Source organism: Panicum virgatum, chromosome 4N, assembly GCF_016808335.1.
Source record: "Panicum virgatum strain AP13 chromosome 4N, P.virgatum_v5, whole genome shotgun sequence".
Taxonomy (NCBI): Eukaryota; Viridiplantae; Streptophyta; class Magnoliopsida; order Poales; family Poaceae; genus Panicum; species Panicum virgatum.
The window spans coordinates 32,214,901-32,333,596 of NC_053148.1; the positions used below are offsets into that span (position 1 = coordinate 32,214,901).

Sequence of the window (118,696 nt, forward strand, 5' to 3'; positions counted from 1 at the left end):
ATGGCGCTGCTTTAATTACTTGTCCCCAAAATAAAGTTTGAGCGATTAGACGACGTACGCCGCATCTTTTGTTATTATTGTCACGGGGATATGGTGTCCGACCGGATCGTGATGGTGGAGCCCCGAAAGCCGGACGTACATGTACATACGTCTGGGGCGCGCGCGCCTGATGGTGCACGGCAAGAGCGAGCCTCTTGTACGAGCAGCTCTGAAAGTGATCGGGTGCTCTAGTCTAAGAGGGGAGGGGGTGAATTAGGCACTAATAAAAACTTTGACATATGGTTCCAACTAGTTTGCACAAAACTTAAACTAAAACAAGCTACTAGATGTGCAACTAGGTTGTTGTAGTGTGAAACCCCTATCCCAAAAGAGTTATGCACCCTATAGCCTTTTCTAACAAGAAACTACTCTATGAAAGTAAAGGCACAAAGGTTGCAAGTAATAAATGCGGAAGCTTAAAGAACGGGATAGGAGATAGCAAACTCTTGATGCGGGTGTTTATCCCGTGGTTCGGTTAGCCACAAATGCACACCTACATCCACGTTGATGTAGCACTCACTAAGAGTATTGCTACTCGGCCACCAAGTCTCTTCCGTGAACACAATCACGGTCACCTTGGCCCCGGGTTCCACTAAGGAGCTTCTCCACAAAGAATGGGGGTCTCCACGTCCCCCGCACAAAGATGTCGTCGCCGCTCCACACCAAGTCGGAGGGTCGATGACATTGCCGGCGAGCTTCACGCTCCAAGGTGCCGGCGCACCACACTCTTGTTTTGGTTCGCTAATGAACCACAACACAAAAGCTTTAAGCCTTGCAATCTCACTCACTAAGAGCTAATCTTTTACACAACACTCTCAAAGTGTGCTAAGGGCTAAGGATGTGATCTTGATGCTTTTGTATGGCTTGGAGATGTTCTTGGGTGTGTGTGAGATGTCCAGCAACTCCAGCAAGCTTCAAATGGCCGGGGTGAGGCGTATATATAGGCCACCAAGTCTTGTAGCCGTTGCTCCAACAGTCAGCTGAAAATCTGCGTATCACCGGAAGAACTGATGCCTCTGGTAGGGGTAGCGTCGGTTCTTCCGGTCACTCATAAACCGAAGTAGCCGTTGAAGTCCTGACAGCTGATGCAGTGACCACCGGTTGAACCGATGCTTTGTTTCGATGCATCACCGGTTCATCCGGTGCTTAAAAATCTTCTCCTGGGGTCTTGACATCGTCTCTGGAACATAGGACGCCCAATGCACCGATGCCCCTTTTTTGACCCGTCGGTTCTTCCGGTGCCTAGACTGACTTGGCTTTGATTCCCTTCTGCACCAAACTTCATAGCGCCGGTTCTTCCGACAAGCGGAACCCCCGTAGGGGCGGCCCTTCGGGCCTTGCTACGCCTATCTTCTCTTTTTCTTTGTCATCACTTGAACCTAAAAGTCTGAGAATAATCATCTTAACAATCATATTAGTCCAAGTGTTGTGTTGTCATTCGATCACCAAAATCACTTGAAATGGCATAAAAGGTGTCATGTTCCTTACAAGCTCCTTTCTTTTCCTGCTTCGTTCTCTGTTTTAGTGGCCCATGATCTAGTGGTGGGGTGCAGCAGCGCGCTGGACCGTACTCTTGGTCAGTTGGTCCGCCCGTTCCTGGCCGTCGGAACCGGCCGGGGGCGCACGTACCGGCCGGACAAGCTAATAAGGTACACTCACGTACGTACGAACGTGCGGTGCCCCCGTGCGTGTACCTTGATTCTCGTCGTGCGACGCATGCAACGCAATAGTATAATGCGATTGATGATGATTGTTCTGGACGTGCGTGGCCGGTCCGCATCGGTACGGTTCAGATCGGCCCCTGCTGCTGCGTGCCCGCATCTGGACGGCCAGAACAGGCGCGACCGTCCAGCAGCGTCCCTGCACGCACGCGCCAAGGAAAGGAAGCCAGCAGCAGCCCCCCCGCACCGCCCGCCGACACCGGAGGACACCAAGTGGTTGGGAGCCGCCACTTGGTGGAGCGAGGACGGGCGCCTTTTGCAGCCTTCGCTGCTGCGGCTGCTTTGGCGATTGGTAGTACGGTGACTGGTCGCCATCCTAGGCGCGCACGACGGCGACGCAACCAAGTCTGTGGGCACGAGCTCACCGGACTCCCTGCCCGGCTGCCCGTGTGGTGCAATCATGCAACAACGACAGAGACAGAGAGAGGGAGAGGGAAATTAAAGGAGGCTCTGGCTGCTGGAGCACCAGGTCTCGGGGAGGACACGTACCTCTACCGCTCTCAATATGCATGCTTTGCCCTCGGGTCGCGACGACCCGGCCCAGCCAGCCTTACCCACGAAGCAAAAGGCTTCTCTCTCTCACTCTCCCCTTTGGTACGTAACGTAGGGTCGGTCCTGCCTCCGGCAAAGGTGCACCGTACCAGTTGGCTCACGCGAGCCTGACCGCCTGAGCTCTCTTTGGGGTTGAGTTGTTGTGTTGCGGCATCATTGGCGCGATCGCTTAGCTAGCGTGGGTGCTCCAAACTGGCAAGACAGCACGAAAGGCGCGGCGTCTCTCCCTCCCTGCAAGTACAGCTGTGTAGTCCCTAGCGTCCAAAGCTCGATCTCCCTGCCTCAATCGTTTCCAATCCCCGGTCATCCTAATCCCGTGTCTTGCTCCTCGCTGAAAATTTTAATACAAGAAAGAGCAAAGTACACCAACGGACCCTAAATTTGTTCTAGTAGTATGTTATCTAGATCCTAAAGTTCTCAAAATACATTTTCAGATCCCTGAACTTGTTTCAAGGTGACACATAGGTTCCTAATCTCACAAAATGCATTTTTAGGTCCATAAACTTGTCTTGCGCTATCATGCAGGTCTGTATACTCTCAAGATGCTATTTTTAATTTAATATAAATATTATTTTTCTACTTTCAATTTAGTAAAATTGCTATTATTTTTATTGAGAATGGAAATAAATTATCTTAATAGATTTATACAAAGGGCATGCAAAATATAAATAGTTAGTAGAAATATTTAGGATTACCATTGATATTTCCATGTTAAACGAGAAAACTATAATATCCATCGTTGATATCAAATGATCTCGATTAACCCATGATGTATGATTAATAAGCAAGTAATTCAGAATTAAAGTGGTCTTACTAATAAGATTTCTAAATGAATCGGCTGAAAAAGTAGTTTAATAAACAGTCAACTTTAAATACAATTAATTATTGGTAATGTTTTAGGAATATGAAAATTCACCTTGAGAGTTTAGGGACCAAAATAACACAATGAGATAAGTTTGGGGACCCGAAGATGCATCTTGAGAGTTTAGAGACCTGAATGACATTTTTGGATAAATTTAGATATCTAAAAATGCATTTTCAAAGTTTAAGGACCTTGATAACACCTCGAGACAAGTTCAAGGACTGTCCATGTATTTTACTCCTCAAGAAAAGAAAAAGGGTGACACTTGATTAGATCACTGCTAGTAAATCACATGCATTGTTAACCTCCTCCTGGTCAACGTGCCATTCAAATATTTCTCCTATTGCCAAGCCCCCCTCCAGCTCGCTTGCTATTTACAAGAGGAAGATAAGGTGGTTTTGATTCCATGTCGCAAGGGACTACAATAGCAACATGAGCTCCACCTGGCACGCGCTTCCAATTCCGCACCCAACCAGAACACCCAACCAGAAGTATAATGAACCAAAGTCAAGTCAATGACGGACCAAGAAAACCATCTATTTTTTTAAAAAAAAATAGGTATAGATTGTGTTGGCACCAATATGTGTTTTTAAGCCTGCACTAGTCGGGCTATCCCCTACATTTCCTGAACTGTGCTTGTAGTGGACCTGACAACATTTTGATTGGCATGAGCTATTGCACTATAGTAGTAGGCTACAAAGTTTTAACTTCAAACTCAACTTGTGCATGGATATATAGTAGTAGGCTACAATTGATATTGTTTTAGGAGTAAATTGAACCAAAACTAGTTTGGGGGCTTATTTGGCTTTGGTCATAAATGAGGGGAGTAATATGGACCAATTTTCCTTTCATATACAATGGAAAATCAACATCAGTTAGAGGGGCATGGGTTGTCTTCGGAACTTAAATACATGAATGGCGTATCCCACTTAATTGCCCAAATTTCAAGAGTCTTGCCATTATTATGAAAAATTCAGGGCAATGTATCTCAGTTCAAAAAACAGAGCAAAAATCATGAGGATGAATTTTACTGAAATGAGTCCCTTTGAAAGGAGAACAATTTTAACAATAAAGGGCATCAAGTGCAATCATTTGCAGAGAAAAATTAGTTCTTAACCCAACTGCACCTCTTGATCATCAAGGTAGTTGTGGTTGAACATAACCATCACTCAAATTTCAACGTATGTATGAGATTATTGAATTAACTAGTGACACACAAGAAAGCCAAAAAAATTAACCACACTAATCGTGTATGTTTGAGTTTGACCAGATTTTTTTTGCAGCATCTATGCTACTCTATTCATTTCATATACACTCCCAAATCCCAACCACATAATTTTTAGCGAAATTAACTAATCCGGTCCAGGCTTACTCGTGGAGATTCCATATTCACTTGATATAAGGACACTGACGGCTGGCATCGGTATCACTTCTAGTCACTGGTCCAAGTGGGGATTAAATGGGACGGTGATATCAACTTGATCAAAAATTCAGCTTATCAAGTCTAGATCTCAGAAGAATATATAAACATGTCTACTCATTCAGTAAACACAGAATTAGTGGTGAAGATAGCTCCTTTCTCAAGAAAGGAAGAAATTTGCTACTTCTCCCTTTCAGCCTATCATAAAGGTAGTCACAACCCTCCATCATATAGCCATATAGGATGGTTTCCATACTATTATTTATACAGTCATATATGATTTTTAGCTTAATTATATGGCACAATAATAAATGTGAGAGAGAAGGAAAAGAGTTGGAAACCGGGTCTCGTGCAAGATCCTATTGCCACACGAAAACCTATGTGCTAGATATTATCATATCTTGCATTCGTTGTGAGATAGTCTTCATAATAAATGGAGAACAAATATAATTGGTGGAGAAGAGAGAGTGAGTTAGTTCAATAGGGATCCACACCAAGGCATCAGAGGTTATAGAGTATAGTTTCTAAAGCTTATGTTTTGATGATATATATGACAACATAAATACTACCCATAAACACAATGGGTTGGGATTGTGCCCTAACCCAAACCACACGGTTTTGGTACCAAGATCAACAAGTTGTATTAGGAAATTGTTTGCAAGATCAAGAAAATGGAACAAAAAATTGAAATCTTAATTAGATGCTAGCTATGAGACAGAGATCTTCTTTCTATATTCATGATTAGACGATTCTCTGATGTAAGACAGCTTGATCGATCCGCGACAGCATGCCAACCGAAGATTTTGTGAAAATTACATGTCGTGGAGGTTTCTAGAACAACACAAGTACAGGTTCTCTTGTGGTTAGCAGGACAAGAGGAGCTGAGGAACCACACACACACATGACAAACTTCTACTATTGAATATCATCACTACAAATATTTTTTTTGGTGTTCTAATGTCTTTCCATCATGTACCTTAACTGCAATAAAGTACATGTCACCAGCAAAATATACACATATAGTGTGTACAGCATATATACTATGCATGCATGGATCTAGCTTGCAAACATGACCTTGTGCAAAATCTCTCGCTCGCCAAGCTCTAGTGTAGCTTCCTATCTCTCTACTAACATGCTTCGATCCATGCACAAGCATCATGTACTAGATATACTATACCCATATAGCACATACACACTTCACACTTGAACAAAAAAAAAAGGTTGAGACTAACATGCTATGGACATATATGTGTGGACGAGATGTCTCCTTAATTAGGCGACGCCGGAGACCGGCCGCGCCGCCGCATACCCGCCGTACGAGCCGTGGCCGTAGTCGGGCGTGGCGGTAGCGGTGGCGAGGCTCTGCTGCGTGCGCAGCTGGTCATAGAACTTCTTGATGAACTCCTCGGCCTCCCGGTCCACCTGGCCGCCGTCCCCGGCCGCGTCGTCCCTCAGCGGGAACGGCGAGTCGGTGATCCTCAGCTGCCTCACGTGCGCGGGCGTGCGGCCGAAGCTCGCCCACAGCGCGGGGGACGGCGTGGCGATCAGCGCGAGCGGCGACGGCTGGTCATCGGCGCCCGGCGAGGCATCGTCGCTGCCGGCGCCGAGGAGCTGCTCGTTGTTGTTGAGGATCTCGAAGACCCTGGCAATGTCCGCCGCGTCGTAGTTGTACCACCCCGGCTCCGCGCCGTTGGCGCCGCGGTGGGTGCGGCGGTTGTTGCGGCGGCGGCGCTTGCCGGTGGGGATGAGGTGGAGGGACGGGTACGAGGGGGTGTTGCTGCAGCTGAACTCCACCTCGCGGACGCCGCGCGGGTCGTAGACGGCGAGGGCCGGGTCGAGGGCGCGGCACGAGAACTGCGGCGGCGGCGGCACCGCCGCCTCGGCCGCCGCGTTGTTGTGGTGGTGGCCGTATGCGGTCATGAGGTTGCCCAGCGCCTTGCCGGCGATCTTGCCGCGTTGGAGGAGGAGGTGGAGGTCCATGGCCAGCTTCCGCTTCGACACGCCCTTGCGGAGCATGAACAGCACGGCGCGCACCACGTGCCACAGACGCCGCGCCATGTTCGGCTCCACCGCCATCTCCTGATGAGATGAGTTGCTCTGCAGCTGCTGCTCGACTCGATTTCTTGCACTGGCTCTCGAGGTTGTTTGCAGCTGGTTCGTGGTGAGAGAGTTCCTTTGTGGGGTTACTTTGGAGGGTTTGCGTTTCAGCACGAGGAGGAGGAGGGTGGAGGTGGGGGGCTTTTTATAGGGAAGCTGGGGGATGGCGCTGCCCAAAGTGGTAAGCAACTTGTGGAGTTTTTTAGGGGTTTTCTTCAGTGGTGGGAGCATGGAGCTACAGTCTTGGTGGGGCTCAACAGTTTTTTTTCTCAAAATTGTTTCTGCAAGATTTTATATGTTATTTCAAATTCGGCAAACACAATGCAAGTTACAACTATTCATTCTGTTCTTGTTTGTGCACATCATGTATCATTCCAAAAATATGGAGCCAGCTAGATCTTACCACGTCCTTTATCCTATCTACAAAAAAAACTTAAAATTTAAGCTTGAGGAATGTCAAAGTAGTTCGACAAGAGGCCTTACATGGGAGCTCACTAGGAGGTACTAGGAGGCACTGCGAAGTTCTTCACAAGGACCTCCCATGCCACTTAGCATGGTGGGATGCGGACATTTTGTTCATTCTCTATAAAATACACAAGTATCTAACAGACAGTAGTACTAATGTGCCCATTTTAAATCAAAAGCATGTTGATTTAAAAAGTTGAAAACTGGTTCTATTGATTTCTAGGTTTTGAAACCGCGATTCTATTTTAGAGTGGAATGCTGACAAATTGATATACAACTAGATATTGATAGAAATAGTAAGTATCCCCGACCTTGACCAATCAAATTTAATAAAACTGAAATAGAGATAGAAGCAAAATATCATATAATAAATTATTAAGAGAATTCTTGTAACAATTCAGAAGTCATTTATACATCATCGACGTACACGTACAGAAGAATCCCCGCGAACCCATTTCTGATGTGAAGCCATCCTGCAGCCATGTTCATTCCTTATGAATGACTTGATTGGGAGTTGGAATCAAATAAATCCCATTCCAGTGCAAATTAGGCATTATTAGTCCAACACTATGGTGAATATTTGGTATTGGCCTGGGATGATTGATCTACGGATAGTGAAAATCAAAAGAAATTTGTCTTTCATACCATCCCTTGCCTTTACCTTTGTATCTGCTAAATATGTACCGATCCGCACCCCACAAGGTACATTTGGAATCACCGGTCCCGATAATGCAATGGAGCGAGGATCTAGAGAAAGAAAACAAGGGGCACTTGTTTGTGAAATGCTTATTGACAGCAATCATTTGCACAATTTGCTCCTTGCTGATCTAGTCCAGGGGCGGAGCCAGGCTGAAGGATTAGGGGGGCTGAGCAAACGTGAGATTGTGTTTAGGGAGGCTAAACACTGTTATTTGAATGCTAGACAAGATGATGAAGCCTGGAGGCTCCATGGGCAGCCGGCCAGTAGGGGGGGCTAGACCCGCTGGCTCCGCCGCTGATCGAGTTCTAGAAAGTCTACTGTGATGCATTATTCTTAACTACAAACACTTACTGTGTGAAATATCTAACCATTGTCATGTCAATTCCGTTTCTCTTCTCTGTGCAGGAGTTCTGTTACTGACCAGCTCCACTCTATGCCCCAAAAGCCAATTGAAAAGTGATTGCACCATGGTTTAAACCTTTTCCACGTTTGTCAGCTACGTGTACCAACCCCACACCAAACAAAATGCTCTAAAGCAGATCAACTAACTAGTGCAATTATTGGACATCTCCATTCACTTTGGAAGGACACTTGTTGCAAAAAGATTAAGAGATTAAGCATGGCCTGCGCCAGAGGAGGATAAGAAAAACTTAAATTAATTTATAAATATACCCACAGCCTTTTGTTTTCTAGGATAGTGGATTTATCCATGAGCATTAATTAGCACTATCAGTTAGCTAGATGTTTTTTCTTTCTACAAAGAAGTTATCTAGATATTTTTCTATTATGAGATGGAAAAACATTACTATAATCCTGAACCTAGTTGCTAGGATATATAATAAGCACCGTTTGAGTGCATAACTATTCTGTTTTTTCTCTTTCAATTTAGTTGATGCTGAGCTTATTATTTCCTTCTATATTTGTGTTTACGCACAATGTTGGGCCTAATTAAAGTTTGTTGTTTAAAAGGTAATGCAATTATATGCAACTGTAATTCTTATAAATGGAGAAAACTCGCGCTTGCCTTAAATATATACATTTTGTCAGTATTTTATATATATGGGAGCTGCACGTGTATCAAGAAGAGATTGAAAATTCAGTTTGACAACTCCCCCAGCCTGCTAGGTTTTCACTTGCAGTTGCAGATGGTTACACACGCATATTTTACTTGCCATGACAACCACGAGATTTGCACTTCTCACTTTTCTATTCTTCCACTTCTTTCCTTCTGCTTTGGTTTCTTTCCTTATTCATGCGTGAAATTATGCATTTGGCAGCTTTTCGTATGGGGTTCTTATTGTTACACGGATTCATACTCCCAAAGACCGCTTCCTTAGTGTTATAACTTTGTTGGACCGCAACCTCTTTTTTAGGTAAAGTTAGAAGAGTCACTTCCCAACTTTAGCTAGCCGACCCACTCGTTCAATATGCAAAAGATAATGAGACTAAACCCATGGTCAATTGGGTGGACATGTTCACATCAACCACTGATTACTGTATACCAATTGACAATACTTTGTGCTTTATTAGGACTCATGCAATTTAAATTCCGGAAGAGTAGTAATATATAGATGTATAAATAAAACCTTGGATTTTACTATGAATGCGGTGATTTTCCCCCTTGAGAATGAAAGCACATTGCACAACCAGTGCATATAAAAATTGGAAAGCCGAATCATGGCAAAAATACAGGAATTAGATCGCAAGCACAGGCCTAACATACCCTTATTCTATTTAGAGTAAAGTGTGTCACCGGTCCCTAAACTAGTTCGACTGTGTCATCCCGGTCCCTGAATTCATAAATCGATCATTTAGGTCCTCAAATTTATTTGGCTATGTCATTCCAATCCCTAAATTTATAAACCATCTGTTTAGATCCTCAAACTTGTCCAGTCGTGTCATCCCAGTCCCTAAATTTGGTTTTGAGTCTCATCTAAGTCCAAACCGGACGATCTAAAACCTTTATATCAAAAAAAAATTTATAAATTTTTCATATGAACTCAAATGAAGACAAACTTTATATCAAAATTGTATCTCTCAACGTGATCTACAACTTTGCAGTTGAAAAGTTTTTTATTAAAATTGTTTAGTCCCAAAATTTAATTTTTAACTTTTAAATTTTAAAATCTATAAACTTACAACAATATTTTGAGACCCTAAACAGTTTTAATTCAAAAATATTTCAACTACAAAATTGTAGATTACGTGGAGGACTACCATTTTGATATAAAGTTTATCTTCATTCAAGTTCATATGAAAATGTTATGAATTACTTTTTGATATATAGATTTTAGATCGCCTCGTTTTGACCCGTATGAGACTCAAAATCAAGTTTAGAGACCGGAATGACATGATTGAACAAATTTGAGGACGTAAACGTTTGATTTTCTAGTTTAGGGACCGAGATGACATAGTGGAACAAGTTTATGGACTGAGATGACACAGATGGACAAGTTTGATGACCTGAACGGTGGATTTGTGAGTTTAGGGACCGGGATGACACAACGACACAAGTTTAGGGATCAGTGATGGACTTTACTCTTCTGTTTATTTGTCGTAGAGGTCGTCAAGATGACACACTGTTGGACTATGTTATTGTTGGATGATCCTTTGACCTGTGAGAGTTGTGGTGGGTCCGAAAACTCGTCACAATTAACAAGATAACCCCTAGTAAGAAACAAGGCTTGTTGAATACCAATTTACATATCTTTCAGGAATAATTATATGTACAGCCTCCTGCAATAAGCCATGCATGCAAATGGAAATTTTCTTAGGGTTGAAGGCAGGAACTACTAGTCGACGAATGAATACAAAAACGTAATCTGAAAATTTGATACCATTGGGCATTGGCCATTGCTCACTTATTCCAACCACAGAACCCCCAACAAGTGCTAGCTGCAATGCCAAGAAAGTGACCTGCTGTGAGACCACGGCAGTGACCTGGTCTGCAAACTGCATGATTGGCACGAGGGGGTCGCTTTTGTGCAAGCGGAGAAGAAAACAAACCCATCATATACCCTGCCCTACTTGCCTCGGCTGTCGACCTTTCTTAATCATCAAACTAACCAATCAAACCAACGATATTTGAGATGCAAAACGCTCGCTCTCCTAGCGTGCTCCACATGTACAGCCGGTTCGGCGAAATTTGAGCACCGTGGTCGAGATCTGAATGGAAGGCGTACGACTCACTGGCTCTGAGCTGGGGTTCTTGATGGAGATCTTGTTTGTGGCAGCAATGCAAGCTACCGCGCGGTCGATTTGATAGCGAAGTTCTTCCATTTAATCATTGTTAAGGAATGATTGGTGGAGATTAAGCCAGATCCCCAACACTAATGAACGATTAAGTTAGAAGAAAGAGAGAATGTACACGTACACGTGTACAGCTTATTATTAGCTTATGTACCACCTGCACAGTTCGCCTTTGATTGTTGAATTGGAGTGTCAATAGGTATAAACCAAAACGTGCAGAACATCCAGGCAGATCCTGACGATTGCCTTGCCTACCCAACCATACGTGTTACATGTAAACAAGTAAAGAACTACCTCCTAATTCGTACAATCACACAGCTCAAATCAATGTCATGCCCTCCTAATTCAGTATAATTTGAGAAATAAGCAGTGTCTGAATCATTGTTGCTGAATTTTGGCCCTGAAAGTCCACCCTAGCTACGTGTTGGTAGTCTAGTACACTCGTCGAACGATGCAATTATTGTGCTTCAGACAAGTGGATTTTTTCTTCTTTATTGGAGCGATATGCATGGTTGTGTTCTTGCTTTGTTGCAGCCGTGGAATGCAGCAACCTTGGCACTCTATTAAAGGAGGAGGAGGAGGACTACAAAGGAGACGGGCCCCTCTTGTTCTGTCGATAAGAGAGTGTTCACTGCTTTGTTATCTGATCCATGGAGCATTGCTGATCCATGATGGAACGATCTAGAAAAGGAGGACCTGTGCGATTCAATCGAGTAGCTAGCATTTTTTTTTCTGAACAAGCAAAAGATTCGCGTGTCATTTCGTTAAAGGAGCAAAATTAATTACACAGTAAGATCTATGATGGAACTCAAAGTACTGTAGCTGGTCCGGCAAAACAAGAGAATGAAGAGCTATTTTGATAGTTTTAACTGGGCAACCATCTCACAGGAATAACATAACAGTATAATCATCTTTCGGTCCATCGTGCCTGCTCTTTACTCATTGTGCTTGTTCGTGGTCGCAAAGCTTAACGCTTGGCGTCTTGTCATTCACTACTACAGAACAGGCTTTTGTTCCAAGCCATTTGTCCCGGCAGCCTTTGGGTCCGGAACAATAGGTGGCTTTTGTCCCGGGTCCAACGGCTAGCCAGGCCAGCGGGGGGACAGGGGCCTTTTGCCCCGGTTGGAGGCACCAACCGGGATAAAGGGCCCCCCTTTTTGTCCCGGTTGGTGTCTCTAACCGGGATAAAACTCCTTGGCCCCCTTATCCCCTTCCCTCTCCCCCCGCCCGAGCCATTCAGCTCACTTGTTCTTACTGTTCTTGACTCGGGAGAGAGGAGTTCTTGCTCATTTCTTCACCACATTTGTGAAGATCTTTGATTCCCCGTCCATCCATCGGCGCTAAAGGTTTGGGGCTTGTTTTTCTCTTCTTCCTTGGCTTGTATAGCTCATTTCATGCTTTAGAAATAAAGAAAATGTGTAGCTAGCTCATTTCTTGGACATTTAGATTGCATACGTAGGTGTGATTTTCATTTAGATTTAGATGAGTATGTGGATAGTAGAAATTTTTAGAATGAGTGTAGACACTTCATGTGATGTACTTGTATATATGATCATATTGTGGATAGTTGATTTTTGTATTCATGAATGAATTAATGAAATGAGTATATTAGAATTTTTTGTATTATGAATGGATTATTTTGACACTCTAGTAATGTATTTATTCAGGCTCACATTGAAACCATCTAGAAGCTAAAGAAACTTTATTTCGAAATAAGTATACGTCGTTAATCTCCATCCAACGGTGATGGCACTACCTTTCGGGGATACACGATGCGCTATAAGGACGTCGCGAATCAGCTAGTCGCATCACCAGCACTTCCGATTGATAAGAAGACAGCATTTGACGCAGTCAGCATCTTGTGAAAGATATTGATATCCTCGGACCAGTATTTCTACACAATATGTTCCCATTCGAAAGGTTCATGGGGGTACTCAAGAAATGTGTTCGTAATCGAGCTCGTCCAGAAGGAAGCATCGCCAGTGCCTACGGGTGCCTCTATTTCGTTGCCAATGGGTTAAGCTATCTGGAGTTGGGGTAACTGTAACGACCCGAAAAATGCACCAAATAAATCACACGCTAAAAATAATTTTTTCAAAATACTTTTCATCGTTGAGCTCAAAACCCTCCTAAACCCCGAACCCTTTTTCCCGGAAACTTTCCCTAATCCAAGAGCCCGATTTCCAACCCCGGCCTTTTCCCTGTTCGCCCTCCACCCGCGCGTCGCACCCGACTGCGCGCGCGTGCCTGACGCCACGCGTGGCCGACCGGACGCCGCGATTGCGGCCCGAATCTCTCCCGCTCCCTCTCCTTTTTCTCTCTCTCTCCCCTCCTTTTCTTTTTCTTTTCTTTTTTTCCATTTTCCTTTTCTTTTCTTTTTCTCTCCCCTCTCTCCTTCCTTCTCCCTCCTCTGCTCTGCTCCCACGCGCGCCCCCCGAACGCCGCTCGCCCCCCCGGCACCGCCCGGCCCAGCTCCCTCTGCCACTCTCCTCCCGCTCGCCCCCGAGCCGCGCCCCGCCTCCCGCTCACCCTTGCACGTCCTCCCGGGCCACGCACCGCGCCGCGCCGAGCCACCCCGAGCCGTGCACCCATGCACACACGCTCGCCGCGCCGAGCTTGCCACACCGCGGCACCGACACGCCGTGCGCCCCGCTGTACCCCGCACGCCACCGCTCCCCTGCTCGGCCCCGCGCACGCGCTCCGCGTGCCCAGGACCCCCGTCGCGCCGCTCGCCGCTGCTCGACGAGTCTTGTCACCTTCTCCGCCGCGCACGCCCAGCCTCCTCGTCGCCTTGACGCGCGCGTGCGCCCCGCGACGCGCGCCGCTCGGCGGCCGCCCCGGTCCTGCTCGCTACCGCTCTCGGCCCCACCCACGTGCGCACGACGCGCGCCGCCAGTAACAGCACCGCCCTGTGCCGCCCCCGCCGCCGGCCACGCACGCACGCTGCTCGCCCCCCCCCCCCCCCTCACCGCTCGCGTCACTCCGCTCGACGCCGGCCCGCTCCATGTGTTCAACGACGTTCTCGACGCCCACGCCACCGCCCTCTGCACGCCCGCTACGCGCCACCGCTTCCACAGCACCGTGACCGGCCCCATCGCCATTAACTCCGCCCGCACCGCTCGCCGGCCGACCTCACCGCCACGGCCCCCCCACCGCCTTTCCTCGGCTATAAAGAGCCCCCCGAGCACCACACCCACCACCATGAGCCACACCGCCAACCCTAGCCCCCTTTCCTCAGCTACAGCGCCGCTGCCGCTAGCGCCTCCACCCGCCGCCGCTGGCCGCCGTGGCCAGGCCGCCGCGCGCCACCCCCGCACGAGGTGAGGCCGGGGATCGAGTCCTCTCTTTCCCCTCTCCCTTTTCCCTCACTCCGCAGCCACCCCCGAGCCCCCAGGCCGCCGGAATCGGCGCCGCCGATGCGCCACCGCCCTTCCTCTGTTCCTGTCGCGAGAAGGGGGAAGAAGAAGGGCAAATATGCCCAGAACCCCCTCCCCTCTCTCCTAATTACTTAAGAGCCCTTCCACCCTTTAACATTTTGGCAAATCAAACCCTTCCTTTAATATATTTCGAAATAAACCCTCCTCTCATATAACATATTTATAAATAAACCCCTGGCCTTTTCCATATTGACCCAGAAAAGTTCTAAAATACAAACCAAGTCCCTACCTTCTCAAATATATTTACAAACAAGTCCCTGGATCCTTGTTTAATCCCTAGACATGTATATAACCTATCATTTCATGCGCCAAACGACCTCGGATCTATCTAAAACTTTACCACGCCACTCATGACGTAATTTTGACCATGCCATTAGGAAACCGTCCGAGAATATTACTCCGAACTCCATATCTTAATTATTTCTAAATCGAGCTCAACGATAAAGCTTTTATTTCTTTTTCTTGATTGTGTGTTTGTGTGTATGCGTCGTAGATCACGGTGTGAACGAAGGAGAGCCTGTTGACGAGCAGTACTGTGAGCAAGCGAACGAGGATCAGTTCTGCAATCCCGAGCCCGAAGGATAGCACCTTGATCAGGACTTCCCCGAAGGCTTCGAAGACGGCAAGTTCAATCCCATCCTTTGATGCATGTTTTTGTCCTAGTTTTTATAAACACCACCCATTGGCCTGTTTTACAAATTTGCATATGTTTTGCTTGCATGAAAACATGGTTGGATAGCCACCCCTTGATTTGTGATAACCATTCCTTGACCACCTAGATTAATGTCTGATTTTGCCTGGACGTTAATCGATACTAGAACGCTTAGGACCTGCTACTTTATACAACTTGTTTTATAAAGAAAAGGTGTGTGTGTGTGGGAAGGGATAAAAGTGGATTTTCGAAAGACGAGTCTAGACGGGATGGATGGCATTTCTGTATGATTTGCTGATTGGTGTGCTCGTGCCTGTATGGCAGGGCAAGGAAGGGAGATATCCATCTTGTCACAACTAAGGACTGAGTTGGTGTTACATCTCACCTAACTCCACTTTCATGCAAACCACTCGACCGTTGAATGGGCAACGCCTTAGCATAAATCTCACTAGTTAGTCTGATAGCCATCAGGAGAGCTGAGAGCAACGGGTGACTAAGGAAAAGGGATAAGCCCCGTGTGACTTATGCCCCGGTTAAACCCAGGTGAAAGGTCGATGACCCCTTGGTGCATCCCGTGACGGCTAGTCAGGTCTAGCTAAGGTGGGTAATGGCTTTGTTGGGATCTGCACCGACACTAAGGTGATCGAGTTGCAGTACCCCGCTTGTGGGTAAAGCTGCACACCTCTACAGAGTTAAGAATCTATTCGAATAGCCGTGCCCACGGTACTGGGCAAGTTACGGTGTGGTCTCACAACTAGTGTTTACTTTGGGATGGGTTGGTGTGAGTTGTTTTGGAAATGCGTCCGGCAGTTGTGCCGTGTGCTACGGCGGATGAGGAGTCCGGTAGCGGCTTAAAACTTGGATCCTGTGGGGATCAACCCTTTGTGTTACTCGGTACAAGAAAACTGATTTTGGAAAAATGTTTTCTTTCAAATGATCCCCGGCATAAAATATTGCTTTTCGCAAATCAAACCCTAGCCTTATCCTTGATTTACCCTGTGCATTATATTCTATTTATACCCCTCCGTGGTGTGGTTGGACTTGCTGAGTACGTTTGTACTCACCTCATTCTTTATTTTTACAGAGGAAGATCCAGACTTTGTACCTGACGGCGTTGAGTAGGGGTACCATCCTGCACCCAGCCTTGCCTTTGGATTTGGGTCACCCGCAGGAGTTACCGCATGGTGCAAGACTCTGATGACTTTCTTTTTATATTTAATATCGTAGCGTGTGTGCGGATTGTAATCCTAGCGATAGTGGCGCTACTCTGCTCACTACCGCGGAGAGTTGTACGGTAATGAACCATCTGATGTAATAAATGTGTCATCAGCCTCCTGTGACTGATGTTTGTAACACATTTAAGTCTTCTCTTATGAGGGGACGCTTCAGGTGGTATCAGAGCCGTAGGTTGGCCGTAGGACGTGACCCTAGGAGCGAAACCCTTTTCTGGCCCTTTTTCACTAGGACTTTCCTTTCCTTAATCCTTCTTTCACACAAACACTCACCCCTGGTTCTTGCCCTGTTCCAGATGGCTGATAATGGATGGATTGGCGGAATCTGCCACGCAGAGCCCGGCCTTCCCAAGTTACTGATACTCAGCCTGGAACGCATTGGAGTTATGGACCCACCAGAGTTTATCTACTGGGAGTACGACTCCAAGGGCACTCTTCGGTGCGATCTGATGATCTTCATGGGAAAGAGCACCCACTACCCAGATGTGGACCCTTTGTTCATCTCCACCACTGGTTTCCGCTTCCCATACACCTATCGAAAAGCCGCTCGTAAAGCCCTGCGATGCCTACGCGTGATCTACAGGCATCACCTTCAGCGGACTCCTATGGGATTTTTCCCGCCGACTGAAAGAAGAGGGCGCACATAGATTGCCCGGATGAGAGGACTTGGAAGAGAAGAAGACCTAGAAGACACAGTTTCTCACCTATCCATCTATCTCACCGGCCTGGATGAGCTCTACCGCGAACAAGCAGCACAACTGAAGCAACAAATCCACAGAGCAGAGAAGGCAACCCAAGAGCTGGATGAACAACAGACAAGAGCTGTACACGCCGAATATTCCCTAGCCGCTCTCCAAGTCCAAATGCAAGAAAATTAGACAGAACGGGAAGAACAACAGGCGAGAGCCACACGCGCCGAGAATTCCCTAGCCGCTCTCCAAGCCCGAATGCAAGAGTACGAGGCTCGCAGAGGAATAGGTGGATGGATAGAGGAAGAAGAAGAAGAAGAACCCATGGAAACCCATTGGGATGTAGGTACTCAAACCGAAGAAGAAGAACCCGAAGAAACCCACTGGGATAAAGGTACTCAGACCGAAGATGACGTGATGGATTAGTATCTTCCACTGAAGAAGCGCCCTCTTAGGATTGAGGAAGAGTCCCCATGATAGGAGTAGCCCCCCCTAAGCTAGAACCTCTGCTCTAATAATCGTGTATCCATGAAGTCTGTATCCCACCATGTTGCAATAATAAATATCATCTACTCCCTTTGTGTACCCCAAATAATTGTGCAAGTTTTTCACCCTATCTTTGTTTTCAGATGGCTGAGGAAGGATGGACCCAGGGCGACTGCCAAGCTGCACCTGGCTTCCCCAGCATATTGATCAACGCCTTGGAAAGCCTTGGTGTCATGGAGCGCCCAAGGTACTACAGCAGAGAGTACGAGCATCATGGCACTCTCCGCTGCAGGGTGATCATAGTCATCGCCAGAAGTGATCGCTACCCCGACATCCAGTCATGGCGAGTGACCGCTATGGGATTTAGGCATCAAGACACCTATCCTTTGGCCATCAGGAAGGCACTTCGTTACCTGTGCCGGATTTTCGAAGAACACCTAGCCCCCACGCCAATGAGGTTCTTTCCGCTGGCCATCAGAACCCTAGTTTGGGAAGCACGCATGAGAAGTCTGGAACGCCGCCGCCATGAAGTGGACCCCCTGTACCAAGTGGCTACCTACCTAGCCACCTTGGATCAGCTCTTTGACGAGCAAGCCAACATTCTGAGGGAGCAGACCCATCGAGCTGAGCAAGCAGAGCTCGCGGTGAGACTACAACAGGTACGAGCAGCCCAAGCCGAGGCAAGAGCCGCAGCCGCGGTCAGCAGCGAAGCAGTTGCTCAGGAGAGCCTCAGGCAAGCCCGAGACCGGCGTATGCAAGAATGGACCAGAAGTGGAAACCCAGTTCCGGCAATTGGGGAAGACCATGTTCTACTCGGGACACCCGTCATAGGATGGGGGCCACTCGTGATAACCCCACAAGCCCTACCCGAGAACCCCGAAGGGTCTACTGCCGTTGGTGAAGGAGAAGCTGCTACGCAACCCCAGGAGAACGGGAACTTAGAGGACGGCGAGCAAGGTCTACTCGCGCACTCCGCCACAGAAGAAGGCTCGCCCCACGAGTAGAATGCCTGATGCCATCCGAGTGTTGTACCCTCCCAGCTCCTCTGGCTTGAGTTGTACCCTTAGTGTGAACCTATACCCGGACGTGTAGTACGTGGTTAGTCTTGCCTCGTGTTGTACCCCCCTTGCAGTAATAAAGTTGTTTGTGCTTGTTGTTTGCTATGTTTGTGTGCTTGTTGTTTGCTATGTTTGTGTGCTTGTTGTTTGCTATGTTTGTGTGCTTGTTAGTTGTGTGCTTGTCGGCAGAAGATAGCTCTGCCTTTTTCAAAAATATGAATTAAACAACTTAAATATCACTTAATCCCAATCTCACAAAAACTCTACCTAATTTACATATGGCTTCCCGAAGCGTTACGAGGGCCTCCCGCATTCGGAACCCAGCAGTCGCTGGTATGGGAGTACAGCCTAATGGACAGAACCCTCCTCAGGATGAACAAGAAGTGAGCCAAAACCGAGGAGAAAATCAAGAAGTGCCACTGCCACCACCACCACCCCTCGTGGACCTGGCACAAATAATCCACAATCAGACCCACATCCTAGAAACACTGGCCAATGCCCTTGTCAACAGGCAGCCACGAGGACAAACCATGAATGACAAGCTGACAGCTTTTCTGAGGACCAAGCCGCCTACCTTTGCTGGATCCAGCAACCCCTTGGATGCAGATGACTGGCTGCGTGTGATCCAGAGGAAGCTCGAGCCGTTCGAGTGCCAGGATCGAGATAAAGTTCTGCTGGCAGCACATCAACTCACCGGGTCTGCCTTAGCCTGGTGGGAGAATTACTGCGCTACTGCCAAAGATGCCTCCACCATCACTTGGAATGAATTCGTGAAGGAGTTCCGCCGCTACCATATCCCCTCGGCCACCATGAAGTGCAAGGCGGATGAATTCCGCGCACTTCAGCAAGGGAGTATGTCGGTGGAAGAGTATACTCACCAGTTTATGGAGCTGGCTCGCTATGCACCAGAAGAAGTGGACGACGATGAGAAGAAGCAGGATATGTTCAAGAAGGGACTAAACCCAGAACTCAGGACCCTGCTCACCCCTCAGATCTATCCTGATTTCAACACTTTGATGAACAAGGCAATCCTCATAGAGAAGGCCAAGATTGATGAAAGAAAGGATAACAAGCGCAAGTTCCTGGAGAGCAAGTCCCGCCAGTAGGATCGTTCCAGAAGCCCAGAAGCTTCAGCTACAACGCACCAAGGTCCCAAGCCCCAATGCAGTACAGAACTCAGTCTCAAGTGACAAGACCACGGGCCCCTAACACCCAGCTCAGAAGCCAGATCACCATGAGGGCCCCGCAGAGTAATGCAAGCCAGGTCACCACCAACAACAGCAATGTGAGGGCCTGCTTCAACTTCCGTGAGACGGGACATTTCATCGCCGACTGCCCCTATGCCAAGAGCAAGCCAGCTACGTCGGCCTTCTCCAACATGGTGAACAAACCAAAGCCAGTCCTGACCGGTGCCAACCGAGTGCCCATCCGCAACAACAGCAACGTCAACAACAACAGTCAGCAGATGAGGCATCCCCAGCAGTCATTTGGACGAGCCCGCGTCAACCATATCAACGCACAGGAGGCTCAAGGAGCTCAGGGCGTAGTGCTCGGTGAGTACCTAGTCAGCTCAGCTCTTGCAACAGTGTTATTTGATTCTGGAGCATCACACTCATTCATATCCTCGAGTTTTGTGGAAAAGCACAAAATACCCACAGTACTACTAAAAACACCCCTAATAACCCGGACACCTGGAGGTGACTTCAAGTGTCAACTAGGTTGTCTGCGGGTAAGGATCAATTTAAGTGGGGTAGAATTTTTAGCTGACCTAGTAGTACTAAAGTCCAAGGGAATAGACGTGATCCTTGGAATGGACTGGTTAAGCCGACACAATGGCCTTATAGGTTGTACGGACAAGGTGGTACACCTGACAAACCCGGAAGGAGTACGAGTCACCTGCCATACCCGGGTAAGTGGATCAGACCCGATGGTGTTTAGCATGGAAGACAAGTCCTTAGAAGAAGTCCCAGTGGTAAATGAGTACCCGGATGTTTTCCCGGAAGAACTCCCTGGGATGCCACCAGATAGGGATATAGAGTTTGTCATCGATCTTGTCCCTGGAACCGCCCCTATAGCCAAGAGACCCTATAGGATGGCAGCCTCCGAATTGGCAGAATTAAAGAAGCAGCTTGAAGAGTTACAACGAATGAGCTTCATCAGGCCAAGTTCGTCTCCTTGGGGAGCCTCGGTTCTATTTGTCAAAAAGAAGGACGGAAGTATGAGGTTGTGTGTAGATTACCGGGCACTAAACGAAGTCACTATCAAGAACAAGTACCCCCTTCCCAGGATCGATGACCTTTTTGATCAGTTAAAAGGGGCCAAGTACTTCTCCAAGATCGATCTGAGGTCCGGATATTTCCAGCTCAAGATTAGGGAAAGCGATATCCCGAAGACAGCCTTTGTCACCCGATACGGGCAGTTTGAGTTCACAGTGATGTCTTTTGGACTGACAAATGCACCTGCTTATTTCATGAACCTCATGAACAAGGTGTTTATGGATGAGTTAGATAAGTTTGTCATAGTCTTCATCGATGACATACTTATTTACTCGAAGAGTATTCAGGAGCACGAGCAGCACCTGAAGGTAGTTTTGAAAAAGCTGAGAGTGCATAGGCTATACACCAAATTCAGCAAGTGTGAGTTCTGGCTGGAGAAAGTAGCCTTCCTTGGTCATATTCTGACTGCGGAAGGAGTAGCAGTGGACCCTGAGAAGGTCGAAGCAGTCTCCAACTGGCAGCAACCGACCAACGTCAGTGAGATCAGAAGTTTTCTCGGATTAGCTGGGTATTATCGGAGATTCATTCAAGGATTTTCCAAGATAGCCCGGCCCAGGACAAAGCAACTCAAGAAGGAGAAGAAATTCACCTGGACGGAGTCGTGTGAAAGGAGTTTCCAGGAATTGAAGCAAAGACTAACGACTGCTCTAGTACTAACCCTACCAGATATTCATCGGGATTTTGTCATCTATTGTGATGCATCCCGACAAGAATTGGGTTGTGTACTAATGCAAGATGGGAAAGTCGTTGCATATGCTTCCCGCCAGCTCAGGCCTCATGAACAGAACTATCCGACCCATGATCTGGAACTTGCAGCCGTAGTGCACGCACTTAAAATTTGGAGGCATTATTTGATTGGGAATAAGTGTGAAATTTATACTGACCATAAGAACCTGAAGTACATCTTCACCCAGCCGGATCTGAACCTAAGGCAGAGAAGATGGCTGGAATTGGTTAAAGATTATAACTTGGAAATCCATTACCACCCGGGGAAAGCAAACGTAGTAGCCGATGCCCTAAGCCGGAAATCCTATGGACCCAAGGATGATCATCTGTGAGAGGAAATGGCACGATTAAATGCGCACATTATCCCTCGGGGTTCCAGCCAAGCGTTGAACGTCCAATCCACGCTAGAAGACAGAATCCGGAAGGCACAAAGTTCGGACAAGGGACTGATGGAAATCCGGAGGCAGACTGGAGAAAATAAAGCACCAAATTTTAGAGTAGATAATAAGGGAACCTTATGGTATAAAGATAGAATTTGTGTGCCCCAGAAAGGAGACTTCAGGCAAATAATCATGGATGAAGCTCACAACTCGACATATTCCATCCACCCAGGATCCACCAAAATGTATATGGACTTAAAACAAAAATACTGGTGGAATGGGATGAAGGCGGATATTGCGCGGTTTGTCGCCCGTTGTGATACTTGTAAAAGGATCAAGGCCGAACATCAGAAGCTAGCAGGGCTATTGCAACCCCTACCTATCCCGGTTTGGAAGTTGGACGAGATAGGAATGGATTTTGTAGTGGGTTTGCCTAGGACCCAGAAAGGGCATGACTCTATATGGGTAATAGTGGACCGACTCACTAAAACGGCTCACTTCATACCCGTACGAACCAACTACGGTGAAGAAAAGCTAGCCAAGCTCTATGTGGAGAACATTGTGAAGTTGCATGGTGTGCCCAGCTGAATTGTCTCAGATAGAGGGACTCAGTTAACCTCTGGGTTTTGGAAAAGTCTACATAAAGCCATGGGCACCAAGTTGGATTACAGCTCTGCTTATCACCCGCAAATGGATGGCTAGATAGAAAGGGTGAATCAGATCATGGAAGATATGTTGAGAGCATGTGTCATTACCTATGGCAAGGATTGGGAACAGAGTTGTTTACCCTATGCCGAGTTTTCATACAACAACAGCTACCAAGCAAGCTTGGGCATGTCACCATTCGAAGCTCTCTACAGGAGAAAATGTAGAACTCCCCTAATGTGGTCAGAAGTTGGAGAACGTGCCCTAGTCGGGCCCGCACTCATAAAGGAAGCCGAGGAGAGAGTAGCAGAAATCCGCGAGAAGTTGAAGGCCGCCCAGTCTAGGCAGAAGAGCTACGCAGACAAGAGAAGACGGGAGATAAGTTTCAACCCAGGAGATTTCGTTTATCTCAAGGTTTCACCCATTCGAGGAACCCGAAGGTTTCAGGTGCAAGGAAAGTTGGCCCCTCGGTACATTGGACCGTATCGAGTTCTGAAGAAAGTCGGAGCAGTAGCATACCGTCTGGAGCTACCGGAAGAAATGTCGGATATACACCCGGTATTTCATGTCTCGCAATTAAGAAGGTGTTTAAAGGTACCCGAGACAGAACACGTGCCAATAGAAGCAATAGATCTGCAGCCAGACTTGTGATATCAGGAGATACCGGTCAAGATTCTGGACACTGTCACAAGAAGGACAAGAAATTCTGAAGTACGGATTTGCAGAGTTCAGTGGAGCAGACACGGAGTTAAGGAAGCTACGTGGGAACGCGAAGATGCTCTGAAGAAGGAGTTTCCCCATCTGTTCCGGAGCCAGCCAAATCTCGAGGACGAGATTCATTTTAAGTGGGGTAGGTTTGTAACGACCCGAAGAATGCACCAAATAAATCACACGCTAAAAATAATTTTTTCAAAATACTTTTCATCGTTGAGCTCAAAACCCTCCTAAACCCCGAACCCTTTTTCCCGAAAACTTTCCCTAATCCAAGTGCCCAATTTCCAACCCCGGCCTTTTCCCTGTTCGCCCTCGACCCGCGCGTCGTGCCCGACCGCGCGCGCGTGCCTGACGCCGCGCGTGGCCGACCGGACGCCGCGATCGCGGCGCGAATCTCTCCCGCTCCCTCTCCTTTTTTTCTCTCTCTCTCCCCTCCTTTTCTTTTTCTTTTCTTTTTTTCCATTTTCCTTTTCTTTTCTTTTTCTCTCCCCTCTCTCCTTCCTTCTCCCTCCTCTGCTCCGCCCCGAACGCCGCTCGCCCCCCCCCCAGCACCGCCCGGCCCGGCTCCCTCTGCAGCTCTCCTCCCGCTCGCCCCCGAGCCGCACCCCGCCTCCCGCTCACCCTTGCAAGTCCTCCCGGGCCGCGCACATCGCCGCGCCAAGCCACCCCGAGCCGTGCGCATGCGCACACGCGCTTGCCGCGCCGACCTCGCCACGCCGCGGCACCAACACGCTGTGCGTCCCGCTATACCCCGCACGCCACCGCCTCCCCTGCTCAGCCCCGCGCACGCGCTCCGCGTGCCCAGGACCCCCGCCGCGCCGCTCGCCGCTGCTCGACGCGTCTTGTAACCTTCTCCGCCGCGCACGCCGAGCCTCCTCGTCGCATCAACGCGCGCGTGCGCCCCGCGACGCGCGCTGCTCGTCGGGCGCCCCGGTCCTGCTCGCTACCGCTCTCGGCCCCACCCACGTGCGCACGACGTGTGCCGCCAGTAACAGCACCGCCCTGTGCCCCCCCCCCCCCCCCGCCGCCGGCCACGCACGCACGCTGCTCGCCCCGCCTCATCGCTCGCGTCGCTCCGCTCGACGCCGGCCCGCTCCACGTGCTCAACGATGTTCTCGACACCCATGCCACCGCCCTCTGCACGCCCGCTACGCGCCACCGCTTCCACAGCACCGTGACCGGCCCCATCGCCATTAACTCCGCCCGCACCGCTCGCCGGCCGACCTCACCACCACGGCCCCCACCGCCTTTCCTCGGCTATAAAGAGCCCTCCCGAGCACCACACCCACCACCACGAGCCATACCGCCAACCCTAGCCCCCTTTCCTCAGCTGCAGCGCCGCCGCCGCTAGCGCCTCCACCCGCCACCGCTGGCCGTCATGGCCCGGCCGCCGCACACTACCCCCGCACGAGGTGAGGCCGGGGATCGAGTCCTCTCTTTCCCACTCCCTTTTCCCTCACTCCGCAGCCACCCCCGAGCCCCCAGGCCGCCGGAATCGATGCCGCTGATGCGCCACCGCCCCTCCTCTGTTCCGGTCGTGAGAAGGGGGAAGAAGAAGGGCAAATATGCCCAGAACCCCCTCCCCTCTCTCCTAATTACTTAAGAGCCCTTCCACCCTTTAACATTTTGGCAAATTAATCCCTTCCTTTAATATATTTCGAAATAAACCCTCCTCTCATATAACATATTTATAAATAAACCCCTGACCTTTTCAATATTGACCCAGAAAAGTTCTAAAATACAAACCAAGTCCCTGCCTTCTCAAATATATTTACAAACAAGTCTCTGGATCCTTGTTTAATCCCTAGACCTGTATATAACCTATCATTTCATGCACCAAACGACCTCGGATCTATCTAAACCTATACCACGCCACTCATGACGTAATTTTGACCATGCCATTAGGAAACCGCCCGAGAATGTTACTCCGAACTCCATATCTTAATTATTTCTGAATCGAGCTCAACGATAAAGCTTTTATTTCTTTTTCTTGATTGTGTGTTTGTTTGTATGCGTCGTAGATCACGGTGTGAATGAAGGAGAGCCTGTTGACGAGCAGTACTGTGAGCAAGCGAACGAGGATCAGTTCTCCGATCCCGAGCCCGAAGGACAGCACCTTGATCAGGACTTCCCCAAAGGCTTCGAAGACGGCAAGTTTAATCCCATACTTTGATGCATGCTTTTGTCCTAGTTTTTATAAACACCACCCATTGGCCTGTTTTACAAATTTGCATATGTTTTGCCTGCATGAAAACACGGTTGGATAGCCACCCCTTGATTTGTGATAACCAATCCTTGACCACCTAGATTAATGTCTGATTTTGCCTGGACGTTAATCGATACTAGAACGCTTAGGACCTGCTACTTTATACAACTTGTTTTATAAAGAAAGGTGTGTGTGTGGGAAGGGATAAAAGTGGATTTTCGAAAGATGAGTCTAGACGGGATGGATGGCATTTCTATATGATTTGCCGATTGGTGTGCTCATGCCTGTATGGCAGGGCAAGGAAGGGAGATATCCACCTTGTCACAACTAAGGACCGAGTTGGTGTTACATCTCACCTAACTCCACTTTCGTGCAAACCACTCGACCGTTGAATGGGCAACGGCTTAGCATAAATCCCACTAGTTAGTCTGATAGCCATCAGGAGAGCTGAGAGCAACGGGTGACTAAGGAAAAGGGATAAGCCCCGTGTGACTTATGCCCCGGTTAAACCTAGGTGAAAGGTCGATGACCCCTTGGTGCATCCCGTGATGGCTAGTCAGGTCTAGCTAAGGTGGGTAATGGCTTTGTTGGGATCTGCACCGACACTAAGGTGATCGAGTTGCGGTACCCCGCTTGTGGGTAAAGTTGCACACCTCTACAGAGTTAAGAATCTATTCGAATAGCCGTGCCCACGGTACTGGGCGAGTTACGGTGTGGTCTCACAACTAGTGTTTACTTTGGGATGGGTTGGTGTGAGTTGTTTTGGAAATGGGTCCGGCAGTTGTGCCTTGTGCTACGGCGGATGAGGAGTCCGGTAGCGGCTTAAAACTTGGATCTTGTGGGGATCAACCCTTTGTGTTACTCGGTACAAGAAAACTGATTTTGGAAAAATGCTTTCTTTCAAATGAACCCCGGCATAAAATATTGCTTTCCGCAAATCAAACCCTAGCCTTATCCTTGATTTACACTGTGCATTATATTCTGTTTATACCCCTCCGTGGGTGTGGTTGGACTTGCTGAGTACATTTGTACTCACCCCATTCTTTATTTTTACAGAGGAAGATCCAGACTTTGTACCTGACGACGTTGAGTAGGGGTACCGTCCTGCACCCAGCCTTGCCTGTGGATTTGGGTCACCCACAGGAGTTACCGCATGGCGCAAGACTCTGATGACTTTATTTTTATATTTAATATCGTAGCGTGTGTGTGGATTGTAATCCTAGCGATAGTGGCGCTACTCTGCTCACTACCACATAGAGTTGTACGGTAATGAACCATCTGATGTAATAAATGTGTCATCAGCCTCCTGGGACTGATGTTTGTAACACATTTAAGTCTTCTCTTATGAGGGGACGCTTCAGTAATAAAAGATGAGTATGGGATGACAATAGTTGATCTCAACAATCTTGGGTATAGAGACGAGCCATTTGTCCTAGCCTAGGATGTCACTCAGGTTTTCTACATTAAGGACATGTCCAGCAAGCCAAAGAAGGGGATAAATAAGTAAAAGGATGAGCTTAAGCGACACATAGTTCTATCAGGAAAGAGAAACATCGTTGGAGTGGAGGACAAGACAGACATGTCAGAAGAATATAATAATTTTGTTGCCATTCCACCTTTCGAACTAAATGCTGATCCATGCATCCTGCTAGCCAATGATGATGCTCCATACTTGCGCCGTGATCATAATCAAGGGACATTTGTGAAGAGAAAGTCTGTTACCGCTAATCCTTCATGTACTTGAATTATTTTATATTATTGTATAAAAACGTAATCGCAATTCGAATACTTTTATTATATATGTACCGTACAATTATACTTTATGTGTTATATATATATTATTTTTTATATTTTTCACTTAATTACCAGACTCAATTATAATTTTCATTCAATAATGGATTACTCAACTAATTTTATTTATTTCATGAAATTAGATTCACATTAACACACTATACCCTCTCACTAACACACACAATCTCACTAACACACACTATCTCTCAAACTCACACACTACTCATTAATATCATGAAATTGCTTAATTTTATATAAAATTCACTTTTTAAACATTAATATCGTGATAGAATCCACTTTCTGTCGAAACGCAACAGTTTGAAAAAATTTGTTTACCTAATATATTTTTGCATGGTCAAAATAACAAATATGATTTCACAAAAGTTAGATATTTCGTTGACCCAATCACTTAAATGAAAATTAATTATTTTTGTTGCGTGTATCAAGTTTATATAGAGATAAGAAATTTTGTTCCATAATTTTTGGAATCAAAGTTTATTAACTGAATTAACAAATGAAAGCCTATTTTAAAAGAGAAGTAAAAAGAAATAAAAACAAACATAAGATTTGGCAGGAATGAGGGAAAACGGACCCCTTTTGTCCCGGGTGGTAGATCCACCCGGGACTAAAGGTGGGCCGTGGGCTGGGAATTTTTCCGGCCCGCCCAAAAACACCTTTTGTCCCGGGTGGAGCCACGACCCAGGACAAAAGGTCACCCGGGACAAAAGACCCCCCCCCCCCAATATATCTCCCTTCTTCCTCCGCCTTCCCCCAACACTGTCAGTTTTTGATTTGCGCCCTTTGCCGCCGCCGTCCCCTGCTCCCACTGCCTCCTGCTCACCGCCGTCATCATCCTCCAGCGCCGCCTACCTCCGCCGCAAGAGGACGCGCCGCCCGAGCTCCGCTGCCCCACCGCACAGCGTCGTCCCCGAGCGCCGTCGTCCCCATGTGTCGTCGTCCCTGTTCGAGCTCCACCCCGCGAGCGCCGTCGTCCGCCATCGCCGGCCCCCGCCCGCGAGCCCCATGCCCTCCCCCGAGCGCGCCATCGTCCTCCTCCTCCCCGGCCCGACGCCGCGCGCCGCCACATCGTCGTCCTCCTCCCCGACCTCCTCCTCCGGCCGGGCTGCCTGGCCCGCGCCTCGGCAATCGCCTATAAGCCTCCGGGTCGCCCCGCCGTCGCCTGTGCGCACTCTCGCTGTACGTGCGCCGCGCGCCGCCCTGGCCCTGCTGGCAGCCCGGCCGTGCGCTGCCGGCCGGCGCCGCCCCCCTAACCCTAATGTCTATTTTTTTAGTGAAATTTGAAAATATTGATTACATGAGTTCAGTTTTGTTTAGAAATTATGTTGTAACATATTGATTATTTGTTAATTTATTTAATTGTGATGACAATTAGAGTGGAATCATAATTATTGATGGCAACTAGAGTGAAATCATAATTGTTTAAAATATAGATTATTTGTTAACTTGTTAATTACTTTTGAAATTATATTATTTAGAGTGACATCATAATTTGTTGTGTAAATTTGAAAACATATTGGTGTATGAATGTGAATATGAGTTCATGTTATTTAGAATGAAATCAAAATTTCTATATTTAATTTTTAAATGTATGAATGTGTATGTATGTTTGTATGTGTGCGTAAAGTGTATTTAAATTTATGTAGGCACGGACGTCCGATCGATCATTACCAAGCACTAAACCATCCGCCCCCCTTCTCGACCTCGTTCATCGACCTTCAACCCTCGCCGACATCTAAATGTAACATATATTTGATAGAACATTACTTAGTGAAATTATTGATAGAATTTCATGTATTTCCGAAATTTTGTGTACATATATTTGAATTACTTATTGAAATGTCTATAATATTTCATGTATACTTTTTGAACATTGTTACTCATTGAATATTGTGACTTATACATTTCATATATATTACTTAGTGACTACAAAATATTTCATGTATATTTCTTGAATTACTTTGAGAACATTTCTCGACCTCGTCCATCTATAGGCAATTAGTGGTTTTTCTTATATGTTTTAGTTAAGATGGACCCGCGAATTCCGATCAAATGCTCGCAAATATGTGGATTATTTAGAGAATTTTTTAAGGGTTTTATTTGTATTCATATTTTAGTTACGATGGACCCGCGACACACAGACGCAGAAGATGAACAGTTCCTGTTGAATATGATTGCCGAAGGTCAAGGAGATGTCCCTGAACAAGCTGATGATGGCAGCAATACCGACATATATTTGAATATGTCCGGTGATGGAATTGAGCCACCATCTATTCAGGATCACGCTGCTGGTGAACAAAGTGCTAATGTACATATCACAACTATACTTATTTGTAGTGAAAATCATATTTTCATCTGAATCTATATGAATAATATGAATGTTTTTTATAGCCGTCTGGATCATCGTCGCAGTAGAAAAAGACGAAGTGAGGCCCGACAAAAAAAACTGGAAGGGCGGTTCATTATAACAGAAGTTGGTCCAGATGGCAAACCGATCGCTCCAGAAGCTGCCGCCAAAAAATTCATAAGACAATCCGGATGTATTGTCAGGGACCACATCCCGATCAGATTCAGGCTCTGGAAAGCTTCCAATCCAAGCAAGGAACGGGATGCGGTACCCGAAAGAGAAAAAGAATGGTGCTGGCAGGAGCTTAAGAAAAACTTCACGGTTCCAGCTGAATCCGAAGAGATATGCAAGCGCTGGACCCTGAGTAAGATGGCCGAATAGCTGCAATCATTCAAGAAAATTTTGACGAAGAAATATATCAAGACCGGGACCACACCCGTATTTACCAGCGAGCTCGAAAAGCTCAGGGGTCACTGGGATGAATTTGTGGAATACAAGTCTTCAGAGCTTGGGTTTCAGAGATGCAGAAGGCCAAAGACAATGCCTCGAAGAAAGTGTATCATCACACTCTAGGCCAAGGAGGCTACAAGCTTGCAATACCCAAATGGGGAGAAGATGGTGCAGGATCTGCTTGACAGAGGCATCCAACCTGCGAACATGAATTGGCCTAAAAGGTCAAGGACCTGGTTTTATGGTCATGGGGGAAGCTTGGACCCATTGACTGGGGACTGCATCTATGGGCCAAAGATTCAGCTAGCAGCCCAGAGACTACAGGAGGCCATACAAGCAGCGGCCGAGGGTACATTCCAGCCGGATAGAGAGAGGGACGAGCTGACTTAAGCCCTTGGGAATCCAGAGCATCCGGGCCGCATAAGAGGCAAAGGCGTGGTTCTGTGGCAGTATGGGTTTAGGGATTACATTGAATCATATAGAAGCCAGCAAAGAAGAAAGAATGATGAGCGGGAGCACTTGCGAAGGCTAGAGGAACGGCTCATGTCACACGATCAAAGACTGGAGGAAGATGTTCAATGCCAAGTGGCCATAGCAATGAGCCAGCAACAGCAAGCACAAACGGTGCCTCCAGAGCCTAATGTCGCAGCCGATCATATGTTTCAGCGGAAAAGCAGCTGCGCTTCCACAGACGTCGCCGTCGAGCCAACGGGGATCCAGGCCGCAGTTGAAGCGACGGCCCTGCAGCGATTTCCAATGGATGAGATCACCCAGCGGACACCTTGTGACCTGCAGACTGCCATTAAGAACTTAATGTTCATGTTACGTACGGTACCGCCATGCCAACCCAACCAGGCGACGTGTACCACGGGCAGCAAATTTCGGCACGATATACAAGAGTTGGCATGGAGCAGGTGTGCCAGGGTTGGGAGACGCTCGAGCTTGATATTCCTGGAGGCGATGGGGAGAGGACACTAGCAGAAGCCATTCATGGCTACATCCTATGGGATAAGTGCTACATTGTCCTAAAGTCGGATGATCGAACACCAAGACCAGCATCTCAACATGCCTCTCCAAGGCCACCATCTCCGCAAAACCCCCCAAGGGCAGCACTGTCTCAGCAAGGTTCACCGGCACATTCTCCATCACCATCATCTCATGCGCCGATGAACACTCAAGCATCACCGTCGCCTCCATGGTCACCCCCTCTGCCGCCGGCAAAGAAGCAGAAACAGCCGCCGGCAAAGAACGTAGCTGCACCGGCTAAGGAGCCTCCAAAGAAGAAGGAAAAGAAGAAGAAAACCAAGGAGGCTCCTATTAAACCCTGGGACATGAGCCTTGAAGAATGCGATCGGATAACTCAAGAAAGAGTTAAAGAGCACTTCAAGCCGAAGCCGAAGCCGGAGCCCGAGAAAGTAATAAATCCGGTAGATTTGACATTTTTTAAGGGAATGTGCGAAGCAAATAAGAGAAAATTCATTCTGAGAGATCCCCCTTTAGACTACGAACACACAATTATCAAAACTACTAAGAAAAAGAAGAGACAATCAAAGTCGTCATCGTCCGACGTTCCACAGCTCGGAGCCCAAAAGAAACAATCAATAGAGCCTCTCGTAGTGGGACAAACGACGCAACAACAAGATTTTGTTACATTTTTGAAAGAATCAAACCTGACGGCGGCTCAGATTGCAGGGGGAGAAGATATTCCAAAGGCCGATGTGGTCGTCAAATGGACGTATGAGCTGGGCAAATCTCTTGTACCCCCTGAAGTAGTGTCCGTGCTTCCAACGCAAATGTATAAGCTGCACCAGCACTACATGCGTGCGATGGCCGATTGCATCTTCATGCAGGGCGCAAAGATTAAAGATGACGATTTCTTACGGGAGGAGGCCATTATATGGATAAACTGGGAATAAATTTACCAACTATTCCATCAGGAGGACCTCGACATCTCTATGGTCGGCTTGTGGGTTCTGTAAGTATTTTACTCTCCTTACGTATTGTTTTGCATGATCTCAACATACTGATCCCTTGATTTATTCGTTATCATGTAGAATGGAGATACAAACTTGCAGGAGATTGGAGGATTCTACGTGACACTTCCGATGAGCTATTCCAAAACCTGTTCAAGTACATAAGCGTTCATCACAACAAGCAAATGATATTGTTTCCTTACAATTTTGCGTGAGTGATTCCTTTCGTCTAACTCTTTCTATTCTGTAATCGAATTGTTTAAACCTTAACTACCAAGAACTGCCTCCGTATAATCTTGCAGTGAACACTGGGTCATAATTGTCATAATTCCCGAGAAGAGCCTACTCGTGGTTGTGGACTCATTGAGGAGAAATCCAGAACAATACGAAAATCTTCTTAACATGATGAAAAAGTAATTCTACCACTACTCCGTCGATGACCGATAATTTGAATCACTTTGTTACTTGACTATAATTGTTCTAATCATGCACAGGATTTGGAAACAATTCGCTAAAAATCATTCAGGCAAATTTGACAAGGAATTGAAGATCAAGACAGATTTTGCGGTACGCACTTGGATGATTTGTTACATGATTCATTAGTTTTATTATATATTCATGTAAATACCTGATAATTTCTTCTCTCTTAAAGTGTATGAGGCAGAAACAAGGCACTAATTTATGCGCATACTATGTATGCAAGAACATCCATGGTCTGGTAGGTCCTCCAAGGGCCTAGACGGATTGGGAGGAGGAAGTAAGTAAAAAACTTGTTAATATTTGAACTCGTATTTTAATTAGTCGAAATTAATTATCCCCTTTTTCCATAGGTCGAGGAGATGCGCGATAAACTCATACTGGAGGAAAAGATTATGGCGATTCAAGAACAATTGTCCGGATTTATTGTTGAGCAAGTCATCGATCCAAAAGGCGAATTCTACTATGATGGACTATCTAATATTGACAATCACAGCAAATATGATAATATACGCGTATATATGTAATTAAGAACGAATATACCTATGTAAATATATATGTGTGTGTATGTATTAAATTTCTATTTATGAGTATGTATGTATTATATATATAAGCACTCCAATAATATATATATGTGTGTGTATATATATATATAATATTGGTCCTAGACATTTTCATATGTAAAGGAATTCACATGTATAGATATGTGTACATATATATATAAGTGAATTAATTTATATATGAAAACTATCTTCGACAAATATTATATAAGTAACTATATATATGTATATATTAGTGGAGATCATACACACTGAATTCCAATACATAAGTTTAATTGAAATGTAAAAGTATAATTGAAATAGAAAAAGAATTGAGAAAAGGAAAACAAGAAGAAAAAAGGGACCTTTTGTCCTGCCTTTTTTTGTCCCGGTTGTCAGACCCGGGGGCCGGGACAAAAGGACCCCCTTTGTCCCGGCCTGGCGTTCCCGGTTGGGAAACCAGGACAATAAGGGTTTCCCAACCAGAACAAATTAGCGTTTCTGTAGTAGTGATTAACTCTCCTCACTTTAATGAAATTCATGCTCAGGCATGTTCTCGGACAAAAAAAATTGTCAATCATTCAGGATGAAAACAAAACTAACTGATCAGGCATCGCAAGCAACCCTGTTTCTAAAGCTGTTGCTTTTCTTATAGCTGCCAAGTAGTTTCACTGGCTAGAGACCCTGTACCTGAATGATCAGTCAGTTCCCAAAAGCCGCATTAGGTACATGCCTGCAACTTTGCAAGCCTCACCGTCACAATTGCCATCCCCACTACCACCACCCCTGAGCCCCAATTTCTCCCCTCTTTCGGAGTAATTAGCTCTCATCACAAAGGTGAAAGCACACAAAACATTAATTAATTAAGCCACTTATTAGCACTCCTACCTAAGTACAGAAACCTGTGATCCATGAGGAGATATAATTTTTTTTTTTCAGTTGATCAGTCGGTGTCCTTAAACTGGTGCTGATCTACACGGATACTGGAAGGCGCTTACCGGAGATGTGATCCGGTGTGGTTTTTTGCTGGTTTTGGAGGCAACTGGGCAGACAGGGCGAGCATAGCGTTGAGGGTGTTATATTTAATTAGGGGTCTTTTGATCTTTGAATCTTGGTATATCCTGCTTTAATCAGCTTTGGAGAGCATGCTCGCTGCTTGTGGCCTAACTGGGGGACGGATAGGTCTGAATGCATGCTCTTTGTAACTGGTGTCCTTCTCATAGTTTTCCTTTTATTCGTTCTTTGTGTATTCAAGTTGCAAGTTGATGAACGAAGTACCTGGAGATTGGCTATGGAGTACCGTGTACGCAGGGACTAGGAAAATCATCAGATGGCAATCATATATCTTGCTTTGCACTTTCTGCAAAGTATTATTGCAATGTCCAGCAAGTAACTCTTTTTACAGTAACTGAAACATCGGCTGCGTGCAGTGCAGCAATAATGCAAGTGGTATCTTGTGGGGGCTCTTGCACTGAAATATCTGTGCACTTTGGGCAAATTTTTATGAGGCGCTATTTGTATCGTCGCAATGTTTAGCAAGCTGTTTTTTTTTTACGGCTATGTGCACCTGTGCAGTGCTATCCTGTGGGCCTTTCGCACGGAAAAAAAAATTGCCTATTTGACAAAAAAAATAAAGTTTGCTTATTTGACATCGAAAACTCAGTTGTTACCTACATATCCACAACTTTGGTTTTGTTTGCCAAAACGACACTCCCGTCACCTTCTGTTAGTATCTCCGTTAGATATGGCGGGACCCACCCATCAGCTCACGAGTTCTCCGGCTCGCACTACTACCTCCACCATCTCCGGGCGGATTCCCGCCGGTCTCGGCCCCTGCGCTGCTCGCCGCCGCCCCCAGCAGGCCGCCCGCCGCCGGCCACCCGCCGCAGGAGCTCCTGCTCACCCGCCCGCTCGCCACCGGCCGCCCGCCGCAGGAGCTCCTGCTCGCCCGGCCGCCCGCTGCAGGAGCTCCGCCGCCCGCCTCAGGAGCTCCGGCGCCCGCACGACCGCCTCCTCTCTCCCGGTCTTTCCCCCACCGCCCCATCGCGACGCGGCTCGGCGCGCGCCCGGCCCTCTCTGCTTTTTTCATGGACGCCGGGAGCCAGACCTGGCCGCCCCCGGCCCCCTCACCGCCGCCCTTCTCCTCGCGGCCCCGCGCGTCGCCGTCCCCGCACTGCCGCCGCCGCCACTCCAAGAAGCAGCACAAGCCACCGACTGCGCAGCCTCCCCTGACGCCGGCGCCGGCGCCGCTGTAGGGCGCGGCGGACTTCTCCGCGCTCCCGCCGGAGCTCGTGCACCGGGCGCTCGCGGCCTCGTGTGCCTCCGACGTCGCGGCGGCCAGCCGCGCGTGCCGCGCAGCCGCGGCGCTGCACGCGTACGGCATCAAGACCACCAAGGAGCTGTTGGTGGTCGACGCGCTCGTCTCCGCCCTGCAACGACCCAACGCCGCGTCCCGAGCGCACGCGGCGCGGCTTCTCGAGGACGTGACGGCCGCCGTGCCACCGAGCAGGCTGGCGTCCCTCCCGGACCAGGTGTTCGGCGAGGCCGTGCAGCAGCTCCGCGACAGGGTCTCCAATTCCAAGGCGGCGACCACGGCGGCGCTGCACGTGCTCGATCGTGGGCACGACGCCGTGGGGCCGGAACCGCGTCAAGGCGGTGGAAGCCGGCGCGGTGGCGGTGCTGGGGGACATGCTTCTGGACGGGCCGGAGCGGCGCGGGTGCGAGCTGGCGCTGGGCGCGCTGGAGCGGCTGTGCAGGTGCGCCGAGGGGCGCGCGGAGCTGGTGGCGCACGGCGCGGGCGTGGCGGCCGTGGGCAGTAGGGCGCTGCGGGTGTCGGAGGTGGCCACGGACAAGGCGGTGCGGATGCTGCGGTCGGTGGCGAGGCACGCGGCCACAGCGGCGGTGGTGTAGGAGATGGCGCAGACCGGCGTGGTGGGGACGCAGTGCGTGGTGGCGCAGGCGGCGGGGGCAGAGCAGCCGTGCGGCGAGAGGACGAGGGAGCGGGCGCGGGAGACGCTCCAGCTCCACGCCAGGACAAACCCACAAGTCAGTGAGAGAGGGAGACTAGTATCTAACGGTGCTTCCTAACAGACGTAACGGCAGTGTCAAATAGGCAAAGAAAATCAGGTTAGAGACATATAGGCAAATTTTCATTTTTGGGTGTCAAATAAGCAAACAACATTTTTTCTGATATCAAATAGGCAATTCTCCCCGCACTGAAAGGTGTTTTGCACTTCCGGTCCCCATGAGTTTCACGAGGTCTTTGCGCTACAGTCGCTGGGTCTTGCGAGGTGCAGACCAGCAGAGAAGTTTCCATGTAAGTGAGGAGCACTGCAGGCTTGGAGCCACTGTTTACTCCACAAGGCTCAGTTGAAGCAGTACTCTAAGCCTTGAATTCCAAGAGGCAGGGACAGAGATCCGTTTGTTATCCGGCACTTGGTTTTGGACCTCTTTGAGAGTTAAAATCACATGAAACTATGAAAGGTTATGAAGGGTTTTTTTTGACATGGTTATGAAGGGTTTATTGGTATGGTGGTATACTGGTATCTAAAAACAAGTTCCAACCAAATCGTTGTGAAATGCAAATGGTCTGCAGCCTGCTGACTGACGCTCCTCGTTTGGCATTTTTTTCTTTTTTATATTTAAAAAAATCAAAATTTCAAAAATATATGTCCGTTTTGAAATTTTTCAAAAATACCCCCGGTCGCCCTATAAGGGGCGACAGGGGTCCTGTCGCCCAAGCAACGGGCGACAGGACCCTAATGTAATTTTTTTTGGAATTTGCAAACAGGTCCCTGACCGGGGGGGCTGTCCCCCCCGGGCGACAGGGGCCTCCCACCCTATATAAGCCCTGGCCTCCATTCCCTTCTAATTTGAGCCTAAAAATTCAGAAAAAAGAGAGGGGTGAGGAGAAGAAAAGCGGCGAAGCTCTGCCGAATTCAGTACTTGTGATCTACCGGTAACTTCCGTATAAATCCGTTGATATTGTATAACAATTTAGTTTAATTAGCGGATTAGCTGAATTAGATTTGGTGCTTTAGAAAACTCGTTTAGTATTACAATTTCAGTACTATTACAGACTTGTTTTTAAATTAATTATGAATTAGAATAGAATTATGACAGTACCTTATTAATATTGCAGCGTAAGGCAATAGAATTATGACAGTACCTATATTTTCACGCATTGATTTGGTATACGATAGGTGCATTATTGAAATCATTGTTCGTCATTTGGCGCACCACACTATAGCGCCAATGTCTTCGTCAGTATCAACCTACATTCCGTGGAGTAAGTGTGAAGCCACCGTACCTGAAAGAATTGATGTGCCAATGTGCTTCTGCGGTTCGTTATGCAAGTTAATGCAATCTGAGGTTTTAGGAGATGACTACAGCATAAGGTTCTTTATGTGTGAGGACTACGAATATGATCCACCTAAGCGATACGGTAAAGACCGGGCCAAGGTAGCAGGACAACAGACGCTATTTTTCTTTGTGACCTAACATTGAGTTATGATTCTAATTTTTGTTGGACAAAGTCTCCTCCGCCTCTTTGTGATTTTATGCAGTGGTTCGACACTCGCAGCAGGCAAAAGACTTTGTGGAACAACAAGTAAGGTGGGCTGCAGAACGTTGGCGCCGAATGAAGTACGAGGAACAGCAAGAGGAGAAGCGCAAGTAAGAGCAAGAAGAGATCTGCAAGAGGATGGAGGAGGTGGATCGTAAGGCGGCGGCGGAACGTGAAGCTGACAGGGAGATAAAGCGAGAGAGGGCACGCCGTGCGAAGGAAGCCGGGCCCGAAGAAATTAGGAAGGGCAAATATCATCGGTGCACTCAGTAGATGAGTACCATGTAATCCCGGCATTTTACATTCCATAAGGCATGGTAGGTTTAGATGCAACAAGAAATTACCTTGTCGCGTGCACATGCCACTGCAATTAGTTGTTTATGTTTTCAGTTGAGAGCTTGACTCTGTGTGTTGTAACTTTTACCATTAATTTGCAGTTGTAGCCGAGAATCTATGAAATCTTTGAACTTGTCCTTAATATTTTCGGAGCTTTTCATGTCACTAGAATACTAAAAAGCACACATTTAATTAATATAACGATAAGAAATAAGAACTAAGAAATGCATTACATAATGTGAACCATCAAGTTTACATCATAATCAATGGTAACGAAACACATATCACACATGCAGTGGCATGGCAGAACCCATTGCAAACTATGGTAAACAGATTCTGGACTAATCTAACATGCCTTAGGTAATTTAAAAAACACAACAAACACAACGATGCAGCATGTCACTAGCACTAGGATAGTCCTAGTAGCCGTACCCCCACGTAGCAAACTGCGTTGAGCCTTTTCCGCAGTATCCACCCATTGCAGGTGGTGCAGGCGGTGGTACCGGAGGCGCAGGGCCCTTCTTCTTGTGACAAGGGCAGTTGCAATAAGAAATAGTGCATGATTCATCCTGTGAACCGGCAGCATTGCTGGTATCATCATCTTCGTCGTATTTGTTACCCTCGCTCACTTCCTCATAATGGTCCACCTTGCATTCCAAATCAAAGATTTTTATCTGGAGGTACTCGATGAACTCCTGAACTGAATCAATTGGTGCAGGATCGACCCACCTAGTAAAACCACAATTTTCTGAAGCATCGGAAGACTGCAAAACAAATTTCATGTAAGGTGTCTCATTGAAGATAAAGAAATAAAACAACCGAGTATTATCATAAAATACTTAAAACTGCATCTTGCTCGACATATCTGTATATCACAGAATATTTATCGAGTTATACTCTTTACTTCACTACCTTATTCAATAATCCGTAAAAACTAAGTATGGATTTCAACTACAACATATAAGTATTCATAACTACGTGATGACACTCAAATTCTATACTGCATATGCGAAATTCTATTCTAAATCGTAATTAATTTATAAACACGTCTCTAATAGTACTGCAATTGTAATAATAAACGCATAGTACTAATTTTCTAAACTAATTTAGTACTACGTAACTAATGTATCATTAAATTCCTACTTAAATAGTTTTACTATAACACTAATTAAATTAAATTACTCTACAATACCAATGGAAAAATACATAAGCTAAATGTACTAACCTGTAGATCACAAGTGCGGAATCTGGCAGGACTTCGTCGCTTCCCTTCTCCTCACCCTTGCACCCGCGCGCCCCCGGCCAGGGACCTCGTTGCAAATTTGAAGAAAAAAATTACATTTAAAGCCTGTCGCCCCCTCGTAGGGCGAACGAGGGTATTTTTGAAATTTTGATTTTTTTTAAATATAAAAAAGAAAAAAACGCCCTCTTTTGCAAATCGCGAGCCGGAAACACGAACGGGCCACCCCAACGCCAAGAATGGGTGTTTGAACTTGATGGGCTAGACATTGCTATTGGGTGAGCGGGCGCAGAAAGCCTGACTGGCGGTCCAAACTCAGACTTTTGGGCCTCGCGGGGTTTGCGTACTCCACGGCTCCACGCATCATGGGAGCCCAAACAAAATAAGCCCACAACGTTCCCATTTCTTTTTCTTTATTTTTTTATTGAAACGGAATTTTTATTTCTTTAATAAAGCACGCGAGTACGTGGCCATAAATATTTTGTTCCACTCCCAAGCTTGAATTGACAGGACTCCTTCGAAGCTTTCTAATAGAGGCAGATTGCAGATAAGGCTACTGCTGTCCTTAGCCAGCATTAGATTATCCTCCGAATTAATATGCTTGATCAGTTCATTTTCCGACGACCAACAGCCCAACACCCACAAGAGAGTTTTCGAATTAAAACGGGCGACGTGCTCGGCCTCGACGCCGCGCAGCGGAACAGGGGGAGTCGTACTCATACCGACCGATGCCGTACGCGGCGTGATGGCCACTACCGGCCGGCTCCGCTGATCCCGTCGTCTTCCCGGCCCGTTGAGAGACTCCATTAAAGTTAAACAAGGGTGGTCATGCGTGCCTGCCTTGCCAACGACGGAACGAGGAGCCACCATCAATCAAGTGCTTCCCGTTTCCATGATACATGTGTGTGGTGGTCAATTGATGGCGAGATTAGGGAAAAACAAAGGCTTGTCCGTCTTCTCCGTGACGTGCTAACCTTGCACTTGATGAGCTTCTTAAAAAAAAGGTTCACTTGATGAGCTGCCAGCAGGGGTGGATAACTAGCAATGAATCATCTAGTCTCGCGGAAGCGGTTGATTAGAAAAATGCCCTGATTCTTTAATCTGTAATATACCCTGCCAGGAGTCAGATCATGAAGGGAGCCATAAAACTTTGAGAAACAAAAAAGGAAGCCCTGCAGTAATAACTAGAATAAAAGCCCCTTTAGCGCGGCTGCTTCCGCACTGAAGCAAGAGAAGCCGGAGGAGCCTTATTTTGCAGCTCCACTGGCTACCATTGCATCAAGTGGAAAAAAAAACGGCTCCGGCACCGGCTCCATAATCTGAGCTCATCCCAAACAAAACAGACACTGGTTAGTGGTCACGGCTAGGGTGTAAAAAAACGACCGATCCGGTCAAACCGGTGGGGTCCGGTTCTGGTCACCCTTCGTACACCCATCTCGTCGGTGGCTGCATGCTGATGTCAGAAATGGGGTAGTGAAAAGACTGCGAGGAATTGCTGTAGGAGGAAGAAGAGTACTGTGGAGTGTTGTAGCCCGTCGGTCCACCTGTTCTCCTCTACGATTGTGGTGCTCCATGGTCGGTGTCCTGAGTAGCATGTGTGAACTGAGTCTCCCCTGCAATCAACCATATATCATAATTAGTAGTCAATACTCATAGTCAGAAATATGTGTGCATTTGTATGTGCAATGTATACTTGTGAAACGAACACCACGAGCACCACCACTACCACCAGCACCACTACCACTACCATCACCACCACCACCAGCATCATCACCATCACTATCATCACCATCATCGGCCGAGCTGCTATCCATGGACTCCTGATATGGAGGACTACGCTCACCTTCGCCATCATCAGTCTCGGTGTCGCTGCTCACTGGTTTTGCTGTTTTTTTGCCTTTTCGACGCTTCGGGTCACCTTTCGTAGGCCCCTTCTGCAACTTTCTCTTCCCTAGGTAAGTGTCACCCACATTTTTACGTGCCCAATCGCTGATGGAATCATTCCTCGTAGCCTCACGTAGATCTGACAGGTTTATTTGATCTATGACAATATGGGACGGGAGAGGGATGTCGCCGTCATCATCATCCTCGTCCAGAACTGGAGCCTGGTTAGATCTATCATATTCCATCCATTCCCGCACTTGATTATTCTCATCATAGAAAGAAAGATGGGCCAGCTGGTCAATGAAATCACCTTCTTCACGCATCGATGGGCCGGAGACCTTCTCAAGTCGGAGACGAAGGTTGTAGTTGACATAGACAAGCTTGTTAAGTTTTTTGTGCGACAAACGATTGCAAACCTTTGTATGCAGCAAGGCAAAAGTACTCCAGTTCTGCTCGCATCCACTAGACGAACAACATTGTGAAACAAGTCTCATGGCAAGGTACTGCAGCTTTGGAGTGCTTGATCCGAACATCATCCACGAGGACGCTGCATGTGCAACCGAGTATGTAAGTAATATATTCGAATAGAGAAAACAACAATATCGTACGGAGTAACTCTTACATGGAGATGTCTTTGGGTCCATCGCCATCCGCATTGCCATTTCACTGCCAAACTCGTCAATCTTCTGCCGAAACACGTCAAACTCCTGCAATGCCAGCACGGCGCTCTGGAGATCCGTCATGCGCTGAAATGTATCCTTGAGTCCACGAAACATTTCTTGAGTTGGATCATCGTATATGCATACCTTGGATTTAGGACAGCAGTAGCAAAATATAAATCACTTCAAATAAACATAAAGTCAATAGAGCTTAAAAATAGATGACTCGTGTATGCTTAACTGGACCCACATACGTGCCTATGAACACGTCACCCAACCTCTCGTCTACCACCTGAATATACTCCTTCAGTGTGGAGACATTTTTTCCAAAGAAAGACCGCAGCTCCTGTTTCATAGTCTGGTAGGCCATCACGACTTCGCACATGTTGGGCCTCTTGTCCTGATCAGCGAAGCGAAGAAACTTGTATATTAGTTGAACCATGTCGATGATATATTTCAATGCATCCCACCACTCCATACTTGCAAAACTTGCATGAGTAAATCTACCATCTTCAGTATTCGTCCATTTGTTGTGTTGGAACTCAGTATATGCCATCCACTGCATGAAACGATCATGTTTCCGATAGATACTCTCTAGGAATATGTAGTTGGTTCCAAATCGAGTGGCATTCTACTTGACCAACTCACCACCGATTGCGTTCCTCATCATTGTATTCAACTGACCATGATTGTGTAACCAATTTGAAATTCATTTGCACTGTTTGATCATAACACCATGTTCAGACCTTCGAGCTATATCCTTCAACATCAAATTGACGGTGTGTGCTAGACAAGGTGTCCAAGCTATGTGTTCATACACCTCACTTAGTAGTTCTCTGCATGCTTTTTTATAGTTCGAGCCGTTGTCGGTGACTACATGCACGACATTCTCCGGTCCAATCTCTTCCACCACCTTTCGAATCTCCTGCAAACAAAGACAGATTGTTTAGTAACATGTCAAAACATACTCAATGTGAATGGAACATGTTTAGGGGCTACCTTGAGCAAATATACAACATCTTGAGTTCTTCCACTCGCATCAATAGACTTATGAGATACAAGAATGTAAGCTTATAAGTGTCATTCCAATGAAAGAAAACTTACCCCACTTCTGCGTCTCCCTGATCGCACTGACAAAGTATGGACTGTCAGCCTGTCTTCCAGGTACTCCTGCAATATGGAAAAATTTTGACCAAATTTTACCAATAGCTTCCTTTGCATTCTTACCCTTCTGCGTCTAGGAACCTGTATCAATCTTTGGTTGCGTCATTCCTCTTCTCCCACCAGCTGTCAAGTTATAGTCCTCCACCATAGGACTCTCCCTCTGCGAAGTGGCCCTTCGAAACATCCTCTGCATAACATTTCCCCTCGTCGAACCACTACCCCCTCCACGCTCGTATGCACCTCCTCTCTGTTCCACCCCGCGTCGGAACTCTGCTTCCACTCTCGATAGATCCATGGCACGCTGCACTTGAGCCTCCTCATCTTCTTCATCACCGGGATAGTTTCCCTCCGCTGCAGACTTCTCCCGTCTCAACCTCTCTCGAGCCCGGTCAGCAGTTGCCTTCTTTGCCCTATCAATATCACGCTGAAAGAAGTCCCGCACATCAGGTGGCACATTCCTGCAATGGACCACCTCTGCCCCGCGCCCAGCCAAATGTTGTTTCAATATAGTCGCACCACCTCCTCCTTTCTGCGTACGACAATTGTTGCATCGCCATCCGGAATAAAGATTTTCACCGTGTTCCCATACAACATCTCTGCCTGCCATTGTCTATCTGCATACATGGACAACAAAAACATATCAATCACATAAATAAAATCCTAAATTCTACACCTAAATTTTACCTAAAACCTAAAACATATCAGCCATACACCAAACTCTAAGCTAAATTCTAAAACAAATCATCTAATATTCTAAATCATACACCTAACCAATCATTCTATTAAAAAAATTTCACTTCATACCTTCTCTCCCGGTCGCACCGGCTTACCAGCGCTACCGGCCGGCTAGCTGCTCGCATCGGCCGGCTAGCCGCCTCTGCGCGCCGGTCTACGACCAGATCCGAGGCCGGGTCGGCTTACCGGACTAACCAACCGGCTAGCCGGGCGCGGCGGGCGGCATCCCAGCTGCGGGCGCCGGTCGCCTCCTGGGGGCGGCGGACAGGGAGCGGGTGGGGGCGGTAGGGTTCTGGGGGTCGCGCGAACCCCACTAGCTCTATCCTGAACGTTATCAACCTCGCCAGAGCGCCGTGGGTCTCAATGGGCCGTCAGTTTTTTTTTTCTTTTTTTGATTTAACTTCAAAATTCCGCAAACTATACTAAATGAATGAATTTTTGAGAAAATTTGACACCATTAGATTCGTCACACCTTGAAGTATTTTTAGAATTTTTTTGGGAATTTTTTATTTTTTTGAATTCAAATTTGAATTTTGAATTTGGACCGATTTGATACCGGCCCAAATCAAAACCGGGCCGGACCGATTTAACCGGTTGACCGGTTCCCACCGGTTTCGCAAAGCCGGGTCCCGGCACGGTTGGGGCGTCGCTGGGAAATGAGATAGTGAAATGGTTGCTGCCGCTGTCACCGTCGATTATCATCCACCGCCGTCCAAGCCACGGACACGGTCACACGGACTTTCGGCGCTGCGGCAACCTTTCCTTCTCGCCTCTTTCTTCATGTGGTCCCGTGGTCTCCCCTGTCTGTCCCCGCGCACCACGCACGCCACGGCCACCTTCCGCGCCGCCCAACCAAGTACAGCCTGCACGTTGAACCACGGACGGAGGCACCACCAGCAAGCCGGCGCGCCCGCGCGCGCTCTTCTCCGTCCCCACCTCAGCACGTCGCCCACTCGCCCACCCCCGCGCGGCGCTCCTGCACCCCGCCCGCTCCCCTCCATCGTCTCCCTCTCCGTCTCCGGCCTCTCAACTCAATTCGAACCCCACCACCCATGTCCGCCGCCGCCGAGTCAAGTAAACCCCCCGTCCGGCTGCTCCGGCGGCGACACGCTCGTCGTCGTCACCACCGTCACGCGGGCGCGGCGCTTACTGCTTATCGTTCTCTGTTTGGTTCGCAGGGGAGAGCGGGGAGCGGCGGCGGCGGCGATCGGAGGCGGTCGCGTGGCTGCGGGCGCTGCTGGCGGGCGAGGGGCTGCCGCTGCCCGCGCCGCGCGCGTCGGACGACGACCTCCGGGCCGCGCTCGCTGACGGGGCGATCCTCGCCGCGGCGCTCCGCAGGCTGCTCGGCCCCGCCGCTGCTTCGGCCCCCGACGAGGTAGGTCGCCGATCGCGCCGCTCCATTCGGGTTCGTTCCGCCGTGGGGGTGAGGTGATCGCAGTCGCCGCTGCAGGGCGGAGCCTCGGCGGCGGCGGCGGCTGGGGGGAGCGATGTCGCGAGGTTCCTCGCCGCCGTGGAGCGGATGGGCCTGCCCACCTTCGCCGCCTCAGACCTCGACACGGTACGTGTTCGATCGATTCTCCCTTGGACCATCATATCCAACTGCTTGCATTCAGTATCAAAATTTCCATAGTAAAATGAAAAAAAGTTGGGTTCATCAGTAGTAATTTTTCTAAAAGTAATAAACATTTGGGTTTAGTTATGACTTGCGTGTCCGGCATCATTTTGGAACTCCGGCTGCTGTGCGGTAGCGTTTCAAATCGAAGAAGCTTGGACTCTGCTTTCCCTGTAGGTGCTAGTGACTATTCTTGGGTTTGTTGATTGGCCAGATGACACGTCAATCTCGTCCCTTTCTGTTTAAACCGGTACTGCTTGCTGGATGCGGCATATGCTAGCATCCAATTCAGAAACAGAAAAATTCATTTATCAAACTTATTATTATTATGAGATGTGACTCCACTAGCTAACATGGTGAATGCTATCCAAATGACTTAGACAATATGAAAATGCTATCCAATATTTCATCTGTTTCATTGCGATAATTGTTTGCACGTTCGATAAGTTTTGTTTCAAGTTCACTTCGTAGTAAAATTGATAGTAATCCCATAGTCTATAGCAATTGGTTTTAGGCTGCAGAAATGAATCAAAGATGTAAACAAATCATTTGTTCAACGATGGGCTTACCAATGATTGGTTTACATGTTCCGGGCTGATGCATATTCGATTACTATGGTGATGCTCTGTCAATAATTGTTTGTTCTGCAATATCGCCACCTCTCTGCAATATAAAAAATTATCAACCTGCCCTCATTCCTTCACATTATTGGCTTTCATCTAGGGCCCAATGTCAGCTGTGATTGTCTGTCTTCTTGCACTACGGGATCGGTTTGGCTCTGGCTCCCATGTTGGGGAAGGCTCGCACTGTAGCCTTGAAGAAAACGGTAGAATGCCAAGCATGGAGTTTCCCACTAGGGAGAATGGTCATGGTATACAGAACTCTGGGTTCGGACAAGAGAGCAAACAAGTGAAAGGGAACCTACAAAAGGTCTCCAAAAGTCCAGCTTCGTCAGGTGAGATTTTCCTCTACATGTCAAAGCTTTCAGCACTAGCACTGTGTGGGCTACAGTGCTCTCACTTTAGTTCTGCAATTTTAAAGAAATGTGCACATAATTAATTGCGTGCAGATACTTAGCGCTCGCAATGGGAGCCTTAAGATGTGATGCGGGCTGCTTATCAGTTTAAAATCCTTTAATCTTTATTGTAGAACCATCATCTCCGATGTCACGGCATGAACTATATTCTATTTCAAGGCATGCTGGCCACAATTTTCATGAAATCTTCCATCTGAGACAAGGAGTTCATTCTGATATGCCTACTTATAAAATTTTGGAGATGATGAAATCCACCAACTTGGATGTAAGGGCAATGTTGTATTTTTTTTAAATATACTTGATACAATCATGTCGGTAAAAATCTTATCTTTTATTCTTTGCATCATGGAACCATTTTTTGCAGAACGCTCCAACCCAGTCACTTCTGACTTTTGTGAATGGCATCCTTGACGAGATCATTGAGAATAAGAATGGAGAAATTCCTTATGTAGGCTACTCAAAAGCAATGCAGTTAGTTGTTTCTGTTCATACTTTAAACGTTTGGTACATTTTGTTTTATACTTTTTCTGTCCTCTTGAATGAAAAAATATTATTCTTTGCACAGCATATTGCTTGCTTGTTGAGAAAGGTAATACTGGAGATTGAACGGCGTATTTCTACTCAAGCAGAACACATAAGAAATGTAAGGAGTACTGTTTCGTACATAATTTTAGATTATTTCTGTTGTAACTGTTACATGTATTCAGCAAAATAACATTATGAGATCACGTGAAGAGAAATATAAATCAAGGATAAAAGTACTAGAGGCACTTGCAAGCGGCATAAGTGGACAAACACAAATACACTCAAGTGCGACAATTGGAAAAGCAAATGTACGTTGCAACATAAGTTCTAGTTTATGTTTGAGACCTGACATGAATAACATATCTCTTTCTTATAGTTTCTTAATTTTTTTACAGGTTGCTGCAGATCATGTCCTGAAGGTTTGTTTCTTGTTAAAAAATTGGTTATTTATTCATATTACTATCCTCTACATATCTTTAATTGAGATTTTGCTACTCTTTGCTTTAGAATTTGCATTTTTAAATTCTGTAAAAGGGCTAAGCATTGTTAACAAGATTCAGCTTAAAGGCAGCACAAGATTAAGTTTTCACAAACAAGGTGTGGCTTAACTTAAGCCTCCTTTGCGTGAATGATTGAATTGATTTTAATTCCTCTTCATTATTTAGATGGACAAAAGCAAAGCTAAAGATCAAAGATTAGTTGACGAAATGTCAAGCTTGATGAAGGACAAGGAAGATGTAACTAGATTGACAAAGGATAAGGAAGATATGGCTAGGCTATTGAAAGATAAGGAAGAAATTATAAGACTGATGAAAGAGAAGGAAGAAATGGTTACGCTGATTAAGGAGAAGGAAGATATTGGTACCTTGAAGAAGGGCAAGGTTGATGACAGGGATCAATTAGCAGGTGTTCATGCAGCTAAATCAATCACATATAATGACGACATATTTAGGATGATGAAGGAGAAAGAAGAAAGTACTCTTACAAATATGAAACTAAAACTCGAATTAGAAGCTGTAAAATCATCGTATGAAGAGAGCCAGAGACTGTTAAAATCTACAAAGGAAGACATGCGTAAACTTCTAAAGGACAAGGAGAATAGTGATATTATAATATCAAAACTCAGGCAAGAGCTTGCAGTAGCAGGAAAATCTCATAAGAGACATATTCAAGAACTGGAGGGTAGAGCTTTTCAGGCAAATGAAGAGTTGGAACAGAGAATTAAAGAAGTAGAGCTCATGCTCGAAGATTCTAGAATGAAAGGAAGAGATCTTGAGGAATTGTTAAAATCAAGAATCGAGACTTGGGAGCAGAAGGAAATCATGGTGAACCAATTTGTAGGTCTGCAAATACAGAATGTCCAGGTAGTCTCTTGTTAAACTAGTTGTTTTTGGTGTTTCTTGTAAGACATCATAAATACGTCAGTTAAATTAAAACTTCTCCCCTATCAGGATTTGAGGTTGTCTTCTGTTTCCATTAGGGATGAAATCCAAAACTGCCAGAAAAGATGGTCTGAAGAACTTAGTGGCCTTGGTATGAATGAGTGTGGCTACTGATTTTATTCCACATTGCATACACCTAGTAATTGGCTTTCTATAACTTGCATAACCATACAACTCTGCAGGGCAAAGTCTTAACGTACTGATAAATGATGCTAAAAGTTATCATGCTGCTCTTGAAGAAAATAGAAAATTGTTCAATGAGATTCAGGAGCTAAAAGGTGACTGCACAAACAAAGATAATTTTATTGATATATCCATCTCTTTAACTGTGCTAGATTTTGAGGGTTTTTATTTCTTGACCAGGAAACATAAGAGTCTATTGCAGGATACGACCTTTTCTTCCTGGGGAGGATCAGAAATCTACTACGATTGAATATATTGGTGATGATGGTGATCTTATTATTGCAAATCCCACAAGAAAAGGAAATGAAGGGAGCAAGTCGTTCAAATTCAACAAAGTTCTTGGCCCCACTGCTTCTCAAGGTACATACAAAAATGTGTCATACGATATCCTTTTGCGTTAGATATTGATGGCTTTATTGTATCATGTAAGGATCATATATTTGATGTGCTAACATAGAAAATATGCTTTATTTTTTCCCTTTCAAGATGAGGTATTCAAGGACATTCAACCACTTATCAGATCGGTTCTTGATGGCTATAATGTTTGCATTTTTGCATATGGTCAAACTGGATCAGGAAAAACGTACACAATGGTACGGAACACTGCATATAAAATCTTCAAATGATGAACTTCTTTGAGAGAATGGACATCTTCTCTTCAGCTATAATGTATTCATCATACCATCTTCTTTTTTCAACTATCTCAGACGGGACCTGAAAATGCAACTGAGAAGGAATGGGGTGTTAATTACAGAGCTTTGAATGACCTGTTCCATATTTCACATAATCGTGGGGATACAATCAAGTATGAAATTAGTGTTCAAATGATTGAGATATACAACGAACAAATCCGTGATCTCCTTGGCAGCAGTGGTCCAGAGAAGAAATATCCTTTTTCCGATCTGCATACTTGCTATTATTTGTTATTTGTTAATTTTCTATTCCATTGTGATAAGTATACAGGTGACTGGACCCTAGGCCTGGCTATGAACTAGTTTAGATTCAGTTCAAATGAACATATGTAGAAACTTGAAAATTAGTTGGGCTTCATTTCACCATCCATGATGGAACTATTAGCTATGTATATCCCTTGTAATAACATAATATCCCTTCAAATCATTTGCATGTTTACAAATGAAACTGATGCTAAAGAACATTGTATTTTTCCTTTAACTTGCACACACTAGGGATTTTGAATGCCAGCCAACCCAATGGGCTTGCTGTTCCTGATGCAACATTGCATCCTGTTAACTCAACATTCGATGTTATTCAGTTAATGAGAATGGGACTTGCGAACAGAGCTGTGGGTTCAACAGCATTGAATGAAAGAAGCAGCAGATCTCACAGGTTAATTTCCATGCTCCATAATACAGTTCTGTTTTCCTTAGTTATTTTAAAACATGATTAATTTGATCAATTCTGCAGTGTTGTTACCATACACATTCGAGGTGTAAATTTGAAAAATGGAGCTACTTTGCGTGGTGCACTACATCTCGTTGATCTAGCTGGGAGTGAGAGAGTGGACCGTTCTGCTGTTACAGGAGATAGACTCAAAGAAGCCCAGCATATCAACAAATCTTTGTCCGCTCTTGGGGATGTCATATTTTCTTTATCGCAGAAGAATGCCCATGTACCGTATCGGAACAGCAAACTTACACAAGTCCTGCAAAGTTCTTTGGGTGATTACTCCTGCTGATTGTTCTATACACCATTGTCTTACATTTTACGTTGTTACTTACCTAAAGATTTTCATATGCAGGTGGCCACGCAAAAACCTTGATGTTTGTGCAGATCAACCCAGATGTCTCATCTTATTCAGAGACTCTAAGTACTTTAAAGTTTGCTGAAAGGGTTTCTGGAGTGGAACTAGGTGCCGCTAAGGCGAATAAAGAGAGCAAAGATATCAGAGAGTTTATGGAACAAGTGAGACAACTCTGTTTCCCATTTGCCCATCTCTTCGTTATTCATACCAGGGAATTAGATATGATTACAAATATTTTATTCTCTAATGTACTACTATCTACTATCCTTCATCTGTATACAATGACCGTTTAGCAATAGGATTTATCTCACGATAAGATGCAATTAGGGTTTTTCTTGTTTCAATTGAAAACAGAATTGCAAATACCATTCCTCTCACCAGGATTTTTAGACATCATTTGATTTCTAATATCCCCTCTGTCCTGCAGCTTTCACTGCTTAAGCATAAAATTGCAAAGAAAGATGAGGAAATAAACAGATTACAACTACTCAAGGCACAAACTCCAAGGGCCAGGACAGTAAAACGTGCTGATTCCCCATTGAAACATTCATCCTCCTCCCCGGGCATATCTTCATTAGGAAGCAGAATCCAACACCGAAGAACAGTATCTGGTGGAAAAGCAATGAGAATTGGCAGTAGGGCTGGCTCTGATGCTGATAACTTCTCTGACATTAGTGACAGGCACTCTGAATCTGGTTCTGTGCAGTCTCTTGATGATATCCGACCACCAAGGGGGGTTATGGGACTTCCTAAGATCTCTTTTGGTGAGATGGGTCAGAATTCTGCTGACCCTGAGCTTGCTTGCTTTGGCTATCCTGATTCAGAGGAGAGGTTAAGTGATATATCAGATAGTGGTCTTTCCATGGGTACAGAGACTGATGTTTCAGTAAGCAGTATAGTCGAGTTGACGCTCTTCTCAGATCAGGAAAAAACATCTAGCACCATGAAAGAGCAAAAGAATGCACCAAAAACTCCAAATGATCGCCTGTAAGTGTTCTCCATTTATCCACAGTGAAAATAACGATACTTATGGTTTCTTGATGCAAATTAGTTTCCTTACAACTACCATTTCTTTTCAATCTGCATATAATTAACATTTAGTAGGAGCATTGGGTCGTGAGACTTGCTAGCTCTATTTGTTTGGTTGGCCCTTCATCTTAATTAGTTTATTTATTTATTTATTTATTTATTTATTTATTTATTTATTTATAAGCACCTATTCCTCTCCATGCAGGTCTAAGGTGGCTACACGAGTTCAGAAGACAACAGCACTGAAAACAGCTCAAACCTCATTATGGCCTAAACTTAGAGATCCTCCAGCTCCTAGATCTCCTCCAAGTAAGCTCGAGGTCCAATCATTTTCATTTGATTCATGATCTGAATATCTGCTTCTGCATAAGCACCCTTAAGCCAATGATTGTGGCAAAGTTCATATAACTGACTGCAGATGCTGAAATTTATCCTGTGCCTCGTATTCAAGAAAAAATTATCCTATGCCTGAGCATAATCTGAACATCTAAAATATGAGCTGAAATCTCCATAATTCGGATAAGAACGTGTACAGAAAAAAGAATTAATTAGATATGTGACACTCCAGTGTATTATTCACTTGGATCATTTGTAGCAGAATACTGAAATGTTAAAATAAGTGTATTATTTGTTCAAGTAAAAGGAGGATGTCAAGGTGTTGCTGCTAATTTATATATATGATTCTCCAACAAGTTTCACTTCCGCCTTGCAAAGAGGAACACCAATTTACAATATTATTTTATAAAAGGGAAAACAAGATAAAGCAAGCTAGCTAATAAAGGTACCCTGGGAGTAAGCTAAATCCAGTAATTGCTTGATTAAGTTGTGGTGCTCACTTGACTTCTGCTTCCTAGTTACTCCACTCCATATACCTTAGTACCTCATACAGAGTTACTGTATGTCCAAGTGTGGAAAAGAAGTTAAATCCTTGGGCAATGTGCTAAAGCAGTTTATCACCACTGGCTTTGCTCTATGACTTAGTTTTGGATGAACTGGCTATTGTTGAGCATTTTTTACTAATGTAAATTCAATGGAATATATATCAATTCCGAGTTAGATAAGCCTTACTATGCATTATAAAAATGTATAAAATATTATAAATGTTTTCTGGTGCAGTGTCGGCTGGGAGAACATCATCGACTCAAGCAATACCTGCACCAACAACGTCGAGTACTTCAAAGCGATGGACATAGCTCAAGTTTGATCAAATTGTTCCAGTACTAGTTTAGTATATTTTTTGCAGCATTCAGAAAGTGTTTGTTATTTATGGTGCTCGTCGTTGATGCCGTCTGCTTTTCCTACGTGGGTGAAATTTTACACATCAGTGGATTCATTCAGGAAAAATCTGCTGGATAGTTCCTTTTCTTTTTTGTCATGAAAGACCTAGATTCTCTTTTCTGTGCCATGACTGTAAATTTTTCTTGTACATATATATACGGTTACAAGATAATAAAAGCTTTAAAGATTTGTTGAAAGCAGCAATAAATCTTCGTTGATTGTTGAATAGAAGTTACTCCTTTTTATTTTTTATTTTTTAACAAAAGGAGCCAGCTTGTGATGTTACGAAAAATTAGCACAATAAAATATCAAATTTGATCATTTTTAACACATCTATGTGAGCAGACATAAAAGTTGTATCATCAGATTCACTGTTAAATGCGTTGCCACAAATCCAAACGAAAACAAAGTTGATCCTCTAGTGCTCAATGTTAGATGTATATGCATTTTATGTATTTAGTCACTAGTATAAGGTGCTCTTTGCATATTGTACATGACCTTATCAGCCCTTTGGGTATGGCAATATACCTTGAGTTTGCTCATTTGTAACATGGAATCACAGCCTAGGGTTTCCAATCCTGAAATCCCGCCGGCTCCGGCGAATCACCGGTGAGTCGCTGGTCGCCGATGAGCTCCCACTGCCGTCCGGCGAGCAGCTCCACCTCTTCTTCTCCCCCTCCCCCTCTCTTCCCCGTGCGCCAACAGCCCTGCGCCGCGTGCCGGCGGCCCCGTGCGCCGACGGATCTGTGCCGCGCCCCTACGCCGCGCGCCGGCGGACCCGTGCGCGCGCGCCAGCGGATCTGTGCCGCGCCCCTGCGGCCCCGCGCGCTGAGCTCCTGCGGCCCCGCGCGCCGGCGGCCCCACGCACCAGCGAGTCTGCGGCGTGCCCCTGCGGCCCCGTGCGCGCGCGCCAGCGGATCTGCGCCGCGCCCCTGCGGCCCCGCGCGCTGAGCTCCTGCGGCCCCGCGCGCCGGCGGCCCCACGCACCAGCGAGTCTGCGGCGTGCCCCTGCGGCCCCGTGCGCCGACGGCCCGGCGAAAGCGGATCTGCTCCGTGTGCCGGCGGTGGCCCCGCGCGCCACCTGCTCGCCTCCCTGCCGCGGGCCCGAGCGGCGCCCCTCACGTCAGTCCTCTGCTCCTCCCGGCGCCCCTCCTCTACTGCTCCAGGCGCGTTCGCTCGGAGGACAGAGGCAGCAGTGCTGCCTGTTTTTCTCCCTCCCCCTCTCTGTCTCTCCCATTTGTAAAAAAAACAAACAAACAAGATAGAGCAGAGAGCAGAGATTGTGGGAGCCAGGCCTTGTGCTAACCATGGCTTCTCTTGGCCGGCCGGGTGCCATACCGGTTCCTCGGTGCCCTGTTATCTTCAATGGTAACAATTGGGGCGAGTTTTCCTTCCACATGGAGATCCACATGGGTGGCCAGCAGCTATGGGGCTACCTCACGGGTGAGCGGCCTTGCCCACCCACCCCGGCTGCTCCCACTCTGCCGACTTATGCCCCAGATGCTACCGATGAGGTGAAGAACCCTCTCCTCGACGCGTTCGAGGCTGCGCTGGAGACGTACGAGTCAGATCGCGACAGCCAGGCGGCTTGGTTACGCGAGGAGGCATGTGCCAAGTCTATCCTGTTTGTGAGCATGGAGGTTGACATTTCCATGTCCTTTCGTGGTCTCTCCACTTCCCACCTGATGTGGGCTCACCTCCGGCGCAGTTACGAGATCCGTAACGAGGCGTTGTACCTTGTGGTGGTCGAGGAGGCTCAGTCACTTCGCCAGCACGACTCCACTGTGGAGGAGTTCCACCGTCATATGTCTGTCGTCTGGCATCGTCTGGACATCCTCGGTGCGGAGTTCTGTACTAGTGGCACTTGCCGGTGCTGCGATCGTCACCGGAGTCAGCGAGAGACTCCGCCTTCATGAGTTTCTCTCCCGACTCCGTCCTGAGGTTGAGGTTGTCAGGTCCCAGCTCCTGACCCGTCGACCTCGCCCGCCTCTCGATGAGGCGATGCCGGAGCTACGTGCTGAGGAGTGTCGGCTCCGGGCGGGAGGCATGAGTGGGGCATCGTAGTCCTCTGTTTTGGCTGCCCCTGCTCCCCTTGTGCCTAGTGCCTCTCGCTCATCACCGCCCCCACTACCCTCGACGACGACTACTACACCTGCCTTCGGCGACCTGTGTGGCTATTGTGGCAAGGGTCATCACCATGAGGCTGTTTGTCGCAAGAAACAGCGCGATAAGCAAGCTCGTCGTGGTGGTTCTAGTAGCTCGAGTGCTACTCGCTCTGTTTCTTCCATGGAGCAAGAGCTCCTCACGCTGCTACGTCGCCTCACAGTGGTCCCTCCCTCACCCTCTGGCACTACTGCTCAGGCTTCTGGTCCGCCACCACCACCTCCCTCAGGTATCTCATCCAAGTGGTTTCTTGACTCGGGTGCATCTTTCCACATGACTCCGGATTCCAGCCAGTTGTCCTCTATGTCTCGTGTTGATCCACCTCTTGTTGTTCAGACAGCTGATGGCACATCTCTTCCAGTTGCTGGTCGGGTTGTTCTCTTGACATCTTCTTTTCATGTTCCTAATGTTTCTTATATCCCTCAGCTCACCATGCAATTGATGTCTGCGGGTCAGATCACTGATCATGGATGTCGTATTATTCTTGAGTCTGACTCTTATTGTGTTTAGGATCTCCGCACGGGGCTCTTGGTGAGGACTGGACCTAGATGCCATGACTCTCAGCGTCTATGGGAGCTTGATTGGCTGCATCTTCCTTCAAGTCCTCCCGCTTCTCTGTCATCCAGCTCCACTGCTTCCGTGTCAACTGCCTCCACCGCTCCTACTTTTGCTCAATGGCATCGCCGTCTTGGACGTCTCTCCGGCTCCAGGCTTGCCACTCTTGTTGGTAGTGGTGTTTTAGGACCTGTTTCCGGTGACACTTCTCTTCATTGTATGGGTTGCAAGCTTGGCAAACAGCTGCAACTCCCATATCTCTCTAGTGATTCTGTGTCCCAGCGTCCTTTTGATCTCATTCACTCTGATGTATGGGGGCCGGCTCCCTTTGCTTCGAAAGGGGGCCACCATTACTATGTCATATTTATTGATGATTATTCACGGTTTACCTGGATCTATCTTATGTCCTCTCGTGGCCAATTCTTGTCTATCTGTCAGCAGTTTGCCACCATGATTCGCACTCAGTTTGATTCGCCTATTCGTGCTTTCCGTGCTGATTCTGCTGGCGAGTACATCTCTGAAGCACATCGTTGTTTTCTTGCTACACAGGGCACTCTTCCCAGTTCTCATGCCCTGGTGCTCATGCTCAAAATGGTGTTGCCGAGCGTAAGCATCGTCATATTCTTGAGACCTCTCGTGCTCTCATGCTTTCCTCTGAGCTTCCACCTCACTTCTGGGCTGAGGCTGTCTCTACGGCTATCTTTCTTATTAACAGACAGCCCTCCTCTGTTCGACAGGGTTGCACTCCCTACGAGCATCTCTTTGGTCACCCTCCTCGCTACAGTCACCTCCGATGCTTTGGGTGTGCCTGCTTTGTTCTTCGTCCTCCTCGTGAGCGCACGAAGCTGACTGCTCAGTCAGTTGAGTGTGTTTTACTTGGGTACAGTACGGAGCACAAGGGTTACCGCTGCTACGACCCTGTTGCTTGTTAGATAAGGATCTCTCGGGATGTCACCTTTGATGAATATCGTCCTTTTTATCCTCGTCCTCCCTCTAGCCCCTCTTCCACTGTTGTGGAGTCTATCTCCTTCCTGACTCTTCCTGACGTACCTCTTCCGCTTCCCCATTCCACGTCACCACCTGTCTCCCCACCTTCCGCCTATCCTCCAGCTTCTCTACTTCCACCTACACTTGAGTCTTCCCCACCTTTTGCTCCTCCAGCTTCCTCATTTCCACCTCCCCATGAATCCTCACCACCACCAGTTTCCCCTCTTTCAACTCCACCTGACGCTTCCCCGTCCATCCTTGGACATCCTCCTATGGTGCTGCCGCCTCGGACGATTACTCATGTTTACACTCATCGTCCGAGGTCTCCACCCTCACCAGAGTCCTCTCCCTCGCTTCTTGGCTCTCCTTCCGAGTTGTCGCATCGATATACTCTTCGTGATCGTGGTGCTCTCGCCCTCCAGAGCGCTATGGCTTCACTGTTGCTTCTCTTGTTGAGCCGACCACTTACCGTGAGGCTGCTACCCACCCTGACTGGCAGCACGCCATGTCTAAGGAGATTGCTGCCTTGGAGCGCACCGGTACTTGGGATCTTGCCCCTTGCCGCCTCACGCCACTCCTATTACTTGCAAGTGGGTCTATAAGATCAAGACTCGATCTAATGGCTCTCTTGAGCGCTACAAGGCTCCTTGTAGCGTTCGGCTTTCAGCAGGAGTATGGTCGGGACTACGATGAGACATTTGCTCCTGTTTCTCACATGACCACTGTCCGGACTCTCCTTGCTTGTGCTTCTGTGCGGCAGTGGTCCATCTCCCAGCTAGATGTTAAGAATGCTTTCCATAATGGTGAGTTGCGTTAGAAGGTCTACATGCAGCCACCTCTGGGGTATTCTGTTCTTGATGGCATGGTTTGCCGGTTGCGTCGATCTCTTTACGGCCTCAAGCAGGCCCCTCGGGCCTGGTTTGAGCACTTCTCATCTGTTATCACTGATGCTGGCTTTAACCCCAGTGATCACGATCATGCCCTCTTTGTTCACACTTCGTCTCGTGGCCGCACACTTCTTCTTCTCTATGTTGATGACATGATCATCACCGGTGATGACTCTCAGTTCATTGACTTTGTGAAGATGCGCCTCAGTGATAAGTTCTTGATGTCTGATCTTGGTCCTCTTCATTACTTTCTTGGTCTTGAGGTCTCTTCCACTCCTAAGGGCATCTACCTCTCCCAGGAGAAGTATGTTCAGGATCTTCTCTCCCATGCCGCTCTCACAGATCACCGTACTGTTGATACACCCATGGAGCTGGGTGTTCACTTGCGCGCCACAGATGGTGAACCCCTTGCTGATCCGACTCGCTATCGTCATCTTGTTGGTAGTCTTGTCTATCTTGGGATCACTCGTCCTGACATCTCTCATGCTGTCCATATACTGAGTCAGTTTGTCTCTGCTCCCACCCAGCTCCACTACGCCCACCGTCTTCGTGTTCTTCGATATCTTTGCGGCACCACTTCTCGCCGGTTGTTCTTTTCTCGCTCTAGCCCTCTCCACCTTCAGGCGTACTCTGATGAGACCTGGGCTAGTGACCACTCTGATCGTCGTTCTCTCTCTGCCTATTGTGTCTTCCTTGGATCATCCTTGATTGCTTGGAAAACCAAGAAGCAGACCGCAGTTTTCTGTTCGAGTGCTGAGGTTGAGTTGAGGGCTATGGCGACCGTGACAGCTGAGGTCACCTAGCTTCGATGGCTCCTTGAGGACTTTGGTGTGACAGTTTCCACACCAACTCCTCTATCTTCTAACAGCACTAGTGCGATCAGTATTGCGCGTGATCCAGTCAAGCATGAACTCACCAAGCACATTGGGGTTGATGCTTCCTACATGCAATCGCAGGCGCATGATGTGGTTGTGGCCCTTCGCTATGTCCCTTCGGAGTTTCAGCTAGCAGATTTCTTAACGAAGGCTCAAACAAGGGCGCAACATGATTATTTCCTCTCCAAACTCAGTCTTCTAGACCCACCATGAGTTTGAGGAGGGTGTTAGATGTATATGCATCTTATGTATTTAGTCACTTTGTATAGGGTGCTCTTTGCACATTGTACATGACCTTATCAGCCCTTTGGGCATGGCAATATATCTTGAGTTTGCTCATTTGTAACACTCAACACCTGTAAAAAGTAAATGTATATCAACTTTCTTCAATGTAAAAAATAGCGGGCTAAGATATTTAGCGGAAACTCTTCCAAAAAGATATAAGAATTATAGCGAAAATATAGCGGAAGCTAAATCATTTAGAGGAATGATAAAATAGTCAATAATTACATACAAAATAAAAAGAATCATTGGTCTATCACTCTAAAATAGACTCAACACGTCTTTTGACTGCCCAACTTTGCTGGTGCTGCTTTGTCTATGGTCCACTCTAGTTATATTGATTCTTTATTTCTTTTGATTACATCTTTAGTGGACATTTATTACCACTAAATCCTGTAAAAACCCCTTTAGCGGACATAACAGACAAATATTGTATAGCGTAGCGGTAGATCTCCTAAAAAGCTAATAGTGGGCTATAGCAGAGTATTAGCGGGCTATTTTGTACATTGACCTTCTTTAATAGTAAATGTACTGAAGGGCAGTGAAAAAGACAAGGAGATAATTGTTTTAGCATGTCGTGTATGATGGGAACAACATTCAGGCAGATTTTCACCTTTCATGGAATGTTGATTCCCCTATATAATTTTCCAATAATGTCTCCCATTCAACTATGTAGTTTTATGATTGTTTTTTTTTACCATAGTTCCTCAAATCCTCGTCATGGATGGATGATGCTCGCAGATTGATGGTTATCACATTGTAATAAGTTTGGACTGATATCTTTCTAGAGGCTAAAGCCAAATATTTTCCATTATCTAAAAAGGTACTATAAATCCCTTCCTTCATTCCCTTGACTTTAGAGTAACGAAATACAAAGAACTTTAACCATTTACAAAGCTTAATCATCCTTGCCCTTGAGACTTTGTTTGATAAAAAAGTCCCAGTGAATAAATAGGGCATGGACAAATTCCACAAATAATTACGCTCTTGTAATGTTCCACAGTTAAATGGCTAGAATGCCATATAGGACCTCGCCACATTTGGGGATGCATGGAGTACCAAAACTACTATGGGAGAGAATAATGGATTGTATTCCTCCAAACGCTAGAAGAGTGGGATATATAGATCCTATACATGAGTCTCTAGATGGGCCTCTATACATGGGCTCACATATACACCAACACCCCCCTCGCAGTCTGAACTACCGGCGTAGAGGTGTTCAAGACTGGACAATAAAAAAAGCTAACACCCCCCGCAGTCTGAACTACCGGCGCAGCGGTATTCAAGACTGGACAAGAAGAGAGTACAAATAGAGTACAAAGGGCAAATACCCCCCGCAGCCACAACTAGCCACCGGCTACGTTGAGGCTGGAGCGAAACTCCGAGAAGGTCGAGGAGGGCAGTCCCTTGGTGAAGATGTCAGCAAACTGGGAGGTAGTCGGGACATGGAGTACCCCGAACATCGCCGATGGCGACTCTGTCGCGCACGAAGTGTAGGTCGATCTCCACATGCTTCGTCCGCTGATGCTGGACGGGGTTGGTGGAGAGATACACAGCGCTGACGTTGTCACAGTAGACGAGCGTGCTCTTGACGAGCGGGCTGTGGAGCTCCGCCAAAAGCTGTCGTAGCCAGGACGCCTCTGCCACGCCGTTAGCGACAGCCCGGTACTCTGCCTCAACACTGGAGCGGGAGACAACCGGCTGCCGCTTGGACGACCAGGAGACCAGGTTGCCGCCCAGGAAGATGGCGTAGCCGGAAGTGGAGCGACGAGTGTCCGGGCAGCCAGCCCAGTCAGCGTCAGTGTAGACCACCAGCTCAGCAGATGACGAGCGGTGAAGCACCAGGCCGAGGTCCACAGTGCCATAGACGTAGCGGAGGAGACGCTTCAGCACAACAAGATGTGACTCCTGGGGATCATGCATATGGAGATAGACCTGCTGAACAGCGTAGGCGGCCTGGTGAAGGTGAGGTACTGCAAAGCGCAAGCCAGACTCCGGTAGGCAGTAGGATCAGCCACCGGATCACCCAGATCAGTAGACAGTTTCGCCTGAGTGTCGACAGGAGTGGAGCAGGGCTTGCAATCAGTCATCCCAGCCTGCTCTAGAATATCGAGTGCGTACTGCCGCTGGTGAAGGAGAAGACTAGACGAGCGAGGCTCAACAGTGACGCCCAAGAAGTGGTGGAGCTAACCCAGATCCTTCATAGCAAACTCCTGCTACAGAGAGGAGATGACACTCTGAAGCAACTGCTGACTAGAGGCTGTGAGCACAATGTCATTGACATAGAGCAGCAGATATGTTGTCTCATCCCCACGGCGGTAGATGAAGAGAGACATGTCAGACTTGGCCTCGGTGAACCCCAATGTCAGCAAGAACGTGGCGAACCGAGAGTATCAAGCCCGAGGAGACTGCTTCAGACCATAGAGAGACTTGTTGAGTCGGCAGACCATATCCGGGCGACTCGAGTCCACAAATCCCGCTGGCTGAGAGCAGTAGACAGTCTCTGATAGAGTGCCGTAAAGAAACGCATTCTTCACGTCCAGCTGGTGCGGCCAGCTGGTGCACAGGCCAGGAGCGCGAGAGCGCAAGCGAGAGGACCGTGCCATAGTAGCAGGCTTTACCACTGGGCTGAAGGTCTCATCATAAGTCCACACCAGGTCGCTAAGTGAACTTCCGGAGAACCCAGCGAGCCTTGTAGCGCTCCAGTGTGCCATCAACCTGACGCTTATGCGTCCAGATCCACTTGACAGTCACCACATTGCAACCAGACGGACACTGCACGAGGTCCCACGTTTGGATTGTATTCCTCCAAACCCTAGAAGGGTAGGATATATAGATCCTATACATGGGCCTCTAAATGGACCTCTATACATGGGCTCACATATACACCAACAACTACACCCTATGTACACTGACAATACATAAGTAACCCAAAAATGGAAGGAGAATCTCAAGAGCTTTGTCGCCAGATCTTGCTCCTATCGTTGCTGGAAGTTCAACTTCTTGATGCAGACTGCGTACATGAACGCAAAGAACGCCGCAAAGAGCACAAGGACCGGCGCAACAACTGGCATAAAATTCCTGTGGTATCCAAAATGATGTGTTACGTAATAACTAATTGTCTGCTTGGACTGGCCGGGGACTTCGATGACCTCTTCCAGGTCTCCGTATTGTGTCACTATGAGCCCATACACACTCCATGCCAGTGGGCAAATCCAGTAGTACCAGATCCACCATCTAGGAATTCTCTGAAAGAAGTGGAGGCAAAAAAAATCATTTTTTGTAATCCTACAGAAAAGGATCGCGGGAGTTATTTGATTGAAGAGACAACTAACCAGTTTCAAAAAAAAAAAAGAGAGACAACTAACCGGTCTTGGAATGAAGAAGCCCGAGAAGAGATTGAAGAGTGAATAGAAAGCTGCAGCAAAGATGGCTGCAACCTCATGGTTTGGTGAGATTGAGACAGTCATCATGCCATAGAAGGTGAAGTAGAGGAAGGAGAAGTAGGAAATGAAGAAGAACCAGAAGAACTTGGCAGCTGTCCATTGAAAGCTCATCATAGCATATACGATGAGGGTGTAGTAAGTTGTTTGGACAAACACATAAGGGATCTCCATGACAACCTGTGAAAGCAAAATTTCAGTGTCTCCAGAGAGCAAATTGCATCTCAGTTATTACTGTGCTTTGTAAAAGTTCTAGGATATTTCTTTACCTGAGCAATGGCGTAGGGCATTGCTGAGTACATCCCAGCAGCCCTCTCTCGGTAGAAAACCGTCCTCTCAATTGAAATAATTGGCTGCACAGTTGAGCAATTGTTGATACCAACAAACATCACAGCTGTGTACATTCCTCCAATAACCATCCTGAGAGTGTTTGCATCTCCCCTGCAATAGAATGCACCAAAACTTTCAGATGCCAGTAAGTTAGGAACTAACGATCAAAGATGAAGAGAGTTACAAAATTTACATTTTGGTTCCTATCCTCCAAAAAATGGAGCCAAGCAGTAAGGCAACGAACAGAGTGAAGGAAAATCTAACAAGGTTGTAATCCGGGCTGCGCCAATAGGTCAACCACTGCTTCCAGAGGCAGGCTTTGAACTGTCCTATTATGGATTGAGAGTACTGTGTAGCGAAATAAAGATCTGATGTTCCTGGCTCTGGTTGACTCAGCTGGTTGACCAGTACCTTGTTTTGCCTGGAAACAATACCATCAAATTACGCAAGGAATCAGTTAATGAACTTGAGAATATAGTGTACACTGGCTAGCTGATATTAAAGGCAACAGATTTTGTTTTTAAAAAAAGAAACAAGAAGCATATCTATCACTTACCTGTACAAATCTGATGTTTTGTAGTACTCAGCAAAATCCATCTTTAGTCGCACTTCAGCTGCAATTGAACTGACTTCGAGCATCCAAGTCGCAGGATTGTACTTATCTTTAATCTTAGGCACTCCCGGAATTGCCTAGTTGCATAGTTGAACAGCAGATTAGATATTTCACTCTATTTTTATTTTTCACCCTTGTTTCAAATTTATTGATGCACAAAAATTCAAACGTGAGGTGGAGCTTTATGTACCTCGAAATACTCAACCATTTTCTGGGAGTTGCGACCCAATTGTCCAGAGTAGATCACCTGGCCTCCTCTTTTCAGCAATAGCAACTGCACATAAGAACTCAGGTTAACATTTAAAGGTGGAACAACTTGTAAAAGTTACTCATACCAACCTCATCAAAAGCCTCAAAGATGTCAATGCTTGGCTGATGGATAGTGCAAACCACTGTGCGTCCAGTATCAACTGTGTTTCGCACTGTTCTCATGACAATTGCTGCAGCTCTTGCATCAAGACCTGATGTTGGTTCATCCATGAAGATGATCGATGGGTTAGCGACGAGTTCCACAGCTATTGTTAACCTTTTTCTTTGCTCTGTCGAAAGCCCAGTGATTCCTGGTAGGCCAACTAAAGCATCCTTCAGATTGTCAAGCTCCACTAGTGCCATAACTTCATCAACAAATTGCTGCAACCATTGAGATATGTTACATGTGACTTTTGTAAAATATGACGTTCAATTTACTATAAAAATAGAAGAAATGATATTATTCGCACTGTTTCTTGTCATATCTTTCAAATCTCAAACATCTTGCAGACTTTGCACATACAACAAACAGGTCCTAGTGACAACAAGCAAGACAAACTTCTTACGTTCATTAGGTTTTACTAGCAGACACTTTGTCTTCCAAGCAAAGATATCAAGCAATTGAAGGAATGCGTCAGAGACAGGAAAAAACCCATGACTTACAATCTTGATATCATCAGTGATTTCTTGATCTCCAATCATTTCAGGAAGGCGCAAGAAGGCAGAGTATATCAAAGATTCCCTAACTGTGACCTGAGGAGAATGGATATCATTTTGCTCGCAGTAACCAGAAATCCTTGCAAATGTGGCTTGGTTCTTGGGATAGCCAGCAATTCTGATATCACCTTCAATGTAACCCCCAGTCTTTCTTCCAGCCAAGACATCCATAAGAGTAGTCTTTCCAGCTCCACTGACACCCATAAGCGCTGTCAGCACTCCTGGCCTGAATGACCCCATAACCTCACGCAACAATTGGAGCCTGTTATCCTGCACTCCTTGCTGTTTCATTTCCTGGGCAAACAATGGAATTCTCCATCAATGTTCCATGCTCGAAAGTACAAGCAAATTGAGGATGGTGAGGAACGGGACAGGAAAAACTGCTGAGAATAGTTGAATGTGAACTCACCGCAGGCATGTCGACATAGTAGTTCACATTATCAAAGGACATGGCAAGAGGGTTAAATGGAAGAACCATTCCTCTTCTTGGAGCAGCTTCATTGCTGCCAATGGACATGACTTGTGAAACCCCATTTGATGAACAGTTGCTCAAACGCGCACTCAATCTCATCTCCTTCATTTCCTCTGTAATAATCAAACCTCAGATTAGAAACTGTCACTTATTTTTCAGATTCATTTATGAGCTATGTCTTGTGTCAGTGTTGCTTACTGCTATGACCACCGTCCTTTGATTTTGTGCTTCCATTTCTTACTGTCCCTCTTGCATGCTCATTGCCTTCCGCTTCCTGTGCAGTTTCTTCTGATATAACAGCTTGTGGCTTGCCGAGAGCTGGCAATTAAAGAACAGGTAAATGAGATACAAACAAAAAATAATCATCGGCAAGTTTTATATTAACGATGATCTACAACGAATTAAGATTATAGTTTAGGCACTTACGGTTCAGATACATGAGTGACAGTGTGAAAAGTACATTGAAGAAGATGGTGAAACCCAAGAGCCCTGCTGCTCCAATCCAGTACCAGTTTTTGTCAACAAAGATGTTGGCGCCTTCAAGCATAGATATGCCTAGTCTTTTCGGAACACCATTTTGGTCCTATATGAGCACGGACACCTTATCAACAAAAATATATAGTTGTAAACTAGTGAAAAATCAGTGCAGTCGTGAGCATACCATTACGAACTTGTTCATCCACCGAGGAGCATAGAATTCATTGACTGCTAGAGCATTAAATCCATACATCAAAGGTGAAATCCAATAGCCCCAGATCCACCATTTAGGGATGAAACCTGTACAAAGAACTAGTCAGCAAGGCTAAATATTGATCTACAGAAGCATGTGAGTAAAAAGGGAAAGGCAGGTAATGAACCTTTTGGCAGGAGAAAGCCTCCAAGAACAAAGAAGATAAGAAGAGATAGTGCTCCACCAGTGTGAGAAATGATCATGGATCTGCAAAGTCCGGCGATTGCTCTGAAAAGCCCACCTGCCATCTGCTGGATCAAGAACACGAGCAGCAAGTGCTTGAAAAACCTTCATGCAAATACCATAATTAGCATATGAACTGTGGGTTCCTGAAACAGGAAACAGTGAAAAGAAAAAGGACAACTATTTTATGTACCTGTCGGCTTCTGGAGCAAACCCTATAGTGTAGTATGTGACAAGAACCCAGACTACAGATTCAATTATGGAGAATGGGATTCTGAGAACGACGTTTGGTAGTGTGAAGACCCAAGCAGGGTAAAAGAGGAGGTCTCTGTGCTTGTAGAACACCGGTAACCTTGTTATGGCCAAAGAGAGCTCAGCAAAACCATTGAACATATTGACTATCAGACTAAAGAGCAGCGCTCCAATGTAGACAAAGCCATCATCTACATTCCTTGTGTGCATGTGGGTCCTTAGAAACACCGTTGACGCAACAAGGGCTACAATGACGAGCTTCAAAATTCACACAAACAGATAATAAACATCAGTCAATACCATTGGGACTTTTGAGTAGTGCCACGAGTGAGACTAACAAGTTCGCTTACCTGTATGGTCTTGAAGATGTACACAAATGAATTGCGTTTGATGAGGAGCCACTCCTTGTCAAAGGATGCCTTGAGGAGCTCTGTGGTTGACACTGAGTGCTTTGAGAATACAAGAGCAGCTTGATGGCAACGACTCTTGTCAAATGGTAGTGAGAGGTGGTTCTCTAGCTGGAGCCCGACATGGAACCGTTTAAACCGCTGTGCAAATTCTGGAACGGAAATGTATCTGTAAGGCCTCTGCTTGTTGGCCCAGTACTGCTCCTGATCCTTTCTTGATGTCACCTGAAAAGTAGCCAAAGTTTATTGTGCAATTCATAAACTGGAACTTTCAGAGACATAGCAAGTGATTACTAGACAAGTGCTGAGTGCTACCTCCTGAAGAAAGTCTGCAGTACCCTTGCGCTCGGGGCAACGGAATCCACAGGATTCAAAGAATTCGAGAACATACTCGCGAGGTCCCTGGTAAACAATTTGGCCTTCTGACAGTAGGATGATGTCGTCAAATAGGTCATAGGTCTCAGGGGCAGGCTGAAGGAGGGACATGAGGATGGTGGCCTCGCCCAAGTGCACAATCTGTTGGAGACATTTGACAATTTGGAATGTGGTGGAACTATCCAATCCGGTTGATATCTCGTCCATGAATAGCACCTTGGTCGGGCCAACAATCATCTCTCCTGCATTCCAAAATAAGCAAAGTTTTTTTTTAAAAAAAATGTTCAGCAAAAGTTTATCACTCAACATTAGGGCTCCTCTGTAATCAGTTGCTCATACAGTAATGTTCTGTCAGATTTTGTCCCATTCATTTTTAATCATTTTAGAACTATCAAATTCACTCATGTGACCCAACACTGCAGCAATTTCAGGAAAATATAGGAAAATTCACTCATGTAACCCTACATGCTTGTGAGTTGCAAGTTTCTTTCAGGAAAATACATGATTAAACTCCCACCGGCTTCTTGTTTTCGCATAAATCCAAATTCAATGACGACTCAGGCATCTGCGCCCACCACACTACAAAGATTAAACCAGAAAGAAAGAGACACAAGTACACATTCCTACAAGTTCCACTCCTTTTTGTCAACATCAACGTGTGGTGAGCATGACATAACGCTGAGCAAAGCAGATTACATATATTTACCTGTGGTGACACGCTTCTTCTGACCACCGGAGATCCCCCGCTGCATCTGGTCGCCAACGATGGTGTCGGCGCAGATGTCGAGTCCAAGTATCTGCATGCCATCGCAATCAAGGCGATTACACATATGAAAACACCGATAGAGCGCCATTAGCCGGTGTCAAACTACTCAGTTAACGTCTCGAAAGCAACTGCTGCCCACGAAAACCACCTTTTCAAACCTCACCAACCGTCCACCCTCCCTGACCATGCAAACTGTGCCGATGGCAAAGCTAGAAAATAAAAGTGGAAACCATTGGCTTGGCATTTCGACGAACACGTCATGGGCATGCGCACAGGTGGGCTCTCGCCTGCGCCCCATCGCCTTGATGTGAGGTTGGCAATGTTCTTATGGCGTCGCCTAAGGGACAAAGCGCTCCCCTGTTTTGGCCCGCCTAGGCGTCGCCTTAGCCCGCCTAGACGGCTAGGCGGTGGTGACTCGCCACAACTCGTCTTAACGCCGTAAGAACATTGGAGGTTGGTGCACCAACCCCCTGCATCCACAGCTGCTTGCAGCAAGACCCCACCCGGAATGGAGAATGTGTCCCCCAAGCAGGTGAAGGAGATGGCTTGGCTTGGGTTTAGTGGTCAAAAGATTCAGAAGTGAGCAAGCCAACCCACTGACCCCTGCTTCACTGTCCGGTAGTTATCCTGGTTCAGCATCAGCCTCAACTACTCGATGGTGTGTGTCAAAGTAGTGGACTTGGTGATGGATTCTTCCTGGAAAAATGCTCCCCGTTCCTATCTTCTCGTTCACCTAATCATGGCACCACGATCCACACCTGTTTGCGCGTGGGCCGTATGCGGCCACATCTGACGTCCCTACCGTCTTTTGGGGAAAAAGAGCGGTTTTAAGGTGACATAATGCTGGGGAAAGTGCCATTGCTGGAGTCTTGTGTCAATGGCTTAATGCTACTGTCAATTTTGGAGTGTCGCAGGAAAGTAATTCTTTGTTCTTTTTATCTTCTGGAACATATTGACCCAAAACAAAGTTCCCGTGTCTCCTTTTTGTGATAAAAAGTGCCTTTTTTATCTTTGGGGGAAATATTGGCCAAAAAAAAGTTATCTGATATTGGAGTGCTCAATCAAGAAAGAGGTCCTTGCATTGTCAAAAATAAAACTATTAATTGTTGACTTTTCTGGTCGCTTCAAAAATAAAACTATTCATTGTTGACTTTTATGGTCGCTTTGCTCTTTCAGTAACTTTCGTTGTGCATTTCAGTTAACCTTTTTTACCCCCATGAAAATAGAAGCTCAGAAACGTAAAGCAATGCGAGATAGAAAAAGAAAGAATCAAACCAGAGAATTCTTACCCTGAGAGTGTAATCCGTTTGGAGACTGCTTTGCACTCCTTCCATTGAAGTGGCCTGGTAGCAGTAAAAACATGATAGTAATCAGTTACACGTGCGCAAAAGACAAGCGTAAAGTTTAAAACAAAGCAGGGTTCGCTACTATTTGCGCATGATGTACTTCGAACTTAGATTCTCCGAGCACCATAGAGTACTTTCTATGATGCCCCACTGACAGGGCGGGCCCAGATGATACACTAGCTGTTTAGCTCTAACAATTTTTCATTTCAGTTGAAACAACATGTTTTTCGTCGTTTAGGGAGGAACAGGTTCCGTGGTCTGAAGCAGGCGAAGCCCCACATGTTTGGAATTTGGGAGCATGATTTGAACCCTGCAACTAAATCCTTCAAAAAAACAAAGAACCCTGCAACTAAATTTTGAAGCTTCTTCATGTCGGATTCTTGTTTGATGCTTTTGCTGCCGCGACAAGCTTGCGCATGCTGACAAAAGTAACCTTGTTCTTCCGTGTCCTTACCTTCATGAAGAGGTCGACTTCAGGCTCCGGGCGGATGCCGGCCTCCTTCTCCCTCCTCGTCAGCTCGGTCATAAGATCTGCTCGATCATGGATTGATTATTATTCATGGTTAATTCTTGCCGGGCCATTGTGAGCTACCTGTTCATGATTGAGTGATTGAAAAGGCTGACGCCGAGCAGGCCAGTGAGGGTACCGTATTTGGTGCCGACGCCCTGGCACCTGGCGGAGAAGTCGAGCGTCTCCTTGACCGTCATCTCGCCGACGTGCACGTCGGTCTGGCTGATGTACGCCGCCGTCTTCTGCGGCACGAACTCGTCCAGCGCGAACCCGTTGTAGGTGACCTCGCCGGCGCGCCGGAGCGCCGGGTCCAGCTTGCCGGCGAGGGCGAGCAGCAGCGTGGTCTTCCCCGACGATGGCGGGCCCAGCAGCAGCGTCATCCGGGACGGCCGGACCACGCCGGAGACGTCCCTGAGGATCGTCAGCGTGGCCTGCCGCCCCAGCCGGATGCCGCAGAGCCCCAGGGCGCCCTCGGCGATGTTGCGCGCCGTGTTGAGCAGCGTCGGCAGCGCGCGGCTGCCCACGTGGCACTTGGCCTTCACCGTCAGCTGCTCGAACCGCACCTCCACCGTCGGCAGCTCGATGCCCACCCTGCGGCAGAGATGTTTTTTTTTCTCAAATCGTTTAATTCCCCAGATTAATTGGGCAAAAACTCCTTATTGGTTCATTACAAATTCAGAAGAAAAAATCATCACATAAATCTAGTATATACACTGTAAATTTTAAATGGAAATGGGAATGATTATATTGGTGTTATGTTGTTGCCTTTGTTTGGAGTAAGCTAGCAGCTCTGCACAGTAGAGGTTTGGATGTCAACTTTTGAGCAAACCTTTTGGGACCAGAGGCAGACATACAGAACCAACCTATTGTTTTGGAATCATCATCACATCCAAAGTGCACACTTTATAATTATTTTTTTTCTTGAAAAAAAATAAAAATAGCTTGCTGGTCCTAACTAGGAAACACTCCATCAATGAATCCATGAGAAACCTCGTCATGTCGATTTGGTGGTCTGGTGGATGACCTCATTAATATGGCTCCAGTTCCACTATAGTTTTTCTTTTTCTTTTCTTTTTTTTCTGTTTGAGAAAAGGCCACACTATAGTTGGATTGATGGTTACAGTAGCATGGCTATTTGGGTTTGCTCAACTGCAATGGCCTTGTGACCCAGCAGGTAGCCTCCCAAACCCAAGCAATTGCAAGGGAAATTAAGGGGCAGAAAGGGAGGCTCATCTGCCGTTCTCCTTGTGACCTTGTGACACCCCATCAATCAATGGGTGTCGATTCATGGTGGGTGCTGGTTACCTCAAGAACAATGTCCCAGTCTTCTAGATGCACAGTACGTGATAGAGGAGGAGGAGGAAGGAATATATATATATATATATATATATATATATATATGTGTGTGTGTGTGTGTGTGTGTGTGTGTGTGTGTGTGTGTGTGTGTGTGTGTATTCTGGGAAGCACACATGAGAACAAAAAAAAAAAAAGAAGACTAAAAGCTGTTTCTTTCTGAAAACAGGGTAGAAAGTAGTTTGAACCAAAGATTATTTTCATATGTACTTCTCGATATCTGAAAAAGGTGCATGATATGTGTGTGTTCCTTGATTCTTTTTTCTTTTCTTATTTGAAACGTGCTGTTTTGTGTGTGTACGCTCTTCTAAGGAAGGACAGGCTGAAGAAGGTCCCTCTCCGATTGTACGTTTGACTACCTACTTACTGAAGAAAAGAGAAGGGATAGATAATACTCGTACTTGCGGCCATAGAAAAATTAAAACTTTTTTTTTGTGGTGTGTGTTGGCAGCCTGCACTGGAAGCAAGTGAGCATGCCGTGGCCTGGCTAGCTAGCTAACCCGGAAAGGTGTCTCCCAACTGTGGCGTGCTTTAGCCATGGCATGAAAACAGCTTACTTAGAGCAGGGATGCTGCTTTGGATGTCTGATCAAGTGATCATTCTCTGGCGAACAGCCGAGCAGAAGGAAGGCAAACAGCGGATGAAGGATGGATACGATGCGTACCTGTCGATGCGGTTGCGGAGCTTCTGCAGGAAGCGCTGGTTGTCCTCATCGGCGACGCGGAAGACGCGCTCGATGAACTCCTGGCGGTCCCCGACGCCGAGCTTGCGCACGTCCACCTCCTTGAACTGCGGCTGGCGGGGCTTGCCGCCGGCGCCGGCGCCGGCCTCGGCCTCGGCGACGGAGGAGAGGATGGCGGTGCGCACGCGGCTGTAGGTGGGGAGGCGCTCGATGGCCGCCCAGCGCAGCGCCTCCTCGTCGTCGTCGGCGCCGCGGCTGCCGCGGCGGGAGCGGGAGCGGGAGCCGCCCCGCGGCATGAAGGCCTCGTCGACGCCCCACGCGTCCATGCCCATGCCCCGGCTGATGCTCCGGCTCGCCCGCCGCCCCGACTCCCACACCTTCTCCATCGCGCCCTCCATGGCCGCGCGCCTGTCTCACGGCGGGATGCTGCTGCTGCTGGAGGTGGTGGTGGTGCTGCTGCGTGTGGGAGCAAGCGCAAACGTCAGTGCGGCGGTTAGTGGTGGTGCCGTGGGAGCTCCATGATCGAGCGAGTCGATCTCCGGGAGAGGAGAGAGTGGAGTGGGGGCGGGCGAGGAGGAGGCGACGGGCTCGCCCGCGTTTATATGCGGCTCGCGCGCGCGCGCGTGGGTGGGGGTTGGCTGCTGGCTGGCTGCCAAGTTAAAAACGCTGGCTGGTAAGTTCACCGGGTTTGCTACGAGTTTTTATTTCCGTTTGAAAAACAAAATGATTCATCCTATGGTGGTCGGCCCGGACGGGCTGGACGGTTGGTGGGGGCGGAAGAAACCGGAGGGCGGAAGGGGGATGAGCCGACGAGGACTCGCGGCGGCAGGCGCGGCGCGGTTGACCCCGAGTGGACTGCGGTGGGTGGGTGCAGGGCGTGGCGGCGTCGTGGAGGAAGCCGGCCGGCCGGGCGGCGCTGAGCGGTAGGTGCGCGGCTCGGCAGCAGGTTGGGCGCGCTGTGGTGGGTGGGTGCGGTGCGGGAGGCGGGAGCGCGGGGCAGTCTCAGGGTTTGAAATTTCGGCGAAATTTCGCCGAATTTCGACGAAATTTTTCGTTTCCGCTCGGTACCGGGAAAAAATATTTCAGTATTTTCGAAAAATTTCGTTTTGAAAATTCAAAATTTAAAAAAATTCGTCCGAAATTCGCCGAAATTCACCGAAATTCCGGAACGGAATTCCGTTTCCGCCGATCACCGGGATTTCACCGGAAAACGAAATGATTAACCCTGGGCAGCCTACCGGCGGCCAGTGAGTGCCCCGGCCGGCTTCCCCTCCCCTCTCCTCGGCCGACTGGAACCGGACGGCCGGGGGCACCGCGCGGGGTTCCCGGCCGGGTCGCATATAGGCGCGGGTGGCCGTGCCTCGTCGCATGGTCCTAGCGCTTGCGTGTGGCGCCTTGCGCGCGTGTCGCACGCCTGGGGCTCGTCTCGTCCCCGCAATAATGCGGCCGCGACTGATGTGCTTGCTGCTGCGTTCCCAGCAGTTGAGTGATTACAGGCCACAAGTTGCCCTTTCGTACGTCTTGCCTACATTCAGGGATCTAGCTTCTAGCTATAGGCACAGAGGGAATCACGATTCCCCTGGGCTTTTTTCTTCCCGCTATGGGCTCCCTTTAGATGGAGGGAAAAGTGATGCGAAAAGACAAACCGGACACTGTAGCACACTGTAGCACTTTTCGTTTATTTGTGGTAAATATTGTCCTACCATGACCTAACTAGGCTCAAAAGATTCGTCTCGCAACGTACATCAAAACTATGCAATTATTTTTTTTATTTACCTACATTTAGTACTCCATGCATGGGTTATTGCTATATTTAATGTTTCGATGTGATTTTGATGTGATGGAAAGTTTGGATGTTGGGGGGGTTTTGTGGGATCTAAACACACCCATGGTATCTTCTACGGCCTCGTTTTTGCCGAAGGTGTGGAGCATGTATTATAGTGGATTATAAATAGGCTAAATGCTGAGGTGAAGAAGAGAGAAAAGAAGAGAGGAGAGAAGTCGGTTGTTAACTTACAGACAACTTCGACACAAGAATCAAGAAATTTTATAAAATAAATAAGTGGGTCATATATTAATGATGGAGAGCTAAACCACTATATAAGTAGGCTGAGAGATGAGCCGCAAAGATTTTTGCAGCCAGCAGGAGGCTAAATCATTAGCCTTACTCTAAGAGCCGGGGAGCTTCAGTTGGATACTGTTCAGCCGCTCATTGTGGCAGACTTGAGTGTTTCATCTATAAATAAAAGTAGAGGTTTGTTTGATATACGGAGTCTTGCTAAGCATACGGAGGGTGGCCACCCACCCTTAGTCTATAGTCCTGGATCGAGCAACTCCAACAGATTGATTTTTTCTTTCCTCTTTCTTATCTTATAGGGGAATTCCCATCACAATTTTAATTTATTGGGGAGATGTGCTCCAGCAGATTGATTTTTCTCTTTCCCATTTAATTCATAAGTGGCCAGGATCTTCTCATGCATATGAGTCTTGTGACTAGGAAAGAATGGATAGAAAGGGAGAAGGTGAAATTCTCCTTTTAAAAAGGAGAGAGGGGAGGGAAATAAAGGGGAAAGGGGAAAAGAGAAAATCAATCTGTTGGAGCTAAATTTTTTCCCCTAAATCCTTTTTATGACTAAAAAGTGGAAAGGAGAAAATGGAAAATCAATCTGTTGGAGTTGCTCTTAGATGTTAGCCTACATATCTAATAGCCGAACCTTAAAACACTCAAACTCATATCTTATACAATTTTTAGAGTCAAGTTGAACTGTGAAAAAAGTATTAGAACTATGATCTATTACCACCTCTACCGCCCTACCGGCTCTGCCTGGCTTCACCCAAAAGATGTATCATGGTGTAAATTTTTTCAGTACAATTATACAGATCAAACCATACGAATCAAGCCGATATTTTTGGGTACATTTTCTGAATGTTGCAACTCATCATTACGAGAGGCATGTACGCTATACTAAATTCGGTTGGTTAATATTTTTCTGTTCATGGACAAGTGTGCAACAAGTTGTGCGCCGTTTCAAGCTTCCATGTACGCGCCCTCATATATACATATATATTGCGCCCAACCAGGACAAGGTCAAGCTCTCGAGTGCGTTCTATTCTTGAGATACTATTAGAATCATGTTGGAATGTTGGATATGATGCATACAAAAAGAAAAGTGCCCGGGAGAAGTTCCAACCCACATAGTCAAAGCTATTTGGTGAACTAATCATATTCATATTAGCATCTGAAGCCATATACTAGTTTATCAACTCCCCCCACGGCGTGCTCGATCGCTTCGGTTTTTTTTTTTGGCTACGGATGCAGCTGCAGCAAGCAACAGCTACAGTAAATTTTACTTGCTAGCTGCTGCAGCCACAGCCAGTTGAAGCAATAAGTGTTAAAAAAAATAAAAATTCATGGCTTGTAGCTAATAATCAATTGCTTACCTTACTTTAAACATTCGAATACAATATACTGATACAGACTCAGATCATACATATAGACTTTAGTTAGCAATTACACTACACACTTTTTCACACACACACACACACACACACACACACACACACACACACACACACACACACACTTTTTCAAAAGTGTGTATATAACCAAAGTAGTGTAATTGCTAACTAAAGTCTATATATATATATATAATTTATATATACATGGTTATTTTTTAGCATAGAAATCAATATTTGTCACTTCTTTCATACATGTGTATACATGGTCCTATATGTTCACAATCACATCATTCTTGTACATCTGAAGTTAGTATTTTATATAATAACAAAATTGGTGATGTAGATCATAAATTGGTATCCACGCTGTATAAAACCATCATAAGAGGGTCTGTTTCTAAAAGTTTGTTAGATTATATGGCGAAAAATGTGTAGACATATATATACAGGGTCTTCCTATCATTTGGGTGTTTGGTGGCCACCCACCCCTCAGCCCCCTCTCTCCTGCTACCTCTGACTGAGCCCAAACGGTCATGATGCTGTAGCCCAAATAAATCAACCATATCAACAATTTGGGATACACATTTGAGTGTTGTCTTACTATTACTAATTGGAGGCTCCTTTGAAGCCTCCACGTGAAGGCACCTAGGATTCTAGGTGGACACTTTATTTAAAATAAAGAAGTCCTAAAAATTCTCACAAAAATCAGAAACATCTGACCATCCATCTGACTACTCTAATCATAATAGTCATTGAATCTGTTATTTTTCTAATAAATTATCCACCTCTGCCATTATAAAAATAGACTAAAGTAACCCCTAAACATGCATCTAAATTACCAACATCTGCCATTATAAAAAAACCCAAAGTAACCCCCTAATCTTCGTGTAACTTACCCACCTATGCTATTAAACAATAATGCAAAACAACCCCTAAATTTGTATATAAATTATCCAATTATGTCATTTTTAAAAGTTAAATTAACCCCTAAATTTGAATCTAAAGTATATAATTATAATAAAATATTAAAGTATATCAATGTAAAATTCTAAATTAGTATTTCTATTATTATTATATTATCATGTATATAAAAATTCTACCCACGATAAGTGACACTGTGTATTCATGTATGATGAAAAAGATAATAACACTAACTTATAAATAAATAGTTTAATTAAATATATATCAAACAGATATTGAGGTGTGGTGCAAAATAAAATCTATTGCAATTATATTATGATAAATATATATTTTATAATATGTGTTAGAATATTCAATAGATGAGAGTGCGTGAGATATATAATTATAGTTATTAGTTGTATGATTTATTTTTAAAATAACTCTAATTAGCCTGTGCGAGAGCACGGATTGATAGGCTAGTAGCTCATAATTACGAGGGACCAATGCAAATAAAGGGCCCTAAACAATTGCTGAAATTTCCATGCACCATGAATCGTCATAAACTAAATGAAACCCCTGCTGCTTTTGTAACAGCTAGGCGACTTTAGTGGACTATGACCTTTTTTAGATCCAAAGTTCAAAATTCCAAAAGATTTGTAAATCATCTGCATGGTGTATTAAATGCAGTAAAAAAATCACATTACACAAATAGACTGTAAATCGTGAGACGAATCTAATGAACCTAATTAGGTCGTGATTAGACACTATATTACTACATTAAAGCTACAGTAAACATATGTTATTAATGATGGATTAATTAGGCTCATTAAATTAGTTTTGTGATTAGTCTATGTTTAATACTTCAAATGTGAAAAGATTCCCTTTCAAAATTCCAAAACAGGGAACTAAACATACCCTATAACCATAAAGTAGCCCAGTTATTTATCACATGAATAGCTAGCTAGTGTGATCGACATGGTTCGAAGCAGAAAGTAGGGATATATTAGAAGGGATTACATTGACAGCACAATATTTATTACTTAAACTCTGTAGTACTGAATGAATCCGGTTGGTTAACCTTCTCTCTCTCACTCTCTTTTTTCCATGGACAAGTGTGCAAGTTGTGTGCGGTTTCAGCAGTTTCCATGTACCTGTTGCGCCCAATCGGGACCGACGACGGCTACTACCACCACTACCAGATCCCCGCAAGAAGCACGTGGTCAAGGTCTCAATGCATGCAAGTGCGTTATGATACGTTACAGTAATAATATAGGTGTACTTAATTAGGAACCAAATTGGATGTGATGCGTTGTTAATTACTAAACAGGAAGCGCGCGTTCGTACCCAAACTAGGACGTATACGGTGCCCTCTCATCAACCGTTTGGTGCGGCCGTTGGCTGAGCTCATTTTGACAGCCACATCGTGATGCCATGCATGGTACCAGTGGCGGAGGCAGGGGTTGAAGCACCGAAGCCGGCGACCAGAGGGGGGTGAATGGGAGCCGATCAAAATTTCTTCGAAATTCGAATCGTCGGCCTATGTCCCAAAATCACCGCAAACCCTCAAACTGAGAACAGTGAGAATAGCTATGGACAAGCTATCTCAACTCCGAAAACTCAGATCAAAACATGGAAGCAAAAGCGAGAGAACCAACTCAAATCGAATCTGCTCAGGTACAGACCGGTCTGACCGGTATAGAAGACCGGTATGACCGGTCAAGCAGTTCAAAAACAGGCAGACCAGTCTGGCCGGTCTCGCCAACCGGTCTGACCGGTGGCGTCCAGAAAACCCCGAAAATTTAGTTCCAAACCGTGAATCGATAGCAAAACGCGTCCAAATTGGATGAAACTTGGAGGATAGCTTCGTTCCTACCCCAAGAGTGTATCCCCAAGAAATCTCACCCTAAAGATATCCATAGCACGAGAATTTCGGGATGAGATCAAAGGGGGTGGGGTTTTCTCTAGTCTCCAAGAAATCGAATTTGGACGAGCTAGTGATTCCAGAGGGTTCAAGAACAAAATAGAGGCATGGGAATCACGGCAAAGAACTCGTGGACTCCTCGCAATCAAGTGCACCAAAAACGAAATCGAAATTTCATCAAACAAGGCACAAAACGAGGAGATGGATTGATTCAAACCGCCCAGAGGGCACGAGGAGGTTAGGGCCTCCTTTCCCAATCAAATCCACAAGAATTCTCACACAAACAACATTCAAATCTACCCTAAAGAGATGAACAGGGGGAGAGGAACACAGAGGCGGCGGCCTAGGAGTAGAGACAATTCACGGACACAATTACAAAAGCCGCCCTTGACCTAACACAAGTGAAGGGGTATTTATACCCGCGGGACCGGTCAGACCGGTACGCTGGACCGATCAGACCGGTTGGTTAGACCGGTCAGACCGGTACCAGGGACCGGTCAGACCGGTTGGCCTACAGCACCCCCTGTACACGATCTCATCCGACGGCCGAGATTCTTTCTTCGGAACGAAGTCTTCTCCACGATGCCGCCGTCTTGATGAAGATCCAGTCCGCGGTTTTGGAGGGTCCGCGAAACCCGGGTAAGTGGCCGGTTTTGAGAAAACCGCCAAAACCTCACGCGCGGGAAGATTCCCGCCTCCACGCCGTGGCCCTAGACGCCGTTCCCGCCTCGACCTTCTGACGGCCCTAGGCTGCTCGATTTTTGTTTTTGAAAATATAGGCTGCTCGAATTGTTTTGCATTGTGAGCTCGATCGGCACATATGATCCGGTCAAGAGGGCAGATACCTTTTGGAAGACTGAAGCTATAGTAGGTTAACATCGTGTACTACACCGTACCGAGTCGACGTCATATATATATCATTAACGGTGTAACTAACCAATGCTTTCGTCACGCATTGAAACATTCTAAAAGTGATCTGGGAGTCTCTTGTGCTCACGAATTAATCAGCATGGAAAACATTCTAAAAGGGAATGAAGAGAGAGGCGATTTCACGGGATGACTTTGCAACATGCACGCAAAGGTACTTTCTGTACTACATACACTACGGGAGTCGGCTAGTTTGCTGTGTGCCAAAGGCACACGGCAAAGGCTTTGCGGTGTGTTTTTTGGTCTTTGCCGTGTGTTACGCGCTCATGGTATACAAGCGTCGGTAAAAAAGTCCTTTGCCGTGTGTCATTTCTCAAGCACACGGCAAAATAAGTGCATTGGACAGCCACTTGACGGGTCACGACATCTTTGCCGTGTGCTAGGGGAGATGCACACAGCAAAGAGGGGAGATGCACACATCAAAGTTTGAATCTTTACCCTGTGCTGCGGCAGTTGCACATAGCAAAAAATGGATCAGGGGCAGCTCCAATGGCTTCTTTGTCGCGTGCCTTGGTCATTGCACATGGCAAAGTGACAATATTTTGTGTGTTTTTTATTCTGTCACGTATATTGTATCCCGATCAATACAAACATTTCATATATATCACAATAATCATCAAACACAATTCATATATCACAATAAGCATCAAAGATAGTTTATATAGTCAAGTAATTTTATCAGATTAGGTCATTTCAAATATGAATTGCTGAACGAAAGGTCACACTAACATGAATAAGATAGCAAAGCACATCAACACGCCCTAACATGCTAGTAGCCAAAACAGGGTGATCATGTTTTCAAATTTTCAAATCAAAATAGCTTAACTCAGACGATGTCATATACACAATGGAGCAAGCTATACATGATCAAATTTATCAACTCACACTAGCAGGTACTAGAAGATCATAGCAGTATATACAAGAATGCTAGTGTAAGTGAGGCAATGCAAAATGCAAACATGTACAATGCATATGCAGAATGCAACTAACCAAGCTAAAACTAAGATAAGGACAAAGAAAAAAACAAAAGCTAAGCAACTGAAGAACTCAGCAAATACAACGGCTCAAAGACACACATGACTAGACCTAATGGATCCAACTGAGTACCATGGAAAAGGTAACAATCAGAAAACCACAAGTCCATCCTGAGAGGAAAACGTACAAGCCGAACGCTCACATACCTCGATGAAGATCCCGCTGGACCTAGAGCATAGCAAGCTCGAGGTCACCTCCCCTGCGTCCTCAACGGATCCATCTTCTGCTCGAACAGGTTCTTGTAGAGGTAAACGATCGAAGTGGAAGTAGTGGTGCTGGATCATCCTCCTGAGCTGAGGTAGTCGAAGCAGAAGGGGCCGGAGCCTGCAGCCGGCGCAGTAACTCTGGATCATCATCGGCACCTGAGGTAGAGCTCCTCCTCAACAAGTGATACCTAGCACAAGAGAAGCTAGGACACAAGGAAATAGCAAACACCAAAGATCCAGAGGAAAACTCAAGCAAATGGTTAGGTGTTAGTCAAGCTACATGCAAAAGTATACCAAAAGACACTCTAGAACATATCAAGACGAAGATATTTCTAGAAAAGTCTAAAGGCACTCAATAGTATGAACCAATGTAGCTAGACGATATGAAGGAGATACTTGAGCTAGCAACTAGAACTAAGAAGCAAAAGCTACACAAGCAGAAGGAAACTGAACAAAACACACATCCTGAGCTAGCAAGAGTCATGACAATATGAAAACCACAAAAACTAGCATACAGAGTGGCTAGTCCACCATAGCACAAGTACAGACCTAGCAAGCAAAGCAAGTATGAGATAAAGAATCTACAACATGTCACAAGCAGAAAATGTACAAAGAACTCAAAGGGCAAACTCAAATGTACATATGATACACAAACCACCACGGGCTATCCATCAGCCTTGGAGAACCATCAAGTCTTGATCAAACCTGCATAAGACCAAGATCCATGGAGTACTTGTTCTCCAAGCCACCAACCTGCATCACCAATGAGACATAGGGGGAGCAAACGTCTCGACACTGGGGTTAGCAAAGTGAGAAGCAAACCAGTGACGAGCCATTTGCTCTACAGAAGGGTAAGCAAAGTCAGGCAAAGCGTATCCCCTGTCCCGTCTACCACGAGGCTGACGAACACCACCGCGAGAAAAGCGTGGAGCCTCAAAACCTCCTCCAAAGCCTCAGTCCCGTGGTCCATAGCCGTACTAAAAATGACCAGGAGCACGACCGGCAAAGCGACCACCCGCTGGAGCACGGTAACCACTACCGTCTCCCTGACCTCCACCTATACGGCGCGCCCTAGCATCTCGCCTATCACCATGCCGAGAAGGACCATGCACCCGAGCAGAGTACATGTCCGCGTTCTGTCTCTCCTGCTCTCTCCTCACAGCCCGCTTCCTCCTGAAGCAAAACTCCTCCAGGTGACCTTCCCTGTCACAGAACTCGCAGTGGTACCTCACCTCATGCTTGGGAGGTGGAGGCCTAGCCTGCGGACGGGGAGGAGCGGCCCTCTTCTTCTGGGCAACCTAGGCTGTGACAGCAGGGAGCGTGTCGAGGGGGTTCCTCAGCGCATTGGGCTTTGGAACCCAAACCTGCTTCTGCGGAGGTGCTTTTGGTGATTCTTTAAGCACACCATCCGCGGGGTCAATAAGCGAAGGCTGCGTGCTTGTGCTAGCAGTGTTTCCAGCAGCCTTGCCAATCTTACCATACAACCTATCAAAGTCTGACTTCGTGTATGTGTAACCGACCCCAAACCCATCACCACGCTTGAACTGCTTAATCATCATGCCCAACTGCGGCTCACTGCTAGAAATCCAACTCAGAATCGCCCTAAGGTATGTGTTCTCATTCTCCAAGTTGGATTTCTCTACCGTTAGATTATCCAAATCAGAGATCAAACCAGGGCAAACAGAGCAGTCAATAGGTGGGCTAGACTCTATGATCTTAGTCTTTCCAAAAGACTTGATCAAAGCGTTCTTCTCCTCTAGCTCCAACCTAAGCGTGGGACAAAGCTTACAAGCGCCAAGCAAAGCAGGCCTAGATCTAAGCTCCTCTAGTTCACAAACAACAGTAGCAAACTTGGACTGCAAAGAAACTAGATCAGACTTGAAGATAGGACACTCATCGCATTCAAGCACATCACTAACAATGGGAGCGTCCTTGACAAGTTCAAGATCATGCTTGGCCTTGGCTAGCTCGTGAGACACGTCAGAAAGCGAAGTCTTAGCAACATCTAAGTTCGCGACGTTCTCATCATACTTGGCACGGAGAGCAACAAGATCATTCATGTGAGATATACAGCCAGCGCACTCATCCTCACTAGATTTCTCCCTAGCACAAGCCAGCTCAGCCCTAAGCTTTCTACGCTCTCTGGCTGCTTCCTTAAGCAGCCTCTTCTGGTTGTCGAGAGCGGCGTACAACTCCTCTGTATCAAGCAGGTCGATTGTGGAGTTTACCTCTGAATCGCTCTCGGATCCAGGAGAAGAGCCGGAGTGCGTTGGTGTAGCATGTCCACCCGAAGATGCACGAGCACCATTGGCTTCGCCCGCCATGGTGCAGAAGCTCTTGCGCCGACCGGCCGCCAAGCAAAGGCCGATGAAGCCGGTGGCTTCCTTGTCCCGCTTCTTCTTCTTCTTGTCGTCGTCGTCGGAGGTCGGTGAAGAAGAGCGGTCGGTGTCGGAGCTCTTGTCGAGGTCGCTGAGCTGCGCCAGGAAGGCCTTCTCCCGCTTCTTGGCCTTGTACTAGAAGCGCTTCTTGAGCGACTCCTTATCGAAGCGTCCTCCCCGGTTACGACTGCGGTGCTTGTGGCGCCGACGCTCCTTGTTAGAGCCTCCCTCGTCGCGGTCACGGTGGCGGTAGTAGTCGAAGGAGTTGTTCTGGCCACCGCCGGACTTCTTGGGGCAATCGGCGACGAAGTGGTTCAGATCGCCGCAGTTGTAGCACCCGGGGTTCTTCTTCCTCTGCCTGTTGTAGTAAACGTGCTGGAACTTGATGATGAGGAGGCACAAGTCGTCGTCGCCCAGCGTATCCAGCTGCTCATCTGAAACAGAAGGCAAAGAGGCAAGAGAAAAGCCAAGAGCAGAGTTAGCGTTAGAGCCCGATCGACCACCTGGGCCAGTCACAAGAGCGACGCTCTTGGAAGGAGGGGCACCATTGAGCTTGGGTCGTGTCTGGTTATCCACCTCCGTGGCCTTGAGCTGGCTGAAAAGCTCGTTCACCATCAGAGTCTCATAGCCAGCAGACTCAATGATGGTGTTCACCTTGAGATCCCACACAGAGCGATCAAGTGCGTAAAGCAACTTAAGGGCCTTCTCGTGCTCTGTGTTCTCAAGGGCACCAGCAGATCTGTTCACATTGACTTTGTTCACAATCAACTGAAAACGACTGAACATCAAGTCAATGCTCTCACCCGGCTCCTGTGTGAAGTTCTCGTACTCACGCCGGTGAGTCTCGAACAGTCTGGCCTTCACCTGAGGTGTACCCTCGTGGTAGTTCTCAAGGCATGTCCAAATTTTGTGGGCTTCCTGAAAACCCTGGACGCGTGAGAACTCCGCACGAGAAACACCAGCGAACAAGGCATTGATGGCCTTGGCGTTAGCCTCGTGCTGGGTCACCTGAAGAGGTGTGGTCCGAACAGCAAGCACCTCGTAAAGGTGGTTCGTGGTAATCTCCCAGACCTCGGCTTACATGCTTTGTAGGAAGGCTCTCATGCGAACCTTCCAGTAGGCATAGTCCTCGCCGGAAAACACCGGGATCTTACCAAGACTCGCCATGGTCGCCGAGTGGTTTTCGAACCGGTTAAGGTACTGAAAACCTCAACCAAGCTCTGATACCAATTGAAGGACCGAAGCCGGCGACCAGAGGGGGGGTTGAATGGGAGCCGATCAAAATTTCTTCGAAATTCGAATCGTCGGCCTATGTCCCAAAATCACCGCAAACCCTCAAACTGAGAACAGTGAGAATAGCTATGGACAAGCTATCTCAACTCCGAAAACTCAGATCAAAACGTGGAAGCAAAAGCGAGAGAACCAACTCAAATCGAATCTGCTCAGGTACAGACCGGTCTGACCGGTATAGAAGACCGGTATGACCGGTCAAGCAGTTCAAAAACAGGCAGACCAGTCTGGCCGGTCTCGCCAACCGGTCTGACCGGTGGCGTCCAGAAAACCCCGAAAATTTAGTTCCAAACCGTGAATCGATAGCAAAACGCGTCCAAATTGGATGAAACTTGGAGGATAGCTTCGTTCCTACCCCAAGAGTGTATCCCCAAGAAATCTCACCCTAAAGATATCCATAGCACGAGAATTTCGGGATGAGATCAAAGGGGGTGGGGTTTTCTCTAGTCTCCAAGAAATCGAATTTGGACGAGCTAGTGATTCCAGAGGGTTCAAGAACAAAATAGAGGCATGGGAATCACGGCAAAGAACTCGTGGACTCCTCGCAATCAAGTGCACCAAAAACGAAATCGAAATTTCATCAAACAAGGCACAAAACGAGGAGATGGATTGATTCAAACCGCCCAGAGGGCACGAGGAGGTTAGGGCCTCCTTTCCCAATCAAATCCACAAGAATTCTCACACAAACAACATTCAAATCTACCCTAAAGAGATGAACAGGGGGAGAGGAACACAGAGGCGGCGGCCTAGGAGTAGAGACAATTCACGGACACAATTACAAAAGCCGCCCTTGACCTAACACAAGTGAAGGGGTATTTATACCCGCGGGACCGGTCAGACCGGTACGCTGGACCGGTCAGACCGGTTGGTTAGACTGGTCAGACCGGTGCCAGGGACCGGTCAGACCGGTTGGCCTGCAGCACCCCCTGTACACGATCTCATCCGACGGCCGAGGTTCTTTCTTCGGAACGAAGTCTTCTCTACGATGCCGCCGTCTTGATGAAGATCCAGTCCGCGGTTTTGGAGGGTCCGCGAAACCCGGGTAAGTGGTCGGTTTTGAGAAAACCGCCAAAACCTCACGCGCGGGAAGATTCCCGCCTCCACGCCGTGGCCCTAGACGCCGTTCCCGCCTCGGCCTTCTGACGGCCCTAGACGCTGCCCGACGCCCGTCACCTCCTCGCCCGCAGCGAGACCCTAGACGCCGTCGACGCCCGTCGCCTCCGTCAGTCCCGAGACCGACGCCCGTGCCTCCACGACTTGGCGTCTTCAACCGCCGTACGCCTCCTTGTTTTTGTGGCACAAACCAAGAAACCCGCCTTCCGTCGCCGCTTGCGCCCTTGATCCACGCCACAGCTGCCGCCCGGTTCGAGCTCCTGTCCCGGCTGCCCTTCACCGCCGTCCACTGCACGGTCCATCGGCCACAACACCTCCACAACAGATCCCCGTCGACACTCGACGCCCGTGTACCTGCAATCCAAAGACCAAGCGCACGATCACACCGCACGGTTGACAATTCACTCATCACAAGCAGGATAGAGTACTCAACATTCCTCAGGGGTGATCGGGGCTAGGCGGTTATAGCCCCTACCTCCATGCAGCTCATGGAGTCCCGCAAAGCTCCTCTACAATTTTCAACCATGAATCAAGAGTAGGAAGAGAAAAACGAGGAAAGAAAAGAAGAAATAGAGAGGGGGAAAGAAGAAGTGGACGAAAATAAATCCCTCTAAATCCAAATTCTAGTTCCGCCACTGCATGCTACCAACAACGCACTATACGATAGAGGATGGCCTTGCATTGCATTGGAGTTGTCTTGTTTCAATCTCTGCTGCTCTGGGCCGGGATGAATGGTTTTCTCGAGTACTTTGTTTCAATTCGGTGACTGAGAATCTAGCTACTAGAAGAGGTGACTTTTGGAGTTTTTGCCGCAGGGTTCGCCGTGCATAAGTTAAAGGCGATGCAGGGAAGTCCCATGCTTTGCAGAGCCGTTTGTTAATGGATAAGCTCCTGAACTCTCTGGTTTTGGAAGACTAAGTACAATGGGCTATTCAGAAATTCTTTCCACACCTTATTACCAAAAGAGCACGTAACTTTAAAAGCTAAGGAAACAATATAGTTATACTTACAAGTATCACAACCCAATGTGCATGCGAAAAAAACCAGGAAAGTTTTTCCAGGAGTTCAGAAGTGTCATCGATCTAACTGAGCAAGCAAATTAGAAAGAGGTGAAAATAACAGGCCGGTGACGTAGTCTTATTACCATCTCCGATCCTTCTGGTCGCAGAGAGGCCCGGAGCGTAGTTTCACTCTGACAACATGAGACGGCGACCCGGTACGCTGAGCTCGCTCCTGACAACAGCAGGAGGACACATTCAAGACACTGACAAAAGTTTGAACCAAAAATCAGTACTTAAACGACCCATGATCGTTCAAAGAATGTGAAGATACCCAAGCTAGTCAGTTGAGAGAGCACTGACGCATCGCTCTCGCTCGTACGTGGTCAGTTAAAGTTTTCTGCTGATTAAGGCGCGCCGGCACCCGGCAGGAGCGTGTGATTGGGGTGTTCTTCTTGTAGTCTTCTTGTTACTTACGCGCGAGTTAAGAGTTGTGATGACCAGGCAACAACGGCCTGACGGATGTGACAGAAACTGAATTTGGAATATTGCAGTTGCACGCGTGTAAATTATGGTGGACGGAATCGAAATTTGGCTCCTTTAATTTGTAGCTGCCACACTTTGCTCACTCGTTGTGGATCGATAAGCCATGAACCGAGTAGTAGTAAGTAGTAACTTATATTAAGCAGCCTGCTAATTAATCATCACCCTCTCGTCGCAGTATTGCTGTCAGCAGCAGCAGCAGCTAGTCGCAGTCGCGTGTCCTTTGCCTTCATGCGTTGAAGCGGTCTGCAAGAAGAATCTTTGGAAGTTTGGGATCTAATCAGCAGAGAGATGACAGCGTCTCATCCCCAATCTTCTCTCTGACCGATATTAGTCAATTTCTCAAAACCCAATTGATCTATATGTATTCTTGCAGATGGCACCTTCTCAGCAGCTGTTTCAGATAGTACGACGGATTGATTGGTCTGTTCTTAAACGCACAAGTCATGGTTTGCCATCTTTTTAAACAATAAGTATAGGCTGCTCGATTTTTTTTTGTAAATATAGGCTGCTCGATTTTTGTTTTTGAAAATATAGGCTGCTCGAATTGTTTTGCATTGTGAGCTCGATCGGCACATATGATCCGGTCAAGAGGGCAGATACCTTTTGGAAGACTGAAGCTATAGTAGGTTAACATCGTGTACTACACCGTACCGAGTCGACGTCATATATATATCATTAACGGTGTAACTAACCAATGCTTTCGTCACGCATTGAAACATTCTAAAAGTGATCTGGGAGTCTCTTGTGCCCACGAATTAATCAGCATGGAAAACATTCTAAAAGGGAATGAAGAGAGAGGTGATTTCACGGGATGACTTTGCAACATGCACGCAAAGGTACTTTCTGTACTACATACACTACGGGAGTCGGCTAGTTTGCTGTGTGCCAAAGGCACACGGCAAAGGCTTTGCGGTGTGTTTTTTGGTCTTTGCCGTGTGTTACACGCTCATGGTATACAAGCGTCGGTAAAAAAGTCCTTTGCCGTGTGTCATTTCTCAAGCACACGGCAAAATAAGTGCATTGGACAGCCACTTGACGGGTCACGACATCTTTGCCGTGTGCTAGGGGAGATGCACACAGCAAAGAGGGGAGATGCACACATCAAAGTTTGAATCTTTACCCTGTGCTGCGGCAGTTGCACATAGCAAAAAATGGATCAGGGGCAGCTCCAATGGCTTCTTTGTTGCGTGCCTTGGTCATTGCACATGGCAAAGTGACAATATTTTGTGTGTTTTTTATTCTGTCACGTATATTGTATCCCGATCAATACAAACATTTCATATATATCACAATAATCATCAAACATAATTCATATATCACAATAAGCATCAAAGATAGTTTATATAGTCAAGTAATGCACAGATGCAAATATAGTCTAGTATCGTTCATCCACAACCACAAGTAGTGCATACAAGTCCATACAATAGTCCATACAAGTTCAATTCAAAGGTAGCATATATGTCCCTGCAAATCAAGTCCATACAACTCACTGGGCCGGCAGCGGCGGCGGCAGCAGCGGCGGCGATCACGGATACTGCAAGTACTGTTGAAGATGAGAAAAAAAAACTGAGTCGGCGGCCACAAAGGAGGATGAGGCGGCGGCGGAGCCGACATGTCTGGATTGATTGGCCCATCATTGGATGCAGCTGATTGATTCTGCACATAAGTGAAGATATTGCATTTATTAGACAGGATTTTAGTTAGAAACATTCGAACTAAGTTATTGTAGATTTATCCTAAGTTGCGAGCATGTTTATTATGAGAAATGAAACTACAAACATTATCCTAAGTTCATAGTCATTGTAGTTGTTTGTATCCTAAATCATTAGTTCTAAGTCATTGTAGACTTATTCATCATTCAAAGTGCTAAGTCACTATGACAAATAAAAATAGAAGGTTGTTAAGTCCGGCAAATCTATTCATCGCATATGCAAAACAGCGTCGACGCATCGCAGAAGAGGGGCTGCGGTCGCTGCAGGTGGGACCACGCCGCACTGTGCTTCTTCCTCTTCTAGACCTCGCGATGGTGGTGGCTGCCGGGTTACGGGAGGGGGGTTGGCCAGGGTCTGGGGGTGGTAGGTGGGGGGAGCGGTCGCCGGTGAGGTCGCCAGCGGCCGGGGTGGTGGCGGGCGGCGGCGGCCTTTAGGTTTGGGTTGCCGGGGTCCGGGGCGGCTCCATAGCCTCCGGCTATAGAAGAGGAGGGGGCGGAGGGCGCGGCAGCGCGAGAGCGCCGCCGGCCGGGCGGGGCCGGACCCCCGGTGGGCGGTGCCGGCAGCGGGGGCAAGAAGTAGGCGGCGCGGCGGCGGCGGCGGCTGGAAGGCGTGACAGCGAGCTCGGTTGGCATTGGCGGCGGTTGAGGGTGGCGGCGGAGGCGCCGTAGCCGGGGAGGCGGGGGAAGGCGGGGGAGCAGAGCCGGCGGAAGAAGAGGGCCGCAGCTGCGATTGGAACGAATCCAATCGCAGCTGCGATGAATAGACGTCCCTGTTAAGTCACTCATGTATATATCATTAACAGTGTAACTAATCAGTGCTCGTCTTCGTCATGCATTGAAAAATTCTAAAAGTGATGTGAGAATCTCTTGTGCCCAGGAATTAATCAGCATGGAGACCATTCTAAAAGGGAATGAAGAGAGAGGCGATTTCACGGGATGACTTTGCAACATGCACGCAAGCAAATTACTTTCTGTACTGCATACATGCACCGAGTCAGACAATAGCAACTGCAGCTTTAATGTGATCTTTACCTCAGCGTTACAATTGATATTTGAAACAAAGACGATAATCAATCTATTGATCGGGTCAGGCATGCATAATGCCCAAAGGTACGGTAAATCTTGATTAGTTACTGATTAACCACGACGCAAAAACTTACACGACAAAGTAATAGTAAGCAATATATGTCATCCAAACCTACAGTTGGTGATACTTGACTAGCTCTGTCCTGAGATTGAAAATTAAGGGGTGAAAACGAGCATGGTAATGGTAAGCATACATATTAATTTATCGGTGTAGCTAGTATAGGATCGATCTAGTAGAAGAAGTGAAGAATCCTTGGAGGAGATCGAAGCTAGATTCATAGCATCATTTCGTTTCGCATTCGCAGGTCGCAACGGGAAAGAGACATGTATCTAGCTTGGACCAACTCTTGGAGCGTACGTACGTAGCGAGCTCAAAAATTTGAAAATGGCGGCAGAGCGGAGAAATGCTAGCCGCCAGGACGACGAACGACGGAGAAGGACACCACCCACGGGTAGCTACTGATCACTTGACATGGTTGGCCGCCGGGCCGGGGAAGTACGTATGCCGGCCGCTCTCGTCGAGTATCCTTTCTCAAGGCGACGGCGTCAGCCACGTCGTCGTCGTCCGCACACCGGCCGCCAGTGCGTGCGTGGATGCCCGTGCGACCGGGGGTTGGTGGTCGTGGCCGCGCTCGAGCGAGCGAGGCGGACGTGATCACGTGACGACCGGCGACGGCGACGGCGACGACCAGGAGCTTCGGAAATCAAGCCCGGTTCCTACCACCGTGGAAATACGTTACGTGCCCGCCCACTGAACTGCTGCCGCGCCAGTCGTCGCTGCAGGTACCCCGGAGAAAATTCTGCGGTTCGATGACGGTGCCGTGTCGAGCTGTTGTTAATTTCCTCTCGTCGTCAGCCTGCCGTTGACAACGCCGCCCGGGCGGGCGGGCGGCTAACTAGCTTAGATGTGTTTCCAGGGATTTCTTTTTACCCTAACACATCGAAAGAAATCTTATCATTTAATAGTATCAAATAAAATTTGTCCATAAAACTTTTTGCACAGATGCGTGCTAATTCGTGAGTCGAATCTAATGAGCCAAATTAATCTATAATTTGCTACGGTGATGCTACAGTAACCATTCGCTAGTCATGGCTTAATATAACTTATTAGATTCGTCTCGTAGTTTAGTCCCGGGGTTCTGCAGTTAGTTTTATAATTAGACTCATTTAATAGGAATAAATACCAAAATTCTCTTTTATGTGACATAGTCTAAAGTTTAGTTTCTGAATCCAAACAACCCCTTAATCTCCCACTAGGGTCCAGAGCTCGTTGATGGCGTACAAGCGAGCTGTGCACTTAATTGGGAGTTGACAGTTGAGAGTTATATATATAGTCTTTCCATGCGGGGGTATAGTTAGCCATTCCAGCCACCCGGCACAAACGCTCGGCGCCTGACTCAGCCCGGTCCGATTGGCCCGATTACTTATTCGTGCCATGCTAGATTGGCCACGTGCCGAGGCCTCGGCCCAGGCACGACACGAAGTCCTATTACTCGTGCCCGGCTGGCCCGATATACCATAGGAACTATAGGACAAAATAACTAAAAGATAATATGATCATGTTTGCCTCTACCCATATTTGATACTAATTGATTTTTGTATGCACATGCACTTTCTAAATAGGCTAAGATAACTTATTTTTTGGGCAAATTTTGAATCCTACAACGACTTAATTTTTCGGGACGAAGGGAGTACACATACACATACACATAAATAGAAACATACCCATACGCATACATAAAAATAACATATATTAACTTGAGCTGTTTTATCTACTACCTCATTAAAAAACTTTGTAGGTAAAAACCTCACACCTCGTGGCGTGGGTAGAAAATCATACAAAGAAAAAGAGTATAACTAGCTCTAAATTGATCAAATATAACAGTTCAATGATACAAGTTCTTGATCCTCCACTGCATGCTGAAGTCTTGCATTTCCTAGCTCCCAACCCTTCACACCAGAGTCGGCATCTCCACCATCTCAGGACCCAGACCCGTCGCTGCTCCTCGATGATCCTGCCAGTGGTACTAAAACAAGATTATGATGATATTGACATATTGTAGAAACGTGCACAATCATAATATCTCTAGTTAGGATTGAAAGAATATGATATGATTGTTTGTACTCATACCACCAGTTGAAAATGTTGAATTCATCATCTTACTGGTTAACAATATCACTATCTTGGTAGCCAGGAAGTTCAGAAGTAGCAGCCAGAGAAGTAACAGAAGCTAAGTACCAGCCTGCAGCAAAACATTAACAGATGATCTCCTATACCAGGAGGAAGAACCACTAAGCCTAGCACCATGACCAGCAGCACTAGCAGAACTAGAACCATCAACATCACCTCCAAAGATCTACCCCCCAAACAGTCCTTTTCTTACCTGTAGGATTTGGTTATGCAGCCCTTTGCATCCTTATTGATCCAATCTTTTCATCAAACTTAGCAAAAACAATAGATATTTTAGCTCAACCTCAATTATGTAGCAAGAGTCAATGACAGCATTGCTGCCAAGGAACTCCTCTGCATCAAGGTCAATGGCAGCATTGCTGCCAAGCAACTCTTCTGCATCTGCAGTCAGGTCATCCTCATCTTTTTCGCAAAGACCCATCGCCCGCAACTCATAGTTGTACAACATAGATCGTCACCATCGGCCATCATCGACCTCCAATCCCTCAATGCCATGTGCAAGAAACAAGTGAAGCAGAGAAAGAAAAAGTCGGTAATGAACCAAAAATAAAAGGACAAAGAAAATAGGAAGGTGGGCAGATGGGGACACCAGAGTTACCTATGGCCAGAGCACTAGAGTTGCCATTGATGACCTCACCGGGTTGGAGAGAGAGAGAGAGAGAGAGAGAGAGAGAGAGGAGGATTGGTGAGGAGGAAGGAGAAAAAGGGCGAGAATGCAACATAATAAGCAAAAGAAGGGAGGGGAAGTACATCTGACGGCGAACCAGCGAGCAGACATGCCGTCGAGCCTCAGATCTGAGGGCAAGCAGAGAAGCTGAGGAGGCCAGTGACCAGTCACCAAACCAAGCACCGCTAGCTCTCGCTGTCGCCCCTTACCCTTCTCCTCCTTCCCCCTCTCTTCAATCCCCGTCGCCGGCCATAGGAGAGGGAGGAGAAGGAGCGCTGCCCTCGGATCTAGCTGAGGAGAGGCTCGGGAGGCGAGGTGGCAGCGACATGTTTGATCTGTTGGCTATAGAGGGAGGAGAAGGGAGGGTGACACCAGATCTGGGTGAGAAGAGAAGAGATGAGTAGAGATAGAGGAGGTGAAGATAGCACCAGATCTACACCGACGAGGCTAGGGCTTGTGGGGGCTGGGAGAGGAGCGCGAGGGGAACAGAGCGGGGGAGGCAAAGAGGCGGCGAGCGGGGGAGGCGAATGGGGGATGAGCGGCTAGCTAGGGTTTAGGAGACATCTTCGCCTGTTATATACGAGGTAGTGCTCGGGCTCCTGGGCCTCGTGTTCGGGCTCGAGCTGGCACACCGTGCCTGGTCGGGCCAGATGTTAATCATGTCAAGCTTGATCGGCCCACGTGTCGAGGTGCCAACCTAGGCACGGCATGATGCCTGTGGTGGGCCAGGCCGAGCCCAATTAATATCGTGCCGGGCCAAAAAGCTAGGCTGTGGGCCAGCCCACAGGCCTCGGCTCGGATGGAAAACTATATGCGGGTGAGATGACTAGTGCCTGACGCTCGCGCTCGTGCCTGGAATAATGCACAAAGTGATTCCGAGCCACGCACGCATTAGATGATTGTGACCGGAGATAGTATACTCTCTCGCCTCGCCTCAAATGCGAGAACGTGGAGCTCAATTGAATTCTGTATTATTCTATTCAAAGTGATTTTCCTTTGGAAATCTGAAGCTACCGAAGGTTCTGATAAAGCAGCTTTATTTAGACTAGCAAATCTGCTGTTTTATCCTTTTTTTTTGGCATGCGTTGAACTATAGATGAGCGTACGGCCCGAGGCCCGTTAGCCCGGCCCGAGCACGGACGACCCGGCACGGCCCAAGCACGGCACGGGCCCGAAGTCACCGGGCCCGGGCCAAGCACGGTCCGTGCACCAGGCCGTGCTTGGGCCGCCAGTTCGGTCTGCCGGGCGGCACGGCACGGCCCACCCAAAAAGACCTCGGCCCAGTCCGGCCCGGCCACCCCAACGGTCGGCCTGCCCCTCCCCCGCGCCTGCCAACGGTCGGGAGCGAGCGGCCGCGGCCCAGCCTCCCTGCGCCGGCCCAAACGACGCCCCCAGCCATATATGACCCCGCAGGCGCCCCTCCCCAACCCTAACCATAATCCCCATCCATTCCCGACCCGCCCTCGCCCCCGCCTGCCATCCCCTTCGCCGCCGCAGCGACTCAGCGGTCGCCCGTCGGGCGTCGCCGCGTTGGACTTCGCCTCGCCGCCTCGTCCTTCACCGCCGCATCGCCACCTCGTCCTCCCCCCTCTATCCTTCTCCCTCACCTCATCCTCGCCCGTTTGCTCATCTCTGTCCATCGCGTCGTCGTCATCCTCGCCGCCGTCCTCCGTCGAGCTTGTCTTCTTCCATCTCTCCGGCGCCGGGCTCCGGCTTTGCAGGCAAGTACATCCTCCTCAAGACCTCAACCCCTCTCTCTAACCCTAGCTGTTTAACCCTAACCCTAACCCTAGCTACCTCTTCTTCACAGTAAGTCGGCGATGAGCTGATGCTGCATTCGCCGTGAGGAACGGGGCCGAGAGCGGGGATCTGACGAGCCGCGGGGGCTGGTGGCCATGGAAGACATCGACGAGGCCATGTACCCTGCAACCATCAACGAAGATCTGGTTGACTATGGTCACGTGCCCGACAACGTCGACGACGCGGGTGGCGCTGATGCTGCTGCCTTCCTCGGGCTTGGCAACGTCACTGAGGCTGTCGCGGCCCCTGTGCCGCCGGTAAGTGAGTCTCAGTCCTATGGATCTAAGCGTCAATCTCCTGTCTGGGATAATTTTGATGAAATCTTGGATGATAAGCGCGTGCGTATTGCTGCTGTTTGCATGTTTTGTCGCTATAGATTGTCTGCTAAATCTGCTGCTGGCACTGGTCATCTGCTTAGGCATCAAAATGCATGTAAAAAGAAAGCTGATCATGCTAAAATAGTTCAAACTAGGCTTGCTATGAACCCTGATGGATCATATAGGAACTGGGAATACAAACCTGAGGTTGCTAGGGTTGAATTATGCAAATTGATTGCTAGGCTTGATCTGCCTTTATCTGTTGCTGATAATGATGCTTGGGATGATTACATTCAATGTTCTCATAACCCTAGACATGTTAGAGTGTCTAGGTTTTCAACTAGTAGAGATCTGGAGAAGCTTTTCATTGATACTATTAATAACTTAAAACATATTGTCTTTCCTGGTGTCAATTCTATTTGTTTGACCTCTGATATCTGGTCTGGTAATGCAAAGGAGGATTACATCACTGTTGTAGCTCATTTTATCAATTCTGATTGGCAACTTAAGAAACATGTGATTGGTTTTAGATTGATTGAAGAGGCTCATACTGGTACAAACATTGCTGAACGTATCTCTGATGTGGTTGAGGCATTCGGAATGACTGATAAGATCTTCGCTGTTTCCTTAGATAATGCTTCTTCTAATAATAATGCTATGCAAATTTTGGCTCCAATCTTTTCTGGTTACTTGGGTGTTGATACTGATCCTGATAATCCATCTAAGAAAACCTACTATGTTGTGCATCAGAGGTGTGCTTGCCATGTTATTAATCTCATTGTGAAGTCTGGTTTGAAAAGGCTGAAACCTTATATAGAGATCTTTAGAACTGCAATTAGTTATTTGAATGCATCTAATAAAAGAATTGCTGAGTTTAAAGACTACTGTTTGCTTAAGGGTGTTAGACCTCATAAATTTGGTTTGGATATGGATGTTAGATGGAATTCAACCTATCTCATGCTTAAGCACCTGATTCCATATAAGAATGTATTTTCTGTGTTCATCAATGTTAATATTGGCTATGCTGCTTTGAATGGTGAGCACTGGTATGTTGCTGAAAAGGTTTGTGAATTCCTTGAGTTGTTTTATGAATCAACTGTTGCTCTATCTGGAGTGTATTATCCCACAAGTCCTTTGGTTCTGCATCATATAATTGAAATTGCTACTCATTTCCATGAATGTCGGGGTGATTCAAAACTTGAAACTGTTACAGGCCCTATGAGAATGAAGTTTGAGAAGTACTGGAAAAAAATTCCCATGTTATATTCATTTGCATTTATTCTTGACCCTAGAGCTAAATTGAGAGGTTTGCATATGGCTCTTGATTTGCTTGCTACGTCTACTTCCTACAATTACAATCTGTATGCTAATGAAGTTAAGCATGAGTTGTTCAAGCTGTATAACAAGTATGAAAACAAGTTTGCTGCAGCAAGGCCAGCAAGGACAGCCCATCCATCAGGTTTGACAGGTAAAAGGAAGCAGGCTTGGGGTAAGATCTTTGGAGGGCCAGGAGGATCTGGTACCTCTAGTCCTTCTAGTAACATTCCTATTGCTGGTACATGTGAGCTCACTGCCTATCTTGACAGTGACAATGTTGTGGCATATGATGATTCATTTGATATCCTTAATTGGTGGCATGATCATAAACTAACCTATCCAGTTCTCTCTATCATGGCTAAGGATATTATGTCGGTTCCTGTCTCAACTACTTCTTCAGAGTCTTGTTTCAGTCAGCCTGGCAGGATTCTAGAGGATCGGCGCAGAAGGTTGAACCCGGAGACTGTGGAGCAGCTGATCATCATCAAGGACTGGGAGCTGGCTGCGAGGAGAGCACAACATTCTGTGGAGGACTTGGAGCTGGAGGAGAAGTTCAAGAACCTATGGCTTGATGAGGACAATGCTGGTGCTGCTGCTGGGGATGAGAGTTAGAGTGAGATGTGAGTGACATTTAGCCTGGTGGCTGTTGTAACATGTAATTGTAAGACACTAAAACTATTTGGCCTGGTGGCTTTTGAACTTGAACTTGAGCTGGCTGCACTCTTTTTTCCTTTCTAGGGTTTCTCACAAGGGTGAGTTTTACCTAGAAAGGTTTTTAATGAGGCAGCATTGCACAAACAGCTCTTCCCAATAATTTGAACTTATCTCTGTTTGTCTTGGTGGTTTTGGGGGTTTTGGCCTTTTGGATTTGGGGGTGTTTGCCTTTGTGCTTTGAATACATGTGAAATGTGAATAATTCATGTCTAGATTTGAGATCTGGAATTTTTTTGAAATCTGTTGAAATGTTTTTTTGGTGACGGGCTTTTGGGCCGCCCGACCCGGCGTCTGGTCCCGTGCTTGACTGACCAGCCCGGCACGAAAATCGGCCCATGGGACGTGCCTTGGGCCGATCCCTGGGCACGAAGCCTGTTTAGGCCCGGCACGACGGCCCGTCGTGCCCAGTCGTGCCGGGCCCATTCGTGCCGGGCCGATGCCGGGCTCGGGCCGTGTCGGGCCGGGCCGCCCATACGCTCATCTATACGTTGAACATTTGAACCTGCTAATGACCTTATTAGGTTTTAATCTTCGCTTTTTTTATCCCAGGTGAAGATTGATCAAAGGTAGTGTAGTCTTTGAAACTTCTCTATTTTGATACTACTACACTCCCTGAAGCTTTCCGTCACAAAATGTCATGCGTGTTTTCAACCAAATCGTGCAGGTTGTTGATTACCATAGAAAAAGGTGGACGTTCTTCTTGAGCCGCCGTGGCGGGAAAGTTTAATTTGCGACCATGCTCGGCCCAAAACCGGTCCGGAAACGCTAGACCGCGAGGAGTAAACGGATGATAGTCGCCCCCACGTGATGTAACATAGGCCCCTTGCCTTGCTGGTGGATTTTTTTTTAATTTTTCATAGTTCTATCTTTACGACTACGAAATTTCTTGTTGGATCTAAAACATGCTTAGAACTTAAAACTTATATTTGTTGACACCCAAATTTGGCACGACTAAGGTTTTCTGGACAATCTGGACAGACCGGTCAGACCTCTCATATGAACCGGTCAGACCGGTCTAGACAAGCTTGTCAAATTGCAAATTGGACTGCAACATTGCGTAGATCTCGTCGAGACAATCGAAATGCATATATAGAACGTCCAATTCGGAGTCCGGATGAAGGAGTTATGCCTCCCGGAAGACCTGCACCCCGGTCTGACCGGTCAGACCGGTCCAGGGCGGTCAGACCGGTCCAGAGACCGGTCAGACCGGTCCGAAACGCCTAGTTTGAGTTAGGAGTTGTATTTTGACACGGGATTTGATAGGGTTCCGACTCCTAACGGGTATAGACCTCCCCACCCTATATATATGAAGGGCCACGGCCGATTGAGGGTAATCCCAATCGATTCACACATTTATCCTTTACTTTTTACCTCCAAACCCTAACTTTTCCAATCTCATCTGCTGTTCTTCGCTCGTCTCTACGGCGTTCGATGGCGTTCTGAGTGGCCTGCCGACCTCAGAGGAAACCTAGCTCCATGAACTCCGACGGGGTCCCTCCCGAGCTCTTGATTCTAGGTCTTCGCCGTCTTCCTGGAGTACCGGTCCGACCGGTCGCCGTAATCGGTCTAACCAGTCGGCGCAGGGAGGCTGCTGGTGTTGATCGTTTTGACGATCTTGCGGCGCATTCTAGCATTTTCGAGTGTGTTAGCGCAAATTAGTGTCAACACATTTTTTGGCGACTCCGCTGGGGACAGATTAATCTGGTTTTTAAACCGATCTAATCTAGTTCTCAAAGAAGATGGGCGTCATCACCAACCTCGACGAAAGCAACATCTCCACATCTATCGAGGAACTCAGCGAGGAGGAGCGCCAAGAGTACTTGGTGGTCAGGGAGCACTTCAAAGCACAATTCTTGAAGGGATTCAAGAAAAATCAGCAAGGCCAGGTCACGAGGGTTCAAGACTTTGTGATGCCCTCCTTCACGCTCAATGTCGGGTATCACAATTAGGGACGATCGCCCCGAAGTGTCTCCCCTCGGACGCCCCCGCTTCGAACATGCCCGCGCTGGCCGATGCGAACTCGGCGATGTGTGCGGCAGCGCTCGCCGCAGTAGCGCGGTCGATGTCCATCGAATCCCCGTACTCCTCGCTGCTGTCCGGCAGCTCCACCACCGCTGTCACACCCCCTTGCGCCGTCGGCTGAGGCACTGCCGCATCGGTACCCTCGTCCAGGGCCTCCGCGGGCCCCGGCGCATGGGCTCCTTCCACCACCGGCGCCTCTTGCGCCGTACCCTCCTCCGCGACGCCCCCACCCTCGGCCCTCGAGGGCTCGAAGATGAGGGTCTCCTCCACATGGTCGGCAGGGCGCTCCTGCGCGCCCCCACCGATCTCTCCTTCCGTATCCGGTCGGGCGGCGCTGGCCGCGTCGCCCTGACCGGCCTCAACTTCGATGGCCGCCTGGGCAGCGCCACCGACACGGCCCTGGCCGGCCTCTTCACCGGCATCGGCCGCCTGAGCAGCCGCTTCGGCACCACGCTGGCCGGCGTCGCTCTGACCGGCGTCACCCTCCTCCTCCTGTGCCCGAGCTTGCTGCGCCGCCTGGGCCCCTCGCGCCACGGCCTCCCGTAGCCTAGGGGCCGCCGTCTCGAGATCCACGGTGGGCTGGGGCTGCGGCGCGGTGTGTGGAGTGCTGCGTGCCCTGTCTTGAGAGCCTTGGCCGGGGCAAGCTGCACTGCTTCCTTGGGAACGGCCCCGGGGCTGGAAATCAAGAGACGCGAGTTGAGCAGGATAGAGAAATCCACCAAATACGTAACAAAAACGAAATCCAAAATACTTACCCATATCGAGCACTCATGCTCCGCTTCCTCGTGGCGCTCCTTCGAGCCCGGGGCATCGTGCTGTCCCTTGAAGACTGCCCCGAAGGCGCCCCCCTTGTGTCGGCCCGGGGGCTCGAGGCTGCCAGCATGGACGACTCCTCTCCCGCCGCAGCCTCGTCGCCACGGATCAGCACCTGGGGCGCAGGCGCCTCCTCGCCGGCCGCCGGCGGGGATGACTCCCGCGCCGCACCCTCGAGGGAGGGATTCGCCGATGACCCCGCTATGGCCCTCGGCTCCTCTGGCGCCACGATCGCTCTCTCTTCTTCGTCCCACAGGTAGAACGGTGGGGGGCTCGCGCCCTCCCCATCCCTCCTCGGAGCGTGGTCCTCGGCGTCCGAGGCCTCCTCGTCGTCCTCCTCCGAGGACTTGGGTGTGGCGGGCTGCGGCTTCCCCTCCGCGCGAGCGAGCTTGCACGCCTTGTCGTGCCTCGCCTTCCTCTTCCTTTTCCTCTCGGCCTTCGTCTCCACCGCGTCCTTCTGCCTCTTCATCTTCTCCGCATGGAGGCGATTGATCAGGCGCTATTCTGGGAGCAGGGGCCTCGAGGTGCCGCACCTCAACCCCTGTAAAACACACCCGAGATAGGGTCAGGAGAAGGGAACTACACGACGCACGACGAGTTCGAAGCCAAAACTTACCAGGGAAATATACCCCGGCTCGGGGCGCATCTTGATCCTCCAAAGATCCGCGGGATCTTGGGGAAACTCCGCCACCGCGTACTTCGCCCTCCGATCGGCGTTGGTGTGGGAGAGAAGCTTGCTTGACATCCTCGAGCCTTCAACCTTGCTCCCGGGGGTGAGCTCGAAAATAGGCAGGGCCCTTTCCACGAGAGGGATAACCCTCTGCCTGTGGAAGTTCGTGATAACGGCCGCTGCCGTCAGCCCCTTCCTCGCCAAACGCGCCAGCGCGTCGGTGAGGCCCTCGAGCCTGGCTTGTTGCGCTGTGGGCGACACCCCCCAGTCCCACTTCGGCGGTCGCTCCCGGAGAACTTTGTTAGTGAACGCCGGGAGCGCACCCTTGTGGTTCCGAAGGTAGAACCACCCTCGGCTCCACCCGGAGTTGTTTGTTGTCATCTTGCTCGAGATATAAAAGTTCTTCCGGGTTGGGCGGACGTGGAGCGTCAGGCCACCGGCGCGCGCGAACCGCCTCGGCTGGTTCAGCGCATTCTCGATGAAGAGTTCTCCGCGGAACAGATGGATCCCGAGGTCCCAGTGGGCTTCGATGCCGAGGTACCCCTCGTAGACGGCGACGAAGACCGCCGCCTGCGAGATGGAGTTGGGGCTGAAATTGTGCAGCTCCACTCCGTAGTACTCGCACAAGGCCCTCATGAACGTACTGACGGGGACGCCGAAGCCTCGCTCATGGAGGCGCACGAAGCTTACGACGTAGCCTTGCGGGGGCTTCAGCTCGGTCTCATCTGGGTGCGGGGAAATCCACGCCGGCGCTCCCGAGTCGGGGTTCCGCGGCAGCAGCCGGTCGGCGACCAGCTGCTCCAGAACCGCCATGGTGGCGGAGGATTTCCCCCACGGCAGAGGCTCCTGGATGTCCGACATCTCCGCGAGTCGAGGGAGGATGCGGGAAAGGAGGCACCGAAACGGCTAAGTCTCTCTCTCTCTCTCTCTCTCTCTCTCTCTCTCTCTCTCTCTCGCTCCTTCTCCTTCTTCCTCCTCCTTCTCGCTCTTTGCTACGGGTTCAGGAAGCGACAGAGGCGGAGAAGGCAAAGCAGGATGGAGGCAAATGGCCAGGTGAACCCAAAACATCCCCTTTCTCTTCGTATTTATTCACCATGACGGGTGCATCCGTAGCCATGGCCCAAATCTACCGCATTGAAAGTGGTAGATTTTGCTATCGCCGACGGATGGGCCCCACGACCGCGGAGTCTCCCACGCGCGCGCGCGGCGATAAATGCGGCACGGTAACCGGCGGGCGCGGCGCGACTGTTGCGCTATCCCATCCGTCAGCCGCCGCCCACGCGGCGAGGAGGAGCGCCAAGAGTACTTGGTGGTCAGGGAGCACTTCAAAGTACAATTCTTGAAGGGATTCAAGAAAAATCAGCAAGGCCAGGTCACGAGGGTTCAAGACTTTGTGATGCCCTCCTTCACGCTCAATGTCGGGTATCACAATTAGGGACACCCTAATCGGGGTACTAAGACCACTTTTAAAAACACAAACACCTGTTAAGGCAACTAGGCCCACGGCCTGCTTCCCGTTCGGAAGAAAGGAAGGGACTCAAAGAAGCCCAGCGTGCGGCCCATTCACATCCCCCTCGAACCCGCGGAACGATCTCCGCCTCGCTCGATGGTCCCTCTCCGGCCCGCTGGACAATCTCCGCCTCGCTCGAGGGTAGCGGATCTACCCTCGAGCGGGTGACTCATCTCTGCATCGCTCGAGGGTCCCCGTCAGGATCCCTCGACTGCACTCCGCATCTCCGCCTCGCTCGAGGGTAGCGAATCTACCCTCGAGCGGGTAGCTCATCTTCGCCTCGCTCGAGGCCACCCCTCGGCACAAGGGACAAACAACCTCGCCGCCCAACTGCTCGCCGTACGAAGGCATTTAAAGCCAGCCACTCCGCCACGGCTCAAAGGACGGGCGGCGTCAGGCCGCCATTCCCACAGTGGATGTGACCGGGGTCCCATCCGCTGACTCCGGTCACCATTCCGCCATCCCGGATACTGCAGCAGTGCCTTGGGACCTGCACGCGGAACAAGATGGGCTCGGCACTGCCCCCATTACTGTTCTGCCGATGCCGACCATCCGGACTCGCCTCCCACTGGGGAAGGGGTCCGGGACTTCCACGTGTCCCCCGGACCTTCTAGTGTGCACGCCCGCACTCCCACCAGGGGGTTCGGGGCTGTCACGCGCCATCACTACACACCACCACCACGCCGCCTGCGGGGACACTGCAGGGCGACCGACGCGATCTTCACAGGACCAAGGACAATGTCCAGGACGACTGCGATGCGCGCCGCCTCCCCACAGTGTACTTCCTACAGTGTTCGACCACTGTACCCGCGATTCAGGGGAAAATGACGACTTCCGCACCCCTACACTCGTGTACGCCGCCCCCTCCTTGTGACTATAAAAGGAGGGGGCGGACTCCCTTTAAGCCTCTCTGGCTGCTGGACTCTAGTCTGCTTGGTCTCTCTGGCTTCTCTCTCCAAGAGGACGTTCAGGAACAACCGAGCCTTCATCTCAACCGATTCCACTCCTAGCTGAGACTTGGGAGCTTCTCTCCCTCTCTCGCCTTGCTTGTACCCCCTACTACAAGCACTCCGAGTGCAAGATAATACAGTGCCCTCGCACACCCCCTTTGCTGGACGTACGGCCCCGCAGCCGGAACCAGGATAAACCGTGCGTTACTGTGATTGCCTCTTGCATCATCATCTGGGACGAGAAAACACGCAGTATTTACTAGTTGGGATCCGGGCCCCCGGGTCGGGACACCGACACTCAAGAATAAGCAAGTCGAGGTAATAAGCAATGTAAGCACTTCATCTTCCGACTTGTTTAGCCAATTATCATCTATTATGGATAAGAAAATTGCTGATATATATAAGCCCATGAATGATTTAAAAGATCAAATAGATATCATGAAAAAAGGCAAATCCGTAGATGATAATTGTGCTTTCCAAACTGTTAATTCATCGGCTACGCCAGGATCTGTTCAAGAACCACTATATGGCATGCCGACAAACTATTTTGCAGGGCAAACATCACCATTGCAGCTGGTACAGCCGAATGCGGCTGGACCGGTCAGACCGGTCCAACAGACCGGTCAGACCGGTGCGATGGTGGTCAGCCCAGTAACATGTACACCGAACACGTCTACTCTTTGCTCGGCAATCCTTAGCCGAACCAATGAGATGACAAATTGTGTGCAGCCTTCTCCTTCACAAGAATCTGGTTCTCCACATGAACCGATTTTTGTTAATGTACATGAAAATTCTGCGGGGCATGCACCGATAAGTTCGGTTCAGACGATGCTAGAAGATAATTCTATAGAACATCGTCTTACTTCTGTAGCACAAGCATCCACGAGTGGTAGATGCAAAGCCGATCCCGCTAGGTTACAAGAGGATCCGGCTAGTGCGATGAAAACTAAATTCGGTGTGGATATAGGTAATTCTACATTATACCAAAAGCCATATCCTTCTGAATTTGATTTAGTTTCTTTTCCTGCTGGTTGGTGTGTTCCCGATTTTGTGAAATTTAGTGGTGATGATAATAAAGCACCTTGGGAGCACATTGACCAATATATCTTACAACTGGGAAAAGCTGGTTTTCATGAGGCTTTGCGCATTCGCTTATTTTCATTATCTTTGACTAGAACCGCTTTTTCTTGGTTTTCTTCATTGGCCCCGAATTCTATTCAATCTTGGAATCAGTTGGAACGTAAGTTTCATGATCGTTTTTATAATGGGCACAATGAAGCTAAACTGTCAGATTTGGCATCGGTTAGGCAAGGCCAAGATGAGCCTGCTTCAGATTACTTCCGAAGGTTTAAAGATATCAAAAACCGATGTTTAAATTTAACAGTTTCTGAAAAAGATTTGGCGAACTTAGCTTACAATGGTTTGCGTTCTTACTTGAAAGAAAAACTCTATGGTTTTGATTTTATTACCGTTAATCATTTGCAAATGAGAGCCATTGGTTTAGAATTTAAATTTAAGAATGCAAAGGATACTTTCAAGAATCATCAGTCCATACATGTTGATTGTAAATCTGATTTGGACGATGAGAAAAAGGAAGTTGCTGAGTTCATATGGCCATCAGAAGCTAAGCCATACGCTTGTTCATCGCTTAAGCCGATTCCAAAGAATCGGCAAGAACAAGCTCGTTTCACTTTTGATGTTTCTAAGTGTGATCGTATATTTGATGATTTGCTTAGAAGCGGAAACATCAAGTTGTCTCATGTCATACCGCCGCTTGAGGAGTTGAAACGGCATGCATATTGCAAGTGGCATAATTCTTTTTCTCATGCAACTAATGATTGCAATATTTTTCGTCGAAGAGTCCAATCGGCCATTAATGAAGGACGATTGGAAATGCATGAGATGCAAGTTGATAAGGCTTCATCCCTAGTTCATACCATTGATCTAGATAATGCCAAGATACTCATTCGGCCAGAACAAGCCGAAGGAGCTAAAGGAAAAAATGTCATCATTGGTGAGCCAAGGCCGAAAAATATCAATGACAAGATTCAGACTAGGGAAGTGACGATGGAGAAGACTCCTGATGGAAAGGAGTCACTGAAGATCACTGTCAAAGCTTCAAGACCCGGTGGGCAAGAGAGTTCCTCACAAGACACGAGTCGGCCTGCTGCCTAGGCACGACCGGTCAGACCGGTCGCCTCAACCGGTCAGACCGGTCTTGCAAAAAGCCGACCCAGAACTTTTAAGTCTAAGCACCCGAAAAGAGGTACTTAGAAGGTTAATGAGTCAAAGGTGCAGGGGAGTTTTACAAAGCAGAAGCTCACCTTTGCTCAGCTACTGCACAAATACACAAAGGCCGTTCCAAAAGATCGGCCACTAAAAAAAGAACCAAGTTCACCTCCGCGTCAAGGAAAGCATTCTTCTCCTAGGGGAAAATCCAGCAAGTGTAGGGGTGATAGCACTACAGTATTGCCTCCTCAGAAGGTGTATGCTGCTACGTCATGGGCGTCACCAGCATCGGGTTTTTCTTGTACTACATGGGGGCATGAAGGAATTTGGATGTATTGTTATCCGATGCTATACCCACCATCTTACCACAGGGAGGAGGATCACAGAAGGCCTGTGTTTGACAAGGTTTCACGACCAGTGCATGACCGATTGAGATCCAACCAATCAGGTCAGAGGCGGCAGCCTGCACCGGTCAGACCGGTCGCCACTGACCGGTCAGACCGGTCTCATCAGAGGCCGGACAAAACTCATTCTCCGAGACAGGTTTACCGTGTCAAGGAGAAGAAAGAAGAGGTACAACCCACTATTGATCCAGAGAAAGCTAAAGCCGATGATGTTGTGCAAATCGGCAATATCAAAGTGGTTGTCAATGATGCGGGTACAAGGCCGATCGTTTTTGGTAAATCGGTCAATCTTTCTATCCAAAGGCCGATCTTGGCCAATGATCATGAGGCCAGCAGCAGTAACTCGATATCAAAGTACTTTCAACCAAGATGGTGTCCTTCAGGGTTGACTCGTACTCAAAGAAGGAAGCTGCAACGTCTACGTGCTCAGGAGAAGAAGGAAAAAGAGTTCAAGAGGCTGAGGGACAAACAATCCAACTACTACAAACCAATGGTCCCTCAAGGCAAGGTATGGAGGGTCAAAGCAGTTGACCAGCCAGCACGACCGGTCAAACTGCCTCAAGCGACCGGTTTGACTGGTACAAGCGACCGGTCTAACCGCCCAGAGCAACCGGTCAGACCGGTTGAGGTTTCAGCAGAACAGAAAGCCGAATTGGCAATGCCCATTTCGGTTCCTTGCGATGGAGAAACACCGCTAGCATTCTCGATACAAGGCAATGAGGAGCTAGTGGATCATGAGGCTACACCAAAAGAGCAGCAATATGGAGCTCGACGACATTTAAGTGCTCGGGGGGCAAAATATTGGCAAATGATAATTTACCTCATGAAGTTTCTATGCAACAGATCAGTTTGCAAGGGGCTCTCAAGACTTTGATCAAGTATTTAAGGCCTTGAGCTGGTTGAAAATTGCAACATCAGTGGATAAAAGCCGAATTAGAAGTTTTTTTCAATTCGAGCTAAAAATTGGCAAACTGTTTCTAATGAGGTATATCGATGCTATTACTTCTATTCTTCGGTTAAAGAATGAAACCGAATTTACTTGGGGGGCAGAACAGCAAAAGGCTTTTGAAAAGATCAAGGTTTATTTGTCTTCAACACCTGTGCTCAAGGCGTTTAGGAGAGGGGTTCCTTTCAGGCTTTATGTGGCTGTTGAAGATAATGTTATTGGGACTGTTTTGACTCAAGAGACCGAAGGGAAGGAATATATTATTACATATTTAAGCCGACGACTTATTAATGCGGAGACGAGGTATACATTTATTGAGAAGTTATGTTTGTCTCTTTATTATGCTTGTACGAAATTGAGACATTATCTATTATCTAGTAATTGCATAGTAGTATGTCAAACCGATGTGATCAAACATATGTTACAGAAACCAATTTTGAGTGGTAGAATCGGTAAGTGGGCTTATGCTTTGGTTGAGTATGATTTGGCTTGTGAACCTTTAAAATCTATGAGAGGCCAAATTGTAGCGGATTTTATTATTGAGCATCGGATTAGTGACAAGCATGATTTAGAAGTCGGCTATATTACTTGCACACCATGGAAGTTGTACTTTGATGGATCGGTTTGTGATGATGGTCAAGGGATTGGTGTTGTTTTTATTTCTCCGAATGGTGCTGTTTTTTGAATTTTCAAACCGATTGGAAGAAGAATGCACAAATAACCAAGTTGAATATGAGGCTCTTCTATTTGGCTTGGAATTCTTGCAATCCATGGGCGTGAAGCATGTTGAAGCCTTTGGAGATTCTCTTCTGATGGTGCAGCAAGTATTCGAGGTATGCTAATGATATAATGGATATTTAAATGCATATATTGACAAATACCTCGATATTATTTCTTCCTTCAATGAACTTGTTATAAGATATATACCAAGGGAAGAGAATGGACATGATATTGCTATGCCTAAGCAAGCATCTGGCTAATAAATTATGAAGAAATATTTTCATATTTGAAAGCCGATGCAAGCAAAACCCAAGTTGCAGTATCTGGACAAACCGGTCCGACCGGTCGATGCAACCGGTCTGACCGCCTAGACTGGTCTGACCAGTCATGAGACCGGTCTGACCGTCCAGACTGCTGGAGACACCAATTCGGCTATGAAAGGTGATTCATCGCTAAAGCCGAAGATCTGGACTGGAGGGTTCCTGTAATATCCTATCTAAAGATCTTGGTCGCGGTGCAGAAAAGGATATTTGGCGGATAACACTTAAAAATGTTTTAGTCAACGATAAGCTCTATCGTTGAATAGCCGAATATTTATTTCTTAAATGTTTAAGCTCAGATCAGGCCAAAGTTGCCATGAGGAATGTTCATGAAGATGTTTGTGGTACACATCAATCGGCTCCTGGGATGAAGTGGTTGTTTGATAGAGCCGGTTTGTATTAGTATACCATGAACTTTGATTGTTTCAAGAAGTATAAAAGGGTGTGAAGAGTATCAGCGGTTTGGTGATTTACTATTGGTGCCCGCTGTGATGATACATCCTATTATCAAATCATGGTCATTCCGAGGTTGAGGATTGGATTTCATTGTTCAAATTAATTCTCCATCTTTGAAGAGGCATTGCTTTGTGTTAGTTGTTACAAATTATTTTACTAAATGGACCGAAGCAGTTCCTTTGAAGGACATGATTCACAACCAAGGTTGTATATATTCGGGGTTGTCTCACTTATACAAGATGACATGGCCACGTCCTCTGCTTGAGCCTCCGCGCACTCAACGCACTCGACGTCGCACTCGTAGGCATGCTCGAACGAAGAGCCGATGGTGATGACGCCCTTTGGACCCGGCATCTTCAGCTTGAGGTAGGTGTAGTTGGAGACGGCCGTGAACTTGGTGTAGCAAGGACGACCAAGGATGGCATGATAGGATCCTCGAAACCCCACCACCTCGAAAGTGAGCACTTCCTTGCGGAAGTTGGCTGCTGTGCCGAAGCATAAAGGCAGATCGATCTGGCCGAGGGGTTGGACTCGCTTCCCCGGCGCAACGCCGTGGAATGGCGACTTGCTGGGGTGAAGCTTGTCCAGTCCGATCCCCATGAGCTCCAAGGTGCGGGCGTACATGATGTTGAGGCTGCTGCCTCCGTCCATGAGCACCTTGGAGAAGCGGGTGCTGCCGATGATGGGATCGACAACGAGCGGATACCGTCCCGGATGCGGGACGTAGTCGGGGTGGTCCTCGCGGCTAAAGGTGATGGTATCCTTCGACCAATCGAGGTAGGATGGCGTGGCTTTGGTGACGGAGAAGACTTCCTGGCGCTCACACTTGCGTTGCCGAGATGTCATGTTTGTCGTTGCTCCTCCAAAGATGAAGAAGGCGTTCTCCACTGGGGGGAACTCGTCATCTCCACCTTTGTCGCCCGCATCCTTCTTCTTATCTTCATCGCGATGCGCGACGCGGTTGTAGTATTTCTTGAGCATCTCGCACTGCTCAAGAGTGTGGTTGACCGGGCCCTTGTAGTAAGGGCACGACTTCTTAAGCATGTCGTCGAACTGGCCACCACCGCCTCGAGGGGGGCCTCGAGGTCCTTTGCGGTCCGGGGCGGCAGCGAACGCCTCCTCGGAGTCCTCTGCCTGCCCCGACCCGCGCTGGTTCGGTGTGACCGGCTTCTTTCCCTTCCTCCCCCACGTCTGTTTCTTGGCGGGGGCGCTGGGTTTGACGTTGCTGCCCTCCGCGGGCGCATCGTCCTTGCGCTTGCTCGACTTGTCGTCGAAGATGGCACCAACAGCCTCCTCGCCGGCGGCGTAGTTGGTGGCAGCGTCGAACAGCTCGTTGGTGTTGGTCGGACGGCTTCTCGCGAGCTCATGCACCAGGTTCCTGCACGTCGTACCCTCGAGGAAGGCGTTGACGACCTCGACGTGGGTGACGCTGGGAAGCTCGGTGCATCGCTTGGAGAAGCGCCGCACGTAGTTGCGCAGGTTCTCGTTGGGCATTTGGCGACACCCTTTGAGGTCCCAGGAGTTCCCAGGGCGCACATATGTGCCCTGGAAATTGCCCACGAAGATCTGGACCAAGTCGGCCCAGTTGTGGATCTGATCCGCAGGCAGATGCTCGAGCCACGTTTGCGTGGCGTCAGCAAGGTGAAGAGGAAGGTTGCGGATGATGACCGCATCCTCCGTCACGCCTCCTAGCTGGCAAGCTAGGCGGTAGTCATTGAGCCAGACTGCAGGGTCAGTCTCGCCTGAGTACTTGATGAGGGTGATGGGTTGTCGAAAGTGCGGGGGGAAAGATGCTGTTCGGATTTCCCGGCTGAACACCCGGGTGCCCGTTGGCTCCGGTGACTCACCCCTATCGTGCTCAGGATCGAAGCGTCCACCCCGTCGAGGGGTGTACCTCCTGCCGTTGATGATGTTGTGGGCATTGCCATCACCGACATGCCTGCGCGTGTCACGGATTCGCTCCCTTACGGGAACTCTGCCGACGCGCTCGTGCACCGAGGGTGCCATCGCACCGGGCGCCATGGCTGCCTTGCCTTCCCTACTGGTGGTGTGTGCATAAAAACCTCGAGGTCCTGGTGCGCAGTCCCACCAGGCTGTTCCGGGGCTTTCGAGCGCATACGAGACGCAGAACTCTCGGCCTGCTGCACGGCAGCTTGCTCGATGAGCTCCTGTGCCTTGCGGCGCAGGTTGCGGCCCGAAGGTGTCGATGGCTTGGGCCTTGTTGATCTTGCATTGCTCCTCCATGAACTCCTTCAATTGTATACGAAGAGGCACCGAGTTTTGAATGGAAGAGCTTGCATTAAATTGGGGTCTACCTTGCCCGTATCGGAAATTGGCCGGCGGAATCCATTCTCCCTTCTTCATGTAGTTGAGCATCTTGGCTTCCTCCGGGCAATTCTTTTGGACATGGCCGTACTCTCCACATTCTTCACATGTAGACCTCGCTTCGGCCGCCTTCAAATCGGTAGCTTGGGCTTCTCTCTTTTCCACTTCCATCTTCTCCAACCTTCTCATGAGCGAGTCAATCTTCCCTTCTAGCACTTCTTCGCGTTCCACTTGTAATACACTCTTCGCGGTGCCCACGGCTTGGAGTGGTTGTAGGTGCCCCGATGATGCCCATGCGTCATTGTCCGCCACCTTCTTGAATAGCTTGAAAACTTGAGTAGGCGTGAGCTCAATGATAGAACCTCCAGCCGATGCGTCAATGAACCCCCATGGCGTGAGCTCAATGATAGAACCTCCAGCCGATGCGTCAATGAACCCCCATGATGCAGTAGTGAGGCATTGATAGAACTTCTGGACCACATCCTCCCTTGAAAACTTGTGATGAGGTACGGCGCGGATGTAGTCGTTGAAGCGCTCATAGGCTTCCGCAATAGTCTCCGTCGGGGCTTGCGCGAATGTTGCAATCTTGTTGCGCAGAATCTGGGTCTTGCCTGGCGAGTAGAACTCCGTCATGAATTCTTTCATCAAGGACTCCCAATTTTGCACCGTGCGCGGTGGTAGTGAATGAAACCATTGCAGCGCTCTCCCAAGTAGAGAGAACGGAAAGAGCCTCGCTCTTATTTGATCTTGAGTCATCCCTTGCATGTCAAAGGTGCGGCATAGTTGGAGGAACGCTTGAAGATGTAGATTAGCGTCTTCTTTTCCAGTGAAGGGCGAGCTTTGCACCATCCTTATGATTGAAGTCTTGATCTCGAATGGAACTCCGATGTTGTCAAGATTTTGGATCGGCAAGTCCCGAACGTCCGGAGTGCATAGCTCTCCGATTGTACGCTCCGGCTCCGGTAGCGCCATCCCTTGGTGAAGTGGCACCTCCTTTGGACTTGTTGGTGGAGTTGCTTGAGGTGAAGACGATGAATTGTCGACTTCAACTTTTGGATCTACTAGTTCCTGCTTCCTTGATCGTGCTTCTCGTCTCCTTTGCCTGTAATTTCTTTCTGGATCACCCACAAAATTTTCGGGTTTGTTGGAGAGGCTCCCGTCCATCTCCTGTTAGGGGTTAGTGAAAAAGAAAAATATATACGAGATCTAAAAGATGAATGTACAAGATCTAAAACATAAAAGAAAAATAAAGCAAAAATAAAGAAAACTCTAAATTAGATTGATTTTCGTGGAATAGATCCGTTTTTTTAGTTAGCTCAGAAAAATGAGAGATCTAAAAAGGTCAAAAATAAAAATCAAGAAATATTTACGAATGCAAGTAAGATTGGATCTTAAATCGATGGTTCCCCGGCAACGGCGCCAGAAAAGCTTGTTGACGCTCTTTAGCGCCCCGATTTATATACCGCAAGCGCACGGTTTCGTGTAGCTTTTCCCTTAGAGTATTCCCCCAAGGTTTATCAATCCACGGAACCAAAGAGACAAGAAACAATCTACTAGCATGGAGATTCCTTTGTGTTGAGATGGTGAAAACGAATCTAATCTACTAAAAACACGACAAACACCGAAGGTAGCTAGAGAAAGTTAGAGATAACCAATCTAGATCACCTAGATCATGCATATGTTGTAGTTCCAGCTAGATAAAGTGAAGTAAGATAGATGTGAAACTCAATGAAAAGCCTCTTTAAACCCAAAATCTCCAATCCGATCCCTCGATACCCCACCTACTAAATGACAACGGCCTGTCACGACACCACCCCTTTCAACAAGATACCCTGAAGCAAGTCAAATCCCCTTTGGTAGTTCCGTCATGAACCTCTAGCCACCATGACTACAAGGTCATGCTAAAGCAATCTATCTCGATAATAGATCTAGGATGAAGCGAACCCAAAGAAAAGAACGAAATCGAAAGAGGAGAACATGGTCGCTAAACATTCGGAAACACTGTGTGTAACTTCACCATGAATGATAGTACATCACAAGATCACAACCGGGGCCCTACATTGATCTTGGTGATCCTAGCTCCAGAACTCCGACGTGGTCTTCCTTGCAAGGTTCCCATGTCGGCTAGGGCGAACCCTAGACAACTAGCACGACCCTCGGCTCTCCGAGAGGTGTCCCTCTATCTTCTCTGCTCCTTGGCGTCGTCTCCCGAATTGATCTCTGCATGAACCTTGGGGAGGGATCTTTAAATAACCTCAGGGAACCCTCGGTCAAAGGGGAGGTCGAACCGACCTAAAAAAGGGCTGGGCCGGCCGGCCTAGCACTTTCCTTCGCCGGCTTGCGCTCAACTTTCTCCCCAAGTCTCCTGGAATCTTTTAGAGTTTATGTCTTTCACGATTGCACCCCTTTAGACGTCGTTTTCTTCGAGATTTCTTCGAGGAGAAGGATAGAATGGAAAATCCTTCCTTAAATATCTCTTTGCTTTACTTAGCCCCGAAGTATCTTGATCTTATCTTGTGGGCTTTATCTTTTGGGCTTCATTGGAGGGTGGATGTGCATGAACGGGCCTCTAATCATCATGGCCTTCGATCCTTTGTTCGGGCTTTGGCCTTCGTCTTTCTTCGTGTCATCGCGTGATCGTGGGCCTCGCCATTTCATGCTCCAAAATTGGTCAAAAACCTGCAAAAACGAAGTACCTCCAAAATATATGTGCAAATGTGAAAACGACCAATAATTGGGCCGAGGTTAGGATGGTTAGTGATTTTGATATTAAATTCATGCCATTATCAAAGTTAAACAAGGGATAAAATGGATACTTAAGGAGCGCCAACATTCCCCCATGCTTAAACCTTGCTCGTCCTCGAGTAAGTCTTTGATAAAAATCAGCGCTGCCTTTCAGTGTCCAATCCCTGCACTTGATCATACACGAGAAAACACAATGCTCCCAAAATATTTTGCAATTAATAGTTCAAGTTGTAACCAGCTTTTTCAATGTGGAAGGTAGATACAAGTTAAATGCTTCCCCACAATTATTAAGCACATGCTCTCAAAATTAAACAAGTCTCAGAATTTAAAAAAAAAGTAAGTTCCATAAGTAATGCTAAACCAAGATCAATAATTCAAACCTCATTGCAATTTGCTCATGGAAACTCTCAGCTCATCTTGTCTCTCAATCTTGTTAGAACTCTCTCCTTTCTTTCTCTCATATGTATGTGTGAGGCTTTATCTGGAGCTCTGGAAAGGTTAGTCCTAACAAAAGATATTATAATCAAGATATTATCAAAACAAGAAATACTTCTTATGGATTTACCGAGACTCGTCAAAAAGACCTTTGGAAAATAATTTCTTTGTGGAGAGGGAGAGAATGGAACACACACTTTAGATGGTGGACATGTGCAAATGGCAACGGTTGATCCCAAGGCACGACTGAAATCCTTGTTATCGGATTGCACATGGTTGGAATAATTGAGTATAGAATAATCTTCAGAGTACCTGGAGTTTAATGAAGCAAACGGGACCGAGGAGCTTTTCATCATCATTCATTTTTTTTTCTTTTCTCTCTTCCTTTTTTTTCTTTCTTTCTTTTTGCTCCTCAGAACCATTGGCAACACAATGCACTTACTCCACCTCCCCCCCATGCTTGAATTTTTGCTTGTCCTCAAGCAATGAAGTGATGATAACTTGATGCAGTGAGTGCACAAAACCTTTATCAATTCTCTGGACTCAACTTTGGAATACAATGGAGCATCTCCTCGTGAAAGATTGAAGCCAACAGAGGAGGAAAAGGCCTCCACTTCGTCGGATTTTTCTTCTGCGAACTCTTTGATGCTTCCCAAGCTTATGTTTTACTGAATTTTGCTCTTGATTCCACTGTTTTGCCGTCGAAATAAATATATATACTCAATATATAGGTTGTGGTCAAGGAGGTGTTTCACAAAAAGATGTTTTTGGTTAGGGGTGGATATCCAGCGAGGTTTGCGATGTTCCCGGTATAGAAATTCACAATGCATGGATAGAATGGCTAGCAAAAGAGAGGTACGTAAAAATACGGAATGGTCAGCTTCTTAGTCTCGTACCAAAGAAGATAAATCCTGAATTAATTCACTTGAAAATAATTCTTGCTCTATGGTTTGTTATGATATATCATTTAGGCTTGTAGAAGGGTAGAGCAATTGCAAAAGGTATCATTGACAAGGTTAGCTCAAAATTAAATCCAAAATAAATTTTCCTTGACAAGCTTAAGTAAGAGAGCAAGAATAAAAGATATGGGTCTTAATTTATCATAACCTCCACAATTGAATTAGCCGGCATTTAATTAATTTTCAGATCATGTTAGAGAGAGCATTAGTTTAATTATGCATAAACCAAGCACAAGAAAGTAGACAAAGTGGCAACGATCATCATATTTTAACATGGCACAAACTTTCTATCAACATTACTAACCATAACATTAAAACGTAGGTGATGCATTTATTTATCATGGTGATGAAGACAAAAGAAAACAAATTGCACACATGCTGAAATAAATAAAACAGAAAATTGCTACGCACACACAAGCTTGCACACATGCTGAAAAGAAATAGAAAATCCAAACCACACGTGTGAGCATTTTATTCATGGTCATGCCGTCGATCAATCTCCTTGATTGGCTCTTGCATTGTATCCTTGATCATAATACTGCTGAAATGCTCCTCCATTAAATTGTTCCGGTGGCGCCAAGCCTAGAAGTCCCATTTGATATGCAATTCCTGCAGTTCCATCTTCTAGTTGGGTTGTATGCCTCCGGATGGCATCTATATCTTCCAGGTTTCTTCTCGCATAAGCACCCATAATTGTCATTCCTTGTTCTGGTTGAGGGAGGTCAAAATATTGTGCTCCAAATGACGGGTCGGGCATCTCTCCTTGATATGACGAGGGTGGGTAGCCGTAGTTGCTAAACGGTGGGGGTGCCGCCGCAGCGTGCCCCCATGCTTGTTCTTGGCTTCCTTCCCATTGACTCGTCCATCCTTGCGGGTATCCCTGTCCGCTTGATGCACCTTGAAATTCATTCCTCCAATAAGCAGAACTTGGCGGTGGAAGGTTTACTTCCAAGTCTTCTTGTTGTGCCGATGCCGATGTCCCTTCAATTAACCTTCCTCTTTTTGATTTCTTCACCTTTTTTCCAATATTCTCAACTCGCCAATCGGTCCTCCCTCTTGCAAATAATTTCAGCCTTTGATCGGGGAGGGAAATATCCATCTCAGAAATAGTAAATCCCTTCTTTTCATCCCCTCCGATATAATGGCCTTGCCTCAAATGATCAATCCCAATATCTCTTCCCGGGACATAAAATTTTTGGATCACTCGTAACCTCGGATTCATGGCTCGGGCTATCATTGTGAGATAACATCCCGAACCAACTTCTCCCGTGCCGGATGATGCTTCACAAAGCCACCTTTCAACCATGATGTTGGTGGGATCAATTACTTGCTTCTTCACCAATGCAGCATACATCCAATTTAATTCTTGATTGGTGACCTTCGATTCTCTCATCCTCCCGAGAATTCTCTTGCTCAACCAAGAGTGGAATATTTGGAGGGTCACATTACTTATATTCTTCCTTTGGCGGTTGACATCTTTTGCTATTTTTGTCCAAAATTCATCAAGCTCTCCATCTTCAACTTGCACCATTTCATATGCATTATTTTTGAATCCGAGCAAGCTTCCTATTTCTCCATAGGTGATTACTTTCTTTTCATTCTTGAGCCTAAATTTCAGACATGGAACTTCATCATCATCCACCACTTCCGTTGATTTTTCTAATGTCATGAACATCTCAAGAGCCACTTCTTCTTGCATATCAACCGTGACACCGTCGGAAAATAACTTCCAACCGATGTTCTCCAATAGCTCATAGATGTCATGATGAAATCCCAGCTTCACCAATGCTTCATCATCAAAATCATAATTTACTCGTAGTCTTCCCTTCATGAACTTGAGCATTTCTTCTTCTTCCTTCGACAAGATAATAAACCCATATTCTGAATTCTTGGGCTTGTATGGCGGTGGTGCGGATGACCTTGTTGAACGCCATGGAGGAGGTGGCATCCCTTCGGTGAATCTCATGGAGGAGCTTCTCGGGTCTCTCATCCCACCAAGGAGCAGCATGTCGCTCCTCGGTGCGGGGTTGTCTTCCTCCATGCTCCGCGGAGACTCGGAGACCGAATGCCTCTGCGAAGAACTTGCCGATGCGTCGGCTGTTGATGAACGCGTCCTTCTCCTCCCGGCGATGAACTTTATGAGGCCACTCATGGTGACTCCTTGCTGCACACACTCAAAAACAAACACACCGGGGGTTTCTTGCCGGCGGGAGAACAATATATCGAAGAGTGGAACAAACTAGGAATTGCGGTGAATTTTCTGAGATTTTTGGAGTAGATTTTGGTGGACAAATTTTTCAGGGCTCTAACTGATGTTTCTGGGCGAAGAACTTGAAGAACATAAGCAAGGAACTGAGTGAGGAGTATACCTGCCAAAGGGGAGCACTAGAGGGCTTAAATAGGGGCCAGGCCGGCTGGCCTAGGGCCTTGGGGCCGGCCGGCCTAGGGCATTTCTGGCCCTCCTTCACTTCATTTTTCTCTGGTGGCTTCCTGGTGCAATTATTCGCTTCTGTCCAGTACATCTTGCATGCTTTGCACCGTCCAAATCCCGTGAACCACTCCTTCTTTGCCTTTGATGTCCACTTGCAACATTATTTCTCCACTTTGTGTCATTCACCTTGTCCCATGCTTCATCATGCATCACATGGTGCCATCTTTGCTGAAAATCACATGTCCTTCCATTCATGGCTGCTCCCTCCTTTGAATTATTTGCATGTGGTGGTAGGTAGAGAGCACAAATCTTTCCCGTGAACTCACTTTGATCAATGGATATTAATCAAGCACATAAACCCTCTCCAAATCATGCTTAGATGTTTAATCCTCCTCTAACTTCGAAATTTCAGAATTGACTCAAAGCATGCAATGAGTTTAAATGAATAATTAGAGGGGAATTGAAACATCTTTATATTTGTAAGTCGAAAATAATATTTCCCGATTACATTAATTTTGATTGCACCGGAACCGTTCACTTTCATGAATTGATAGCGAACAATCTCGAATTCAACTGTGGGTCTTGGGTTTAGGTTCTAATTTTTGCCAAAATGAGAGAAAGAATTTTGAAAAAGAGAATAATTAAGGTTAGGAAAATTCTAGTCCTATGGTAATGAAACTGAAAATTCTCTCTATGTTTGTGCGAACCTACGCATCAAGAATTTAAGTAATATAAACATAGCGCGACTCTACTCGTGTGTTTTATCTCAACTTGGTCCGGCCGTCATGGACAGGACGGTCGCCAAAAATAGGTATGGAATTTTGTATGAGGCTTTCTCAAGAAGAGGCAAATAAATCATAGGATGGCTCATGTCATTGGTTTAGAATAAGAGATAACATCGAAATGACTGAGCGAATAAAATCCAAATCGAGATGTTCGACCGAACGACCAATTGTTTAAAAGTGTATCATGTTCTTGCGTAGCAAAATTCTCGACTCACTTACCTAAACTTTTCGCGGGTTGTCCTCCCGGCAGCTTATTCTTGACTCGACGAACGGGTTGCCTCCCGCAAAGCGCTTCGTTTATAGTCTATAGCTAGACTTTCTTCTTCTTCACTTCGGACCAACGCTCGGTGATGGCGCTGCAGTCTTGGGTACCCACTTCCGCACAATCCTTAGTGCGGGTTTGTCTTCTACGTTAGTCATCTTTTTGGTCTTCACAGGCGGGCTTTTGGCTTTCTTCTTAACGGGTGCAACGATCTTCTTTGTCGCGATGGACGTGACGACTTCTATCTCCTTCTTCGCTTCCTTCTTGTTCGGCTCCTCTTCTTTCTTTGGCTTCTCCTCTGTGACACGGTGGTGAGGCGGAACATATTTGACATTGATCATGTTGCATACGTCGAGGCGTGGACGAAACTTGAATTCGCTTATGGTGCCATTGATGTCGAACTTTATCTCCCTCTTGCCAACGTCGATGCTCGCCCTTGCGGTCTTGAGGAAAGGTCTCCCAAGTATGAGAGGCGCCTTGCTCCCTTCTCCCATATCGAGAATCACAAAGTCAACGGGGACTAAGTGTTCTCCAATCTTCACGGGCACGTCTTCTGCGATTCCCAAAGGATAAGGAACGGAATTGTCCGCTAACTCTAGGCACATGGCGGTGGGCTCCGGCTCCGGTAAGTGTAGCTTCTCGAACACATTCTTTGGCATGACGCTCTTATCCTTTCGAACATAAGAGATCCAATGGAACACGGGATGGTAGGACATCTGGGGTCCCTTTTCTTTTCAGGAGCTTCATTAGCGATTGCCGCGCTACATTCCTCGGTTAGCTTGACAGTGCTTGGCAGTATCTCGCGCTTGTTTCCCATGATGTCTTTGAAGTAGCGAGAATACGTCGGAACTTGTAGAGCGTCCAAGAGCGGCATATTGATGCTCAACCTGTGTACCATGTCAACAAATTTGTTGAACTGCTCATCTTCATATTTACCTTTGCGGTATCGTGGCCTTGGCGGTAGAATCTTGGTGTCTATATCATCTAGCTCAAACTCCGGCTCTTCGGTGACTATCTCTGGCATAGGAGTAGGTGCCTTCTCCTTGATGATGGTCTCCACTTCAACTCTTGGCTTAGGCTTCCTTGCTCCCGCCGCCTGTTCGGGTTCTTCGGTCTCCTTTCCCGAGCGAGTTTGAATTGCCTTAGCCGTCTCCAGACTTTGAGGTTGCCCGGGCAATTTTCCTTCGTTGCTAGATAGGCATCCGGCGAGCTGGGCTACTTGTGTTTCTAGCATCTTCATCATGTTGAGTACTTGAAGGTTAGAGCTCCCGACTTCCGTCACCTTGCCATCAATGTTCTCCAAGATCTTGTCCATAGCCTTGAACTTGGTGACGGTGTCCTTGTTGATCTTGCCTTGCTCCTCCATGAACTCCTTCAATTGTATACGAAGAGGCACCGAGTTTTGAATGGAAGAGCTTGCATTAAATTGGGGTCTACCTTGCCTGTAGCGGAAATTGGCCGGCGGAATCCATTCTCCCTTCTTCATATAGTTGAGCATCTTGGCTTCCTCCGGGCAATTCTTTTGGACATGGCTGTACTCTCCACATTCTTCACATGTAGACCTCGCTTCGGCCGCCTTCAAATCGGTAGCTTGGGCTTCTCTCTTTTCCACTTCCATCTTCTCCAACCTTCTCATGAGCGAGTCAATCTTCCCTTCTAACACTTCTTCGCGTTCCACTTGTAATACACTCTTCGTGGCACCCACGGCTTGGAGTGGTTGTAGGCGCCCCGATGATGCCCATGCGTCATTGTCCGCCACCTTCTTGAATAGCTTAAAAACTTGAGTAGGCGTGAGCTCAATGATAGAACCTCCGGCCGATGCGTCAATGATCCCCCTTGATGCCGTAGTGAGGCCTTGATAGAACTTCTGGACCACATCCTCCCTTGAAAACTTGTGATGAGGTACAGCGCGGATGTAGTCGTTGAAGCGCTCATAGGCTTCCGCAATAGTCTCCGTCGGGGCTTGCGCGAATGTTGCAATCTTGTTGCGCAAAATCTGGGTCTTGCCCGGCGAGTAGAACTCCATCATGAATTCTTTCATCAAGGACTCCCAATTTTGCACCGTGCGCGGTGGTAGAGAATGAAACCATTGCAGCGCTCTCCCAAGTAGAGAGAACGGAAAGAGCCTCGCTCTTATTTGATCTTGAGTCATCCCTTGCATGTCAAAGGTGCGGCATAGTTGGAGGAACGCTTGAAGATGTAGATTAGCGTCTTCTTTTCCAGTGAAGGGCGAGCATTGCACCATCCTTATGATTGAAGTCTTGATCTCGAACGGAACTCCGATGTTGTCGAGATTTTGGATCGGCAAGTCCC

The 118,696-nt window shown here is 47.4% G+C and overlaps 6 protein-coding genes across 7 annotated transcripts; 4 read left to right on the top strand and 2 right to left on the bottom strand.

Moving 5' to 3' along the window:
* Positions 1-5,304: 5,304 nt before the first annotated feature.
* On the bottom strand, positions 5,305-6,820 carry LOC120670903. Its single transcript, XM_039951094.1, has one exon. The coding sequence runs from the start codon at positions 6,668-6,670 to the stop codon at positions 5,867-5,869; it is 804 nt and encodes a 267-aa protein (XP_039807028.1). The 5' UTR covers positions 6,671-6,820; the 3' UTR covers positions 5,305-5,866.
* A 34-nt stretch (positions 6,821-6,854) lies between these two features.
* Positions 6,855-36,111, top strand: LOC120669325 (E3 ubiquitin-protein ligase PUB23-like). Its single transcript, XM_039949096.1, has 3 exons — positions 6,855-6,872; positions 35,457-35,807; positions 35,854-36,111. Exons 1-3 carry the CDS (start codon positions 6,855-6,857, stop codon positions 36,109-36,111), a joined length of 627 nt encoding a protein of 208 aa, XP_039805030.1.
* Positions 36,112-44,710: 8,599 nt separating this feature from the next.
* LOC120670291 (kinesin-like protein KIN-14M) lies at positions 44,711-52,876 on the top strand. The gene is made up of 21 exons (XM_039950379.1): positions 44,711-44,857; positions 44,962-45,158; positions 45,234-45,341; positions 46,119-46,350; positions 46,545-46,696; positions 46,796-46,879; positions 46,997-47,074; positions 47,139-47,264; positions 47,352-47,375; positions 47,622-48,320; positions 48,408-48,489; positions 48,581-48,676; positions 48,762-48,941; positions 49,068-49,174; positions 49,289-49,467; positions 49,764-49,928; positions 50,007-50,260; positions 50,341-50,504; positions 50,771-51,330; positions 51,578-51,681; positions 52,489-52,876. Exons 1-21 carry the CDS (start codon positions 44,836-44,838, stop codon positions 52,563-52,565), a joined length of 3,690 nt encoding a protein of 1,229 aa, XP_039806313.1. The 5' UTR covers positions 44,711-44,835; the 3' UTR covers positions 52,566-52,876.
* Positions 52,877-54,812: 1,936 nt separating this feature from the next.
* On the top strand, positions 54,813-56,236 carry LOC120670294. The gene is made up of 2 exons (XM_039950382.1): positions 54,813-55,042; positions 55,324-56,236. Exons 1-2 carry the CDS (start codon positions 54,848-54,850, stop codon positions 56,215-56,217), a joined length of 1,089 nt encoding a protein of 362 aa, XP_039806316.1. The 5' UTR covers positions 54,813-54,847; the 3' UTR covers positions 56,218-56,236.
* A 945-nt stretch (positions 56,237-57,181) lies between these two features.
* On the top strand, positions 57,182-58,045 carry LOC120669326 (uncharacterized mitochondrial protein AtMg00810-like). Its single transcript, XM_039949097.1, has one exon. The coding sequence runs from the start codon at positions 57,182-57,184 to the stop codon at positions 58,043-58,045; it is 864 nt and encodes a 287-aa protein (XP_039805031.1).
* Positions 58,046-61,158: 3,113 nt separating this feature from the next.
* On the bottom strand, positions 61,159-71,400 carry LOC120670293 (ABC transporter G family member 42). 2 transcript variants are annotated; one of them, XM_039950380.1, is made up of 21 exons: positions 70,811-71,398; positions 68,930-69,384; positions 68,737-68,813; positions 68,226-68,279; positions 66,877-66,967; positions 66,111-66,412; positions 65,739-66,020; positions 65,330-65,646; positions 65,081-65,241; positions 64,885-65,000; positions 64,650-64,806; positions 64,422-64,541; positions 64,161-64,336; positions 63,698-64,045; positions 63,125-63,415; positions 62,976-63,059; positions 62,729-62,862; positions 62,366-62,593; positions 62,112-62,283; positions 61,768-62,022; positions 61,159-61,647 (listed from the first exon to the last, which is right to left on the bottom strand). In XM_039950380.1, the coding sequence occupies exons 1-21, from the start codon at positions 71,224-71,226 to the stop codon at positions 61,378-61,380; spliced, it is 4,506 nt and encodes a 1,501-aa protein (XP_039806314.1). In that variant the 5' UTR covers positions 71,227-71,398; the 3' UTR covers positions 61,159-61,377. The 2 variants fall into 2 exon arrangements, with proteins under 2 accessions (XP_039806314.1, XP_039806315.1); XM_039950381.1 differs by having other exon boundaries at positions 61,182-61,687; positions 70,811-71,400.
* Between the last annotated feature and the right edge of the window lie 47,296 nt (positions 71,401-118,696).

Coding starts and splice junctions, on each gene's coding strand:
- LOC120670903 (XM_039951094.1), bottom strand. CDS start 6,670: ATGGCGGTGGAGCCGAACATGGCGCGGCGTCTGTGGCACGTGGTGCGC.
- LOC120670291 (XM_039950379.1), top strand. CDS start 44,836: ATGTCCGCCGCCGCCGAGTCAA. Junction 45,159..45,233: donor CTGCTTCGGCCCCCGACGAG/GTAGGTCGCCGA, acceptor TCGCCGCTGCAG/GGCGGAGCCTCGGCGGCGGC. Junction 49,175..49,288: donor CAGGAAAAACGTACACAATG/GTACGGAACACT, acceptor CAACTATCTCAG/ACGGGACCTGAAAATGCAAC.
- LOC120669326 (XM_039949097.1), top strand. CDS start 57,182: ATGCAGCCACCTCTGGGGTATTCTGTTCTTGATGGCATGGTTTGCCGG.
- LOC120670293 (XM_039950380.1), bottom strand. CDS start 71,226: ATGGAGGGCGCGATGGAGAAGGTGTGGGAGTCGGGGCGGCGGGCGAGC. Junction 69,385..70,810: donor CTCCGCAACCGCATCGACAG/GTACGCATCGTA, acceptor TCTCTGCCGCAG/GGTGGGCATCGAGCTGCCGA. Junction 66,021..66,110: donor CTGCAGACTTTCTTCAGGAG/GTAGCACTCAGC, acceptor GCTACTTTTCAG/GTGACATCAAGAAAGGATCA.
- LOC120669325 (XM_039949096.1), top strand. Junction 35,808..35,853: donor CGACCACGGCGGCGCTGCAC/GTGCTCGATCGT, acceptor AACCGCGTCAAG/GCGGTGGAAGCCGGCGCGGT.
- LOC120670294 (XM_039950382.1), top strand. CDS start 54,848: ATGAGGCTGTTTGTCGCAAGAAACAGCGCGATAAGCAAGCTCGTCGTG. Junction 55,043..55,323: donor GCCACCACCACCTCCCTCAG/GTATCTCATCCA, acceptor TATTGTGTTTAG/GATCTCCGCACGGGGCTCTT.